This window comes from Budorcas taxicolor, chromosome 2 (genome assembly GCF_023091745.1).
Source record: "Budorcas taxicolor isolate Tak-1 chromosome 2, Takin1.1, whole genome shotgun sequence".
Lineage (NCBI taxonomy): Eukaryota > Metazoa > Chordata > Mammalia > Artiodactyla > Bovidae > Budorcas > Budorcas taxicolor.
Genome location: NC_068911.1, coordinates 20496227 through 20633779, shown reverse-complemented (window position 1 = coordinate 20633779; position 137553 = coordinate 20496227). Strand labels below are relative to the sequence as shown.

General features: G+C 41.8%; 1 pseudogene; it reads right to left on the bottom strand.

The window, feature by feature from the left end:
* Nucleotides 1-31365: 31365 nt before the first annotated feature.
* Nucleotides 31366-119393, bottom strand: LOC128059984 (5'-AMP-activated protein kinase subunit gamma-1-like; annotated as a pseudogene).
* Between the last annotated feature and the right edge of the window lie 18160 nt (nt 119394-137553).

Genomic DNA, 137553 nt, shown 5'->3' with positions numbered 1-137553 from the left:
GTAAGGGTAATAATGAAAATGCTATTCACATCAGGAAAGCCATTCAGGACTGAGTTTAGTTTGGGGAAATGTTGCCTTTAAATGAAACCAACTTGACTTTAGAAGAGCTCTTTTGCTGTGATTCTTAAGTCACTCTTTATTTCCAGACATCTCCATTGCAGGGGAGTTCCACCCACTGCTAGCCTCACCCTTTTCCAACCTCACAACATGTTCCACTTGAGCTTTCAGATACTCCAGCAAGACCACACTCAATTCTTACTAATCTCAGCCCCACGTCTAGACTATATCTCCCACATTCACTGAGGATTTTGGCATCTAGAACTCACTGTTTATCATACTTTCTATGATAGATTAGGTCGGTTTCATCACCTGGATGCATTGTTAATCACTTTGAGCTCAGCTGGCCTTCACTTTAATTGCAGTCCACTCCTATGACAATTCTTGAGTTAATCACCGCCTGTCACCATACCCATCTTAAAGTTTCAACTCCAGTGTCACCTGCCATCTACTTTTTCCTGTTGGCCTTATTTAGACCTGAGGTTTCAACTCGTCCCTTAGTCACTTACTGTCTTTCCTTCCATAGCTGCCTGTATCGCATCATTTCAACCACATGCTAACACTCTCAAAACCTGCTCACCCTTACCCATCTTGCTTATCTAAACAGCTCAGCCCCCCAAACTAGATAGAGGTGCTGATAACTGCCGCTTAACAAAAGGCTTGAAAGAAAACGGAAGAAATAACTGCCAGGCACTGTGCTAGGCGCAGGCCTTACTTGACCCTTCAGAGTTCTAATGACTCGTGTTTAGTGCTGCTTTGAGCAGGAAACTCCACTACCTGTGAGGTTCAGCCCAACCCGGAGTACTCCAGCTAGTGCCTAAGTAGTCCACCTAAATAACCCCTGCCATTTGGAGTTGCACATGTGAAACCCACCTGTCTTTGCTGGTTTCCAAAAAGGTCATTTTCTGTCTTAATTGACTGCTGTGCCTGGAATTTCCTTCCTCCATCTCACAAGTTTCTACCCATTGTTTGAGTTAGCTTGATTGTTTTGAGTTCTCAGGGTTGCCTGCCTACCTCACAATAACACCCCTCAGGACACAATTGCATCACCGAATATGCTTTAGTATTAACTCTCCAAAGTGGTTACTATGAACTGTGTTCTCCACTGCGTCATGGAAGCCAGCAATATGTCAGCTTTTTTAAAGATAGGAATAAAACTTTTGAGCTCCTATAGGTCTGGGAGGTAGTGTCCTTCCAATGACTAGGTGCTTTAGTGTGCCAAGGATAAAAAAAGCCTTATAATTAAGGGTCGAAAAATAACTCCTTTGCTAGTCTCAGCATGCCAAATGAAAGCTAATCCCTCCAAGATGTTTAAAGCAGGGATTCAGAGAAGGTAGGCAACTAGTTTTAATGGTTTGTTTATTCTGATTTATGCAAGTGTCCCAGTCTATGTCTTGTCCACATTTTCCTGTCTTTAATTCTTTCAATGAGCTCTGTTCTTACTGTACAAAACTATATAGAACAGAACCTCTGATTCGGAACCTTCATTAAAGTCCTTTTACACTACTGCCATTAAGCCAGCTTCAGTGGGTTTCTTAGCAACAATGAAAACCTCACTAGCACACATACACACATACAATGTATCCTGCTTTTTTTTTTATATATATACCATGTGTCTAAGTCGCTCAGTCATGTCTGACACTGCAACCCCATGGACTGTAACCCACCAGGCTCTGTCCTTGGGATTTTATAGGCAAGAACACTGGAGTGGGTTGCCATTTCCTCCTCCAGGGGATCTTCCTGACCCAGGATTCAAACCTGCATCTCCTGTGTCTCCTGCATTGCAAGTGGATTCTTTACCTGCTGAGCCATCAAGGAATCACATCCTTTTGATTTTTAAGAATTGAGAATGATTTTGAAATAAGAACTGAATAAGCCATATAAATCCTTGATAAAGGATAATGTGATAATGTGGTTATTAATACTATAGCATGTTCGGTGATGCAATTGTGTCCTATAAGTGAATAACAGGTACACAATATGAAAGAAATGGGGTTAACAGGAATATTCAAAGATTTCATGTGTGGACTTCCCTGGTCATCCACTGGTTAAGAATCCACCTGTCCGTGCAGGGGACCTGCGTTTGATCCCTGGTCAAGGAAGATCTTGCATGCTGTGAAACAGTTCAGCCCTCTGGCCACAACTGTTGAGCCCGCATGCTGCAACTACTGAAACCCATGCTCCACAACAAGAGAATGCACCACCGTGAGAAGCACAAGCACGGCAATGAAGAGTAGCCCCTGCTTGCCACGTGCAGCAACAAAGACCAGGTGCAACCAAAATAATGACCGCATGAATTTTCTCAGTAACTTGAAGTATAAAGTTTACCAAGGCTTTCTTTGTTGACTTTGAGATTATTTTTAATGTCATGTTAAAAGGATTTTAAAATAGTTATTGATCATTTCATTATGCACTTGGGCAGTGATTTTTTTTTTTTTTAAACCAACACCAACATGAATCTTTTCCACTCTGCAATGTGGCTATTTAGTAATTTGCTATGAAGTTGGCTTGGCCAGTATAAATCTTTCTCAATTTAGTTTTCTATTTTTAAAGTTTTTAGTGGTACAGCAGCCAAAATGGCTATCATCAAAAAATGCATAATAAATGCTAGAGAGGGTGTGGAGAGAAGGGAACCCTCCTACACTGTTGGTGGAAATGTAAATTGGTACAGCCGCTATGGAGAACAGTATGGAGGTTCCTTAAAAAACAAAATAGAGCTGCCGTATGACCTTGCAATCCTGTGCATATATCTGGAGAAAAATATCTGAAAGGATTCATGCACCCCAGTGTTCATTACAGCACTGTTTCCAATAGCCAAAACATGAAAGAAACCTAAATGCCAATCCATAGAGGAATGGATAAAGGAGATGTGGTACACAATGGAATATTACTCAGCCATTAAAAATAATGAAATAATGGCATCTGCAGCAACATTGGAGAAGGCAATGGCACCCCACTCCAGTACTCTTGCCTGGAAAATCCCATGGACAGAGGAGCCTGGTAGGCTGCAGTCCATGGGGTCTCGAAGAGTCGGACATGACTGAGCGACTTCACTTTCACTTTTGACTTTCATGCATTGGAGAAGGAAATGGCAACCCACTCCAGTGTTCTTGCCTGGAGAATCCCAGGGACGGCAGAACCTGGTGGGCTGCCGTCTATGGGGTCACACAGAGTTGGTCACAACTGGAGTGACTTAGCAGCAGCAGCAGCAGCAGCAACATTGATGGACCTAAGAGTATAATACTGAGTGAAGTAAGTCAGACAGAGAAGGAGATATATGGTATGACATCCCTTATATGTGGAATCTTAAATGATACAAATCAACAGAAACAGACTCACAGACTTAGAGAATGAACTTATGTTTGCCTTGGGGTGTGGGGAGGGGAAGGGTGTAGGGAACAGATAGGGAGTTTGGGATGGACATGTACCCACTGCTATATTTAAAATGGATAGCCAACAAGGACCTACTTATAGCACATGGAACTCTGCTCAATATTATGTGGCAGCCTGGATGGGAGGGGAGTTCGGAGGAGAATGGATACATGGATATGTATGGATGAGTCCCTTCACTCTTCACCTGAAACTATCACAACATTGTTAATTAGCTATACCCCAATACAGAATAAAAAGTTTAAAAGACAACTGAGTTGCAAGCTGAGAGAAAAAGTCTTTTAGTGGTAAAAGGTACTGATACAAGGACTTCCCTGTTGGTCCAGTGGTGACGAATCTGTCCGCCAATGCGAGGACACAGGTTTGATCACTGGTGTAGGGAGATTCCACATACAGAGCAACTAAGCCTCTGCACCACAACTGCTGAACCCACACTCTAGAGCCCAGAAGCTGCAGCTAATGAAGCCCAAGCACCCTAGAGTCAGTCCTCTGCAATAAGAGAAGTAACCTCGGTGAGAAGCCCTCGCATTGCAACTCGAGAGTAGTCCCGGTTCACAACTAGAGAACGCCCGCATGCAGCAATAAAGACCCAGCACAGTAAAAAAAAAAAAAAAAGATACTAATACAAGAGTGGACATACACTTAAGATTTAAAATATTCTTTTGCTTTTCCGGGGACAGCATCTAGAGCCATTCAGGATGGTGCAGCGTCTGACGTACCGTTGTAGGCTGTCCTACAATACAGCCTCTAACAAAACCAGGCTGTCCCGAACCCCTGGTAATAGAATTGTTTACCTTTATACCAAGAAGGTTGGGAAAGCACCAAAATCTGCATGTGGTGTGTGCCCAGGCCGACTTAGAGGCGTTCGTGCTGTGAGACCAAAAGTTCTCATGAGGTTGTCTAAAACAAAGAAACGTCAGCCGAGCATATGGTGGTTCCATGTATGCTAAATGTGTCCGCCACAGGATCAAGCACGCTTTCCTCGTTGAAGAGCAGAAGATCATTATGAAAGTATTGAAAACACAAGCACAGAGTCAGAAAGCCACATAAAAAATGAACCATTTATGAGTAAAAATATATATATATATATTCTTTTGTGGAGACACACCTTAAAATTTTGATAATTGCTTATAAATATGTTTTTACCTAAGCTTAATGATATATGATTAAAGCTGGTAGACTGACTCTTTTTCATCTCCTAAAAATTAACAAATTTAAGAATATAGGGCAACCTATAGCAGTGTTAGGAACCAGGTAAAATATAAAAGGGGCAGACATAGTCACAAATGTGTGATTTCTACCACAATACCACATTTTTAAAGTTTGGGTTTTTTCTAGTTTTGTTTTTGTGAGAGTGTGTGTGTGTGTATATGGTTTTGTTTGCTTTTGTCACTCAGTGGTGGGTGGCCATCCTGGTGATTATTACTGTTGGAAACATACTAAGAATAAAAACAAAATAGCAGTTCATCAATTCGTAGCAATTTTTCTGTTAAGAAAAGGTTGAAACTGACAGTTAATTCCTGAAATTTTGAATCCCTTGAATAGAACTGTTATTTAGGAGGGATTTCAACTTGACTTTATCAAGTTAATTTGGATTCAAAAATAATCCAATCCAAGAATCCAAAGAATCTTGACTTTACTCAGAATTTCAAGTCAGAATCTCAGGCTAAAGAACAGCCTTCGAGTCATGCAATCAATTATTACCTCTTGTAGTTACTCTGGGAAATATTATTTTTCTACATTTAATGTGTCTTTGTTTCTTAGTTTAATAGTTTAATAATATATTCTTAAATATTAATTAGCTTGGGAAATATCAATTTACAAAGTCACATTGAAATAATTTTAAATGTTTCTTATATCAAAAGAACTCAGCACAATTCATTAATACTTTATATACAACTGACATAACTTTGTATTAGTTTAAGTTGTATAATTTGTTGATTTGATAGACATATATTGCAGTATGATTGCCAACAGTGTGTTAGCTAACCTCTCTATCATGTCACATAGTTATCACTTGTTTTTGTGCTGAGAACGAAGGAGATAGTCTGTTAGCAACTTTGAAGTTTATAATAAATATTGTTGGCTATTAAAAAAAAGAATAAGAAATGCCTGTAATTCTCTTTCTTGAGAAAGCAGATGGCCTTTTGGGAAGTACAAATAGATCGTCACTAAGTTGGAGGTGGGCTTCCCAGGTGGCCCAGTGGTAAAGAATCCGCCTGCTAGTGCAGGAGACGCGAGAGATGAGGGTTCGATCCCTGGGTCAGGAAAATCCCCTGGAATAGAAAATGGCAACCCACTCCAGTATTCTTGCCTGGAAAATTCCACGGAGAGAGGCACTTGGTGGACGACAGTCCATGGGGTCACAAAGAGTTCGTCACAACTGAGCGACTGACCAAAGTTGTAGAGACAGGGTGAGGCTGTGGAGCACACGAGGACATTCCCTTAGAGTTCACTTTTGAAATGGAAGTTGTACTTCAGGTTTCCTTGACTTCAATCTTAGGCTACAATGTTGATTCATAAAGGTGAAGATTCTATCCAAAAATAAATGGCTATACCTAGTCTCATTGCCAGGAAGCAGGTGAGGCCACACAGGCCTCGTTAGCCTGGCTATTACAGGAAAGGGGAAAAAACACCTAAACATAATTTTCAAATCATTATGGTATTGGTACTAGCAAGGGCAGACAATTAAGTGGAATTGAATACCATTCCAGAAATTGATCCAAATATAAAAGTAGTAACAGTTTCAGCATAAATAGATGTGAAAAGAATAGAATTTTCAGTAAATACTTTGAGGGAACTGGACAGCCATTTAAAGTAGATTTTTTTTCACACCTTAAAATTCTAGATAGGTTAAATTTTTATCCAGGGTTTTATTTTATTGTATAACCCAAGTGTTGATCAATTTTACTCCAGCCTTCTAGAATCATCTTTTCTTAAATAGTTTGGTCTTTATTTTCCAAATCAACCCGTCTATTGGAAACCCCAGGTTCTTCCTCAGTATTTCTGATCGTAGTTGTGAGATCTGGTTTACCTTGGTTTCCCCTTTTTTGAATTCCTGATGTCTATTCCTTGTGCTGAGTTTTCTCTTCTAATCTCACTAGAATCTCAGTCTTCATAGATTTTCTGACATTTCTCCCAGAGCAAATCACATACTCATTTTCCTGTATACAGCAGCACCCTTCTTTTTTGTCTTATACCATAGGATTTTCATCTTTTAAACTGAAATCAGTCAGTAAGGTATTTTTCTGAACCAAGAAACAATTCCCCTGTGATGAATTATACCATTAGAGGGCAGAAGACGCTGCAGTTAGTTCTTTAAAAATAGCAACTCTGGGTTTTTTTTTTTCCCCCTCTACAACTTTTTATTTTCTTTCCTGCGGTCTTGGTTGCGGCATACGGTATTTTTTAGTTGCAGCATGTGTGTGTGCATACGGTATTTTTTAGTTGCAGCATGTGGGGTCTAGTTCCCTGACCAGGGATTGAACCCAGGGCCCCTGCATTGGGAACATAAAGTCTTAGCCACTGGACCACCAGGGAAGTCCCCTCTACAACTTTTAAAAATTACAGACTCAACTATTACTCAGTATACAATGGCCAGTTACCATTTAAAAAAGATATCCCTGGTAAAAAGAACGCCAATAAAATAGAGTTCCGTTGCCCTCAGTTGTTTAGAATTATCCACAAGTCCAAAGTCTACTTGATTCTCCATCCCCCGTTCTCTGATGATTAGTGTTTTTTTATGACATTCACCCAGATCATCATATGCATTCTCAATTTGCAAGTTTTAAATTTTGTTTCTTAACAAAGTTGTACATAGTTTTAAAAGTCACAAATTTCTTCAACACATTTCAGTCTCTTGCCCGTAAGCTGATGCACCCCAACTCCAATTCTCTAGAGGCAATTTCAACTCTGCTAATTGTTTCTTTAACATACAAAAGTAGGGACTTCTTCAGTGATCCAGTGATTAAGACTCTGCTTTCCAGTGCAAGGGACACGAATTCAATCCCTGGTTAGGGAATTCAGATCCCACATGCTGAGTAGTGTGGCCAAAAACAAAAAACTACCCAAAAGCAAAACCCAAAAACCTAAAAAAATAAAACCCCAAACCTTTTTATAATAAAAATAGAGCATGCTCCTCTTATTTCCTGATTTTCCAGTTTCAAGTTTTAACAATTACTTTAGTTCTTCCTTGCCTCCACCTGCCCCCACCCCCACATAGACATCCTCTCCCATCCATCAAATAAAAGTTTTATTATTTAGGCTAAATCAAATTGTGTGTACATTATGATATGTTATTCAGAATCAAGTCATCTGGTATATAAGGATTTCTTTCTTGTAAAATTTTATTTTTCCTGGAATTAATAACTGGTTCATTTTTAAAAAATGTTTAGGACTTCCCTGGTGGTCCAGTGGTTAGAAATCCACCGGCCAGTGTAGGTTCGATCCCTGGTCAGGAAGGATCCCACATGCCACAGAGCAACTAAGCCCGAAAGCCATGACTACTGAGCCCACGTGCTGCAACTATTGAAGCCCATGAACCATAAAGCCCATGCTCTGAAACAAGAGAAGCCAGCGCAATGAAAATCCTGAGCACTCACTACAATGAAGAAAGTAACCTCTGCTTGTTGCAACTAGAGAGAGCTTTCACACAGCAATGAAAACCCAGCACAGACAAGAATAAAATTTTTAAACTAATTTAGAACTGTTCTGTTTCCTGTAGATTATTAGAAATGTAAACAACCTCTTGGAATATTTAAATAAATCTTATTCCTTCGGTTTTATCTTTTTTGTGTGCGATAATTCTCCTAGAACCTTCTTTATATTTATTCCTTTTTGGCCTGTCGCACAGCTATGACTCCAGGAGTTCATTTTATTATCCTGGAAATTTTCCTCACCTTCTCACCTGCACTGGATCTTTATGTTTTCCATCCTGTGTCTCTCTTTTAGGTTTGTTTCCTCATTTGGGGTAGAGGGCACATGCTCTAGTAAATTCCTGAGAAAGGATGCATGAGAGGTAAACTTTTTGAGCCCCTGTAATATTTCAAGTGTTCTTACTTCACCCTTACCCTTGATTTATGGCTTGACAAGGAACAGAATTCTAGGTTGGAAATTGTTTTCACTTATACTTGGAGGCCTTTCTCATGTTGCAGCTTGGCTCTGCTGATAAGGAGTTCAAATCCATTCTGATTTCTAATCCATTTATATATGATTTTTTTTTCCTCTCCCAGGAAACTTTTGGGAACTTTTTCATCCTGGGTGCATTAAAAAGCCCAGTAATATACACTGATGTGAGTCTTAAAATTTATTTCACTAAGTGTTCTGTGAGCCCTTTCAATCTAGAAACTCTTGTCTTTCAGTTCTAGAAAACATTATTTTATTACTTGTGGAACAATATCCTCCCATTTCATTTTTCTCCTCGGACTTATATTTAGATGTTAAGATTTCCTTGGGTGATTGTCCAGTTTTCTTACCACTTTCCTCCTATTTTCCATCTATGTTTTTTGCGGTGAAGACTTCAACATTTCCCAGTTTTTATTTTTGCTAGTATATTTACAATTTCTCATAATTCTTTTTTTGTTTTATTGTTCCCTTTTAATAACATTCTGTTCTTTATTCATGGATATAATAGGACTGGTGGAGAGATGATAGGCTTTGTTTTATTTTTCTTTTCGTTCTTGCCCCTTGCATGAAAAACTGTGTGTGAGGTTTGTCTAGTGGGTTCTATTGTTCTTGTTACATCATTTCATTAGGGGAGACCCAGCTGCTAGTATCTCCCAGGCACTTTTCTTGGTCTAGTTTCCCTAAGAGGGATTTTCCACTCTTCACAATGGGATAGAGGAGGTGCAATATAATTACAAAGCTGGCTACCAGAAACTTTTTTGGAAGCCAGATAGACTTCACTCTGTATACAGACTTCAAGTCGATCTTTCTGTTCTTGTTGAAGCATCCCTACTACAGCTATGCCTGATGTCCTCAAATCCCAAGCCTTTCTGTTCAGTGGTTCTCATGGGGCTGCATATTGAAATTACCTGTGGAACTTTAAAAATACTGAAGACTGAGGCATTTAAAAACACTGAAGATGCTATCCTCCAGAGTTTCTGATTTAATACATCTCCCCAGGACTTCCCTGATGGTCCAGCAGTTAAGCATCCACCTCTCAATGCAGGGGACACAGTCTCGATCCCTGATCCAGGAAGATACCACACGATGAGGAGCAACTAAGCTGGTGCACCACAACTACTGAAGCGTGGACCTAGAGCTTGTGCTGAGCACCAAGAGAAGCCACTACAATCAGAAGCTTGTACAACTGCACTGAAGAATAGCCCCCACTTGTTGCAACTAGAGAGAGCCCACGGGCAGCAATGAAGACCCAGCACAACCAAAAAAAGTTAAAACAAAAAATAAATCTAAAAAAGATTTACACAATTTCCTTCATGTGCAAAAGCATAATAAAATTTTTTTAAAGTACATTTCCCCAGGTGGTTTCAATGTGCAGCCAAGGGTGGGAAGCGCTGCTCTCTAGAGCGCTAATCTGCATTCTGCAGGGTGAACTGCTGTGCATTCACTCTTCTGGCCCAAACTGCATTCCTGCTTTCAGCAGCATCACCTGTGTGTTCTGATTCTGCCTGGACTTCTGTGTTGTGAATAGTTTGACTTTGGGCTACTGAGTTAGAACTCTGATTTTCTGATTGTTCATTTGAATGTCATCTTCCAGCAATGTGTTGATACTGTTTCCTTTCCTATTCTTTTTCATTTGTGCCCCTTTTCTCCTTTTATTATCATTAGAGTGAATTTTCAGGAAGAATCAGAAGGAAACATATTCAATCCACTATGTTTAGCTGGAATCCCTCAAGCCTACTCTCTATCATCAATAATATTGTTAGACAATGTCCAGGTGGGGACTTGGCCAAGTCCTCTAGATTAGCAAAACTTGGCCTGTAATATGTCTAAGTTTCCCCCAAAGATTCCATAAATTTCTGGACTGCTCAGGTTTTCAAGGCCATTGTAAATTCATGACTAGAATCCTTGGCTAACCTAAGTTGACCTCTATCAGTCTACGTTCTTCCTTTAGATCAGTAACTTTTTCTTCTGGTAGTTCCCTTATTTCATCTTCTCTTCCTCCACCCTCTTTTATTTATTTATTGGTTAACTCTGATTGTTTGTAGTGTATAACTAAGGGATTTGTTTTCCATGTACCTTTCCATGAGCTTTTTTTTAATTAAAGTTTTTTGAGTTATAAGAAGCCAAAATTAATGTTTCAGGTGTTTGACGTACTGATTCAGTATTTTTATACATTATAAAACAAGGTCTACAATAAGACAAGTTATCCTCTGTCATTACACAGGTTGTTACAATATCATTGACTATATTTCCTGTGTGTACATTACATCCCCATGATTTATCTATCTTATAGCTGAGAGTTTGTACCTCTTAACCCCCTTCACCTGTTTCTTCCATTCTACCCTCCCCCCATCCCCTGCCTGGGAACCATCATTTTTGTCTCTGTATCTATGAGTCTGTTTCTGGCATTTTGTTTGTTTCTTTTCTCTTTTGGTTTTTAGATTCCACATGTAAGCAAAATCATAAGGCATTTGTTTTTCTATCTGACTTATTCCACCTAGCATAATAACCTTCTATGCATCCATCCATGTTGTCACAAATGGAAAGATTTCATTCTTTTTTATGACGAATAGTCCATTGTGTTTATATACCACATCTTTATTCATTCATCTGTTTGTGGGTATATAGGTTGCTAGCATATCTTTGCTATTGAAAATAGTGTTTTTGCCTTCTTTGGATAAACACCCAGCCAGTTCATATGGTAGTTCAATTATTTAAATTTTTTTGCGGAACTTCCATATTGTTTTCCATAGTGGATATGCCAATTTACATTTCCACCAACAGTGCATGAGTGTTCTCTTTTCTCTACATCCTTACCAATACTTGTTATTCTTGTCTTTTTGATAGTGTGAGATATTATCTCACTGTGGTTTTGATTTACATTTCCCTGATGATTAGAAGAGCACATTTTCATTTGCCTGTTGACCACCTGTATGTCTTCTTTGGGAAAACATCTATCCTCTGTCCAATTTTTGAATAAATAAATAAATAAAAATAAAAGATAATAATAAAATAAAATCAGGTTGTTTTTTTGATATTGAGTTATATGAGCTGTTTGTCACTTTGGATATTAGCCCCTTGTTGGTCACATTGTTAGAAAATAATTTATTCCAGTCTGTAGGCTGTGTTTTCATTTTGTTAATGATTTCATTTGTTGTGTAAAAACCTTTAAATTTAATTAAGTCCCATTTGTTGTTGTTGTTGTTGTTTTGCTTTTATTTCCATTACTTTAGGAGATGGATGCAAAAAAAATACTGCTACAAATTATGTCAAAGATTATTCTGCCTAAGTTTTCCTCTAGGAGTTCTATTAGTATCTGGTCTAAAATTTAGGTCTCTAATCCATTTTACTTTTGTAATAATATTAGAGAATGCTCTATTTTCATTCTTTCTTTCATTTAATTGTTTTCGCATACCTTCATTCATGTACACAACATTCATTTTTCATGTAACTATTCCATTTTCCCAGCACCACTTATTGAAGAGACTGTTTTTTCTCCATTTTATATTCTTGCCTACTTTGTCATGGATTAACTGACCATCAGCCCATAGGTTTATTTCTGGGCTCACTATCCTGTTTTGTTGATCTATGCATCTGATTTTGTGCCAGTACCATACTGTTTTGGTTACTGTAACTTTGTAGTATAGTCTGAAGTCAAGAAGTGTGATTTCTCCAGCTCTGTTTTTCTTCTCAAAATTGTTTTGGGTATTCGGGGCCTTTTATGTTTCCGTAGAAAATTTTAAATCACTTGTTTTAGTTTTGAGGAAAATGTCATTGGTAATTGATAGGGATTTCATTGACTCTGTAGATTGCCTTGAGTGATATAGTCATTTTAACAATATTGATTCTTCCAATCCAAGAACACAGCATATCTTTCTCTCTATTATCTTCAATTTCGTTCACCAGTGTCTTGTACTTTTAAGAGTATAGGTCTTTTGCCTCCTTGCTGCTGCTGCTGCTAAGTTGCTTCAGTCGTGTCCGACTCTGTGCGACCCCAGAGATGGCAGCCCACCAGGCCCCCCTGTCCCTGGGATTCTCCAGGCAAGAACACTGGAGTGGGTTGCCATTTCCTTCTCCTTAGGTAGGTTTATTCCTAGGTATTTTATTCCTTTTGATGTAAGGGTAAATGGGCTTGTTTCCTTAACTTCTTCTCTTTGTTATTTTGTTGTTAGTGTATAGAAATGCAACAGATTTCTGTATATTAATTTTGTATCCAGCATCTTTACTAAATTCACTGATGGGCTCTAGTAATTTTCTGGCGGCATCTTTAGGATTTACCATGTATAGAATGTCATCTGTGAAATATAGTTTATTTATAATAGCAATCCTAACAAATGTGAAGTGACTCCTGACTGCTATTAATATCTTTCTCTATCATTGGTTTTTAAATATTAGATTGTGATATTCTTTGGTGTAGTTTTATTTTTGTGTTTGGTATTTGATTAGCTTTTTAGATCTGTGTATTTATAGTTTTTATCCACTTTGAAAAATTTCAACTGTGATTTATTAAAATATTTTTTCTATCCCACTCCTTTCAGGGTCTCCAAGTACATGTATATTAGGCTGTTTGAAGTTTTTCCAAAGCTCACAATAGTCAGCTAATTTCTTTCAATCTTTTTTTTTCTACATGCTTCACTTGGGATTATTTCTATTGTTGTCTTTGTGTGAATACATGCTAAGTTGCTTCAGTCATGTCTGACTCTTTGTAAACCTATGAACTGTAGCCCATCAGGTTCCTCTGTCCATAGGACTCTCCAAGCAAGAATAGTGGAGTGGGTTGCCATGCCCTCCTCCAGGGGATCTTCCCACCCCAGGGATCCAACCTGTGTCTCTTTTGTCTCTTGCATTGGCAGGCAGGTTCTTTACCACTAGCACCAACTGGGAAACCCTTGTAAGTCTTTAGATTCACTAATGTTCTATTTTACAAGTATAATCTGCTTCTAATCTTATACATTATAATTTTTATATCAGTCATTACAGTTTTCATATCTAGAGGCTTGATTTTTGTCATTTTTATATCTTCCATGTTTCCACTTAATATATTTCATCTTTCCTCTAGACTTTTATACATACGGAACGTAATTATTATAACTGCTTGGATTTTCTTACGTACTAATTCCATTTTGTGTCATTTTTATTTATTTTTTCCCACTGTGTGACATTTTTCTGTTTCTTTGCATGTTTGATAATATTCAAGATTGGATGGTAGAACTGTGGAATTTTATTTTATGTGTGCTTGGATGTTTTCATATTTCTTTAAATATTATTGAACTTTGATATGGGAATCAGTTAAGCTATTCAGAAATATATCAATTCTTTTAAGGCTTGCTTTTAAAGTTAATTTGACTGAACTAGAGTTGTGTTTAATTTGGGGATTATTTGGGCCTAACACTGCAGCAAGACACTTCTTAGTATTCTACCCAATAATCACAAAGTGTTGCAATTTAGGGTGGTGAGCAGGAATTATTCCTGGCCCTGTATGTGCCCCAGGAATTGGTTCCTCTTAGGGTAGTTCTTTCAATTGTCTTTGGCAGTTTCATCACATGTATGATCACATGTGATATCACATGTGATGATCTGTACTCAGCTGGAGACTTGAAGGGCACCCCTGAAGGTCTCTGGAGCTCATTCCCTGCAAGGCTCTCTCCTCTCCAGTACCCTGCCTGGAAAACTTTAACTGCCTTGGCCTCTGTGACTCCCTGCTCTGCCTCCTCAACTCACGGAGACTGCCAGCCTCAGTCTGAGTCCCACCTCTCTTACTTCAACCTAGAGACTCTCTCCAGGTAGTAACATGGGGCAATAATAGGGCTAATAGCATTTGTTTCATCTGTCCTTTGTTGTCTAATGTTCAATGTCTTGAAAACTGTTGTTTTATTTAATCTTTTAAGTTGTTTCATGCAGAAGGATACATCCAATTCCTGTTATTCCATCTTCTTTGTAATTAAGAGCCAATAATCTCTTTTTTTAAAGTTAAGCATAACGTTTTTTAAAATAGTTTTCGTTTAACTGTATTATTGCATGAAATTTATAAGGATCAAATACTGCTCTTTTTTCTGTCTACTAGTGCTTTGTATATTATAACTGATGCTTTCTAATTTTGGATTATGAATTCATCTGCAGTGGGAACTTAATCTGTGGGAATTCTGTGGAGCCTGAGTTTAGGGAACTTGCCTTGGGATCAGTTTTATGTTTGCCTCTCCAGGGCTCCTCTCTTTATGTGTTATTTTCCACTTGGGGTATTCCTGGGTCATACAAATAGTATATATTCAAACATCAAAGACACATGAGGACAGGCCTTGGTTATTAACCATCAGAGATTTTCCCCAGATTTCAGGTCCAATCACATAAACTTGCATGTTTTCTTGAACGTAAATGTGGAGTTTTTTCTGTTGCACATTTTCAGTGAAAATACAGCCCTTTAAGGGCCCTAAGTTGTTGTGGAAATTTCTGTTGCGTCTCCCCAGACACAAGACTTTGTCTCTACACTGCTCAAGGTTGCTGCCCAGTCCCCTAAGGTTGCCATGTCCCCATTAAACACCAGCTCTCAAGGTCAACACAGTGTTAACTCAGGTGCTTAGCTCTCTGCTTTTCTGTTTCTTCTTCCCTTCTAGAGCACTCAGCTGTGCACTTAAAAGAAAGGTCTTATACTTCATCTAGAATTTCCCTGTGCTTATTTGGTCCTCCATATTGTTGGGAACAGAATTTTCCAATTTACATCTGGACTCACTATCATCAAACATCCACCTCCACAACTTCACTGATGCTATTCTTCCAAGGCCATTGATGACCAGGAGGCAACTGACAAATTCAAAGGAAGCTGTATCAGTTAGGATACGTTCCAACCACAGGTGATAAAAATATGTGGCTAAAAGTGTTTTTCCCTGTCCTTCTTCATAACACCCTAGTGTCATGCCAATGATATTTTTTGCCTCATTGACACATGAAGGCTGTCTCCCATGACCGTATCCAATGAACAAAAAGTAGCACAGAAGGAAAGAACTTATTCTTTGTGAGTCTGTCTCTTATCAAGCAGGATAAAGGAGGGTCCAGCAGCACCAGAAGCTTCTGGCAAGAATGGTCACATGTCTATCCCTGGAGCAATCTCTGGTGAAGAGGAATGGAGTCATCCCTGGGGCTGGAAATATTGATGTTGGAATCATAATCAGGATGTGTTAACAAAGAATACGAATTGTAGAATGCATATGGCAGTACCTCTGTCCTTAAGGTGCACATTGCTAGAGAAGGCATCAGAAACTCAGATATAGCAAACTCAAATTTCACGGCCACACAAACTTAGGTGTGCAAAATTATCATTGCTCTAATTGTCTACACCCTGTGGAAAATTCTGAAAGAGATGGGAATACCAGACCACCTGACCTGCCTCTTGAGAAATCTGTGTGCAGGTCAGTAAGCAACAGTTAGAACTGGACATGGAACAACAGACTGGTTCCAAATACGAAAGGAGTACATCAAGGCTGTATACTGTCACCCTGCTTATTTAACTTATATTCAGAGTACATCATGAGAAACGCTGGGCTGGACGAAGCATAAGCTGGAATCAAGATTGCCAGGAGAAATATCAATAACCTCAGATATGCAGATGACACCACCCTTGTGGCAGAAAGTGAAGAGGAATTAAAGAGCCTCTTGAAAATGAAAGAGGAGAGTGAAAAAGTTGGCTTAAAACTAAACATTCAGAAAACTAAGATCATGGCATCCGGTCCCATTATTTCATGGCAAATAGATAGGGAAACAGTGGCAGACTATTTTTTGGCCTTCAAAATCACTGCAAATGGTGACTGCAGCCATTAAGTTAAAAGATGCTCGCTCCTTGGAAGAAAAGCTATGACCAACCTAGACAGCATATTGAAAAGCAGAGACATTACTTTGCCAAACAAGGTCCATCTAGTCAAGGCTATGGTTTTTCCAGTAATCATTCTGGATGTGAGAGTTGGACTATAAAGAAAGCTGAGTGCTGAAGAATTGATGCTTTTGAACTGTGGTGTTGGAGAAGACTCTTGAGAGTCCCTTGGACTGCAAGGAGATCCAACCAGTCCATCCTAAAGGAGATCAGCCCTGGGTGTTCACTGGAAAGACTGATGTTGAAGCTGAAGCTCCAATACTCTGGACACCTGATGCAAAGAGCCAATTCATTTGAAAAGACCCTGATGCTGAGAAAGATTGAAGGCAGGAGGAGAAGAGGACGACAGAGGATGAGATGGTTGGATGGCATCACTGAGTCAGTGGACATGAGTTTGGGTAAACTCTGGGAGTTGGTGACAGGGAGGCCTGGCGTGCTGCAGTCCATGGGGTCACAAAAGTCAGACACGACTGAGCGACTGAACTGAAAACTTAATTTTACCCTACGTAGTCATTCTGCCCCACACAGGAAGATTAATGTATCACATTATGTAAACTCAGCCACCTGTGCCTACCACAGACACCTCTGGTCTTATTATATAGGACTTAGAACAAAATTTCTGATTAGGAAAAACTTCTGATTTCCTCCTACGGGCATTTTACACTGCTGCTCATCTGAACTTAAATTGTAATCTTCCTTGCTCAAACAGGCCCCCAAATTCTAAGGTGACAGTGATACTATTTTCTTCTAAGGAAAGAGGTCCATATAGTTTGTTTACCTGTTTATTTATTTGAGTCAGTGTCAGAGCTTAGTAGCAACCCTAGTATGGAGAGTGACAAGAGAACAAACATTTAATTTGATTTTAAATCTGAGGCAGAAAAAAGTCACCCAGACGAGTTTATTCGGAAATGATTAGATTAAATTTACTACACTGGGTAGGATGGGGGCGGGGGGCGGGGAGGCTGGAGGGAGAGGTGAGGTTGGGGAGCAGACAAATAAAAGATTCACATTTCTCATGGCTCAGTTTGTGTGACTCTGAAATTTGCATCTGCTACGTCTGTTGCTGTTTCTGTTGCCTCTAACAAACAATGTGCGCCTCCAGGATGGAGAGCTCACTTTGTGCATTTTCTGTAACATTGCTTCTCTTCCCTTGCGCAAGATCCACAATGTAGTAGGTACGCCACACACACACACAAAATGAGTTTGTTTAATAAAAGATCGTTTGGGGGTAGGAACAAGCGAGAAAAGGAGGTTACTGCAATGGGAGGAAATAAGCCTAACAGATTTTCCAGCCAGATCTATTTCACTGAATCCTGATTAAGGAGGGAAACGAAGGAATGCGTAAGTGCAGAGAGGGCTGCAGACAGAACAGAGCTAGATCGCTAAGAGGAAGACAGCCTAATCAGAGCCAGACGGGCCCCACCTGACTCCTACTGCAGCTAGTGGGGAAAAAGGGGGGGGGGGGGTACTAGAAGGTTCAGCAGGAGCGTCTCTGCTTCTGCAGCTCCATTGCCGCTCACCTCCGCCCCACTCCCACTGCTCTGTAAGGAGGCATGGAAGCTGTGGGGAGGGGAGGCAGCCCAGTCGGGTATTCCAGAACGAGGCAGGATGGTGTGAGCTCGAAAGCCCTGCAATTGCTGGAGCAACGGTGGCAACACTTGAGTTATTCACAAAGGCTGGAATTCAAATGAGGCTGGCGCTGCTCCAAGTCGCAGTAGCTTAGGAGGAGGGAGAAGGCATATTAACTATTCATCAAGATCCGAGCGTTGCTGGGGCTCTGAGGTTCTCCATCTGCATCCCTCCTTCTATCATTGATTTCTAGAGGGGGAGGGGGCTCCTCCAGAAGCACTTTATCTGCCAGTCTCTGAGCTGGAGGTGGGGGCAGGGGGGCTGAAGTTAGGCAGATTTGTCTCGTCACATGATGGAGGACCTGTATCATGTGATGACTCCGGTGATGTTGGAGGCAGCATGTGACTCCCAGGGCTACGTGGGCTCAAAAACAATTTAAATACAAAAACACAAGCAGGTTCCCCTCCTCTCCTTTGCCTTTTGGTCTGGCTCTCCCTTCCCTTTGGGTTGGCGCCGGCCTAAATGGAAAACCCGTCGTCTTGCCTCCACTAACCTGTGAGCACCGGGTACCTGGAGGCCAAGGCCCCTCTGCTGGGGTGGGGGGCGGTCCCCCGGGAGCTGTACCCCATCATTCCGCAGCCCGGTAAGTTCCTGAACACTTGGAGCGATCGTGTGTGAAGCCGATCTAGACCGCCTCATTAGCGTGCGCGGGCACCCTGGTTGGGCGCCTTGGCCGGGAAGTGTCGGCGGGCTCTGGGGACCCGCGGCTCCCGCCCCGCCAAACAGACGCAGGCTTCCTGGGGGCAGCGCTGCGCGGCTGTGCCGGCTGGCATGTGCGCCCCATCTCTGCACCCTGCCTTGCCTGTCTTCTCCCTCCTCTCTCTTCTCAGCCTCTCTTCTCACCTCTTCCCTTTCCAGTGCCCCCTCCTTTTCTCTCCTCATCACCCCCACCCTCTCTCTCTCTCTCTCTCTCTCTCTCTCTCCCCTGGCTCTTCTTAGGAGTCCCTCTCCCCTGGACTGTAAACATTTGGGAGAAGTACCTAGATTTTACGATCTTTCTGTCCAGAGTCTGAAGGACTAGCTTTTGGGAACCTGATGGTTGGCAATGTACCCAACAACCCCTCCTGAGATGGTTTGCTCACTAAGACAATGCAGAAGGCCCAGCCCCTGTCCTGCATGTGTGCGTGCCTGTATGTGTTAAGGGCGATTGATGGATTTCCTGGGGCCATCAGAGCTGTTTCTTGGGTGGATGTTTGCTGGCTCCAGATCCTGGCTCACCCAAGGGGATCATCAGGTGATAGGAACGGCAGTTACAGCAGTTAGGAGACCATGTCCTTTGACCCTAAATGACTGGCTCCCCGTGGGAGAAGTCGGGTGTGGAATCAGGAGTCAAGATCCAGAGCTCAGTGCTTGGGGGCTCATTCACATGTCACGGGGCACCTCTCAGAGGTGGCTTAGAGTTTGAGACCACACCTTGGCAGAATGAGACAGAGCACTGGCTGAGAAACTAGCCACAGGGAAGACACATGTAAATTTAATCGTGGCAGTGTCTGTATCCACAGGGGAAGGACACGTTGGCCGTGTCAGAAGCTCGTGGTGCACCGTTCCCTAGGTGTGCTGGCATCTGTTCAGCAAGAAGTAATTAACGTTTTAAAAATACTTATTTATTTGGCTGCATTGGGTCTTAGTTGCAGTGCGTGGGATGTTTGTTTTGGCAAGCGGGCTTCTCTCTAGTGGCAGTGTGTGGTCTTAGTTGCTCCAAGGCCTGTGCGGTCTTAGTTCCCAACCAGGGATCAAACCCGAGTCTCCTGCATTGGAATGGAGATCCTTAACCACTGGGCCACCAGGAAAGTCCCCAAAATGAACTATTCCCGAGCATAATCCACCCAACAATTCAATGTGGAGATGCTATTTGTATCCCCATTTTAGAGATGGGAAAACTGAGGCACAAAGGAGTTAGTTAGATCACTCCGTTTGTAAGTGATGGAGCTCGGCTTTGAGTCCAGGCAGCTTTTCTCCAGAGCCTGCACTGATAACCTCTATGATACACTCCCTTCCCCCAAATACCTATCCCCAATCCTATGTGCCTGGTGGTGTGCAAGGCTTGGGGCCACATCTGTGAACAAATAGAGACTTCCTGTTCTCATGGAGTTTACAATCCAGTGGAAAAGGCAGCTAATAAACATATCGTCACACAAGACTATGTATTGTTTCAAATTAGAGTATTTGCTAAGAAGGAGAATAATAGGGTAGCATGAGAATATATAACTGGAGACAAATATGTTGAGAGGCATAGGGGAAGATTTGCTCAAAGGAGTCCCCTTTGATGCTGTAGTATTTAAGTTATGACTTGAAAGGAGAACAGGAGTTAACCAGGTGAAGAGCCAGGAAGAGCATTCCAGGCAGAGGGAATGGGGTGTCTGAGAACCGGGACCACTTCAAGAGGAAAAACAGGGAGACCTCAGGAGGTGAGGCCATCCAGATAGTGTGGGTCACAGCTGGTGTGGTTCAGCCGCTCAGTTGTATCCAACCCTTTCCAACCCCGTGGACTGCAGCATGCTAGGCTTCCCTGCCCTTCACCGTCTCCCAGAATTTGCTCATATTCGTGTCCATTGAGTCAGTGGGTCACAGTAGGCCTTGCTAAAATGACTTGGGTTTTATCTCAAGATCAATGAAAAACCTTTTAAACATTTTACAAAGGGAAGTAGCATAATTGTATTTGCAATATGAAAAGACTCCTTCCAGAGGTGTATCGGTTAGTTTTTGCTGCATTACAAAGCGCCCCAAATCTTACTGGCTTCAAGCAAGCACCATTTATAGCTCAATATGCTGCAAGTTGACAACTGCAGCTGGGATCATCTGGACAGAATTGCTTGCCTAGTTCATTCATACAGCTAGTCAGCTGGCAGGCTGGCTGGCGGTGGTTGATCTTAGATGGTCTCACTCATAAGTCTACTAATTGGCAAAGGCAATTGAAACTGGCTGGACCTTGTGTCTCTGTGCCTAACAAGCTAGCTCAGTCCTCTTCAAATGATGGCTGGTTTCCAAATTCAACAAGAGAACAAGAGAAGGGAAGCCCTGGTGCACAGGCACTTCCAAATGTCTGCTTGCGTTGTGTTAGTGCTCCATTGGCCTAGACAAGTTACATGGTCAAGCTCAGATTGAAGGGATGAAGAGATATACCTCTTGACAAGAGGAGTTATAAAATACCATGTCTGTTCATTTCCAGGCTGCTATATGAATTTGAAATGGTAAGCCTGATGCTGTCTTCATTTACTATGGGAAGAACTGAAAGCCAAGAGGAAGTTTAAAGCCAGTTTTGCTATGATTAGAGATGAACTTAGATCTGGTCATATATCAAGCTTTATTTTCTACTTAGAATAACCAACTGTCTGAGCATCTCTTTTGGATGTGCATCAGAAGAGTGTCTAAAAAGTGGTGTAGAAATATCTCCTCTTCTCATGGGGTTATCTGGGAATGACTTGGAATTCAAGAAGACTTTGAGATTGTTACCCTAGAGTGAAATTTGGGCCATTTAGGACTTGAAGTGTGTTTCAGTGTTTTAGGCAAGACAACAGTGTGTACAGAGGCCCTGAGGCAAAGTAGGTGGCTTATTTGGGGAAATAGGCGGCATTAGTTTAATGTAATTGCAGTGGAGATAGCTTGAGAGTAGACAGATTAGAAAAATATTTAGGAGGCAGAAAGAACAAGCCTTGCTGATTAACTTGACTGGAGTTTAAGAAAAGGGACATAGTCATGAGGACCTGCAGGTTGGTGATATCATTTCCTAAGGTAGAAAGATTAGGAGAGGATCAGAATATTTTGGTAAGGAAAAAGATAATGGGCAGGCAAAAAAAAAAAAAAAAGCATTCTATCAACTTGGTCAAATGTTGCTGAGATGTTGAGTAAACTGAGGACAGGAAATTGTCTATTCGAGTTGGTAACATGGAGGTAGCTGAAGATTTTGATGAGAACAATTTTGGTGGAGCAGTGATGATGGAAACCAGACTGGAGTGTGTTAAGGAGTGAATCCCTAGGGGCTCAGTGGTAAAGAATCTGCTTGCAATGCATGAGACCTGGGTTTGATCCCTGGGTTGAGAAGATTCCCAAGGGAAGGGAATGGCAATCCACCCCAGAATTCTTGCCTGGGAAATCCCACAGAGCCTGGTGGGCTACAGTCCAAGGAGTCGAAGAGAGTCGGACACAACTGAGCTACTAACACTTTCACTCTCAAGGAATGAATAAAGGTGAATAAACTTCAAAAAGGAGCACAGAAATCCGGCATTATTTAGATATGGGTCAAGGTTGGGGATCTATCTTGCTTTTATCTTTGCTTTAAAAAAAATAAAACCAGCAGCCTGCAGTTTATGTAAACTGTTGGAGTGGTCCAGTTAAAAGGGAGAGAGGGAATTGGGATCTAAAGTGTGTGTGAATCAAGAGGTGATGATAAGGTTATTTTATATTATTTGTTTATTTGGCTGCACCAGGTCTTAGTTGCGGCACTCAAGACCTTCCGTCCTCATTGCAGCATGCGGGATCCTTAGTTGTGGCGTGCAAACTATTAGTTGTGGCATGGGGGATCCAGTTCCCTGCCCAGGGATCAGACATGGGCCCACGGAGTTGGGAGCACAGAGTCTTAGCCACTGGACCACCAGCAAAGTCCCAGATTTTTATTTTATTTTTTTTTAAAGGAGGGAATAATGAGAAAAAAGATGGAGGTGATACATGACGATTTGGTGCTGAGAGGATGAAGAATTTCCCATCAGCCAACTTTTATTTTCCCAGTGAAATATAAGACAAAGTCTTTAGCACAGAGAAAGGAGATAAGAAGAGGAAGAAGGTGAACATATAAAATGGAGAGGGTGAGATAAGCATCCTAAAGAGAGAAACAGGGCTGCTGGGCCCAGCAGAGAGCCTACTGAAAACAGAAAACATGGATTTAAAAGCATCTCCTTTTTTCCAGTAACATTTAAGTGCTGGCTTCAAAAACCTGGAGAAGTTGGAGTGCAAGTTGGGTTGAAGTTTTGCTGGATGAATTCCACAGGAAAGGAAAGGGCCAGATGTTGAAGGGGTTTTCAGAGGAATGGATTGTCCAGGTGAGCCACAGAATCCAAGCTGGGCCAGAGTGGGAATGGAACCAGGAAGGGATGATGGAGGATGAGTTAGTGGTAGGCTTAGCGGAATAGAGGTTTGATGAGGTGAAAGACTGCATTCTTGGAGGTAGTCTAGCATCGTCATCACCTGGGAGCTTGTTAGAAATGCAGACTGTCAGGCCTCAACCTAGATTTTCTGAATCCAAGTCTGCATGTTAACAATCCTCAGGTGACTTATAGGTACACTGAAGATTTAGTAGCAATGACCTAGATTGTCTTGTGAAAAATAAATGGTGCTATTCTGGGCAGAGTGAGAACCCCAAGATGTCTTACTCCTTTATTTTTTCCCCTTCAAAACAGATCTTGATTTAGCAAAAGTTCCCTTTTTAAAATTTGGCCCTGGTTTTTATTTTAATTTTATTATGCATAATCCCAAATGTATTTAGAGATGTAGTGAAAATCAGTCTACCAACGTTAGTTTCACTAATTTTCAACTCATAACCAATCTTGTTTTCTCTAGCATCCCTTCCTGCACCCCAGCAAGACCCTCACCACCATCAAACAAGTTTATCTTGAATTAAATCTTGGACATGATATAATTTCTCCTGTAAATATTTCATCAACTACCTCTAAAACACAAGGACCCCCTTTTAAAACATAGCTATTGTATCATCACCACATCCCAATAAGAATAAATTCTTCTTTTCAGATATCCAGTTAGTGTTCACATATCTGCAGTTGTCATGTTTGTGATAATTTGTTTGTGTGAGCATCCATCCAAATTACGGTCTATACCAGGCAATTGGTTAATATGGCTCTTAGGTCTTTTATAATTTATAGATTCTTTCTTTATCTCTTCTTTTTTTCCTTGAAATTTTATACTGAAGAAACAAAATGATTAGTCCTCTAGATTTTCCCAGAGTCTAGACTTTGCTGATTGTTTGCCCAAGGTATGATTGAATATGTTCCACTAGGTAATTAGATCTAAAGAGAATTGCTTTTGAACATACTTTTATAGTAACATAAAATGTTTATGTGTTAATACATACATATATACAGATAGCCTGGGCTTCGCAGGTGGCACTAGTGATAAGAACCCGCCTGTCCATGTAGGAGCTGCAAGAGGTGTGGGTTCAATCCCTGGGTTGGGAAGGTCCCCTGGAGGAGGGCATGGCAACCCACTCCAGTATTCTTGCCTCAAGAATCCCATGGATAGAGGAGTCTGGCAGGCTACAATCCATAGGGTCGCGCAGAGTCAGACACAACTGAAATGACTTAGCCCACATGCACATATACATATAGCCTGAAGAATAAAAATATCCTTGTAACACCTCCCTGGTGCCCTGTTTATATTTTTTAGTTTGACTGTGCTGAGTCTTAGTTGTGGCACGTGGTGATCTTCAATCTTCGTTGCAGCATGTGGTCTCTTAGTTGCTTCATGCGAACTCTTCATTGTGGCACGTGGGATCTAGCTCCCTGATCAGAGGTGGGACCCAGTCCCTCTGCGCTGGGAGTGTGTAGTCTTAGCCGCTGGACCACTGGGGAAGTCCCTACCTAGTGCCTCTTGGGCATATGCGTGCGTTTTAATTGCTCAGTCGTGTCTGACTCTTTGCAACTGCATGGACTGTAGCCTGCCAGGCTCCTCTGTCCATGGAATTCTCCTGGCAAGAATACTGGGGTGGGTTGCCATTCCCTTCTCCACGGAATTTTTCTGACCCAGGAACTGAACCCAGGTCTCTTGCATTGCAAGCATATTCTTTACCATCTGAGTCACCGGGAAGCCCTACCTAGTGCCTTAGAAGCCCTTCAATAACATCCGTCTTCATCTTCCCTAGAGGTAATCTCTATCTTGACTTCTGTAGTAACGATTTTTCTTCTAGTTATACATATATATATATACACATTCCTAACCAATATATTAGGTGTTCTCTCAGCTTTTTGAATTGTATATAAATGTAATCAGACCATACATATTTTCCCGTGACATTTATTTTGCTAAGCCTTTTATTTTTGAGATTCATCCCTGTTTATGTATGCAACTATAGTTCATTCATTTTTGCTGATGTATAGTAATCTACCATGTGGATGTGCTACAATCTATTTATCCATTCTACTATTGATGGACATTTGGTTTTCCCCCTCAGTTTGGGGGTATCATGAATAACACTGCTCTGAATAGTCTTGTACATGCCTTATGGACTTGGGCAAGAATTTCTCTAAGCTATATACCTAGGAGTGAAAGTGCTGAGTCATAGAGTATATGTAAGTTCAACTTTACAAGAAAATGCGAAATTGTTTTCTGCAAGTTGATTTTGTTCCCTTCCAAATCCTTACACCTTTTCATTTTTGTTGTCATGGCCTTATTATACCAGCTAAGTTTTCTAATACAATAGGATGGCAATTATCCTTTTCTCATTCTGATCACAAAGGGAAAACTTTCAACATTAAATTGATTTTTTTTTTTTTTGGATTGAATGGGATTTTTTAGAGTTTTCTCTCTTATCAGATTAAGAAAATTCCTATTTCTTCTTTGCTTGGAGTTTTTTAAAATTATGATTTATTTTTGAATTTTATTGAATACTTTTTCTGTGTCTTTTCTGATGATAAAATGATTGTCCTATCTTATTCTTTTAGTATAGTGAATTATACTGATTAATTCTCCCTTTTTTCTAGCTTTATTGACATATTGACATATATGTGTTTGTTTAAGGTAAACAATGTAATGATTTGATACATGTATATATAGTGAAATGATTGCTACAATAAGGTTAGTTAACACCTTCATCCTCACATAATCGCCTTTTTGTGTTTGTGATGATAACATTTAAGATCTACTCTCTTAACAACTTTCAAGAATATGAAAGTGAAAGTGTTAGTTGCTCAGTCGTGTCTGTCTCTTTGTGACCCCAGGGACTGTAGCCCAACGGGCTCCTCTGTCCATGAGATTTCCCAGGTTAGAATACTGGAGTGGGTTGTCGTTTCCTTCTCCAGGGAATCTTCCCCACCCAGGGATTGAGCTCCGGTCTCCTGCATTGCAGGCAGATGCTTTACCATCTGAGCCACTAGGAAAGCGCTTAAGAATATAGCACAGTATTATTGAGTCTGGGTAGCAAAACTTTTTCATTTTATAGCTGAAAGTTTGCACCCTTTGACCAACATTTCCCTGATTTCCCCCATGCCCCAGCCCCTGGCAACTACCATTCTACTATTTTTGTGAGTTTGAATTTTATAGATTCCACATATAAGTGAGAACATGTAGTATTTGTCTTTCTCTGACTTAAAAAAAAATTATTTGGCTGCTTTGGGTCTTAACTGCAGCATGCAGGATCTTCATTTGCCTCATGCAAGATCTTTTGTTGTGGCTCATGGACTCTGTAATTGCAACTCTCAGGCTTAGTTGCCCCAGGCATGTGGGATCTTAGTTCCTTGGTCAGGGATCAAACCCACGTCCCCTGCATTGCAAAGGACATGAGGGTGTAGATATCTCTTTGAGACAGTGATTTCATTTCTATTGGGTATATATCCAGAAGTGGGATTGCTGGTGATAGGATAGTTCTATTTTCAAGTTTTTGAAGGATCTCAATACTATTTTCCACAGTGCTAAGTCACTTTAGTAGTGTTCGACTCTTTGAGACCTCATGGACCTGTAGCCCACCAGGCTCCTCTGTCCATGGGATACTCCAGGCAAGAATGCTGAAATGGGCTGCCATTTCCTTCTCTAAGGGATCTTCCTGACCCAGGTTGGCAGGCAGATTCTTTACCGCTAGCGCCACCTGGGAAGCCTGTTTTCCATAGTCGCTCCAGGAGTTTACATTTCCACCAACAGTGATCCAGGGTTCCCTTTTCTCCACAGCCTCACCGACATTAGCTGTTACTTGTCTCTTTGATAACACTTATTCTAATAGGTGTGAAGTGATGTCTCAGTGTAGTTTTTACGTGCATTCCCTTCATGATTAGCGGTGCTGAGCATCCTTTTATGTACCTGTTGGTCGTTTGTGTGTTCTTTGGAAAAATGTCTATTACATTCTTAGCCCATTTTGAAATCAGATTATCACTAAATCTGACATGGAGTTATACCAGTTCGTTATATATTTTGGGTATTAACTTCTTTCCAGATAGATGATCAGCTTAAATGGGAAAAATTTTTGAAAAAAGAATAGGTCCATGTACGTGTTTGACTGAGTTGCTCTACTGTGCATCTGAAGCTAACCCAACATTGTTAACTATACTCCAAAATGAAACAAAAAACTTAAACAGCCAAATGGTTAGCAAGTATTCCCCCCATTAGGTAGGTTGCCTTTTTGTTTCGCTGACTGGGGGTTTGCTGTGCCGGAGGTCTGAGTCTGATATAGCCCCACCTGTTGGTTTTTGCTTTGGTTGCCTGTGCTTCCGTTGTCATATACCAAAAATTGTTGCCAAGACCGACGTCGACGAGCTCTTTCCCCGTGCTTTCTTCTGGTAGTTTTACCATTTTGGATCTTCTATTTAAATCTTTAATCCATTTCCAGATAATTTTTGTGGGTGGTGTAAGATAGGAGTTCAATTTTATTATTTTGCATGTGAATGTCCAGTTTTCCCACCATTTATGGAAGAGATTATCCTTTCCCTATTGACTATCCTTGGCTCCCTTATAAAATGCTAGTTGACTTTACATGTGTGGGTTTATTATGTAGGCTCTTGATTCTTTTCCCCTTGATCTATGTGTCTGTTATTATGCCAGTACCATACTGTTTTATTATTATAGCTTTGAAAGAAATCAGTAAGTATGATGCCTCCAGCTTTATTCTTCCTTCTCAGAATTGCTTTGGTTCTTCAGGGGCTTTGTGGTTCCATACAGATTTTAGGGTCGCTTTTTCTATTTTTCTGGAAAATGCATTGGGATTTTTAAAAGAGATTGCTTTGAATCTATAAATGCTTTTGGGTAGAATGAACATTTTAGCAATATTAATTCTTCTCATCCACAAACACAGGATATTTTTCCATATTTGTGTCTTCAATTTCTTTCATCAATACTTTATAACCTACCATATACTTTCATGCTGCTAAGCTGCTAAGTCATTTCAGTCGTGTCCAACTCTGTTCAACACCATAGGTGGCAGCCCGCCAGGCTCCCCCATCCCTGGGATTCTTCAGGCAAGAACACTGGAGTGGGTTGCCATTTCCTTCTCCAATGTATGAAAGTGAAAAGTGAAAGTGAAGTCACTCAGTCTTGTCCAACCCTCAGCAACCGCATGGACTGCAGCCTACCAGGCTCCTCCGTCCATGGGATTTTCCAGGCAAGAGTACTGGAGTGGGGTGCCATTGCCTTCTCTGTTAAATTTACCTGTAAGTATTTTATTTTTTAAATGCTGTTATAAACAGCATTATTTACTTCTTTTTCATGTATTTCATTGTTGGTGTATAGAAATGCATCTTTTATAGGTTTATTTTTGTATCTACAACTTTACTGAACTCATTTACTAGTTTTAACTATTTTTTTTTCTCTTCAGTGGAGTCTTTAGGATTTTCTATGTATAAGATTATGTCATCTGCAAAAAAGACACTTTTACTTCTTTCTTTATGACCTGGATGCGTTATATTTCTTTTCCTTGCCTAATTGTTCTGGCGAGGACTTCTAGGACTACAATGAATAGAAATGTTGAGACGGAGCACCTTTGTTTTATTCTTAGTCTTAGTGGGAAAGCTTTCAGCCTTTCACCATTGAGTAGGATATAAGCCTTGGGTTTTTCATATATGACCGTTATCACGTTGTTCTTGTTCAGTCGCTCAGTTGTGTCCGACTCTTTCGACCCTATGCACTGCAGCACATCAGGCCTCCCTGTCCTTCACCATCTCCCGGAGCTTGCTCTAACTCATGTCCGTCGAGTCAGTGATGCCATCCAACCATCTCATCCCCTGTCATCCCCTTCTTCTCCTGCCTTCAGTCTTTCCCAACATCAGGGTCTTTTCCAGTGAGTCAGTTCTTCGCATCAGGTGGCCAAAGTATTGGAGCTTCAGCTTCAGCATCAGTCCTTCCAATGAATATTCAGGACTGATTTCCTTTAGGATTGACTGGTTTGATCTCCTTGCAGTCCAAGGGACTCCCAAGAGTCTTTTCCAACACCACAGCTAAAAAGCATCAATTCTTCAGCACTCAGCCCTCTTTATGCTCCAGCTCTCACATCCTTATATGACTACTGGAAAAACCATAGCTTGGACTAGGTGGACCTTTGTTGGCAAAGTAATGTCTCTGTTTTTTAATGCACTGTCTAGGTTTGTCATAGCTTTTCTTCCAAGGAGCAAGCATCTTTTAATTTCGTGGCTGCAGTCACCATCTGCAGTGATTTTGGAGCCCAAGAAAATAAAGTCTGTCACTGTTTCCATTGTTTCCCCATCTATTTGCCATGAAGTAATGGAACTGGATGCCATGATCTTAGTTTTTTGAATGTTGAGTTTCAAGCCAGCTTTTTCACTTTCTTTTCACCTTGATCAAGAGGCTCTTTAGTTTCTCTTTGCTTTCTGCCATAGGATGGTTTCATCTGCTTATCTGAGGTTATTGTGTTAAGGTATACCCAATTTTTTGAGAGTATTTTTTAATCATAAAAGGATGTTGAATCATGCCAGGTACTTTTCTGCATCTGTTTTTAAATTTTTTATTTATTATTTTTTATTGCACTGGGTCTTCATTGCTTTGTGCAGGCTTCCTCTCTAGTTGTGATGAATGGGGCTACTCTTCATTGCAGTGAGTGGGTTTCTCATTGCAGTGGCTTCTCATTGCAGAGCATAGGTTCTAGGTGCTCGGACTTCAGTAGTTCTGACACACAAGCTCAGTAGTAGTGGTTCACAGGATGTTACTCCACAGCAGGTGGAATCTTCCTGGATCAGGGATCAAACCTATGTCCCTTGCATTGACAGGAGGATTCTTATCCACTGCACCACCACGCAGGTCCCTTTTCTGCATCTATTGAGATGATTGTATGATTGTTATCTTTCATCCTATTAATGTGGTGTGTCATGTTTATTGATTTGCGTATGTTGAACCATGTCTGCATCCCAGACATAACCTCACTTGAGGATGGTGTATGATCCTTTTAATGTGCTGTTGAATTCAGTTTGTATTTTGTTGAGAATTTTTGTATCTATACTCATCAGTGAAATTGGCCTATAGTTTTCTTTTCTTGTAGTGCCCTTATCTGGCTTTGACGTAATGGTCATCCTAGTTTGTGAAATGAGTTTAAGAATTCTGTACTCTTCAATATATTGAAAGTGTTTAAGAAAGACTGCTGTTAATTCTTCTTTAAATGTTTGTTAGAATTCATCAGGGAAACCATCTGGTCCTGGAGTTTTCTGTGTTAAGAGGTTTTTGATTACTGATACAATTTCCTTACTTATTATTGGCCTGTTCATATTTTTTATTTCTTAATGATTCAGTCTTAGGAGGTGTAATGTTTCTAGGAATTTATCCATTTTTTCTTAGATTATTCAATTGGTTGGCATATAATTGCTCACAGCAGTCTCTTATGATCCTTTGAATTATTGTTGTAATGTCTCTTCTTTCATTCCTGATTTCAGCTATTTGGGTTCTCTCTTTTTTTTTTTCCTTAATTAGTCAAGCTAATTCCTGATAGCTTCCTGACGTCCCTGATGGCTCAGACGGTAAAGCATCTGCCTACAATGTGGGAGACCCAGGTTCAATCCCTGGGTTGGGACGATCCCCTGGAGAAGGAAATGGCAACCCACTCCAGTATTCTTGCCTGGACAACCTCATGGATTTTCCTCCTATGGAGGAGCCTGGTAGGCTATAGTCCATCGACTTCACTTTCACTTTTCACTTTCAGTCAAGCTAAAGCATGGTCAATTTTATCTTTTTAAAAAAACTATTAGTTTTGTTGATCCTCTTTATTGTTCTTTCTAGTCTTCATTTCATTTCTTTATGCTCCGATCTTTTTTTATTTCTTTCTGCTAATCTTGGGCTTGATTTGTTCTTCTAGTCCGTCAGGTGTACAATTTTCTGGCGGGGCACAGAGCTCATGGGTTGCCCAGAAAGGGGAATATGAATAAGAGGACAGGAGCTAGTCTGAGCTAGGCTAAAAGGTTTTCTGAGTATTGTGAGGATAAGCACACCTAGAATTTTATTCTCCTTCCTTTCCCTATGCCTTCTCAGCTTCTGGGCAAGAGGGTAGCGGGCTCCTGAGCAAGGACGGCCACCAGGTTTGTTCTGTGGTTCCCAGAGCTCGGGGCAGGCAGTGAGTGGGGCACCTCCGCTGGTGCCACCTGACCTTGTCCCCCAGCTTAGGGCAGCTTCTCGCTGCCTGTGAGCACCAGGGTCTGCAGGATGACAGATGGTGATACAGTTCCCTTGATCTCGTCATTCTCATCCACCACCACAAGTCGGCGACTCCCTGCTTCCACTAGCCTGCTGAGAAAGGTCTCCAGAGTCTCATCCAGGTAGCACTTGAAGCCAGATTTAAAGTAATGTGATCAATTTTTCAGGGCTTTGACTACAGGCACATCTAGGTTGTGGTAGGTCTTTTATGCTGCCTGATGGATAACGTCAATGAAGAAGGAAATGGTAACCCACTCTAGTGTTCTTACCTGGGAAATCCCATGGACAGAGAAGCCTCACGGGCTACAGTCCAGAGGATCCCAAAGAGTCGAACATGACTGAAGTGACTTAGCACGGATAACATCAAACGTGGAATAGATGTTCACCACCTGACCTTCCTCATTCACTGGCAGATTCTGTACAAAGACGCCCAGAGCCATGTCAATGGGGTCATAGTACAGAGCATAGCAATGCTGGCATAGAAGCTAATCTTCTATTAGACTTAGACATGAACTCTGGCTTAAGAACTCAGTGATAAACACTTTGAGGAACTTGAGAATGCACTTGTGGGTGAGGATGTACAAGATGTTGCTTGATTCTGGGTCAACAACCGGCAACCTGTGGGTCTTGTTTGGAATTAATGAAAAGACAGCATTAAACAAGTTGGCATTAGGAGAAATGCAGACAAGTGGTTTAAAGAAGTCCTGTATATACACCTCCTTTCAAGTTTCTATTTTGTATTCTTCCAGCTCATAGCTCTGGAACCAAGGCTGATTTATAGTAATAGTGCAGGATATTGATGAAATTGGTGATAATCCACATGCCCACAAGTCCTTGCTTTTTAGTATCCAGAAAGGGGCAGCCTGTATACCTGCAGGGAAGTAGCAAATACAACCAAGTTGGAGCTTGTGAGAATCAGGTCATAGCAGCCAGAAACTTTATAAAGGACGGATATATGTTATTGTTGGATTCTGGGGTCTCTCTCTTTTTTAGCTAATTAATTTTATTTATTTTTGGCATGCAGGACCTTTGTTGTGGCATATGGGATTTTTTGTTTGGTGTGAGGGCTCTTCCTTGTGGTATGCGGGCTTCTCTCTAGTTGTGGGGCATGGGCTCCAGAACACCTGGGCTCAGCAGCTGCCACGTGTGAGCTCTGTAGTTCTGGCATCTGGGCTTGGCTGTCCCCTGATCAGAGATCGAACCTGCATCCCCTGTGTTGGAAGATGGACTCTTAACCACTGGACCCCCAGGGAAGTCCTGATTCTGGAGTCTCTTGAGGATGTTCATTTTTCCAGAGTTGGATACTCTCAAAAAGTGACCATATCGATTGCAAGAGGCCCTGGCTGGGTTCATTTGCTCTAGGAACCTCACTTGCTTTATTATTATTATTATTATAAAGGTATTTATTGCTTTGGTGCTTCCCTCATGGCTCAGACGGTGAAGAATCTGCCTGCAGTGTGAGAGACCTAGGTTCGATCCCTTGGTTGGGAAGATCCCCTGGAAAAGGGAATGGCTACCCCCTCCAGTGTTCTTGCCTGGAGAATTCCATGGACAAAGGAGCCTGGCAGCTACAGTTCGTGGGATCACGAAGACCCAGACACAACTTAGCGACTAAACAACTACAACAACAAAATAGATAATGTATTTCCTGTGTTTCATGAAGTTAACTAGTTGCTATTATAGGTACAATAAGAATTAGTTCTGTTTTCTGACCTCCTGAGAATAATATTTTAAGGTAAGTGTTAGTCGTGTCCAACTCTTTCTGGAACCCATGGACTGTAGCCCACCAGACTCCTCTGTCCAGGTAAGGAATTGCCTATTCATTGAACACAACTCAATAACTGGAGTTGACTAATGATAGACCAGGGAACAGTCAGGCACAGTGTAGTAAATTATGTTCTGTCATCTTATAATTCTTAATAATTCAGCTGTCACTCTAGACATTTTAGTGTCTTTGGAGAATGGAGAGAAATAAAATTTAGGCGGCTATTACAGACAAGGTAAAAATCTGGGGTGTCAGGGGAAGGAAAGGCTTCACAGAGAAGACTCTAAAATTGGGTGCCGGATGGTGAGTGAAAGTTCACAAAGGTGACACGGGGAGAAAGAGAGGGCATTCTAGACAGAAGGAACAAGATGGACACAGATCACAGATGGAAGACATCTTCGCTGGGAATAGAGACGCTGCGTGCATTTGTGAGAAAGAGTTCAGGAAGGCAGATTGAAGGGGCAGGGTGGGGGCCAGGTAATATGGTGTTCTTAAGAGTTAGACAAGCCTGGGACCAGACTCCTGCTCGGCTTCTAATTAGCTCTGCAATCTTGAGCAAGTACCTCTGTAATATTCATAATTCCCTATCTGTAAATTCATAAGAACAAACCAGTACCTACCTCCTAGGATTACTGTGAGTTTGAAATAAGAGAGTCCATTTAAAGTGCTTAAAATGACACTTGATCACGAGGTATCATTTACAGGCTCAGTCAATAGACGTGTGTGGTTGCTATTGTTACTGTCATGCTAGTAACAATGTGTGTATGGGTATACACACTAATAACAATAGTTCTTCTATGTGAATAAAGGGACTAGATTATGAAATGGTTTAAAGACCATGTTTAAGAGTACAGCCTTTTTCTTTTAGGCCAATGTTTCTATAATGTGGTCAATTAGTCTATAAAAGTAACAGTCCTCAAGCAGCTTCTGTGGCAAAAGCAATGCAAAGATACCTGTTTGAAAATTTTATGAATTTGAAATGGAAGAAAAATTATCAAATACCATTATGCTCTTAATAAGGGTTCACACATAGAGATGGCTCAAATTGGACAGACTCTTAAGGTGTAGTTAAAATTATCAGGATATAGTTTCTTTTAGTTATATCATTGGAATATTATTGCTTATGTGTGTAAAGTTTGCATTTTTTCTTGTTACTATTGTGTTGTGTTATGACTCTGATTAACAAAAATAGATTAATGACTGAAAAAGTGATTCATTGAAGTGTAAAAGCAATGATAAAAATAGTACAAAAACTACAATTCAGAAGTGCAATTAGTGAACAGGATTTCAGGATCTGTTGGAACAAGAGCATCTGTGAACATAATGAATTCACCCAAGCAGCTGAAAGGGAAAGTGTGACTGGGAAGGGTGGCTATGAATATCTAAAAACAGGATTTTATTGAACCAGAGGTTTATTCTCCTCTTGCCTCCAGTGTGCACTCTGTATTAGAAAACTCTGTCAGAATGCTTTGTGATGCTCTCAGTGGTTTTACATCATTCCCGAAACAGAATAACCTGGAGACTTCCCTGGTGACCCAGTGGTTAAGATTCCTTTTTTTTAATGCAGGGGGCACAGGTTCAGGGAACGAAGATCGCACATGCTATGCAGCACAACCAAAAAATAAGCAAATGAAAAAACAAAATAGAATAACCTTATAGGTCAACCTGGAGAAGGAAACAGCACCCCACTCCAGTATTCTTGCCTGGAAAATTCCATGGACGGAGGAGCCTGGCAGGGCTACAGTCCATGGGGTCACAAAGAGTCGGACACAACTGAGCATGCTTGCCTATGGGTCAACCAGTAGTTTTTCCTGAAGTAGGCACAAAATAATATTTTCTGGTATGAAATTGATTTATTTTATTTCTAAATGCGAAGAGGCCGAAACAGTAGCATCCACAGATGCAAGCCATGCTAGGGCCAACATGTTTATAAAACTGGCCTCAAACTCAGGACAAATAAAATGCTGGGAGAGGAAGCCAAAGCAGTCATGGGCAAACCTAAAGTCAGGGCAGGATGCTGCGTAGCGCAAATGACACACAAAGATGTGGAACTCTTATTGTAATGATGACAGCCAGATTTTGTTTTCAGTTCAGTTCAGCCCCTCAGTTGTGTCTGACTCTTTGCGACCCTGTGGACTGCAGCATGCCAGGCTTCCCTGTCCATCGCCAACTCCTGGAGCTTACTCAAACTCATGTCCGTTAACTCGGTGATGCCATCCAACCGTCTCATCCTCTGTCGTCCCCTTCTCCTCCTGCCCTCAATCTTTCCCAGCATCAGGGTCTTTTAAAAAAATTTTTTAATAGTTGAATAATTTATTTTGTTTTATAGTTAAGTAAAACTATAAAACAAAACTATATTTTGTTTCATAGTTGAGTAAAACTATAAAACAAGACTATATTTTTGTTTTATAGTTGAGTCAAACCACAGAAAGGGAAAGATATACTCTACTGAATGCAGAGTTCCATAGAATAGCAAGGAGAGATAAGAAGGCCTTCTTAAATGAACAACGCAAAGAAATACAGGGAAGCAATAGAATGGGAAAGACTAGAGATCTCTTCAAGAAAATTAGAGATATCAAGGGAACGTTTCATGCAAGAATGGGCACAATAAAGGACAGAAATGGTGAGGACCTAACAGAAGCAGAGGAGATTAAGAAGAGGTGGCAAGAAGAACTATACAGAAAAGATCTTAAGGACCCAAACAATCACGATGATGTGGTCACTTACCTAGAGCTGGTCATCCTGAAGTGTAAGTGGGCCTTGGGAAGCATCACTATGAACAAAGCTAGTGGGGGTGATGGAATTCCAGCTGAGCTACTTTAAATACTAAAAGATGATGCTGTTAAAATGCTTCACTCAGTGTCAGCAAACTTGAAAACTCAGCAGTGGCCACAGGACTGGAAAATGTCAGTTTTCATTCCAATTCCAAAGAAGAGCAGTGCCAAAGAATGTTGAAACTAACATACAACTTTGCTCATTTCACATGATAGCAAAGTTATGCTCAAAATCCTTCAAGCCAGGCTTCAGCAGTACTTGAATCAAGAACTTCCAGTTGTACAAGCTAAGTTTAGAAAATGCAGAGGAACCAGAGGTCAAACTGCCAACATTTGTTGGATCATGGAGAAAGCAAGGGAATTCCAGAAAAACATCTACTTCTGCTTCATTAACTATACTAAAGCCTTGACTGTGGATCAGAACAAACCATGGAAAATTCTTAAAGAGACTGGAATATCAGACCACTTTACTTGTCTCCTGAAAAACCTATATGTGGGTCAAGAAGCAACAGTTAGAACCAGACATGAAACAACTGATTGGTTCAAAATTGGGATGGGGTACAACATGGCTGTATATTGTCACCCTGCTTATTAAACTTCTATGCAGAGTGTGTGTGTGTATGTTAGTCACTCAGTCATGCAGAAATGCTGGGTTGGATGAATCACAAGCTGGAATCAAGACTGCTGGGAGAAATATCAGTGTCTCAAATGATGCAGATGATACCACTCTAATCACAGAAAGTGAAGAGAAACTAAAGAGTCTCCTGATGAGGGCGAAAGAGAAGAGTGAAAAAGGTGGCTCAAAACTCAACATTACAAAAATTAAGATCATGCCGTCCAATCCTATCACTTCATGGAAAATAGAAGGGGAAAAAAATGGAAGCAATGGCAGATTTTCTTTTCTTGGGCTCTAAAATCACTGAGGACGGTGACTGCAGCCTTGAAATTAAAACATGCTTGCTCCTTGAAAGGAAGACTATGACGAACCGAGACAACGTCTTAAAAAGCCCAGACATCACTGCCTACAAAGGGCCATATAATCAGTGTTAGTCGTTAGTTGCTCAGTCGTGCCCGACTCTTTGTGACCCCATGGACTGCAGTCCACCAGGCTCCTCTGTCCATGAGATTTTCCAGGCAAGGATACTGGAGTGGGTCGCCATTTCCTTCTCCAGGGGATCTTCCCAACCCAGGGATCGAACCTGGGTCTCCTGCACTGCAGGCAGATTCTTTACTGACTGAGCTACAAGGGAAGCCCCATATGAGCTATGGTTTTTCCAGTAATCACATATGGTTGTGAGAGTTGGACCATAAAGAAGGCTGAGCACCCAAGAATTGATGCTTTTGAACTGTGGTGCTGGAGACTCTTAAGAGTCCCCTGGACTGTAAGGAGATCAAACAGGTCAATCCTAAAGGAAATCAACCCTGAATATTCATTGGGAGGACTGATGCTGAGGCTGAAGCTCCAGTACTTTGGTCACCTGATGGGAAGAGCTGACTCACTGGAAAAGACCTTGATGCTGGGAAAGACTGAAGGTGAAAGGAAAAGGGATGAGGATGAGATGGTTGGATAGCATCACCAACTCAATGGACATGAGTCTGAGCAACTCCAGGAGACAGTGGAGGACTGAGGAGCCTAGCATGCTGCAGTCCATGGAGTTGGAAAGAGTCGGACATGACTTACTGACTGAACAACAACAACAAAACCATTAGTGGGGGATAGAATAAACCAGCTCTTTGCATCTCTGTGGTACCCATATGAAAGAGAAAGACATACCTTATAATTTTGAACTCTCATTATCATTTAATCTAATATTTTTGTGAGAGATGATGCAGATTAGAAGTGTATTTGAGGGCATGCTGATGGAGGACCAGGCATGTGTCCAGCAAAGAAAGGTTTTGACTTTCGAAAAGTATCAACTTTTTTTTTTTAATATTTGTTTATTTTTTTGGCTGCCTAGGGTCTTGGCTGCCTCTCGTCTCAGAGGATGAGATGGTTGGATGGCATCACCAACTTGATGGACATGAATTTGAGCAAACTTCGGGAGTTGGTGATGGACAGGGAAGCCTGGCATGCTGCAGTCCATGGGGTTGCAAGGAGTCGGACACGACTGCGCGACTGAATTGAACTGAACTAAGTGGGTCTTAATTGTGGCAGGCAGACTCAGTAGTTGTGACTTACAGGTTTAATTGACCATAGGGCATGTTGGATCCTACTTCCCCAACCATGTTGGGACCCACGCCCCCCTGCATTGGAAAGCAGATTTCTAACACTGGAGCACCAAGGAAATTCCCGTATCTATTGCTACAAAAATGTATAGTCGCTTCAAAACCTCATCATTTAAACAATAGGAATTTATTAATCTCACGAGTCTGTCGGCCAGTGGAGTGGTTCTTCTCCTCTCTGCTAGGCTTACCCTGGTGTCGGTGACAAGATGTGAGCAGGACCAGTTGTGTCTTTTGTGGAGCTCAGGCCCCCTTATTTAGACATTATGAAGAATTTTAAAGTAATGACAACAGAACATTAAACCAAGCATGGGATCTTTCTTACATAGGACCCTGTGTGACTGCAAAGGCCAAGAGCCATGAAGGCACTCCTAGCTGTGGGTCATCGTGTAGGCGGCTCTGCTGCCCTCAGCTGGGTTCTTCCATGTGTCTGAGTAGCAGTGTGGCTAGTCTGGGTTAGACTTGGCTGGGACAACAGGGGTAGCTCTACTCTGTCCATCTCATCCTTTAGCAGGCTGGCCCAAGCATGTGCCTGTGGCAAAGAGACAGGAGGAAGGACAAGCAAGCCCAAACATGTAGGCACTTCTCAGGTCTCTGCTTTGTCACACTTGCTGCCATCCACTGGATCACGAGTGGGCTTCCCAGGGGGCACTAGTGGTTAAGAGACCACCTGTCCATGCAGGTGGACAGAAGACTCAGATTCGATCCCTGGGTTGGGAAGATCCCCTGGAGGAGGGCACAGTAACCCACTCCAGTATTCTTGTCTGGGGAATCCCATGGACAGAGGAGCCTGGTAGGCTGCAGTCCATAGGGTTGCACAGAGTCGACGTGACTGAAGCAACTTAGCAAGCACGCATGCACGCACACTGGGTCCCAGCAACTGCTATGGCCAACCCAGAAGTAGAGCGGGAGGGTGCTACCACACTATGACAAAGGGATGAAGAATTAGGGCTGCTTTTGCCTTGCACCTCCCTCGACTACTCAAAACTAGCTGTATCCAAGTGCTAAAATTCCACACTGTCTTATTTACTAAGAACAGTTAAGAATGGTGATCTTCACTAAGTGGTGAAGAAGAAACAAAAATTGTTAGCACCATCAAATCTCCATGACAGAGCATATGTCTTTTCCATGTGTCTTGCAAATAAATGGGTGGCTTGGACTAAAACTGTTTTTCTACCCTGAAGTGTGCTGGCTATCCAGGAGGAATGTACTCATGTGAAAAACTGAAATGAGAGAGGAGATAAAATTTCTTTATAACACTAATAATGCCAGGAAAAACCAGAAACCAGAAATCATCCTTGTCATTACCAGTGTTGTGAGGAAATGTTATCTCAAAGGTTTCCAGTGAGTGTCAACATGCCATGGGCAGTAGGTTGAAAATCTCAAACCTCTCATTTCAACCTCATCGGATATTAAGTGCAGAAGATAACATATCAGGAAATTGAACTGTGATGCAGGAGGCTTTGTCAGCCAGCATTGAGTCTTCCCTAACACTTGATTTTTTTCCATTTTCTGGAGAAAGACATCTGTGACATTGGGCATATTTAAAAACCATTCAGTGTGCCAGAAAACATGGAGAAATTCTTTCCTGTGCTGAACCCAAACAGGAAACTTTAGAAATTCATTTGCAACTGTCATCCAAGTTAAAACATCCAAAGACTTCCCTGGTGGTCCACTGCTTGAGAATCTGGTTGAGAACCCCTGCCAGTGCAGGGGACATGGGTTTGATCCCAGGGCAGAGAAGATCCCACATGCCAACTAGGGCAACTAGGGGCATGTGGGGCAACTAGGCTGGTGCCCCACAACAAATGAACTCGAGTTCTGGAGCCCACATGCCACAACTACTAAAACCTGCACACCTAGAGTCCATGCTCCCAAACAGGAAAAGCCATGGCAATGAGAAGGCCATGCACAGCATCTAGAGAGTAGCCGCTCCTCCCCACAATGAGAGAAAGCCCATGTGCAGCAGAGAAGACCCAGCACAGCGAAAAATAATAAATATTTTTAGAAATCCAACCATACAGCCTTTGACTTAACTGCTTGTAAAATTGGCATTCAGTGAGAGACTTCACCACTGTTTCTAGGTATATGTCCCCATCCAAATATACACAACATAGTATGTAGGGCCACCAAGCATTTGCTGCCCATCATTCTTAGTTATGGGCTTCCCAGGTGGCACTAGTGGTAAAGAATCTGCCTGTCAATGCAGGAGATGCAGGTTCCATCCCTGGGTCAGGGAGATCCCCTGCAGTAGAAAAAGGCAATCCACTCCAGTATTCTTGCCTGGGAAATCCCATGGACAGAGGAGCCTGGCAGGCTACAGCGCATGGGGTCTTAAAGAGTTGAGTATGACTGAGTGAGCGTGCATGCATTTGTAGTTTTGCTTTCTAATTTAGTAGAGCAAGATAGATGGAATCTGTCATTAATGCAGATACACATATACATGTGTATATTATGTCTAGACCATTCAGGTATGACTTAAATCAAATCCCTTATGATTATACAGTGGAAGTGAGAAATAGATTTAATGGACTAGATCTGATAGACAGAGTGCCTGAAAGACTATGGATGGAGGTTCGTGACATTGGACAGGAGACAGGGATCAAGACCATCCCCATGGAAAAGAAATGCAGAAAAGCAAAATGGCTGTCTGGGGAGGCCTTACAAATAGCTGTGAAAAGAAGAGACACAAAAAGCAAAGCAGAAAAGGAAAGATATAAGCATCTGAATGCAGAGTTCCAAAGAATAGCAAGAAGAGATAAGAAAGCCTTCCTCAGTAATCAATGCAAAGAAATAGAGGAAAACAATAGAATGGGAAAGACTAGAGATCTCTTCAAGAAAATCAGAGACACCAAGGGAACATTTTATGCAAAGATGGGCTCGATAAAGGACAGAAATGGTATGGACCTAACAGAAGCAGAAGATATTAAGAAGAGGTGGCAAGAAAACACAGGAGAGCTGTACAAAAAGATCTTCATGACCCAGATAATCACAATGGTGTGATCACTCATCTAGAGCCAGACATCCTGGAATGTGAAGTCAAGTGGGCCATAGAAAGCATCACTATGAACAAAGCTAGTGGAGGTGATGGAATTCCAGTTTAGCTATTTCAAATCCTGAAAGATGATGCTGTCAAAGTTCTGCACTCAGTATGCCAGCAAATTTGGAAAATTCAGCCATGCCCACAGGACTGGAAAAGGCCAGTTTCCATTCCAATCCCAAAGAAAGGCAATGCCAAAGAATGGCCAAACTACTGCACAGTTGCACTCATCTCACACACTAGTAAAGAATGCTCAAAATTCTCCAAGCCAGGCTTCAGCAATATGTGAACCATGAACTTCCAGATGTTTAAGCTGCTTTTAGAAAAGGCAGAGGAATCAGAGATCAAATTGCCAACATCCGCTGGATCATGGAAAAAACAAGAGAGTTCCAGAACAACATCTATTTCTGCTTTATTGACTATGCCAAAGCCTTTGACTGTGTGGATCACAATAAACTGTGGAAAATTCTGAAAGAGATGGGAATACCAGACCACCTGACCTGCCTCTTGAGAAACCTATATGCAGGTCAGGAAGCAACAGTTAGAACTGGACATGGAACAACAGACTGGTTCCAAATAGGACAAGGAGTACGTCAAGCCTGTATATTGTCAGCCTGCTTATTTAACTTATATGCAGAATACATCATAAGAAACGCTGGGCTGGAAGAAGCACAAGCTGGAATCAAGATTGCCAGGAGAAATATCAATAACCTCACATATGCAGATGACACCACCCTTATGGCAGAAAGTGAAGAGGAACTAAAAAGCCCCTTGAGGACAGTGAAAGAGGAGAGCGAAAAAGTTGGCTTAAAGCTCAACATTCAGAAAACTAATATCACGGCATCTAGTCCCATCACTTCATGGGAAATAGATGGGGAAACAGTGGAAACAGTGTCAGACTTTATTTTTTTGGGCTCCAAAATCACTGCAGATGGTGATTGCAGCCATGAAATTAAAAGATGCTTACTCCTTGGAAGGAAAGTTATGACCAACCTAGATAGCATATTTAAAAGCAGAGACATTACTTTGCCAACAAAGGTCCATTTAGTCAAGGTTATGGTTTTTCCAGTGGTCATGTATGGATGTGAGAGTTGGACTGTGAAGAAAGCTGAGCGCCAAAGAATTGATGCTTTTGAACTGTGGTGTTGGAGAAGAGATCTTGAGAGTCCCTTGGACTGCAAGCAGATCCAACCAGTCCATCCTAAAGGAGATCAGTCCTGGGTGTTCTTTGGAAGGACTGATGCTGAAGCTGAAACTCCAATACTTTGGCCACCTCATGCGAAGAGTTGACTCATTGGAAAAGACTCTGATGCTGGGAGGGACTGAGGGCAGGAGGAGAAGGGGATGACAGAGGATGAGATGGCTGGATGGCATTACCGACTCGATCGACATGAGTTTGGTTCTACTCCAGGAGTTGGTGATGGACAGGGAGGCCTGGCGTGCTGGGATTCATGGGGTCTCAAAGAGTCGGACACGACTGAGTGACTGAACTGAACTGAAGGATTGATTGCAAATAATAGTATCCTTTTTGCTGATTTGTTATTCCTCACCATTCTACCTTTGCTATTTCAGCTTTCTATCGAAACTCTGGATCTGAGTAAATTTGAATAGATCTTTTTGGTAAGCCTGGTATATGGCACTATCTAAACTCTTGCTACCTGTTATCCAAAATTCAGGTACCAAGCATATGTATCCCTTGCTATATGAACTTGATTTCCAAACTCAAGGTCAGGAGATAAATAGGTTTGATAACAGGGGATACTTGAATACTATTAATTTTAAGTTATATATTAATTTTATTATTTAAAATTTTTGTGAATGTTTACCTAAAATTGGAGGTTTTCATATGTTCCAGGCAGCTAATAAGTGGTTATTAAACACTGAAAATTTAAGAAACACTCCTTTCCTTTAGGGATCATTGAAAGAGATTTTAAACAGAGGATAAAATATAATCAGATCTGCATTTTCATATTATTCAGGAAAATAGTGTTGAGTTTGGAAGATGGCACATAAAATTCCATACTGGGGACTTCCCTGATGGTCCAGTGATTAGGAATCCACCTGCCAATGCAGGGGGCACGGTTTGATCCCTAGTCCAGGAAGATCCAACATGCTGCAGAGAACCTAAGCTTGGGCGCTACAGTTGCTAAGCTCGCATGCCACAGCTACCAAAGCCTGCATGCACAGAGCCTGTGCTCCACAACAAGAGAAGCCACTGCAATGAGAAGCCTAGGTTCTGTAACTAGAGAGTAGCCCCTGCTCACTGCAACTAGAGAAAGCCCGCATGCAGCAACAAAGACCTAGCACAGCCATAAATCAATTAATCAAACTAAGTAAACAAATGAAGGTACCTGTGTTCCCCCAAAAAAACTTGATACTGGCAGACTTTATTCTTGCTACAAACATTCAGGAACCTACTGAACAGAGCTTGTATTGGAGGATACAAGAATGGAAGGATTGCAATGGGGGTCTATTGTCCCGAGTCCAGCCTTGTGGAAGTGACCACTATTCAAATTACCCAACGATTAAATCACAATTGTGTTAAGTCCTGATGAAGAATCAGGAGTGGCTCTGAGAGATGGCGTGGAGATAGAAACCATTCTTAGAGAAAGATGAGACATGAAGGTGAAAGAGGAAGGAGATGAAAGATGATTCCAGTTTTCTGGTTTAGAGCCTGAGGTTATTGACAGAAAAAGGAGGGCGGATTTAAGAGGAAGTGATTTGCCATCTTTTGATAATTAAGCGATGTGCTGTGCTGTGCTTAGTCACTCAGTCGTGTCCTTCTTTTTGTGACCTGTAGCCCTCCAGGCTCCTCTGTCCATGGGGATTTTCCAGGCAAGAATACTGTATTAGGTTGTCCTCCTCCAGGGGATCTTCCCAACCCAGGGATCAAACTCAGGTCTTCCACATTGCAGGAGAATTCTTGACCATCTGTGCCACTAAGTGATGGACGTGATGACTTTGAACTGCCTCTGAGATATGCAGGATAGTTGTGCAGAAGGCAGGTGTGTATTTAAATGTGGAGTGAGAAATCTGAGCTGCAGGTACATATTTGGGGATACAGGATGGACTGGTAGCTATGGAGACTGACTCAGCTTGTCCACTATCCTTAATAGCTTCTCCTCTGGCCTCAGTCAAGGCTATAGACAACTGTTTCTGCAGGGCAAGATATTTTTTTCAACCAGCTTCCATCTCTTAACTTCCACTTTGAACCTCCCTACTTTGGTTTAGTCTTTATTCTTTTCTCTTGCCTCGAATCTATATATTTCCCTTATGGAATTTTTTTTTTTTCTTTTTGCTTGCTCAACTTCCATTCACTCTACTTCTGCTAACAGCTTCTGGGTTTTGCTTGAGGCTTCACCTTCCCCCCACCACTCTAATCCTATGTAGTTCTGGTAATACTGATTCCACCCTGAATTTGGGGCAAGAGAGTCTATACCTGTGACAGAGGCCTGGCTAACCAAAGTCTCCTGGTGATAGAGATTACCTCAGGGTTGATTGCATGATCAGAGTAAGAAAAAAAAAAGAGATGCCCTGAAAGCTTTGCTGAGACTTCTGGCAGAAAGTCAGGGGTTCTTTCCCTCTTAATGTAAACCTGAAAGGATATAACGGTAACATTTCTACGATAGTCTTAAGGATTTTGAGAACAGAGCAAATACAGTGAGAGAACATGAGAATGAAGAAAGTGAATCTTGGTGATCTTGCTGAATTCCGTCTTAGGGAATTTAACCCATTGACACTGATAGTGATTACTGCTTCCTCCTGTTGAATTTCTTTATTTGTATTCTTTTAATACAGTGGTTCTCAGATACATAAGTCTGACCCCATCGCACAGATTCTAATTCATTTGGTCTGGGGTGTGCTCTGGCCATTAGTATTGTTTAAATTAATTTGTATTGGAGTATAGTTGCTTTACAATGTTGTGCTAGCGTCTACTGTATAGCAAAGGGTATCAGCTGTACATGTACCTATCTCTCTCTTTTTAAATTTCTTTCCCATTTAGGTCACTACAGAGCATTGAGTAGAGTTCCCTGTGCTATATGGTAGGTTATCTCTTTTATACACAGTATCAATAGTGTATGTACATCAATCCCAGTCTCCCAATTCATCTCATGGCCCCTTCCCCCTTGGCATCCATAGGTCTGTTCTCTATGTCTGTGTCCCTATTTCTACTTTGCAAATAAGATCATCTATACCATTTTTCTAGATTCCACATATATGTATTAATATGCAATACATTTTTCTCTGACTTATTTTATTCTGTATGACAGTCTCTAGGTCCATCCACATCTCTACAAATGACCCAATTTCATTCCTTTTTATGGCTGAGTAAAGAGCCTCTTGATGAAGGTGAAAGAGGAGAGTGAAAAAGTTGGCTTACAGCTCAATATTCAGAAAACCAAGCTCATGGCATCTGGTCCCATCACTTCATGGGAAGTAGATGGGAAAACAGTGGAAACAGTGTGAGACTTTATTTTTTGGGCTCCAAAATCACGGCAGATGGTTATTGCAACCATGAAATTGAAAGACGCTTATTCCTTGGAAGAAAAGTTATGACCAACCTAGATAGCATATTCAAAAGCAGAGACATTGCTTTGCCAACAAAGGTCCATCTAGTCAAGGCTATGGTTTTTCCAGTGGTCATGTATGGATGTGAGAGTTGGACTGTGAAGAAAGCTGAGCGCCAAAGAATTGATGCTTTTGAACTGTGGTGTTGGAGAAGAGATCTTGAGAGTCCCTTGGACTGCAAGGAGATCCAACCAGTCCATCCTAAAGGAGATCAGTCCTGGGTGTTCTTTGGAAGGACTGATACTAAAGCTGAAACTCCAATACTTTGGCCATCTCATGGGAAGAGTTGACTCATTGGAAAAGACTCTGATGCTGGGAGGGACTGGGGGCAGGAGGAGAAGGGGACGACAGAGGATGAGATGGCTGGATGGCATGATCGACTTGATAGACATGAGTTTGAGTGAACTCTGGGAGTTGGTGATGGACAGGGAGGCCTGGCGTGCTGCAATTCATGGGGTCACAAAGAGTAGGACACAACTAAGCGACTGAACTGAACTGAACTGAATATTCTATTGTGTACATGTCCCATATCTTCTTTATCCATTCCTCTGTTGATGGCCATTTAGTGGCCTTTGGTATTTTTAAAATTTCCCCATGTTGTATATGCAGCCAGGTTTGAGAATTCCACATCTAGCAGTCACTCTTGATTTTTTTAATGTTTTATTATAAAATACTACATGTACAGAAATATAAGACACACAGAAAAAAAAACATAAAGCAAGCAAAACACAATTTTACCTTGAGAAATGAAATATTACTGGTACCCTAGAGCCTCCTGCATGCCCCATTTCAGTTCATCTTAAATCTCCTGCCAGATATCTTCTGTCAATACCTAGGCTTACTCTGTGTCTTCAGCATCCCTGGGGCAATTCAAGCCATAAGCTGCTTTCAAACCCCTTCCTGCCCTCACTCCAATGTTGAAGTCTTAAGAAATTCTAGTTCCAGGTCTTAATTTTTCTCACAGTATACATGTCTACATTTGTTTAGATATAGACATAAGTTTTCCTAGTGTTTTTATTTATTAATTTTTAAAATTTGGCTGTACCCCATGGCATGTGGGATCTAGTTCCTTGACCAGGGATCAAACCCATGCCGTCTGCATTAGAAAGTGAAGTCTTAACCATTGAGCCGCCAGGGAAGTCCTCAGTGTTTTTAGACAGCATATTTCTTGTATCCACCACTCCTTTCCCTAGAATTTGCAATGTTGGAAGCTAGCACATTGTTAGTCCAAAAGAGAACCCCTGTTCTTATTGCAGGAGCCGATTTCTGAGATCTTAAGGGATGGGGTAACTGTACTGCCTGACTAGGTAGTACATTTATATTCGAAGAGGACAGGTATTCTCTCCTTCTTAGTAGGTACTGTGTATTCTTGGGGGCACTGCTCGCCTTCTACGGCTCCTGAAATTATTCAGAAGTGTTCTACCTTGGAGAGCTAGCTAGGTAGCTGTGACAGGGCCAGGCACCAGGAACAGCCTTTCCTCTTCCTCCCCGACCTCGGTCCCTTAATGGGTTTTGGCAACAGGTTAAGAAGGGCTCTGCTTCCCCATCCAGGCCAGCCCTCAAGTTCAGAGCTTTCTCTAGGAAAGTTGTTTATTCCTTTGTTCAGAAAGTAGTCCTGGGGTCTTTATCCTGGGAACTTTCTCTGCCTGGAGCTGTCAACTAGAGGGCAGTGTCTGATCCAGCCAGGCCAAATGCAGCCTGGTACTTAATTACCTTAACAACCGTTGGGGGGCCTCTCTCTCTCTTCATATTTGCTTATTCTAATCTTGGATTTCCCCCTGGCTTCCTTGGGAAGAGCTGCTTTTCCTCAGCAGTGTTTAGTGTCAAGTTTTCTCTACCCTAGTCTTGCCCTTGACTGCAAACTTTATAGAGTCTATCTTACAGGAATTATTCATCATTTCTTTCTTTGTAAAAAATATTTATTTGCCTGCTCCAGGTCATATTTGCAGCATAGGGGATCTTTAGCTGTGGCATGCAAACTCTTAATTACAGCATGTGGGCTCTAGTTCCCAGACCAGGGATCAAACCCCAGCTCCTGCATTGGGAATGTGGAGTCTTAGCCACTGGACTACCAGGGAAGTCCCTTCTTCATCATTTTTGATTTAATAATAGGACTCTTTCTTGTTTTTTGGCAATTATATATGCAAAAATTTCCAGACTATATAAATATTTTGTACATAAATAATACATATTAAGTATACATAATTTTGTATATATGAATAATTTTGTATATGTCAATAATATTTTTCTGTCATTTTAGTGGAATTTGGGAGCACGGGAAGTAGATATCTGAGCCGAGAAAATAAAATAGTGCGACTGGCATAAGACGGCATCTTTTAGAGAGTAGCTGTATTTTTAGCATCTGCATTTGGCCCTTAATGCATTCAGGATATGCTACAGTTGCTTATATATATTTTCTTTTTGGCTGTGCTAGATCTTCCTGCTACGTGCAGGCTTTCTCTAGTTGCAGCGAGTAGGGGCTACTCTTTGTCGGGGTGCTCGGGCTTCTCATTGCAGTGACTTCTCCTGTTGCACAGCACAGGCTCTAGGCACACAGGCTCAGTGATTGTGGCATGAGGCTTAGTTGCTCCACGGCATGTGGAATCTTCTTGGAGCAGAGATGAAACCCATGTCACTGTAGTGGCAGACGGCTTCTGAACCACTGCACCACCAGGGAAGTCCAGTTACTTCTATATTAACTAATGCTCAGCTTGCTAAGGGCTTCCCTCGTGGCTCAGTTTGGTGAAGAATCCGCCTGCAATGTGGAAGACCTGGGTTCGATCCCTGGGTTGGGAAGATCCCTGGAGAAAAGAATGACCATCCAGTCCAGTGTTCTGGCCTGGAGAATTCCATGGACTGTATAGTACATGGGGTTGCCAAGAGTTGGACATGACTAAGTGATTTCCACTTTTACAACTTGCTAAATTTATAAATCTAAAAACCCAATTTTCCCTAAGCCTTTAACATATGACTCACAGATAATATTGTTGTATTTATAAGTCTAGCTTTATCTAATCTAAAGTTAATGACTAATTTTCATTTGTTCTTATATCAATGCTAAATTAGCATGTAAATTTGACATAGTAAATTTTCCTAAATATTTAACATCATTTACAAACTTGATTAATAACATTTCCGTAGCTTTGGCATTTTAACCACAATTACAGATTTGATTCTCTTCAGTGCTTCAAACGTCTGACAAGGCAGACTTATAAATGGAATAAATAAAATTGCTAAGCGTTGAAACACTGTTTACAGACCTAATAAATCTGAAGTTATTTACTAATCCAGAAGTTTTCTTAACATTCAGTTTTAGTCTGAGTCAATCAAATTCTCTTAAATATTTTTAATTAAAGGCACAAATCTTCTTAAATCAATCAAATTCTCTTAAGCCAACGTTCTGCCTACTTCACCTGTTTGTAGCCTGGCAACTGAAGGCAGCAGAGGAAAAACATGCGCGATTAAGCTTATTGGTTTTGCTTTAAATTTATGTCCACAAATCTCCAGTAAGTCCCTGGTACTGCTTCTAATATTAAATTTCCCCAATATATTCACTCTCCTGTATTCCCAAGTAGCTTTTTTTTTTTTTAAGGGCAGGGTGGTTATTTATTAGCCTTTATTCACCCTTTAAAAATTACTTCTTTATTATTTATTTTTTTGGCTGCACCGTGTGGCTTGTGGGATCTCAGTTCCCCAACCAGGGTCTGAACTCCAGCAGTGAAAGCCCAGAATCCTAACCGCTAGGCTACTAGGGAATTCCCTCAAACTATTATTATTTTTAATTAGGGCAAAGTCATCTAACATAAAATTGACCATCTTAACCACTTTTTCAAGTGTCTCAGATAACTGTTCACAGTTTGTCTCTGCCTGCTCTCCATGGATGATCTCATTCACTCTGTAACTGTAAATATTGGGAGCAATTAGAAAAGAATGATTTTGTTTTCTTCCCACTGCCAGATTTGCCAGCTTGCCTACATCTGTGCCCTTTTAAGCTGCTCTCCCTCGTCTAATCGTGGAAGAACTGTTTGTGCCAGTCTCTCCACCAAGCCTTGGATCCCGTCCCCCTCACCTGCTCAAGGACTCCGCACCCAATATTATCCCCATCCTCTTCCTCGTCAGCTTTTCCTTCTACTCATCCTTTCCATCAGCATGCCAGAGTGCTGTCTTTAGAGACACAAAGATTGAGTTTTCCTGGGCTTTTCCTTTCCTTCCAGCTGCTACCCCATGATGGGAAAAGTTCCTTCAAAGGCCCGTCCACACTGTTTTCTCCCCACTTTACTCCATATTCTCCGTCCTCTCTGTGCTCAGTCACGTCTGATTCTTTGCAACCCTGTGGACTGTAGCCTGCCAGGCTCCTCTGTCCATGGGATTCTCCAGGCAAGAATACCGGAGTGGGATGCCATTCCCTTCTCCAGGGGATCTGCCTGACCCCGGAACTGAATCCTCATCTCTCACATCTCTTGTAATGACAGGCAGGGTTCTTTACCACTGGTGCCACCTGGAAAGCCCCCATTCTCTTTTTTACCTACTCCAATACTGCCCCCAAGCCGCATGCTTTATAGCGGTGGTCCCCAACTCTTTTGGCACCAGAGACTGGTTTTGTGGAAGATAGTTTTTTCACAGACGGGGATAGGGGATGGTTTCAGGATGATTCAAGTGCATTACATTTACTGTGCACTTTATTTTTATTATTATTGCACTGTGATATGTAATGAGATAATTATACACCTCACCATAATGCAGAATCCATGGGATCCCTGAGCTTGTTTTCCTGCAACTAGACAGTCCCTTCTGGGGGTGATGGGAGACAGTGACACCCAAAGTGTGCTGCTTATGTCCAGTCTACTTTATAATTTTGGTTTGGTTTTTGTCACTGCGGAAAACCCTGCTTCACCAAGATAGGATGTCGAAAACAGAAGCAGGTTTTCCAGTGCTTTTATGGCGTCTCAGGATATTCTGCCTTGACTTTAATCCAGAATGTGTAGAGATTTGAAGTTGTCTCAGACACGCTTTCAGGCCACCATCATTTGCCATCTCAAGCAGTTGGTCCTCTTCTAGCATGGACAAAGGTGATTCACCTGGCTTGTTCACAAATGGGTCCCGATCCATTCCTTCTCACTGCAGGGATCTTATGTGGTTCTCTTTTGAAAGCTGAGATAGGTGATCCGACAGGAGGTGAGCTCAGGCAGTGATACGAGTAATGGGGAGCAGCTGTAAATACAGAGGAAACCTGGCTCTCTTGCCCACCACTCACCTCCTGCTGTGCAGCCTGGTTCCTAACAGTCCACGGACTGGTACCTGGTGGGGACCCCTGCTGTAGAGGACCCTGCTCAGATCCCCCTTTGGCTTTGCCCCTCCCCATGAGGGGAACACAATCCCCTGGATTTGCCCCCTTCCTAGACCTCACTCAGGATGCCTAGGACCCTGTCTCAGTGGTCCCACACCAGGTCCCAGGGCCTGTGAGCGGCTATTCCCTAAATCAAAGGGGTGCGGTGTGTGTTTCTCCATGCCTCAGAGATGGCTGTTGGCTGGGGAGGACGGCTGGGGAAGCAAGTGTAGGTAAAGTTGGATATTCAGTCTGAAAGGAGGGAAGAAAAAGGGGAAGGGGAGCAGGTCAGGGGCCAAGTTCTCTTTATGCCAGTTCATCCTGATAAGGAACTCAAGGAAGTAGAGAATTCTAAGTCTGAACCTTGCCTGCCAATATATAATGAATACGATAATATTTAGTTAGCAGTTTGTTCCATTGATATTATTTAAATATTTAGATCTGTGATGTGTAGAACTCCACTTGTACTCCCCATGAATGTCCACTCCGGTCAGCCCATGGACGCTCTCTAGTGAAGGTCACTGATGACCTGCAGTTTGCCAACCCAGTGGCCACGTCTTCCTCAACCTCTCTGCAGCTTCTGATGCACTTTCTCCTTGGTCTGCCTCCTGTTCCCTCTCCATCCGTTCATTTCTTCCTCCTCCTCTTCCCACTTATCCTAAATATGCCCCACAGTTCAACATCACTCCACTTAAACCCTTTCCTTTGTTTCCTGAGGTCTCGTGTCTGTAAATACCAGCTGCTGCTGCTATGTCACTTCAGTCATGTCCGACTCTGCGTGACCCGATAGTCGGCAGCCCACCAGGCTCCTCTGTCCACAGAATTCTCCAGGCAAGAATACTGGAGTGGGTTGCCATTTCCCTCTCCGGTAAATACCAGCTACGGGCTTATCTTCATCTCTCACTCTTCATCTCTCTGCTCATCATCTCCACTTGGGTATCTAAGAGGGACCCCACAGTTTACACATCCAAATTAGACTTCTTGATTTCCCTCACTAAACCTGTCCCCCCTCACCCCAATCCCTCTGATATCTTTCCATCATCCACCCAGATATTTAATCCAAAGTGCTAGATGTTTTTCCTAATTTCTCATTACCTGACATCCCACACCAGTCAACCCATAGGGAAGATATTTGGCTCTGTCATCGTAACCTATCTTCAAACTTCACTTCTCTTCAATTATACTGCTACCATCCTCTTCTGAGACGGTATCATCTTTCACCTTTAAAGGGCCTCTCATCTGGCTGGCCTGCCTGATGTGTGCCCCTCCTCATTACAGACTATGAATTCTTTTCGTTTTGTTTGTTTGCTTGCTTTTGGCCAAACCTCATGGGCTTGTGGGATCTTAGTTTCCTGACCAGGAACTGAACTTGGACCCCTGACAGTGAAAGCGCTGAGTCCTAACCACTGGACCACCAGGGAATTCCCAACAGACTATGAATTCTTACAGTAGCCCTAATGGGCTTTTAAAGATCATAAACCAGACCACATGATTCCCATGTTCAAAACCTCCCAAAAAATTCCTTTCACATTAAAAATAAAACCCAAGGACTTCACTGGTGGTCCAGTGGTTAAGAATCCTCCTTCCAGTGCAGGGAAGATGGGTTTGATCCCTGGTCAGGGAAGCTCAGTTGGTAAAGAATCCACATGCAATGCAGGAGACCCCAGTTCAATTCCTGGTCAGAAAGATCTACTGGAGAAGGGATAGGCTACCTACTCCAGTATTCCTGGGCTTCTCTTATGCCTCAGCTGGTAAAGAATCCCCCTGCAATGTGGGAGACCTGGTTTCGATCCCTGGGTTGGGAAGATCCCCTGGAGAAGGGAAAGGCTACCGACTCCAGGATTCTGGCCAGGAGAATTCCATGGACCATATAGTCCATCGGGTCACAAGGAGTTGGACACGACTGAGCAACTTTCACTTTCGGGGAACTAAGATTCCACATGCCACGGAGCAATTAAGCCTGCATGTTTTGGAGACCACCCACCACAGCCAGAGTCCATATGCCTCAATGAAAGACGCTGCTTGCTGCAACTAAGACTCATTGCAGTCAAGTAAAGTAAGAAAAAAAAAGAAAGAAAATCCAGACTCCTTCCCCATGGTCTTCAAGACCCCACATGACCTGGCATCTACTTTGCTTTCAGTCTCCTCTCTCCGTCGCTCACTCTGTTCCACCCGCCGTGCTGCCTTGCAGAGTCTGCAACACACCAAGCTGATTTCTGTTTCAGAAACTATGCTCTGTTTGCTGGGCATGGATACCTTGCTTCTGCGTGTTTTGCTCCTTCATACATTTTGGATCTCAGTTCAAATACCTCCTCAGAGAAGTCTTCTCCCTTTCATGTCTATCACCTTAACCGTGTTTATTTTCTGCAGAGTATTATCAATTACTTTTTAAAAATTGAAGTATAGTTGATTTACAACATTATACTAGTTTTGGGTTTACTGCATAGTGATTTGGTATTTTTGTAGATTATACTCTATTAAAAGCTGTTATGGGATAATGACTATAATTCCCTGTAGTATACCATATATCCTTGTTGCTTATCTATTTTATACGTAGTAATTTGTGTCTGTTAATCCCATACCCCTAATTTGTCCCTCCTCAGCTTCCCTCTTCCGTCTGGTAACCACTAGTTTGTTTTCTATATTTGTGAGTCTGTTTGTGTTTTGCATATGCATGCATTTGTGTTATTTTATAGATTTCATATACACGTGATATACTTTGTCTTTCTCTATCTGACTTACTTCACTACGCATAATATTCTCTAAGTCCATCCACGTTGCTTGCTGCGAATGGCAGGATTTCATTCTTTTTATGGCTGAATAATATTCCATTGGCTGTGTGTGTGACATCTTTATTTATTCATCTGCTGTGGGCACTTGAATTGCTTCCCCGTCTTGGCTATTATAAGTACTGCTGCTACTACATTGGAGTGCATGTATCTTTTTGAATTAGCGTTTTTGTCTTTTTCTGGATATATACCCAGGAATGAAATTGCTGAGTCACATGGTAGTTCCAAGTTTTGAGAAAATATCCATACTGTTTTCCATAGTGATTGCACCAATTTACATTCCCACCAACAGTGTACCAGGGCACCCTTTTCTCTATATCCTCTCCAACATTTAGTATGTGTAGACTTTTTTTTAATTTGTAGACTTTTTGATGACAAGCCATTCTGACAGCTGTGAGGTGATATCTCATTATTGTTTCGATTGGCATTTTTCTAACAATTAGTGATGTTGAGCATCTTTTCATGTGCTCATTAGCCATCTGTATGTCTTCTTTGGAAAAATATCTATTCAGGTCTTTTGCCCAATTTTTGATTGCTTTTTTTTTTTTAATGTTGAGTTGTATGAGCTGTTTATATGTTATGGATATTAACTCTTTGTTGGTCACATCATTTACAAATAATTTCTCCTATTCTGTGGATTGTTTTTTTCATTTTGTTGATGATTTTTTTTGCTATGCAAAATATTTTAAGTTTAATTATGTGCCATTTGTTTAATTTTGCTTTTGTTTTGCCCAAGGAGACAGATCCAAAAAAATATTGCTATGATTTATGTCAAAGACTGTTCTGCCTGTGTTCTCTTCTAGAAGGTTTATCGTTTCAGGTCTTACATTTAGGCCTTTTTTTTTTTTAGTTATTGTTGTTTTAAATTTTTTTTTTAATTATGAAAGTATAATGGTAAAGAATCTGCCTGCAATGCAGGAGACCCAGGTTTGATCCTTGGGTCGGGAAGATCCCCTGGAGAAAGGAATGGCAACCCACTCCAGTATTCTTACCCGGAGAATTCCATGGACACAGGAGCCTGGCAGGCTACAGTCCATGGGGTTGCAAAAAGTCAGGCACAACTGAACAACTAACACTTTCAATAACACATTTGCAGAAGCCTTGGAAAATATCGAACAAGGTTACATATAGTTCCACTATATATTACAAATATTTTTTAAGTAGATAAATTAAGATTTCTAGTTGGCGTTTCAATATCAAACACTCAAAAGTTAATAGAATGAATATACAGAGAAGTAGGGCTTCTCTGGTGGCTCAGATGGTAAAGAATCTGCCCACAAAGCGGGAGAACCCTGCAATGCACGAGACACAAGTTCGATCCCTGGGCCAGGAAAATCCCCTGGAGAAGGAAGTGGCAATGCACCCCAGTATTCTTGCCTGGAGAATTCCGCAGACAGAAGAGCCTGGTGGACTACAGTCCATGGGGTTACAAAGATTAGGACAACTGAGTGACTAACAGGAAGGACAGAGAAGTAGAAGGATATGTAGACCTGAAAAGCACTATGAACCAATTCAGCATAATTAAGATTTATGCAATTTTCACACAATTGCTACTGCTAAGTCACTTCAGTCGTGTCCGACAGTGTGCGACCCCATAGACGGCAGCCCACCAGGCTCCTCTGTCCCTGGGATTCTCCAGCCAAGAACACTGGAGTGGGTTGCCATTTCCTCCTCCAATGCATGAAAGTGATAAGTGAAAGTGAAGTCGCTCAGTCGTGTCCGACCCTCAGCGACCCGATGGACTGCAGCCTTCCAGGCTCCTCCATACATGGGATTTTCCAGGCAAGAGTACTGGAGTGGGGTGCCATTGCCTTCTCCTTTCACACAACAGTAGCATACAAATTCTATTCACATTCCATAAACTATAAACTAGGAGACACTGGAACATAACCAGGGACATAAAACAAGGTGCAAAAATTTCATGGTCTAGAGGTGTTGAAATCATACAGAGTCTATTCTCCTATCACTGTGTAGGTCTTTTCTTGGCAAAATTGGAGTATAATTGCTTTCCCTGGAGGAGGAAATGGCAAATCACTAATATTCTTGCCTGGGAAATCCCATGGACAGAGGAGCCTGGCAGGCTACAGTCCATGGGGTCGCAAGAGTCGGACATGACTGAGCATGCACACGTAACTGCTTTACAATGTTGTGTCAGTTTCTGCTGTACAGCAGCATGAATCCATATATGAAATGGCACCCACTCCAGTACTCTTGCCTGGAGAATCCCATGGACAGAGGAGCCTGGTAGGCTACAGTCCATGGGGTCGCAAAGAGTAGGACACGACTGAGCGACTTCACTTCAGTTCACTTCACTTCACACATATATCCTCTCCTTCTTGAGCCTCCTTCCCATCCTGCTGGGCTTCCGCAATGTCTCAGCGGGTAAAGAATCCACCTGCAATGCAGGAGACACAGGAGACATGGGTTCCATCCCTAGGTTGGGAAGATCCCCTGGAGATGGAAATGGCAACCCGCTCCAGTATTCTTGCTTTGAAACCCCATGGACAGAGAAACCTGGAGGGCTACAGCCCATGGGATCGCAAAGAGTGGAACACGACTAAGCACGCGGACACAGCCCATCCGGCTAAGACATCACAGGGCACCGAGCTCTGCACCCTGTTCTACGGGAGCTTCGCGTTAGCTGTCTATTTTACAGATGGTGGTGATGTATTGACATATATATCAATGCTACTCTCTCAATTCGTCCCACCCTCTCATTCTCCACTGTGTCCACAGTCCATTCTCTATGTCTGCATCTCTCTATTCCTGCCCCTCAAATAGGTTAATCTGTACCATTCTTCTAGATTCCATATATAGGTGTAAATACGCAATATTTGTTTTTCTCTTTCTGACTTACTTCGCTCCATATGACAGACTCTGGGTTCATCCACATCACTACAAATGACCCACATTAAGGTCTTCAAACCATTTTGAGTTTATTTTTGTGTATGGTGTGAGGAAATGCTCTTATCTCATTGTTTTACACGTGGCTAACCTGTTTTTCCAGCACCACTTGTTGAAGAGATGGATGTTTTTTTTCTGTCTTGTGTTTTCTTGCCTCCTTTGCCATAGATTAATTGACTATAGGTGCATCAATCACTTTTGAAGTAATATTAATTGTGTATTTGTTTATTCCCTGTGCCCCTCTGCCATCATTAAGGCATAGACTTCATCTGTCTTTTTTATCACCATATGCCTAGTGCTTCCTGTGATAATTGAATCAATAAAATTTCAAAATAAATGTACATTAGATATTAAAATTCTTGTAAGTGTCCCACACACATTAAATAGCATGCAAAAATTACAAATTATCACAAGGACCATAGAAACTCTCTGCTGAACCTGAAGGGCTCAAGCTGGACCTGTCTGTCCATCCCCTCTATTCTTGTTTCTACACTTTCCCATGTTTGTGAAGTCGCTTGTCTAAGAGAGCTGATTATCTTTAGGGAAACTGAGCTTACAAGTTCAGGGACTTCAGACGGTAATTACAAACAGCAACAGAGGAAGTGGGATATGGTTTCTAGGGTGGGACAATATCAGCCCCATTTTAATGACCTTGACCCTCTCTCATAATTACACTGTAAGTGATCTGTTTATGGCAGATATCCAGTTTGTCTCTTTCACCTAGAATTTAATAGTGAATTCACAACCTAAGCATCATTTATTTTTCACATTCAGCTATTTTTAAAAAAAGAAGTCTTATTCTCTACACAACTTTTTCAATTTGTAAAGCTAGAATTCTCTTTCACCTAAATTGCTTCACTTTTTATTCATGAGAATCTGTGCCTTTTTTTTTTTTTTTTTTTTGCCCATTCCACTTGACTTGTGGGACCTTAGTTCCTCAAGCAGGGATTGAACCTGGGTCCTAGCAGTAAAAGCACCAAGTTTTAACCACTGGACCACTAGGAAATGCCCCCTGCCTTCTTTATATCGTACTTTGTCAGCTGTTTCATCATATCAGTGCATGGACATTCCATTTGCTGGTGTTGGGGGAAAATTGTTGCTCTCTGAGTATTTATTTTGTAAATTTCCAGGACTCTTTTCTTATTGCTGATTGTTTTTTAATGATTTTCCTAGGTTTCATGCAAGGAAAGATGGTTTTTGTCTCGCTGCCAAGAGCTATACCTTGTTTTGTCTCCATGGTTTTTTGTTTGTTTTTGCTTGAGCTTCCAGAAAAACAGCAAATGACAGTGGTTGCTCATATCCTGGTTTAGCTTCTGACTTGAAAGAGACAAGGTCTGATGTTTTATTGTTAAGTACGATGTTGACTGTTGATCCGAGATTCTTTGATCATCCATTCCTTAATTCATTACATATTTATTGGTCCCCATCCAAGTGCATTGGGTTTGGCAATATATAGGGCACTGAGCGCCTTGGGGAATGCAGTTTCCATGGCATGGTGCCAGCAGAAGCCAGATTGCAGTGGTTTGCAGAGAGGCATATGATGGAAACCTTCTTTAACACACGCCAAGAGTTTTCATCAGACATGGATGCTGAATTATTTTTTATTATTTTATTTTTATTAAAGTACAGTTGTTTATAATGTTGTGTTAATTGCTGCTGTACAACAAAGTGATTCATTTATACATATATACTTTTTTAATATGAATTCTTTTTTAATGCTCTTTCAGCATTTATTAAATGATTTTTTTCTCATTTGACCTAGAGGGATGACTGAACGTATTTATTTATTTATTTATTCATTTATTCAAGAAATATTTGAGTGCTTACTATAAGCCAGGCACTATTCTATTATTGTGATAAGTTGTGATTTTTACAAAATGTAAGCTGTTGTGATATCTTTGCTATCAGTTTGTAAATATTCAGTGGTTTTTTTTTTACAATAGTAGGATAATTTCTACTTAACTGTGGTGTGTTATTCTTTACATTTTAATCACTAAGTCAAAGACCTTATTATTAATAATTCAAAGGATGCAAAAATAATACAAAGACAGAAAGTTCTCATCCAATTTTCCAGGATCCCAAAGGATATTCCATATTGATAGATATTTCTGGACCTTTTTCTTTTTCAGTTTTAGTAAATTTTGAAAAAAAAATCATTTGCAAGCATTTTATCGAGGAGTTTCACATTGGTATTCATGGCTGTGGTGCAGATGTCACAGTGGGAGAGCCACACCTGGCTCCACATCGGGTTGGCATCTCCTGCTAAATGGCACTTTGCTGCAGACCTGCCCCATCTGTTCTGTCTGGGTGGCATGGCATTCCCCACCCGCCCTCCACCCCATCCCCTGCTCTGGGCAAGCTGGGAGCCTTGCAGCAGTAGCCGAGATTCATATGTTCAAAAGGTATTTACTGAGCACTTATCCAGCTCCATGGAACTCACATTCCAGGCATGGCAAATAATAAACAAAATATATCAAATGTACAGGATGTTAGATGGTGATAATAAGTTGGAGAGAAAGCACAGAAAGGGGATGGGAAATGTTATTGGGAGAGTTTTGTTTGTTGTTCAGTTCCTCAATCAAGTCCAAGTCTTTGCAACCCTATGGAGTGTAGCCCCCCAGGCTTCTCTGTCCATGGGGATCCTCCAGGCAAGAATACTGGAGTGGGTTGAAATTTCCTTCTCCAGGAGATCTCCCCGGCCAGGGATCAAACCCGGGTCTCCTGTGTTGGCAGACAGATTCCTTACCACTGAGCCACCTGGGAAGCCCTATTGGGAGAGAGGGAAGCATAATATTGTGGGAAGCTGAGAGTCTTTGCTGAGAGTTCAGACAGCAGTGGAGAATGGATGATCCACAGCTACTTACCACAATATCCATGAATCCCCAAAACACCGTGTTGAGCAAGAGAAGCAAGGCAATGAGAGGCGTATTCTATAGGATTTCGCTTATACAGAGCACAAAATCAGGAAGAGTGGCCTGTGACATCAAAGTCAGGTTAGCAGTTATTGCAGAGGTGAAGGTGTGTCTAGAAGGAGACACAGTGGGGATTCTGTTAATGGCCTGTTCCTTAATCCAGGTGCTCTTAACACTCACGTGTTCAGTCTCTCAAAATTCATCAGACTGAACATTTGTAATTGTGTGCCTTCTCTATACAAATATTACATGTTAACAGTTTCTTTTTTTTTTTTAATTCAAAGTTAGCTGTCTCATTGGTGGATGGTACAACCAACGGAAGACCCCTCCATGAAACCTGTTGCCTTGTCTGTTTCCCCCAATACCTGGCACGTAAAGGGATTCACCACATGTGTATGTTTGAATGAATAAGTGAATCAGTAAACAAACGCATCTCTATAACCTCTAACTGGTTTTGTACCTGGCTTCCCTTAAGCTAATCATTAGAAAAAACTGAAGCAATAGTTATTTTTGTCATCATTTTTGTGTTTCATTATTATTTTTATTTTTTAGGTTATATTTATTTATTGAGTATAGGTGGTTTACAATCTTGTATTAGTTTCAACAAAGCAATTCAGTTATATATACGTATGTATCTATTTTTTCAGATTCTTTTCCCTTGTAGGTTATTATAAAAAGTTAATATTAAATTTAGTTCTCTGTGCTATAGAGTAGGCCTTTGTTTATCTAATATATGGCAGTGTGTATATGCTAATCCCAAACTCTTGATTTATCCCTCCCCACCTTTCCCCTTTGGTAACCATATTTTGTGTTCTACGTCTGTAGGTCTATTTGTTTTGTGAATAAGGCCATTTGTGTCATATTTGAGATTCCACATATAAATGATATCATGTGATATTTATCTTTTTCTTTCCGACTTACTTCACTTCGTGTGGTAATCTTTAAGTCCATCCATGTTGCTGCAGATGGCATCATTTCATTCTTTTTCGTGGCTAATATTCTGTTGTAAATATGCACTGCTGCTGCTGCTGCTAAGTCGCTTTAGTTGTGTCCAACTCTGACCCCACAGACGGCAGCCTACCAGGCTCCCCAAATCCCTGGGATTCTCCAGGCAAGAACACTGGAGTGGGTTGCCATTTCCTTCTCCAATTCAAGAAAATGGAAAGTCAAAGTGAAGTCGCTCAGTCGTGTCCGACTCTTAAGTGACCCCATGGACTGCAGCCTACCAGGCTCCTCTGCCCATGGGATTTTCCAGGCAAGAGTACTGGAGTGGGTTGCCATTGCCTTCTTCATATATACACTATATCACCCTTTATTCATCCATCTGTCAATGGACATTTAGGTTGTTTCCATGTCCTGGCTATTGTAAAGCAGTACTGCAATGAACAGTGGGGTTCAGTTCAGTTCAGTCGCTCAGTCGTGTCCGACTCTTTGCAACCCCGTGAATCGCAGCACGCCAGGCCTCCCTGTCCATCACCAACTCCCAGAGTTCACTCAGACTCACGTCCATCAAGTCAGTGATGCCATCCAGCCATCTCATCCTCTGTCGTCCCCTTTTCCTCCTGCCCCCAATCCCTCCCAGCATCATCTTTTCCAATGAGTCAACTCTTTGCATGAGGTGGCCAAAGTACTGGAGTTTCAGCTTTAGCATCATTCCCTCCAAAGAAATCCCAGGGCTGATCTCCTTCAGAATGGACTGGTTGGCTCTCCTTGCAGTCCAAGGGACTCTCAAGAGTCTTCTCCAACACCACAGGACAAAAGCATCAATTCTTCGGCGCTCAGCTTTCTTCACAGTCCAACTCTCACATCCATACATGGCCACTGGAAAAACCATAGCCTTGACTAGGCAGACCTTTGTTGGCAAAGTAATGTCTGCTTTTAAATATGCTATCTAGGTTGGTCATAACTTTTCTTCCAAGGAGTAAGCGTCTCTTAATTTCATGGCTGCAGTCACCATCTGCAGTGATTTTGGAGCCCAGAAAAATAAAGTCTGACACTGTTTCCACTGTTTCCCCATCTATTTCCCATGAAGTGATGGGACCAGATGCCATGATCTTCGTTTTCTGAATGTTGAGCTTTAAGCCAACTTTTTCACTCTCCTCTTTCACTTTCATCAAGAGGCTTTTGAGTTCCTCTTCACTTTCTGCCATAAGGGTGGTGTCATCTGCATATCTGAGGTTATTGATATTTCTCCCGGCAATCTTGATTCCAGCTTGTGCTTCTTCCAGCCCAGCATTTCTCATGATGTACTCTGCATAGAAGTTCAATAAGCAGGGTGACAATATACAGCCTTGACGTACTCCTTTTCCTATTTGGAACCAGTCTGTTGTTCCATGTCCAGTTCTAACTGTTGCTTCCTGACCTGCATATAGGTTTCTCAAGAGGCAGGTCAGGTGGTCTGGTATTCCCATCTCTTTCAGAATTTTCCACAGTTTATTGTGATCCACACAGTCAAAGGCTTTGGCATAGTCAATAAGGCAGAAATAGCTGTTTTTCTGGAACTCTGTTGCTTTTTCGATGATCCAGTGGATGTTGGCAATTTGATCTCTGATTCCTCTACCTTTTCTAAAACCAGCTTGAACATCTGGAACAATGGGGTACATGTATCTTTTTGAATTATGGTTTTCTCCAGATATATACCCAGGAGTGGGCATGTGTTTTTAAAATTATTTATATGGGAATATAAATAATTTTCTTCTGCTTATATGAGAATAACAAATTCATTCAGCAGACATTCAAATGCTTTTAGGATTTAGAGTCAGGAGATCAAGTAAAATGAGGACAAAAAGTTGTATTGAGTCTGGCAACATGTAGGTTCTTGATGGTGTTGGTGGAAGCAGCTTCACTCTTGTGCATGTAACAGATACCAGACTGCAGAGGTCTGAGGGGAAACGGGATCTGAGGAGCTGGAAACAGCAAATGCTGACACATACTTCAAGTCATTTAACTCTAAAAGTTAGGAGTGAATTGTGTGTGGTTGACAGTTTTCTTTTTCAATGTTTGTGTGAGTGTTTATCATGAAAAATGAGCAAAACCAGAGCTCATTTACATGCTAACGCAGGAAAGAAATCAATAGCCAGGAGTTGTTCAGTCGCTCAGTCGTGTCTGACTCTTCGCGACCCCATGGACTGCAGCGTGTCAGGCTTCCCTGTCTTTGACCATCTCCCAGAGTTTGTTCAAAGTCATGTTTATTGAGTCGGTCATACCATCCAACCATCTCATTCTCTCTGTCATCCCCTTCTCCTGTCCCCGATCTTTCCCAGCATGAGGGTCTTTGTCTAGCCAGGAGTATTTCATCCATTTACTGTATTCAATCTGTCAGTCACCCATGTGGTCCACAAGTACTTACTGGTACCTTCTGTATCAGTTCTTGATAGTAGTAAAGAGCAGTGAATAACCTGGACACAATCTCTGCCCTCCTACAGCTTACAGTCTATTGAAGAAGAGGCACTGAAGACATAGGTGACAGAAAGAATGATGCTGGCAGGGTGTTGAATCCAAATACAGTAGGAAGAATTAGCATAGGCAAGAGACAGCCTTACAATGAGACAGTGGTGATATATCTTTTTTTTTTTTTTTAACAAAGGGATAAGGCTGAAAAATGGATACAAATGTTGCTAAGAAAAATTACTAGTGTAGCAGCATGGTGCATTCCTTTTAGGCAAGAGTGTGGAAAAGTACAGAAGATCAGGTGAGACCAGGCAGAGAACAGTAGGCTTAAGCCAGGCTGTTTGCAGGACCTGGATGCTGGATGAAGACCTTAGAGGTACCTAATTCAGCAGCTGCCCACCTTGGTTCACAAATCAAACAGTTGTCAAGGGTGACTCATAAGGCCTATAAATAAGACTGCGTAGATGTCTGCAGAGTCACATCTGACACCAAGATCAGTAAGGCAGCAGAGAAGTTAAAAACCGAATGAAGCTTCCAATGAAAAAATCTCAGAGGAAAACGCCATACTGGAGAGGAGATGCTTTTTTGACAAGTTTTCTCCCAGAAAAGCCTAAGTATCGATTTTTGTTTTAGCTGAACACGAGCTGACGTCATTGGCCTCCCTGTAGGGCTTTGTATTAAAAAATGATTGTGTAACTCTCAGCTTAATGAGAACCTCACAGGATGGGAGGTGTGGAGAGACCAAGAACAACCAGAGAGCCAATAGGTCCCTGTTATCCATCTTTCATGCAATTCCTCACTATTAAAGTGATGAGTTTTTCTTCCTTATGCTTTTTCTCTCTCCCCTTCTCTCTCTTTTTATTTTCAAGGTGGGTAATTAAATCCTCAATAAGTGTAGCTCTATTACTGTCAAAATATCAAGTTTGCAGATTATTATTTTTTTAAATATTAATAAAAACAAACCTCTGTCCTTCCCTTGCATTTGGATAGGCTTTCTTGAGTGGGGGAAGAAAGGGATGAAATTAGTTAGCACCGAAAATTGGCCTATGGATGTATGTCTCATAGGTAAATCTGTATCACTGGCTATATTTGGGAGGGAGAAAAAAAAAATTCAAAGCAGAGAATCACTAATACGATCCAACCCCTTCATTTCTCAGGTGTGAACACTGAGGCCCAGAGAGGTGATGTGATTTGCCCTAAGCCATGCAGCTAGTGGCAGAGCCAGGCCTAGAAGCCAGGTGTCCTGGCTCCCAAGACATTCCGCTGCCCGAGGAATGGAACAGGTAGTATCACTCACACTGGGGGCCAGGGGGTCAGTCTTTTCAGCCCAGAGCTGCCTGGGGTTCCAACCAAAGAAACCAGAGGAAGCATCAGCTCAAATTGCTGACCACTGAATGACTCAGGGATGAAATCGAAACAGGGTAAAAGGCAGAAGGAAGTTTAACATGTAACCCTCATGACTCTGAGACAGAGTCCAATGGACCGTGCTCCCAAGGCAGCGGTCATCTTCTCAAGGTGTATCTAGCTGACCGTATCGTGTCCTTCTTCAAACAGCGAGGTGGTGAGTCACCTTCTGGCCATTCTGACACCTACACTGTCTCCAGTGCAATTCACAGTGTTAGCACAATCAGTAGCCACTTGCAGAGGACAGTTGAGGAGTTGGGGAAAAAGAAAGTGAGGAATACCAGTTAGCAGGCTTTCCCAGGGATCCAGGAGGGAGATAATAAGGAAAGACTGGCTGGTGGGATCTGCTGGATCAGGGTGACATCACCTGGGTTAGTGGCTGGGAAAACTGGCCAGCAGAGACAGTGGAAAGGTGGATAAAAACTGAAATGTACGTCAAAATGGGGAGGAAGAGAGTTCCTGCTTTCATATGTCATCGGATGTTCTTAAGACTGCTGCTGCTGCTACTGCTACTGCTAAGTCACTTCAGTCATGTCCGACTCTGTGCAACCCCATAGATGGCAGCCTACCAGGCTCCCCCGTCCCTGGGATTCTCCAGGCAAGAATACTGGAGTGGGTTGCCATTTCCTTCTCCAATGAATGAAAGTGAAAAGGGAAAGTGAAGTCGCTCAGTTGAGCCCGACTCTCAGCGACCCCATGGACTGCAGCCCGCCAGGCTCCTCCGTCCATGGGATTTTCCAGGCAAGAGTACTGGAGTGGGGTGCCATTGCCTTCTCCGTCTTAAGACTAGCGTGGATAAAACCAGAACTACCTATGATGCTATAAGTAAGATTTATTCTGTGTATTATATATAAACGTGGGTACTGGTCACTGTTAATGTGTATTGACCCCTCTGAGGAATCTTAAGTCATAGTTTCCTTTTCCTTTGTAGTGGTTATTTATGGAGCACCTACTATGTGCCAGGTCCTTTGCTGAGTACATGGGACACATCAAGTCTGCTAAACGTTGAATGCTCTTGTCCTCATGGAGCTCATTCAGAGAAAAGTAGCCACAGAAGTCAGCCTCTTGGGAAAAACAACAGGCGAAGACAGCTGAGAGAGAAATAGCTCATTGAGATGGTGTTGATCCAAGTAATAGCCAGAAAGAATAGGGTGAGTTTTACTGGCTCACTCAGAGAAAGTTTTTTTTTCTTTTTTTTTTTTTTAGTTTTACTATTTCCTCTCTGATTTGGATACTTTTTATATCCTTATCTTGCCTAACTGCTCTGCTGCTGGCTCAGATGGTAAAGAATATATCTGGAGTGCAGGAGACCCGGGTTCGAGAAGATCCCCTGGAGAAGAGAATGGCCACCCACTCCAGTATTCTTGCCTGGAGAACATCATGGACAGAGGAGCCTGGTGGGCTACAGCCCACAGGGTCACAAAGAGTCAGACATGACTGAGATACTTTCACTATGACATTAGTCCTACGTTGAATAGGACTGGTAAACTGGGCGTCCTTATCTTGTTTTTTGCTCTTAGAGCAAAAGCTTTAAACTTTTCACTCTCTCTCTCTCTTTTTTTTTTTTAAATTTTTATCAGAGTATAGTTGCTTTATAATGTTGTGTTAGTTTCTACTGTACAGCAAAGTGAATCAGCTATCCATGTACATATATCCCCTCTTTTTTGGATTTCCTTCCCATTTAGGTCTCCGCAGATCACTGAGTAGAGCTCTTTGTGCAATACAATAGCTTCTCATTAGTTATCTGAAAAATTTTCTTCTAGGCAGAGAGAACTGAGATAGCAGAGTTGTCTGGATCTGCCCAGATCAGTGACTGTGATCTTGCAACTCCTGACAGGACCAGACACCCAGGAATAAGCTGTGACACAGGAGACACGTGGGGAAGGGCTCTGAGCCAAGGCCAAGTGAGGAGGTTCAGACGTGCAGACAGAACAGAGTGTCTGAAGGAATGATCCGTTCACGTGGGCAGTCAGACTTCAAGAGACCAAGGAGTTTTGTCACTGATGATTTCAACACAGGAGCGTGGGGAGCAAGCCATGGGAATTCTGGGAGCATCTCAGATCCAGCTAAGTCAGATAAAGGGTGAGCATCAGTCATGGAACTGAAAGCAGGGCTGTGGTCACTGAGCTGAGATTTGAGGAACATTTCCCACCTCTGGGAGGAGCAAACAACATCCCAGCCAAAGCCCTGCCACAGGGACTCAGGCCCAGGAATGAGGAACGGAGATGCCATCGGAACCAGAGCATAAAGCAGGGGCTTGGTCACAGGAGCCCAGTTATTAGCTGGACCCTTCATCAAACCTGGCGTGATAGCCATGAACCTTTAAATCTCTGGGAATTAAGCCTCCATCCCACTGATGCACAGGACCTAACCTTTAGAGAATGTGCCGTATGTAATATATTATCAGTAGGGTATATTATATGCAAGATGGGAGAACAGGAAATGGGCACCATCCCCCTTCCCCCACCTCCGCCGGGAGGGAGGGAGAAGGTCGTGTCTGTTGCTTCGTTCATCAACAGCAGTCCCCATTAGTGCCTTCTTGGTTGCCATGGCATTGTCTGGTTCCAGAGAGCCCTGTTTCTTGAATTAACCCAAGTGCTCACTCCAAGACTCCAAGGATGGGTTTCTTAGCAAGACTGCTGGTTAGGGCAGGCACAGAGTCCTTATCTGCATCTTACTTAATCTTGTCATGTTTCTTTCAATTACCACCCCACCCACCCTGTGCTTAGTCTCAGCTCATTCTCCAATCTGCATTCCTTCCATTTCCATCTCCCTGGCTTCCACCTTTCTTGCTTATTCCCTTTTTGGAGATTTAGCTCTCTGCACACGGCTTGGTGCCATCTTTGCCTGATTCTACACATTCCTCCGGCTATGCTTCTATAGTGGACATTATGTTTGATTCTCCAACCTACCCTCATTAGTAGCGGCAATGCAGTTTGGTCCACACACTGCCACAGATACCATGTTAAGGCTGGCTTCCAAACAATCCTTCTGTCTCTGCGCCACTCAGCCCAGAATCAAAGTCCCAGGAGTAAGCATCTGACAGCCCAGGTTCATGGCTCCTTGGATCAGGTTCCATGGGTTTCCATGGTGTGGGAGCTGAGAGAGGAGGCAGCTGCCTTCAACTGCCCTCTTGTCAGACCTAATCACAATGGATAATTCTCTCGGGGGGAATCTGGTGGTAATCAGAAGGGAGGAATTCTAATCAGTGCTGTCCAATACATAATAATGCAAGCCACATATGTAATTTAAAATCTTCAAGTACCACATTGAAAAAGGCAGAAACAGGTGAAATTAATTTTAATATTTTATTTAACCAGTATTTCCAAAATATCATTGTGTTGACATGTAATCAAAATATAAAAAATTATTGGTAAGATATATTCCTTTTTAAAAGTTTTGTTTCATTGAAGTGTAGTTAATTTACAATGTTGTGTTAGTTTCTGATATGAAACAAAGTGATTCAGTTGTACATATATACGTTCTTTTTCATTATGGCTTCTCATAGGGTACTGAATATAGTTCCCTGTGCTATACAGTAGGGCTTTGTTGTTTATCCTGAAATGTTCCTTTTTATGGTTGTTTTAAGTCTTTGGAATTGAGGATGTATTTTACTCTCAGACCACAGCTCATCCAGATGCTACATTTTTATTGGAAATATTTGATCCATGTTTTATATTTGGGGCTTTCCTGGTGGCTCAGCTAGTAAAGAATCCGCCTGTTAATGCAGGAGTGAAAGTGAAGTCGCTCAGTCGTGCCTGACTCTTTGTGACCCCATGGATAGTAGCCTGCACCAAGCTCCTACATCCATGGGATTTTCAAGGCAAGAGTACTGGAGTGGGTTGCCATTTCCTTCTGCAGGGGATCTTCCTGACCCAGGGATTGAACCCGGGTCTCCCGCATCATAGACAGACGCTTAACCCTCTGAGCCACCAGCTCAGAGGAGAAGACATGGGTTCAATCCCTGGGTTGGAAGATCCCCTGGAGAAGGAAATGGCAACCCACTCCAGTACTCTTGCCTGGAAAATCCCATGGACAGAGGATCCTAGCAAAAAGAAAAACAAAAAACTAGAAACACATTCCCAAGTTTTTCCAGACCTGCTTAAAAGTTATCCAATTACTGAATCAAGTACCAAAAATCATTTGCCTTTAATATTCACCTCCACATTGACAAGACAAATAGATCGTTATTAGAAGAATTGTTTGAAGCAAAAGCTTATCAGTTTCAAAGCTATGTTTGTCCGAGTTATGTTAATACATGGTCTCTTATGTCAACTCAGTAATATTAAGAGGGAATGTGAAGGAGCATTGCACAAGTTGAAAAGTAAATCTAAATTTATTCTTCCAATTTTTGGTGGGTTCTGCAGATAATTTACATAATGCTGCTTATCATCTAAAATATTTTATATGTTGATTCATATCATTAAAAGGTATAAAATTATTGTTGATTTACATTATTAAAAGTTTCCATTTTAGTGTAAACCCTTGTACTTTTCTAACTGGGTCACAAGGTAGCTTTTTCTCTTTCCTTAGAGCTTCAGTGCCTCTCATTCATACCCGCTGTGATATCAGTAAGAAAACTTAAATCTCACTGCCATTTTTTATCTTTGATTCCTAAGTATTTGGTAAGAGTTTCTTCTGTTTCAAGAAAATTTGGAGTTGGAATTGACAGTACAGTAAATCTCTGCAAAATTCTCCTATGACTCAACCCACGAACATAGATTAGGATACAAGATCATCACATTTATTGCTTTTTATTTCTTTCCATAAACTGGTGATGAGTCACAGCATTTGAATGCATACACTGAAAATTTTTAACAACAGTATCCATAACACTTTCCATAGAATGTGCTTCTGAAAGTGAACACAAATATTTTCAATATATATCATATGGTGGGATAAAGCAATAAGGAAAATATCATTCTCTTATTTTGAAATTCCAATAAATCCAGATTTTTAACATAGCTGGAGTACCAATTGTTAACGATAGAAACTAATTTTTTTCATATCTAACTGAAATTCTTCATCGGATGTCAAAGATTCAAAAATTCTAATCGGCAGTTTTTTAAGCCATGAATTTACAATGTTTCTGTACAAATTTGGAAGACCTTTAAGACTCATTATACCCAAAGTAGTCACTGGGCAGTGTCTCATGGCATGACTCAGCTAAAATTTGCTATTTTTCAAAATCTGAATTAATTTCTCTTTGATAAGTTCTTTTATTCTATGGGCATTTGATAGCTTAATTGAAAGTTGCTCACTTATTATGAAATATCCTTTGAGTTTCCTCTTCATAATTTTCTAATAAAATTTTTGCAATTGAAAAAATAATTTCTTCTACCATCTTTACATTAAAAATTGTGTGTATGTATATGTGTGCAATCTTTTTTAAGTTTTTATTTATTATTTATGGCTGTGCTGGCTCTTTGTTGCGGTGACAACCTTTTCTCTAGTTGTGATGTGGAGGCTTCTCTCTGTGGTGGCTTCTCTTGCTGCAGAGAAGGGCTTCAGTAGTTGGAGTACATGGGCTCAGTAGTTGTGGCGCACAGGTCAGCTGCCCCATGGCATGTGGAATCCTCTTGAAGCAGGGGTCAAACCAGTGTCCCCTGCATTGGCAGGAGGATTCTCAACCACTGGATCACCAGGGAAGTCCTGCCTCACTGATTCTTTTCTAAATGTTGAGAGAAAACTTCTTATCAAAAGCGACTCTGTATGTGCAGAAAATGCCTCAATATTTTCTACTTTATTATTTTTAAAAATGTTTGTTTCACAATAACATAGCATTTTCATTTTGCTCTGCCATAGCAAATTGCAATTGACCTTCATCGTGAAATTTGTGGCATTATCCTCTTCCCGTCCCTTTTTTCGTTACTATTTTGTTTGCTAGCTTCTGCAATTCCATTGGATCATCAGTGTATGCCTTCATTTTATACATTTGAAAATTGATTTGTATGTAGAAAAATAATTGACTTATATTATACTTAAAATAATACATGTTGTTGTTCAGTTGCCCAGGAGTGTCCGACTCTTTGCAACCCCATGGACTGCAGCACACCAGGCTTCTCTGTCCATCACCAACTCCCAGAGCTTGCTCAAATTCATGTCCATCGAGTCAGTGATGCCATCCTACCATCTTCTCCTCCTGCCTTCAGTCTTGCGCAGCATCAGGGTCTTTTCTAATGAGTCAGCCTTTCAAATCGGGTGGCCAAAATACTGGAGTTTCAGTTTCAGCATCAGTCCTTCCAATGAATATTCAGGGTTGATTTCCTTTAGGACTGACTGGTTTGATCTCCTTGCAGTCCCAGGGACTCTCAAGAGTCTTCTCCAACACCACAGTTCAAAACCAATTACAATTTGAAAGGTATCCTAGCCATACAAAATATTCCAGTAAAAACAACAAATGTTGAAAAGGGTATGGAGAGAAGGGAGCCCTCCTACACTGTTGGTGGGAATGTAAATTGGTACAGCCACTATGGAGAACGGTATGGAGGTTCCCTAACAATCTAAAATTAGAACTACCATGTAACCCTGAAATCCCAATCCTGGGCATATATCTGGAGAAAAACATGATTGGAAAGGATCCATGCACCCCAATGTTCATTGAAGCACTGTTTACAAGAGCCAAGACACGGGACCATCCTAAACGTCCATTAACAAAGGAATGGATAAAGATGTGGTACATATATGCAATGGAATATTACTCAGCCATTAAAAAGAATGAAATAATGCATTTGCAGCAACATGAATGGACCTAGAGATTGTCCTACTAAGTGAAGTAAGTCAGACAGAGGAGGAGAAATATTGTATGACATCCCTTATATGTGGAATCTTAAAAGAAATGGTACAAATGAACTTACTTACAAAGCAGAGACTCACAGATTTAGAAAACAAACATGATTGCCAGGGGGTAGAGATAGTTAAGGAATTTGGGAAGGTCATGTATACATTGCTGTATTCAAATGGATAACCAACAAGGACTTACTGTATAGCACATGGAACTCTACTCATTGTTATGTGCCAGCCTGGATGGGGGGAGGTTTGGAGGGAGAATGGATACAAGTATATGTATGATTGAGTCCCTTTGCTGTTCACTCAAAACTATCACAACATTGTTAATCAGCTATACCCCAATACCAAATAAAAAGGTTTAAGTTTGAAAAAAAAAAAAAACGGAATCAATCCATATATACCAATTAAATAGTGATATGTTTATATGTTAGCCAAGGAATGTGCACAAGTGGCCTACCTATAACAGCATACTGCTGCTAACTGCTAAGTCGCTTCAGTCATGTCCGACTCTGTGCGACCCCATAGATGGCAGCCCACCAGGTTCCCCCATCCCTGGGATTCTCCAGGCAAGAACATTGGAGTAGGTTGCCATTGCCTTCTCCAATGCATGAAAGTGAAAATTGAAAGTGAAGTCGCTCCGTCGTGTCCGACCCTAAGTGACCCCATGGACTGCAGCCTACCAGGCTCCCCCATCCATGGGACTTTCCAGGCAAGAGTACTGGAGTGGGGTGCCATTGCCTTCTCCGATAACAGCATACACGTGCCCTATATTATAAAAATAATATTTTATGCAATGCAGTTATTTGTTTGCCCTACTGAAATTCAGTGTAACAAAAAAATCTGTTTTTCTGATTTAGTTTTGAAATTTTAAATATTAGGTAAAGCTAACAATTTATTTCAAGTGCTCAATGCCTATATGTGGCTAGTGGCTACTGTGTTGGATAACACAGCTCCAGAAATACAAAACAACAACAATAAACTGAATGAGTCCATTGTTCAGTTTCTCCCCAAAAGAAATGCTGTGCATGTGCACAGGAGGGCAGGTAGAAGGGCGTTCTGGCAACAATTGTTTACAGTGGCCACCAACCAGAAAAACCTTATATCCATAAATTGGGTTATGGCCAAAAAAATTGTGATGTATCCATTCTAAGGAATTTTGTGTCACAGTTTAAAATAGATCTCTGATTAGGCTTTAAAAACATCACTGGGTGGGGAAGCAGAAAAAGCAAGCAGTTCAATGTGATGTCATTAAAAAAAATACCACATTTAAAAATTGATTAGAGTTAAAAAGAATATATTTGAATCAGTTCTGATGAGATGGATGAAACTGGAGCCGATTATACAGAGTGAAGTAAGCCAGAAAGAAAAACACCAATACAGTTTACTAACACATATATATGGAATTTAGCAAGATGGCAATGATGACCCTGTATGCAAGACAGCAAAAAAGACACAGATATGTATAGCGGACTTTTGGACTCAGAGGGAGAGGGAGAGGGTGGGAAGATTTGGGAGAATGGCATTGAAACATGTATACTATCATGTAAGAATCGAATCACCAGTCTATGTCCGATGCAGGATACAGCATGCTTGGGGCTGGTGCATGGGGATGACCCAGAGGGATGTTGTGGGGAGGGAGGTGGCAGGCGGGTTCATGTTTAGGATTGCATGTACACCCATGGTGGATTCATGTCAATGTATGGCAAAACCAATACAGTATTGTAAAGTAAAATAAAATAAAAATTAAAATTAAAAAAAAAAGAAATTTTTAAAAAATTGATTAGATAGATAGATCAAGATAGATTCACACCAAGTAGTTACTTCTGTATTTCTGTGGAGGGAAAGAGGAAACTTCGGCTAACTTGGGTTTAGTAAGAAGAATGCATTCATGTCTTACTCATCTAACTAAAACTAATTTCGAGAAAAGATCTTAAGAAAGGGGAAGTCTTGACAGAAGTGGAAAGATGAACAAAGATACCAATTAAATAGAATTAACAGCAATATAGATTATATGGTGTCTAAATCAGTGTAATCACATGATTATAACATTTAATGCAGAAATCAAAAGTAGTGCTTCGAAAAGAAGATATACAAATTATATAGTGGCCCTCCTGTAAACTGACAATGGAAAATGCCAAACAGTGATTAAAACTAATTCGCGTGGCTTGCCTCCACCAGCATTTTGGCAAACATCCAGGTTAACCTATCGCGTGCTGCTATTGCTACAGCCCCCAGACCATAGTCCCAAACTGGCATCCAGCCGCTTGACCTCACCAACATTTTCCAACCCACCAATTGTTTTTCTAGTTCCTATTTTCATAGCTACTGTTCTTTTTCTCTTGCTTCCTTTGTTTCTTAAATATAGATGTTGATTCAGTGGCAGTTAGGATCCAGACAGATGGTGATGAGATCAAACAACATAACCTTTCTCAGGAAAGAGGGAGGGAAAAAAATCGAAGTGTTTAAGACCCTCAATTTGCCCTTCTTTACCATAGAGAACCCCAATTTCTCACTGATAAATACCCCTGTGCTAGTTTTTTGCCTCTCCGTAGATCTTGTTTACCCCCAGGCCCTAGAGGACATGGATTGATTAATTTAATCCTGATCCCAAATTTCCCCTTGACCTACCTGACACTGATTGAGTAAATAGATTAGTCAAGAAAGACAATAAAATCAGCAGAGAGGCTTGGGAATCTTCCTGAACTTTGTGTAAAAATGTCCTGAAATTGGAGCTTCTTGGGAGCATTAGCTTCAAACTATGTCTTAAATTGAAATCACATTCCACTTCCCTAAGATCACAGCCTTTCACTAAGACAGGATTATGGAAACTCTGAACCATCCAAGCAGAGGATATGTGTCTGGGAGTAAAACTGAAATGAATAAATCTATAAAAAGTCGAACAATAACACCAACAAAGGCAGCATGATTCATCTTGCAAATGACGAGAAGAAAAAATAAACAAGGGAGCATTAACTTTAGAAAGTATAAAACATGATGACTATGATAAGACCTAATAGAACAGTAATGAAAAGACTTAACCAATCTCATTAAAAAACAAAGCCTTTTGAGATGAGATTTTAAAAATCTAGCTACATCTTGTTTCAAGAGACAAATCTATGGAAAGTGAATCGAAAGTGTTAAGCAAAAAAAGGGATGGGGTGATCTAAAAATACATCCGAAATACAAAAACAGAGGACACAGAACAGTGATAATTTTACAGGAAGGAGGACAAAAAACCATTTTGGACCAAGTATTATTTTATGGCAGAAGGTACAATCCTCCTAAAAGATAATATTTGTTAACATTTATAAGATAAAAGGCAAAGCACTGTAGAAAAAAAATGATAGGAATTGTCAAAGAAAATGAGACTGCTTTGCAGTTTTAAATAGTTTCCACTATAATTGCCATTTATTTCTATAATATGACTTCGCTAAGAGTCCCTTGGACAGCAAGGAGATCCAACCAGTCCATCCTAAAGGAAATCAGTTCTGAATATTCATTGGAAGGACTGATGCTGAAGCTGAAACTCCAATACTTTGGTCACCTGATTTGAAGAACAGACTCATTGGAAAAGACACTGATGCTGGGAAAGATTGAAGGTGGGAGGAGAAGGGGACGACAGAGGATGAGATGGCTGGATGGCATCACTGACTCGATGGACGTGAGTCTGCGTGAACTCCGGGAGTTGGTGATGGACAGGGAGGCCTGGCGTGCTGCAGTCCATGGGGTCGCAGAGTGGGACACGACTGAGCGACTGAACTGAACTGAACTGAAGAAGAAAAGTCTTACAAGAACTTTTCTTGACTCCAAGAGAACATAGAGTTTATATGCTGTCTGGATTCATTATAATTACATCAGTAAGAAAAATTAACTTCCTGTGATAAATGTAGGTTACAACATTGAGGAAACAAGCAAAATTATTTACAACAAACACTCTAGCAAATGCCATTTCCTGTATCAAAGGTTTAATTTTTTAAGATTTTAAATGAATGGTCCTTGGGACTATTAAAATGAACCTCCGAATTTAAGAAAATTCTTTGCCTTTTTAAGTTATCAAACAGGCAAAAACTTACTTTTATAATGACAGAAATTCATAAAGTTACATATTTAACTTAATTTTAACACTAGCATGTAAATATCTCTTTAACATGTTTTTAAAAAAGCCAGTGTTTGCATTCTCAAAAGAACTGGAGTCAACATTTTTTCTATCTTAGAGCTTTTTGTCAAGTGTGATTGAATTTATTACCTCAAGTTTAAAACAAAGGCTGAGGCAAAGAATGTGGGAATATAAAGTAATCATTTCTATGGAATTATAAGAAATACTAACAAAAATAAAATTAAGCAAGAAATTAACAAGATATTCTCGTTCTGAAGAACAAAATTTAAGAAAATCAGGATTTGACTAAAAAATGATAATATATCAGGCCAAGTGAAAACTTAAATCCCAAAGGCAGAAACTGTACAAGTCAAATTGTGTATTTGATAAAAAACAAACTATAAATGAATAATCCATTTTGGGGTTAATGAAAAAAATCCAAATACCTAGAATTTTTACAACTTCCCTATAAAATTACTTTGGGGAAAAGAGGGAATTAAAACTTCAGTTGCTGTTTGTGTACAAAAGAGCACAAAAATAACTATCTTTCAAAATTGATGAGATGAGGCAACCCAGTAATCAGAGACAAAATCATGATTTTAAATGCTTTTATTAAGAAAGCATAAAAAGAAATCAGTTTCTGATAAAAAGATGTTATGGGAAAGGACTAAATGAACCAAATTAGCAGGTAGATTGAATCAATCATGACAAGACAACTACTATTACATTAACAAAGAGAAACAATTGTTAAATAAATCCTCGAACCAGATCTTTGATAAGATCAATAAAACTCTAGAACGATTTATGAAGGAAAACAGAAGGCATATTTCAAAATTTGGAAATAAAAAAGAAAGTTCAACCAAATATACTGTCAAGATTTAGAAAGATATGAAAATGTTTTCTCAAGTCTATACAAATAACATTTAAAGTTTTATTTTATGGTGCTTTTTTTAATGAAGATATATGGGCAACAATATTCTTAAGAGGGTTCTTCAGAGTTCCCTGGTGGTTGGAACTCCAGGCTTTCACTGCCATGATCTGGGTTCAATCCTTGGTATGGGAACTGGAATCCCACAAGCCATGCAACACAGAAAAAAAAATAAAAGAAAGAATTCTTAACACTGAACATTAACTACATTCCTGAAATATGTTTGGTTTTCTTTAGCAATATCTTATTTAAGATATAATATTTATGAATGAGCTTGGTATATAGATTTGGGGATATGATCTTCAGGTTTTGATGTGACTTTCACAGAAAATGTGAATGTCTTTTACTTCTATGTGCTCTAATACAACTTATATAGAAGCTGAATTGTTTATTTCTTGACTATTTAGAAGAAACTCTCTAAGAAACCCTCTGGGTCTGGTGGACTTTTGGTAGGGAGCTGGTTGATAGCTTCTGTTCTGTTCTTGCGACTGTTTTAAGATTTACAACATTGTGTTCATTTTGTTATTGGTGGCCAGTCACTACGCTGTGTCTGACTCTTTAAGACCCCATGGACTGCAGCATACCAGGAGTTTGCTCAGATTCATGTCCATTGAGTTGGTGATGCCATCCAAACAGCTCATCCTCTGTCATCCCCTTCTCCTTTTGCCTTCAATCTTTCCCAGCATCAGGGTCTCTTCCAATGAGTCAGCTCTTCACATCAGGTGGCCAAAGTATTGGAGTTTCGGTTTCAGCATCAGTCCTTCCAGTGAATATTCAGGGTTGATTTCCTTTAGGATTGACTGGTTTGATTTCTTTGCAGTCCAAGGGACTCTGAAGAGTCTTCTCCAGCACCACAATTCCAAAGCATCAATTCCTCAGCACTCAGCTTTCTTTATGGTCCAACTCTCAACATCTGTACATGACTACTAGAAAAACCATAGGTTTGACTATATGGACTTTTGTCAACAAAGTGATGTCTCTGCTTTTTAATACGCTATCTTGATTTGTCATAGGTTTCCTTCCAAGGAGCAAGCATCTTTTAATTTTATGGCTGTAGTCCCCGTCCTCAGTGATTTTGGAGCCCCCTGAAATAAAGTCAGCCACTGTTTCCACTGTTTCCCCATCTACTTGCCCTGACGTGGTGGGACTGGATGCCATGACCTTAGTTTTTTGAATACTGAGTTTTAAGCCAGCTTTCTTTTTTTTTTAACTCTCCTCTTTCACCCTCATCATCTGTTTCAGATTTTCAAATTTAATTGCATGAAGTTTTGCTAGGTACTAAATCTTTTCATTTCCTCTGTATGATGTTATTTTCCTCTCCGTATTTCTAATGTTGTGTTTTTGCTGCTTTCCTCTGTGGGTTTTTCTTCTTCTAATTAGTTTACTCAATAGTTTCTCTCTTTTTCTTTAACCAACCTCATCCCAAAGAGTCAGTTCTTGGATTAACCAGTTCTACTTTTTAAATTAGTTTGCGTCCTAGTTGATTCATTTCTTTATGATTTTCTTCCTTCTGACTTTTGTTTTTCTTTTCTCTAACTTGTTTGAATACTAAATTTGTTTGTTTTCCTTGCTTTTTTCCCCCCACTAATGTATTTATTTAAGGCTCTGTATATTCCTCTATTTTTTTTTTTTTTTAATTTTTGGATGCACTGGGTCTGTTGCAGCGCATGGACGTCTCCAGTTGCGGTGCATGAGTTCAGTAGTTGCAGCGTGCACTTAGTTGCCCTGAGGAATGTGGGATCTTAGTTCCCTGACCCAGGATTGAAGCCACAATCCCTGCGTTGGAAGTTGGATTCTTAACCACTAAACCACCAAGGAAGTCCCTGTATTTTTCTCTTAACAACCCATATTAACCCTGTGACACAGGTTTTGGCACGTATTGACTTTCATGTCATTATTTGAGATGTTATGAAATTTGAGTTTAAATTTTTTCTTTGATTTTTCTTTCTCTTCCCACACTTCCCCACCCACATGGGGTAGGTTTTTTTTCTTCTAATTTTGTAGCTAATTCCTAGTTTTCTTGTTCTGTTATTTGTAAGTGGTCTGTCATATTTCTACTTTTTAAATTTTGTTAAGATTTTCTTTGTGGCCTGGTATTTTTTAATTATTTTAAATTTAAATTTAAAATTTTCCCCAAACCATGAAAAGATGTATCTTCTATTATCGGTGTACAGCATTCGATACAAAACAACAAAGTCAGCATAGTTAAATATGCATTCAGGTCCTCTAAATCTTTATTTTTAATTTCCTTTCTTGTATACTGAGAGAGGTGAGCTACATAAGTCTGTTGTTAGTCCTTGGTGTCTGTTGAAAGTTGACGCTCTGATTATTTTGATACTGGCTTCAATTGTGTCCTCATATCATTGAAGTTTTAGCCTAATTGTGGAGTGTACACACTCTTTGTTATTATCAAATGCCCTGTTAGTCTCCATTTCTTCATTTAATTATAGATTCAACCTTGTCTGGTATTAATATCATGAACCCAGCTTCATTTTTGTTATCTTTACCTGATATGTCTTTGTTCACACCCTTCAAACTTCCTGAGAAATTTCGTTTGACATACTCTTTTGTTTTTAACCGAAAGTTTTGTTTCTTTTTTTTGACCCAGGAGGTCTTTCTCTTTAAATTGCTTAAAAACTCCACATTCATTTATGGAAATAACAGATGTGGCTTGTTTTCATTCTCTCACGTTATACTTTCTGTTTTTAATATTTCCTTTATTATCTACCATTTTGATACAAGGTTTATGTTTGCTTTGCTTCTCTTTGTTCCTCGTCATTTTTAGCTTTATCGTTTTAGGTTGCCTTTTGTACTTTCAGATGATATTTCAAGCCTCCGTTTCCTGATGGTGAATGTCTATTTCCTTTAGTAAATGACTATTGAGATCCCAAAAGGAAAGGAAATGGATGAGACTGGTGGGCTTCTGTTCTGTCAGGTTCTGCACTGGGGATGGCATGGGGCAGGCAGCAGAGGGAAGCAGAGATAGACTGAGTGGCTTACGCCTGAGTGGCTTGTGGAGGCTGGTTCCTGGTTTCCACCGTTGTGCTAACAGCTTCATCCCAGGACTGACTACCTCAGTCAGACATTCCTCCTGTTGCAGGAAGGGGGACCCCTTCTAGGGCGCGAGAGTGGACTCTTGTCTAAGGCTCAGAAGTGAATTGTCCAAGGAGACACACGTGCTGACCAAGCAGGAGACGTTACTGGGAAGGGGCGCCCAGGAGGAGAGCAGGAGGGTAAGGGAACCCAGGAGCACTGCTCGGCCACAGGGCTCACGGTCTCAGGTTTTATGGTGAGGGAGTTAGTTTCCAGGGTGTCTCTGGCCAAGCATTCTGACTCAGGGTCCTTCCTGGTGTCGCCAAGGTGGATTCCAGCGAGGAAGATTCTAGAAGTTTGACAGGACCCAGGGGCTGGCATCTGCTTGCTTTTGACCCTTCTTGAATTCTCCCGGTTGGTGATAGCTTGTTAGTTCCACGTTCCTTACCAGGACCTCATGTTCTAAGATAACTCATGCAAATGGCTTCTGTCTTGCCTGGCCAGGATGTTCGATTTCAGTCAGTGTTTTCCCTGACACTCCCACGTCCCTCTCAGCCAGAAGTGGGGCAGGGGAACAGGCAGCAGGTACTTCCGCCTGCCACACACACCACTGAGAGATTTACCTGATTTATTTTTTTATTGTCTGCTCTTCTGTCCAGTTCTTTCATGGCAGGAGATAGTGACAGCAGGTGATTGAGCCCAATTTACATCTCCTTTCCTGCTTTCCTGTTACCCGAAATACACCATGCCAGCCCCTACCTGTTTTTCAGCTCTCTTGTAGGACTCTGAGATGGAAGCAAGGAGCTTCTCCTCCAGTGGGTGTGGGAAGGGAAATATTACTAAGATTTTTCGGGACTTTCATCTTTATCTTCTACCTATTCCTTACCCTGCTTCACGCTCCCTGGGCTATAGGGCAGAATGCTGCCTATTGATTGCATGAAGCTTCTGAATTTTTTTCCATTTACATTTTAAAGCCAAAACATGAGGTCATAAACCTTCCTCTAAATGATCCTGGTGGGTTTTTTTAAATTAATTAATTTAATTCTTATTTATTTTTGGCTGTGCTGGGTCTTTGTTGCTGTGTGTGGCCTTTCTTTAGTTGTGGCAAGCAACAGCTACTTTTTAATTGCAATTTGCAGTGGCTTCTTTTGTTAGAGAGCATGGGTACTAGGGCGTGAAGTTTCTGGTAATTGCAGTGTGTGGGTTTAATTGCCCCACGGCATGTGGAATCTTCCCAGGCCAGGGACCAAACCCTTGTCCCTGCATTGGCAAATTGATTCTTAACCACTGGACCACCAGGGAAGTTCCATGGTGGTTTTTAAAACCTAGATTGTTGTCAAGTTTTGTCCATTTCATTATATTGATAGAAAAACCTATCTCTTTGCTTATCTTCACCTTTGTATTCCAGAAGCTTCCTTTATTCTTCACACCATTATATTGTGTAGTATGAGTGTACCATAGTTTAATTAACTATCTTCTTGTTGGTAGAGCAATTTATTAATTAATGGAGCAAATAATTAATGCACAATGTGATAAGGAAGCAGGGAAACAATCCTGCTTGCATAAAACTGGTGAGTTTTAATTGGTATAGTCCTTAGAAGATATACTCTATCAAAGATCTTAAAAACATCTGTAGTCTTTAATTAAGAAATTCCATGTGTAGAAACTTAAGATCATTATAGAAGAGTCTAATGATTAATGTACAAGAATCGTTATTGGTGCCTTATATGGAAGCACAAAATTGTTAGAAACAATCCAAGTATCTAACAATGCAGAACTGGTTGAGAAAATCATGGTACAGCCATACTGTGGAATCTACACAATCATTGACTGTTGGGAGGGAGTGGTGAAGAGACTTTCAGCTTATTTGCAGAGAGGTACACTACCAATTGTGTTTCTCATTCTACTTTCACTGGCCTTATGGTGAATCTAGGAAATAACTCCTAGATTCTAGCCCTGGTTTTGGTAAAGGTAGGACAGCTCTGAGTGTGAATGCGTGTGTGTGTGTGTGTGTGAGACAGAGAGAGAGAGAGTTTGCACACATGCAAGGAGATCCAAAATGCTTTGCCCATGGTCACCATTGCCTTGCAAGAGACTAGTTGAGGAATCTTTCAGTTTATTCCAGAAGAAGTAGGAGAGAAGAGAGTGGGAAGATGTGTCAGGGGTCCTTAAGACCACCCTCAGGTTTGAAGATTTGATGGGAGGACTTAGAGAACTCAGAAAAAGTGTTATGATCACAAAGTGTATTACAGTTCAGTTCACTTATTCAATCATGTCCAACTCTTTGCCACCCCATGCACTGCTGTACACCAGGCCTCCTTGTCCATCACCAACTCCCGGAGTTTACTCAAGCTCATGTCCATCGAGTCATTGATGCCATCCAACCATCTCATCCTCTGTCATCCCTTTCTCTTCCTGCCTTCAATCTTTGCCAGCATCAGAGTCTTTCCCAATGAGTCAGTTCTTCACATCAGGTAGCCAAAGTATTGGAGTTTCAGCTTCAGCATCAGTCCTTCCAATGAATATTCAGGACTGATTTCTTTTAGGATTGACTGGTTTGATCTCCTTGCCATTCAAGGGACTCTCAAGAGTCTTTTCCAACACCACAGTTCAAAAGCATCAGTTCTTTGGTGCTCAGCTTTCTTTATAGTCCAACTCTCACATCCATACATGACTACTGGAAAAACCATAGGTTTGACTAGATGGACCTTTGTTGCCAAAGTAATGTTTCTGCTTTTTAACATGCTGTCTAGGTTGGTGATAGCTTTTCTTCCAAGGAGCAAGCGTCTTTTCAGTTGAACTCTACTGGAACCATCATTTGGTGTCCCTCGTGGCTCAGTGGTATTACAGTGAGAGGATACTGATTAAAACCATCAAAGGAGAAAGGTACACAGGACAGTCCCAGCACTAGCCTCTAGCTGTGTCTTCTCAGTGGGATGACAGGGATATTGCTTAATTCTCCTAATAATAATATGTGACAACACACAAAGTATTGTCAGCCAGGGAAGCTCACCGAAGCTTTGATGTCTGTGGTTTTTGTTGGGGGTAAGTCATGAAGACACAGAATGACTGTGTGACTGATCTTAGTTACTCGGTCTCCAGCCTCTCCAGAAATTGAACTAATACAGAATGACCCGAAGCATCCACCATAAATCACACATTAGCATAAACCATCTGGCATGGCCCAAGATCCCAGGTATATGAAGCCACTCTCATCAGGCAAGATAGTCAAGGGCTTAGAGGCCATCTCCCAGAAGCAGATCAAAGGCCAGTCTTTTTCTCTGAAATGTGTATGGTTTGGCCATCCCAAGCCTGCTGAGTTAATCTGTTAGTGCACAGAAGAGAAGAGAGAATAAAAGCAGAGTGATATTAGGAGCCTCTCCTGGACAGAGTGTCCTGACTAATCCCCGAATATCCAGGAAAGTCTATAATAAATTGTGAAATCTTCCTGCATATGACGTTCTTATGAAAATCCATGAGCTGGGAGAGTTTTGCATCAGAGAAAAAAGTGTTTGTTTAGGACAGCAGTTGTGTAAACAGAAGCCAGGGGAAGTAAGCCATGGGACTAAAGGACTTAGAGGTTTGCATTCAGATTCTAACATCAGAGGAGCAAGAATCTGTTTGGAGAGTCTCCTCTGACAAACAGAAGAGGCAAACGTATTTTTTAAAATATCATCTCACTATATTCTTTGTATGACTCATTGTCTACTACTTTTCCTAAAATAGTGGTTTTCAGCCCCAGCTGTACATTACTATCACCTGGAGAGAATTTTTTAAATGACCCCACCCAACTGAATCAGAATCTTTGGGAATGGGGGCTGGGCATTAGTATTTCAAGAAAATTTCCTGGATGAATCTAATGCATAGCTAGGGTCGAGATCCACTACTCAAAAGTATTTTTGTTATAGTCATAGTGATGGTCTTATTATTTTTTTTTAATGTGGACCATTTTTTGCATAATCTTTTTTTTTTTTAACTTTTTATTTCCTGTTGGGGTATAGATGGTTAACAATGCTGTGATAGTTTCAGGTGAACAGTATAGGGACTCAGCCATATATATACATGTATCCATTCTCCCCCAAACTCTCCTCCCATCCAGGTTGCCACATAACATTGACCAGAGTTCCATGTGCTATACAATAGGCCCTGTTGATTATTCATTTTAAATATAGCAGTGTATGCGTGTAGATCCCTAACTATCCCTTCCCCACCTTCTTCCCCTCCCCCCCACCCCACAGCCATAAATTCATTCTCTAAATCTGTGAATCTCTATTTTGTAAGTAAGTTCATTTGTATCATTTCATTTTAGATTCCACATGTAAGGGATGTCATACAATATTTCTCCTTCTCTGTCTGACTTACTTCTGATGTGGACCATTTTTAAAGTCTTTATTGAATTTGTTACAATATTGCTTTTGTTTTGGTTTTGTTTTTTTGGCCAAGAGACATGTACAGTCTTAGTTAGCTCCCTAACCAGGGATCAAGCCCACACCCCTTGCATTGGAAGGTCAAGTGTTAACCGCTGGACCACCAGAGAAGTCCCTTGTTTACATATTATCTTAAAACAGGGTGTCTCAACCTCCCCATTATTGACATTTTGGCCAGACAGTTCTTTGTTGTGGAACATTGCCTTGTGCACCGTACGGTGTATATTTAGTAGCACCCCAGTCTCCATCCATGATATACCAGTAGCACCCGACTTCCCAGTTGGGACAATAAAAAAAATTGTCTCCAGATACCACCAGTGTCCCCTAGAGGGTCAAAATCACTTCTCGTTGAGAATCACTGCCGTATATGAATTTTTGAAGGTGCCATTTATAGAAAAGTTTCTGGGGACACAGTCTTTCCCTGCTCCTCCTATATCTATGCTCAGCTAGTATATCACTCAAATCTTTGTGAGGTGGGCATGCAGGGCAGCTGTAATCCATGTCCAGTGGAAAGTTGCGAGCAGTTGTATTGAAAAAATGTGACATACCAATGTAAGTTGGAAATCTCAGTGTTCTTGAGAAACTGTTTAAAAAGACAGCCTGTGATGTTTGGTAGAAACCGACACAATACTCTCAAGCAATTGTCCTTCAATTAAAATTAAAAAGAAATTTTTTTAAGCAAAACCTGGGGGGGAAAAAAAAACAAACATAGGCTAGGAACAAGTCTTGACTCCAACATTTACTCACTAGAGTAGCCAGATTTTTCAGTTTTTTACCAGCCAAAGCAGCTCTAAAACTAATGAACCCCACTCTTTATTGCTCATGAATCTATGGTCGATGGCTGGTTGTTCTGGCCTCTCCCAGTCTCACTCCTGTGTCTGGGCTCAGCTGCAGGTTGGAGAAGTGGCTTTGCTGATCTTGGCTGGGCTCTGCCATGTGGCTGGGCCACAGCTGGAATGGCAGGACTCTGGTCTACCCCACCTCTCACTCTGCAGTAGGCCAGCGAGGCCTTGTGCAGGCAGTCATGTCAGGGTTCCAGAAGAACGAGCAGAAACATGGCTGGCCTCTTGAGGCCTATGCTTGGAACTGGCCCGTCATTCCTCCCCCACATTCTTCTGGTTCAAGTTGACCACGAGGCCAGTGGGTGGGAGAGCAAATTCCACTCTTGGTGGGAAGAGCTGCAGAATCCCTTCGCCAAGTGACAGCAGTGTGACAAACACAGCGGTGGATGGAGAGTTGTGTTTGTTTCTGCAATCCTCCACATTTGGGCAAGTGACTTAGCCTTGTTAAGCCTCAGTTTTCTCATCTGTGAAACAGGGATAATATTGCTCCCCTCAGAATTACTGTGAAGATTCAATGCCTAGTGCATAGTTGGTGCTTGTGAACAATAGCTGTTTTCACTCTTGTTATTCTACTCTTCAATATATCTCAGTGGCTGCACTTTTTTCAGCGAATAAATTCAGAATTCCTTAGTGCAAAGAACAAAGCCTTTGTGATTTGGACACTGTCCATCAGCACCCCCACCTTCAGTATTTCCGAGCTACTTGAAGCTGCTCAATGGAGCAGCTACATGACAGGTGTCCCCATGTTTCACCAGTACCATGCCTTCCGCTGGGTTGTCCACTTATGTCCTTGGTGCCCTGAACAATTAGAAGGGCACCTGAAATTCAGTCTACTCTAGGGCCTATCACTTGCCCACCTCCTCTGCCTTGAAGATGAGGTAATTATTTATTCTTCATTATGGTCAGCAGCGGTTTTGGCGGGACACACGTGGAGCAAAAGAGATTCCTGGACTGTGTAGTGAGAAAGTCATTCCCCTCCAGTGGTTTTCAGTACTTTACACAAGGCAGTTTCACTCTGGTGCTCATGTGTCTTTAACACCTAATACCTGCCAACCTGAACAGATGGTGAGCCCCAGTCTGAAAACTTTCAATAGGAAGAGGTTAGAATTCAACAGCCCTGAATTGTTTCCATCACTTTTACTTTTATAGTTTCTTTCGTGGCAAGTGATGCTAGTTTTACATTTTCCTAGTGCTATAAAGTTTCCTTCAAAACCACATTCATTTGGCCAATAAAAAGGGGTCAAGTTCAAGGGAAAAACCTGAAATAAAGAACAACGTGGGTGGTACTCAGGACGAAAATAGAGAGGGGGTACTTAAGTGACAAGTTTGGAAAAATCCTGAAATACATCAGCTGTACCGTCTCTTCTAATAAAGATCCTATAGCTCTTCCAGGATTCCCTAGTTGTCTGTGAAGTCATACCTTTGTCTGACCCTAGATTCACAGCCAGTGAGGGCAACAATGAGATGCCAGCAAATTCAGGCAGGCTGGTATCATTCAAGGAGGAAGAGTTGCCAGTGAGTCAATCCTGTACTCAGCTGATCTGTGTTATCTCCATGGTGATAAGAGGAGCACGAGTCAGAGGAGGGTAATAGCAGTCATTGTTATAGTGATAGTAAGCATAGTAACAGTAATGGTACCAGGAGTAGTTAGAGTAATAGGCAGAGTCATAGAGATAACTGTAGTAGTAGCAGAAATGTTCACAGTAGGAAGAGTAGCAACCATTTATTGAGCACCTAATGTGGGTTAAGAATTGGGCTTTACTCTGTATGCGTCAGCTCCCTTATTTCTCATCACAACCCTATCAGGCAGTTCTTCTTCTTACCTCTGTTTCACACATGAGGACATTGATCTTAATGAGGGAAAGTAATTAGCCCAAAGCTAGTCAGCAGGGAAGTAACAGGGCTAGAAGTCTAAGGTCGGTCTGACTGCCAGGTTGGTGCCGCTCCTGACCAGAAACATTCCCTTCCACTAAGGTTTCGAGAGTGCAATCCTTTGCACCTTTCCAAGGCAACGGGAATGCTCCTTCAGCAATCCATGTATAATTTAAGGAAATTCTGAAGCAGTTTGAATATTTAAATGATGTCTTATCAAGGCAATGTTAAAAAAATCTGCTTCTCTTCAATCTATAGTACGATCCTCAGAAATTCAGTAGAATATCTGAGAACCCTCCTGTCTCCATCTCCAAACACCCCCAGCCCCACCCATGCCATTCCCAGCCTCCAGCCTCTCGTTTTACTGAAGAAATGAGATTCAGATGGAAAAATACTGGCACAAGCTTGACCGAGGTTCTCTAATAAAGACACCGTGCATCACGCATCAGCTGCTGCTGTTGCTATGGTGACAGCCACGATTTCTCCCAGACAGCTTGGGTCTGAAGGGAGGGTGGACCCTAGGGGAACAAGTGGATTTCTCCAACCTGTCAGTGCCTCTCACCTTTCCTGTTTCTCTCACCTCCCCCAAGCCTACCAGGTCCCCCCCTCTTCTTAGATGACGCTGACAGTGGGTACTAGCACCCCCAGGCCATCGTAATTAGCATCTGGCTCTGAGCCCAGTCTTCTGGCAGCACATTCCTCTCCTCCCTCGCCAGCCAATCTCCTTCCCCCAGCATCCCTCCATCAGCACTGCAGCAGCTGCGGCACCAACAGCCTCCGCACCAAGGTCACCACCAGAACCAACAATGACAAAGCACTCACTTCCTTCTTGGGTGGGCACCACACCAGTCAATGCCTCACGATCGTCTGAGCCCTTCTGGGGTAATGCAGCTGTGATTCTGAACAAAGAGCGTGTCCTTAGGAGGATGGGTAAAGGTTAGCCACCCGTTCTCGGAGGGGCTGGTGAGACATGCATTTAATCAATTAAGCTCTCCAGGACAGAAGGAACAGAGCAAAATGAGCCTGAGATCCCAGAAGGGTGAGGAAAGGATCAGGCGAGTTCGCGTGTCACTGCAGCTTGGAACCTGGGGTGCTGAGCATGGTGGTGGTTATGAAGAGGATGCTGATCGTGATGTCAATAGCACCATTTTCTGTGTTCCAAATACCAGACTAAGCATTTGCCAACCATTTCTGCATTTAATCCTCGTGTCTACCGTGTGGAGTAACCAGTGGCAGCTACTGTTAGGATACCCATTTCACAGATGGGGATATAAGCCTAGAAAAGTTAAATAACACACCCCTGCCTGAGGAAACAATCACAGAAATCCAGAATGTGGGACATTCTACAAGATCATTGGCCTGGACGCTTCCCAATGTCATTGATGAAAGGATAGGGATCTTTTCTAGAAAAGAGGAAAGTAAAGAGACATCAAAACCAGATGGAATTTGTAATCCTACTTGAATCTTGATATGGAAAATAGAAACAGCCATAAAAGACATTTAAGGGACATCTGGAAAAATTTGAATATGGACTGCATGTTAGATGACATTAGGAAATTGTTAATTTTTGCTAAGTGTGAAAATGTCACATAGGGCAATTCTGTTGGTGCACGTTATTTTTAGGTGAGACAGGCCAAAATATTCAGGGGAGAATTGTAATGATGCTTGTAATCCACCTGTACATATGCTTACTCTGTGATGTTTTCTAACACCAGCAACCAGTTCTCTAATTCTCTGGACACGAGTGGAGGGTTCTACAGTCCAGTTCAGTCTAACACTAACTACCCAGAGTTGGGTTTCCTGGGTGGTGCAGTGGTAAAGAATCTGTCTGTCAGGGCAGGAGATGCAAGAGACAGGGGTTCGATTCCTGGGTCCGGATGATCCCCTGGAGGAGGGAATGGCAACCCACTCCAGTTTTCTTGCCTGGAGAATCCCATGGACAGAGGCACCTGGTGGGCTACAGTCCACGGAGTTATAAAGAGTTGGACATGACAGCAGCTGAGCCCACACACACCTAGAGTTAGCAAAGATTCCACAGGGTAAGGGCTCAGACTAAGACGAAGGCTAAGACTGCCCTACTTCGAGTATCAGTCACGAGCCCCAGGTGTCACCTGTACTTCTGACTGATGGGCTATAAATCCAGGGAATTCCTACAACCCCCTCCCCAGGTTTGATAATTTGCTAGAATGACTCATAGAACTTCAGGAAAGCAATTTACTTCAATTTTTGGACTTATTAAACAGGACGGGCTTCCCTGGTGGCTCAGTGGTAGAGAATCCACCTGGCAACGCAGAAGACATGGATTCAGTCCCTGGGTTGGGATGATCCCCTGGAGAAGGAAATGCAACCTACTCCTGGGAAATACAGTGGACAGAAGAGCCTGGCGGGCTACAGTACATGGGGTTGCAAAAGAGCTGGACATGACTTAGCAGCTAAAAAGCATGTGGTAAACTCCATCTAAGGCTAAATGCTGGCACGAGACAGACAGTCAACAAGTACCGTAAAGGAAAGTTGAAAATAATTTTCAAAAAACAACATTATACAACTCAGGAACAGCCAAATGGAAGAGATGTATAGGGCAGGGTGGATGCCTTCTCCGTATATTGAGGAGATATATGCTCTCTCCATATATTGGGTGCCCTCTCCTAGCATTGAGATGTTCACCAACATTGATGTGATTGTTGATGTGTTCACCAACTCAGAAGCTCTCTGAATGCCATCATCCAGAGGTTTCTATGGAGGGTTCCTTACACAGGCAGAAATTATTAAATCATTGGTCATTGGTGATTAACTCATATCTCTAGCATCTCTCTTTTCCCAGGAGAAAGGTGAAGCTGATATTTCCAACCCTGTCCTCAAGACTAGGTCCAGTCCTCTGAGGACCAGTACCCACCCTGAAGCTATATAATGGCCCCTATGCACCAGTCATCTCATTAGCATACAAAAGACACGCATCACTCCAGAGTTCCAAGGGTGTTAGGAGTTGTGTGCCATGAACTTAGGACAAAGATCTTTTTTTAAAAATTATTAATATATAATCCTTGTACATATGCATATATGGCAAACCTAGAAAATATAGCAAAACATTAATAAATGTTGAATCTAGGTGGTTCATTATTGGGTTATCAATAATACAAAGACTTCCTTAACTGTCCAGTGGTTAAAACGTCAACTTCCAGTGCAGGGGGGTGTGGGTTTGATCCCTGATTCCAAGTTAAGATCCCACGTGCCTTGCAGCCAAAAAAACCAAAGCATACAACAGAGAAAATATTATAACAAATTCAATAAAGAATTTTAAAATTGTTTTTGTTCAGTCAGTAAGTCATGTCCAATTTTTTGTGACCCGATAGACTGCAGCATGGCATGCTTTAAAAATGGTCCACCTCAAAAAAAAAAAATCTTAAAAAATAGCACATCATATATTACTATTATGTTTATCATATGTCATATATTAGTATATAATTGTACTATTCTTCCAACTTTTCTGTATCTGTGAAAATTTGTATAGTAAGATTGTGAGAGAGTATAGAAAAGAAAGCTTAAGTAACTTGCCCAGGTCCAGAGGTTATACAGCTATTAAGTGTCAGAAGCAAACTCAGATCTGAGCCACCAGGCTTCACAGTTCACGTCCTGGGATCATGGCTCCACTGCCTTCCCAGAGAGAGAGGACAGAGCCTTGCTCACCTAGGGATGTCAGAGGGTTCCCTTTGCAAGGGCCATGTCTCAGGCAAAGGTAAGGAAAACAGGTGGTGGCAGGGGGAGAATTCCACTAACCCAAGCAGTGAAACAACCCTTCAACAACTCACTCAAGAAATATTTTTGCAAGAGCACTATGTGACGTTCACCAAGTAAAAAAGGCAGTTGTGAATGAAAACAGACCAAAGTCCCCGCTTATGTGCTACTTACATTGCAACCCACTTTAGACTACATTATTCTTAGCAGCAAAGCCTGGCATCAGATACCATCAAAATATAAAACAACCTCAGAGAGGGAATCAGGGATATGCACTATAATTTTTGTAGCCTTTAAAAAACATCTGTGATATCAAAACAACATCAACATGAGCAACAATCTCAAAAGTATTTCTTTTAAAAGCGCTGTGTCCAAAATTTACTTTCAACACTAGCCTTAGCGATAAGCCTAAAGGCTCCTGCTGAGATTTGTCGCTTTCTCATTTTAAGAAAATGAAGTTATAATAGACTCGAATTTCATAAGCATCTTCATTGCTTTATCTGTGCATGCGTGCGTGCTGTCACTCAGTTCAGTTCAGTTCAGTCGTGTCCGACTCTTTGTGACCCCGTGAATCGCAGCACGCCAGGCCTCCCTGTCCATCACACTTCAGTTGTGTCCAGCTCTGTGACCCTATGGATTGTAGCCCATCAGACTCCTCTGTCCATGGGATTCTCTAGGCAAGAACACTGGAGTGGGCTGCTCTCCTCCAGGGGATCTTCCTGAGTCAGGGATCGAACCTGAGTCTTTTTTATCTCCTGCATTGGCAGTCTGCTTCTTTACCACTAGTGTCACCTGCTTTGGTCAAAATTCAGTGCTATGTTGCTAGCTTTGCTGGGTGTCTTTAGCTTCTACTGATCCTTAATAAGCCACTTATCCTTAATAAGCAGTGGTTCTCACCTTAGTTGTACAACAGAATCACCCAGCAAGTTTTGACAACTACTGAGAGCCAAGCACTAAGTTTCAGGGATTCTGAATAAAGTAAGGTAGGGTCTAGTCTTGAATATCCTACAGAAACAGAGTTAGTGACCTTCTGCCCTCCTGCTCCAAATGTTGGTTGAAACATCTATTCAATTTAAAGGCATTCCAGCAACACATATATAGATCAAATTAAGCTAATTAGTAAATTGTTAATGAATAAAAATAAAATCTTGGGACTTATGAAAATATTTAATAGCATGAGATAAATTACCTAAATGAAAGAGCTCAGAAGAAAATGTTTCTCCTGATACAAAGATTTACTGCAAAGAAGGCAGGATGTTTGAAAAATGGTCTACACTCAGTGAGATAATAGGCCAAGACTGAAAAAAAGAGGCAGATACAAAGGAAAATTTAACAAAACATCCACTTAACAAAAACCTTATTGGAAGCAGGAAAAGCAGAGATGACACAGGAGAAGGTTGTCTCAATGCAACTAAAGAGGAACTTGGGAAAGGTAGAGGAAATAGGTCAAGAAGTGAAAAAATAACAGTGGAGCTTCAGAATTCAGTGCAGCGGAAAAGAACTGGCTGGGAATCTTAACACTAAGAGTAATGATATAACACAGCAGTGATTCAGTCCCCAGAAGCATTATCACAGGGCGGAGGAGAAAATGGAAGGAGCTACACAAATTGCCTCGAAGGTGCACCTTATAGATGCTGAAAATCTGGCTGAGGACCATCACATCAGACCTGAATGAGTCTCTCCCAAGGAGTAAATTCTACAGATTACAAATCGTTATTATTGACAGTCACATTTTGGCAAAACTTACCTGTTTTCTAAATGCAAGTAGTGTTTGAACATGTATTAATAAGATGAAATAGGAGGTCACATATGATAAAAACAAAACAGCTGTTTAGGTATGATTGTTTGGAAAGCAAGTGGACAAGAAAATCCCAGGGGCAAGTTAGTTCTCAGATTTCCCAGCCCTGGGCATCTCTTCTCAATAGAAGGTTGATTCAGGTCAAATGTTAATGTTTTTAAATGGTCTACCTTTTCTTTCCAACTTGTGATTCAAAAGTGAAATAGTATCAGATGATTCGACGGGTCCACAAACAGCAGGGTGCCAGTTTTCTTGGGTGGGATTAGTAATTTGGAACTAGTTAGAAAAGTAAACGTCATCATGTTAGTCGCTCAGTCATGTCTGACTCTTTGCAACCCCACGGACTGTACCCCCCTCCAGGCTCCTATGTCCTTGGAATTCTCCAGGCAAGAATACTCGAGTGGGTAGCCATTCCTTTTTCCAGGGGATCTTCCCCACCCAGGGATCAAACCCAGGTCTCCTGCATTGCAGGCAGATTCTTTACCATGTGAGCCAGCAGGAGCCCAGTTAGAAAGGGACTTTGCAAGCAGCAGAGCCTGGATTGCAAGTGGCGGCAGGGACACCCTTTCTTCTCCATTGCAACAGAGTGACACATAAAAGCAGACAGATTGTTCAGTATCATGACAGAAGGATACACGTGCAAAGGAAGCTTTTTACCCACTATTTGTCTTAAGACACCTCTCATGCCACCCAACACACATACACACACATATACAGTTTGGTTTAAATCTGAACATCTATGTGAAGTCAACATTTTTCAAAAGAGTTGCAGGAAAGATTATGAAAAGACTGCCAAAGGAGCCATGTCCCTCGATTCACTCTAAATCTCCAGCCAACACCACCAATGTTAGGCAATTTTCTGATCCCAAAGGGAAGAAGAAAAGGTAAAGAAACAGGGCCTTTTCTGGACAGAAAGAACAAACTGACACGGCAGACATCCAGAAAGATACTTTGCCTGAGAAAAGCTGAGATTCTTCCTACTTCGTAAATGCCTGAATTTCCTAAGAGTCCATCTTTCGGGGAATTCCCTGGAGGTCCAAGGGGTATGACTCCACAGTTTCACTGTGGGCACCTGGGTTCGATCCCTAGTTGGAGAACTAAGATCCCACCTGCTGTGCAACGCAACCAAAAAAAAAAAAAAAAAACCCATCTTGCTAAAGGATACGGACACACTTTGGCTTTGGAAGGAGATTCTGTTTAGATAGGAGACACTGAGTACCGTGAGGAATCTAGGACTTCCCAGCACCTCAGCTTTTTCACTCCTGGAAGCCTCTGCTTCTCTGTTGACGGGAGGTTAGACAACTTCACAGTCCAGACAGGTGTGCCCCTCCTCTCTGACTTTCCTTTCTACTCCTTCCCCCACTCATCCAAAGCAATTCTATCCTTCTTGCCTAATGGAGCTATTTACAACCAACACGCACATACACACACATATACAGCCTGGGAGCTGACAGCCTCCCAGAGACTTAATGTCAAGGGTGGACGTTTAATTCAGATAATGCCTCAGTATTCATCTCTGTGCCAATGGGATTAAAAAAAACAGCAACTCAAGAATGGTTTTCTTGCACTGTCTCTACTTCTCCATCCTTCAGTCACTTCTCAACCTTCTTGCCTTCCCACTCCACACTTCCGAAGCGCTTCTCATCGTGGTCACTGACGACCTTCTTTTTGCCCCAAGGGAGACATCTTGACTGGGTTAGACAAAGCTGGTCACTCCTCTTTCTTCCAATTCTCTTCTGCAGAATCCGTGACGCTTCCTCGTGCCTCTCTGTTTCTTAATCTTCTCTCTCTTTTTGGCTTCCCTTTCCTTTTACCCACCCTAGAGATGTTCCTATTTCTCAGGGCTCCACTAGCCTCCTTTCCTTTCTCCATTTATTAATGTGGCTTAAATATCACCATTGGGGGCTTCCCACGTGGTGCTAGTGGTAAAGAACCCTCCTGCCAATGCAGGAGACAGAGGAGGTGAGGGTTTGATCCCCAGGTCAGGAAGATCCCCTGGAGGAGGGCCTGGCAACCCACTCCAGCATTCTTGCCTGGAGAATCCCCTGGACAGAGGAGCCTGGTGGACTACAGACCATAGGGTCACAAGGAGTCGGATGCCACTGAAATGAATTAGCACACATGCAAATATCACCACTACACCACTGATCTGGGTTTTTTTGGTGTGTGTCTTTTTTAAGCACTTCTTTTACCTTAGACAATGTATGCGTACTAAGCTGCTTCAGTCATTTTCGACTCTTTTCAACCCTATGGGCCATAGCCTGCCAGGCTCCTCTGTCCATGGGATTCTCCAGGCAAGAGTACTGGAGTGGGTTGTCGTGCCCTCCTCCAGGGGATCTTCCCAACCCAGGGATCAAACTCGTGTCTCTTATGTCTCTTGCACTGGCTAGTGGGTTCTTTACCACTAGTGCCACCTGGGAAACCCCTTTTTATCTTTTCTAAAACTTTTTTCAAGACAACTTTCGATTTTTTTTAAATATGTATTTGTTTCTTTGGCCGCATCCGATCTTAGTTGTAGCCCTCAGGATCTTCATTGTGGTGCGTGGGCTCAGTAGCTGTAGCGTGTGGGCTCCAGAGTGTGAAGTCTCTCTAGTTGTAGCTTGCAGGCTTAGTTGCCCCATGCCATGTGGAATCTTAATTCCTGATTGGGGATCAAACCGTCATCCCCTGCATTGGAAGGTGGATTCTTAACCAATGGACCACTAGGGAAATTTCCCTTGATGCCTTATTTTCTGTCTCGAGTCCGGCCATCCCTGTTGAGCTGCTAGTGTGTGTGTGTGTGTGTGTGTGTGTGTGTGTGTGTGAGTTGCTCAGTCGTGTCTGATTCTTTGTGACCCCATAGACTGTAGCTCTCCAGGCTTCTCTATCCATGGAATTCTCCAGACAAGAATACTGGAGCTGGTTGCCATTCCCTTCTGCAGAGGATGTTCCCAACCCAGGGATTGAACCTGGGTCTCCCACACTGCAGGCAGATTCTTGACCATCTGGGCCACCAGGGAAGCCCACTGAGCTGCTAGATTGGTGTCCTGTTGCCTCCTGAGTATCACCTGGTTGTCCCAGAGATTCCTTACCCTCATCATGTCCAACACTGAGCTTATTGTCCTTGCCTAAGTCTATTTGCCCTCCAGTTTTCTTCCCCCCGGACAAGGCACCAGGGCCTATCAACTGAAACATGGTCCCTTGAAACATGGGAATCATCTTCAACTCTTCCCTCCCCCTCCCTCATCACATCCAGTTCCCCAGCAGACTGTGGTGAGTCTTCCTATTAAACTGCTCATGAATTACATGACCACTGTCTCATTTCCTATGCTCACTATCTCTCTAGTTGCCTTGCTTGCCTCTGCTATACTATAATCTCCATGAGAGCCTGAGTTTGATCTGTCTTGTTTACCATTTTATCCTCAGAACCTAGAGTAGTGTCTGGGCTTGAAACACGTTGGTTGGGCTCAGTACATACTTGTGGAATGAATGGATAAGTCCTTAAGAAGCTCCTGCCTTGAATTACCTGTGTTTGTGGAATGAATGGATAAGTCCTGAAGAAGCTCCTGCCTTGAATTACCTGTGCTTCCTCTATTACCTTTCATCATATCCATGGTTCTTGCAGTTGCTTATTTTCCCAGAGTAGGTAATGGCCAGGATAACCCACATCGATTCTTGTCCTCTGATATCCCTGCCCTTGTATAATCTCCTCATCCTTGCATGTGGGCTGGATCTAGTGAATTATTTCAAATAAATATAATATAGTAAAAGTGATAGGATGTCATTTCTAAGAAAGAAAGTGAAGTCGCTCAGTTGTGTCCGACTCTTTGCAACCCCCATGGACTATAGCCTACCAGGCTCCTCAGTCCATGAAAACTTTCCAGGCAAGAGTACTGGAGTGGATTGGCATTTCCTCCTCCAGGGGATCTTCCTGATCCAGGGATGGAACCCAGGTCTCCCGCATTGCAGGCAGACGCTTTATTGTCTGAGCCACCAGGGAAGCCCACTTCTAAGATTTGGTGACAAAGAGACTCTGGCTTCCATTTCTTGTGCCTTCTCTTGCTTGCTCTCTGTGAGGGAAGACAGCTGCTATGTTGTGAGCTGGATTCTGGGAAGATCCACTTGACGAGGAACTGAGGAAGACCTTCTAGCCGACAGGCAGCAAAGAGGCTTGCCAACAAGCATGTGTGTGAGCTCAGAAGTGGATTTTCTCTCACTTGAGCCATCAGATGAGACCACAGTCCTGGCTAACACATTGAGTGCAGACTTGTGAAAGATTCTTATTCACAGATTCTGTGCGACAGTAAATATTGGTTGTTTTAAGCTGCTAAATTCTGGGGTAACTTATTGTGTAAAAATAGATAAGTCACAGATGACCTAGGGCTCAGTTTTAAACTGCATGCTCTAAGCCTTTTAAGGCCCTAAATTAACTTGGTCTAACCATGCTATGAATAGTATGGAATGGTTAAGAGAAATGAAGTCAATCTGTTGGTTATAATGTAAGGCATGTATGACACTGAATTTTAGAAAGCAGGTTGAAGAACAAGACCTATTGGAGGGCTTCCCTGGTGGTCCAGTGGATAGGCATACACCTGCCCAATGCAGAGGTCCCACGTTCGACCCCTGGCCTGTGAAAATCCCACATGCCGAGAATCAGCTTAGTCCATGAGCTGCAACTACTGACCCCATGTGCCACAGCTACTAAAGCCTGTGAGCCTGGAGCCCATACTCTTCAACGAGAGAAGCCACTGCAATGAGAAGCCCAAGTACCTCAATGAAGAGTAGCCCCTACTTGCCACAGCTAGGGAAAGCTTGCACACAGCAGTGAAGACCCATCACAGCCATAAATAAATAAATCTTAGAAAACAAAAGAAGGCTTATTGTAGGATATCATTCATGTAAAAGAAAACAAACCTCAATACATAATATATTTCTATAGCTACAAGTAAATGTATGTAAATATCTGGAAATAAGTCTGCAGGTAAACATACCAAGTCATAGCATGCTTCCCTGGGTGTGGTTAAGAAGAACTTAAACTTTGCCTGCATTTCTAGAAATTTTAACACCAAGAATGTATTTAGGCGTAACTTTTGCTATTTAAAAAGTAAACGCTACTTTATTTTTAGATTTATTTAGCTGGTTTTTATTTTGGCTCTGCAGGCTCCTCGTTGCCGCACGGGCTTTCTCTGGTTGTGGTTGTGCAGCGGCTTCTCTCTCGCTCAGCTTTCTGGCTTCTCTCGTTGCAGCACAGAGGCTCTCTAGTTGCCCCATGGCATGTGGGGTCTTAGCCCCCCAACCAGGGATCAAGCCCACGTCCCCTGCATTAGAAGCTGGATTCTTAACCACTAGACCACCAGGGAAGCCCCTAAAAAAATAAATACTGCTTTGAAAGGAAGGAAGCCGGCTTAGAGATTTTATTGTTCCAAGTGAAAATAGCTTTTTTTTAATTGGTAAAGCTTATTCCAATAAAACTCAAATAATATATACACATGAAATAGAAAATGAAAGGTCCTGATTACCTCATTGTCTCAATCAACAATTATTAACAATTTGTTTCATATTCTTCTATATTTTCTTTTAAATCAATTAAATGAAAATGGGATCCTCTTTTACTTCCTGTCCTGTAGCCAGAGTTTCTGTTAATCATACATCATGAACATCTTTCTAAACTCAAACATTTGGGGCTACTAATTTTGTTGTCATGTTGCATGTCATTCATTATACACACGTGCTGTAATTAATTCAGCTGCTAATATGTAACCTCCACGAGCACAAGACTTCAACAGATTTGCCTACCACTAGATCCTTAGGGGCTAGAACAGTGCTTGAAGCTTGGTAGGCATTCAAAAAATACCCACTGACTAAACTAATTTATCTCATCAGCTACCAATAGATGATTGGTTTGACTATTGATACAATAGAACATCGCTTCACAATTGTATGATTATTTTCTTGAGATAAATTCCTGAAGATGAAGTTACTAGGTCAAAGGGATATTTTAAAATTAGAGACTCCCAGGTGGCACTGTGGTAAAGAATCTCCTGCCAATGCAGGAAATACAAGAGACATGGGTATGATCCCTGGATCAGGAGGATCCCCTGGAGTAGGAAATGGCAACCCACTCCAGTATTCTTGCCTGGAAAATCCCATGGACAGAGGAGCCTGGTGGGCTACAGTCCAAAGGGTCAAAAAATTTTGCCAAAATTACCTGTATTTAGTCTCTACCACATCACATTCCTACCCATCAGTGTATAAAAGTATCTATTCCCCTACACCCTCACCAGTATGGGATATAATTCATCTCTGACATAACGTTGTGATGGGGTTTTCAACTACAAATATTGTGTTGGGGAACTGGAGAGATTCCCCACAGATGTTTTGTGAGACTGGGCAGGATATAATGAGCCCACCATGCTTGGAAAATTAATTTAAATGAAGAGTGTGCCAGTCAGGGTCCCAGCAGGAAAGGGTAGGCACACTCAAATCAGGTAATTTAAGGGGCATTTAATAAAGGAACTCTTTCCAAGGGAGGACTGTGTCAGAAAAACCATAAGTATCCCCAGGGACTAATTACATTGGGTTGTTTTATCACCTCTAGACCTGAAAGGCAAGAGTGGCTACTGTAACCTGGAGACTGAGAAGCCCATGGGGTGAAGACCGCCATGCAGGAGCTGTGACCCTCAGGTACCACCACCCAGCAGGGTGCGAGCTGGAGATTAAATCCTTCCAACTTCCTTACCTTCTGGGGCTCTCTAGTGGTCAAAACCAATGGGAAGCCACTGAGTAAGGGAGCCCTTTGAATAGTCCTTTTTTTTTTTTGCCTCCCAAAAGCACAAGGTATACAGCAAACAGTAAGTGCTCAATAAGTGTGTTCCTGAATTTAACCCTCACAACAATTTCCTTCAAGGTAGTCATTTATATCCCAAGGGGAAACTAAAGCTCAGAGAAATAATTAACTTGCCCAAGGTCATGCAGCTAGTTCTGGAGGGGTCTCAAGCCCTATGCTGTGAAGTGCTAAGGAACCTGCTTCTGAGGGCAAGCAGACGGTAGTCACCACAAAGATTTTGTCAAATAGTGAAGTCCAGAGACTTCCTTATGGTGGTCCAGTGGTTAAGAATCCACCTGCCAATGCAGGGGACACGGGTTCCATCCTTGGTCAGGGAGGATCCCAGATGCTTCGGAACCACTAAGCCCATGTGCCACAACTACTGAGCCTGCGCTCTGGACCCTGCGCTCCTCAATGAGAGAAGCCTGTGCAGCCCAATGAAGAGCAGTCCCTGCTTGCAGAAAGTCCACGGGCAGCAACAAAGACCCAGTGCAGCCAAAAAAAAGAAGAAGAAGGTCCCTGAATACAAAGCAGGACCACAGGTGCTGGGGTCGCCACAGAAGACTCTCCTGCAGCTGCTGGGACAGGCAAGCTGGTAGCCCAGGTCAGCTGCAAGTCTAGCATGGCATCCCCAGGGAAACCTGTCTCATCACTGAAGCCACCTGGGAGAGGTGGCAGGGTACAGACTGCCCGTGTTCAAATCCTGACCCTGTCCCTACAGCTGCATAACCCTGGGCAGGTCCCGAGGACATCGGTCCTTTTCTTCGTGAGTGAAGCAAGAGCCATCATCTTAACCTACCATGGTGAGGATGTCAGGCGTGAACACCTGTGGTACCCAGCACCTTGTTACCCGCATCACGTCTAACACACAGGGAACTGCTGCTTCCTGGCCTTGCTGCCCTTCAAAGGTCCTGATGCACAATCCCTCCCTAATTACACTCTGCTACCCAAAGCCAGGGACTTCCCAGGTGGCTTAGTTGCTAAAGAATTCTCCTGCAATGCAGGAGACCCAGATTCAATCCCTGGGTCAGGAAGATCCCCTGGAGAAGGAAATGGCATCACACTCCAATATTTTTGGAGAATCCCATGGACAGAGGAGCTTGGTGGGCTACAATCCATGGGGTCTCAAGAGTCAGACCCCACTTAGCAACTACACCACCACCACCACCCAAAGCCAGAGGCATCTGGTCCAGGGCTCAGAAACTTCCTTCCATCAGGAGTCAAGCATTCAGTGTTTTCAGCTCCATAGGCCATACATCTCTGTCCCAACTACTCAACCCGCTGGCTTGGTGCCAGAGTGGCCAGAGCCCCCTCCATCAATGTGAGCATGGCTGCATTCCAATAAAACTTTATGGGCACGGAAATTTGAATTTCACATAATTTTCACATGTCACAGAGTAATATTTTTTCGAATTCTTCTTCAATGACTTAAAAATGTAAATGCCATATTCAGTTGGCTGGCCCATACAAAAACAAGCAGACTGGCCAAACTTAGTTCTTCATCTGGAATTGGCTAGCGAACCACTAGTCTAGACCCCTTTAGGCAGGACTGACCCCTGACAGTGCCCTTGAAACCTGACTTTCTTCTGTAATCTCACAGCATCAGGCCTCGGCTCAAACCCCACCTCTTCCAATTAGAGGGAAACCCACGGTGGAACTGCAGCCCTTCTGGCTTTCTTCCAGTTTTTCCAAGGGGCCAACTCCTTCCTGCCTCAGAGCTTCAGGGAGGATGCGGGAGGTGGGAGGGGGGGAGGGGGCGGGGCACTTCCCTCTGTCCAGCTACAAGCTGCTTGATCCTAGGATCGTGTTTGTCTTCCATCCCACTGTACTTTCAAGGCCCATAGTGCCTACTATGCAGTACATGCTCAGTAAATGTGCATTGAATGTAATCCTAAAACAGTGCTTCAAGTAGGTGGGGAAACTGAGGCTCAGAGACACTAATTAACTTGCTCAAGGTCACACAGCTAATTTTGGAGGTTCCAAAGTCCTGTCTCTCTCTCTCTCTCTTTTTTTTTTCGGCTGCACCATGTGGGTTGTAGTTCCCCGACCAGGAATTGAACCCAGGCCCTCAGCAGTGAGCATAGCATCCTAACTGCTGGACCGCCAAGGAATTCCCAAAGTGCTGTCTTCTTAAGTGCTATTCCCTGTTGCCAAGGAACTCTCCAAGTCCATCAAATTCTGGTGCCAACATCAACTATCTGATGACCTTGGGTGAGTCACAGTGCCTCTGTGCTTCAGTTCTCTCATCAGTAAAATGGATATGAGAGTAACACAAGGCCTCCTTCAGCCGTTGTCATGGGGATTGGGGGAGTTAATAGATCTTGCCTGGCACCCAGCAAGCACCATATGCAATGTCAGTCCTTGTCAGCAGGGAGCCCTGAGTTGTGAAGGAGATGGAGGTCTTAGATCAGGGCAGAAAAATGGCTTCCTCCTTCAGCCCTGGGTTGACCCTGGCCCAGGGACCCCGAGTGGGCTGGAATTGCCACTCAGTCCTTGGAGGACAGGCCACTGGCCATTTCTGAGGAAAACCAGGACCTCTCAGACTAGGTGGTGAGACCACCCTGGCTTCGTGGGGGTTAAGTCCAACCAGAACGTGTTTATTTTCCCCTGTGTCTGGAAGGGCCTCTCTGGTCTCCATGGCAACGTGATTTCCTGTCCTGGTTTTCCCTTGGACGAGATACCTGCTGAATGCAGAGGCGCCTGGGCTAAAGCTGGGGTGGAGGCCAGCGTTGAGGCAGGCCGCTTTCCCTGCCTCCCCAGCGCGGCCGAGTGGCCAGCCAGGGCTCCCGTCACAGGAGCCTTTGTTTACCAGTCCAGACATCCAACTTAAGGGTGACATCATGGAATCCAGCCCGGAATCCTTGTTACGCCCCATTTTCTTTCTTCCTTTTCAAGGGTTTTGTTTCTTCCTGAGGCTAAGGAAACAGGCTCACACACATCGCCAGTTTGCTGAGAATATTTCCAAACCCTCTCGATCACAGGCCCTACCCTGGGTCTGGGAACTTCCCTAACGATTATTCATTCATTCATCGTTTCATTCATTCAGCACATATTTGCATATTGGATTAAATGCCCAAACTGTGCTGGAGTTGAAGAAACAGAGGGGACGGGATTAAGTCTTTCTTTAGTCTGGAGGAGTCTCTCTCTGGAGAACAGAGAGAGACGTGGAAGGAACTAAACACTATACAACATGATGCCTCCGCAGAGGCATCTTCAGGGCTGGTGTGGAGGCATGAGGGGAAGAAGCTCAGTCTCTGCCACCTGTCTGCTTTCAGGTTCAGCTCCTAAACTCTATGGCATTAGGCACATCCTAGCCTGAGCCTCAGTCTTCTCATCTGTAAAATGGGGATGATGCTGACACCCAATCAAGGGCAATACCTAGCGTGATGTGGAGGAGCCTGCTCTTTGGAGTGGGACTGGTGGGTTCATGCCTCAGCTCTACCACTTACTGGCTCTGTGTTTCCAGGAAAGTTACTTATGTTGTTGTCATTGTTTAGTCACTAAGTCATATCTGTCTCTTTTGTGACCCTATAGACTGTAGTCCTCCAGGCTCCTCTGTCCATGGGATTTCCCAGGCAAGAACACGGGAGTGGGTTGCCATTTCCTTCTCCAGGGGATCTTCCTGACCCAGGGATTGAATCTGTGTCTCCTGGATTGGCAGATGGATTTTTTTTTTTTTTTTTTTTTTTTACCACTGAGACACCAGGGAGACCCCAAGTTACTTATATTCTCTGTTAAGAGGGAACAGACGATCCTGGTGTCCATCACATAGAGCTGTTTGAGGTCTACCCAAGTGAATGCGTGCACTTAGGACAGCGTGCTTAGACCTGTTGTGTTATTACCTGCTTCAGGGGACCCTGCGTGCCCAGAGGAGGGAGAGACTGGCTCCCCCTGGAGAATGGGTGAGCAGTGAGAGAGGCCTCTCAGAGGAGGTGACATCTAGATAATTAGCTATCCAGTGTCTCTACAGTCAGCCCTCTGTATCTGGGTTCCACACGTGTGGATTCAACCAACTTGAGATCAAAAGTATTTGAAAAAAATTATTCCAGAAAGTTCCAAAAAGCAACACTTGAATTTGCTGCATACGGAGCACTACTCTGAATCCACACGAATGCACTGATGTGTAGCTGTGCCCTGTTACCGCCTCAGGGCCCCTTGCAGGTCCTCAGAGTCTCTCCAGCACTCCTTGTTTGAGCATCCTTTATCTCACCGTTCATTCCCTCTCTCCTTGTGTTAGGTGAACTCTTTGTTTTTGTGAAGAAAAAAATAGCTTCTAAAGAGCAATTAAGTGGTCAAAGCAATCCCTCAAAGGCTAAGAGGGAGCATAAAGTGCCATCTCTCGACAAGAAAACAGAAATCTTAATCTTTTGAAAAGCGGCATGAGGCTTGCCGAAGTGGGAGTCAGGTTGCTAAGAACGAACCGAGCGTTTATACAGAGATGCGGAAAAAAGCTGAAATTTGTGGAAGACTCAGTGCTGGCCCTACAATGGCAAAAACAGTCTCTGCTCCATAACAAGTTACTTGCAAAGACTGAGCAAGCATTAAGTGTGTGGTCAGAAGACATGTCATAGAAACTTGTTCCCGACGGTGGCAAACTTATGCATGAAAAAGCATCCAGCCTCTGTGAGCATAGAGGTTATGGGAGGGGGTCAAGGAAAGTGAGAGGAAGATGCAGGATGGTAGGGTTTGGCTGGCTGGCTTTGTAAAGCACTACAGGCTCAAGAACTTAAAGATGGGGGCAGGGAGAATCCCCATTGACTAATGCTGAAGCAGCATCAGTGTTCCCAGAAAAGTGCAAGAAGCTCATAAATAAGAAAGGCTCCCTTCAACTTGCTCTGCAAGAAGGTAACCAATGGTACCTGCATCCATAAGAGTGCCAAGCATCTAGGGCTAATTTAAAGTATATGGGAGGATGTATGTAGGCTATATGCAACACTATGGCATTTTATAAGAGACTTGAGCATCCATGAATTTTGGTGTCTGCAAGGGGTCCTGAAACAAATTCCCTGCAGATACCGGGGCAGGGGGCGGGGGGGCGGGGCGGGGGGGTGGGTGTGCGACTGTTTCTCCCGTTTCTTCCTTAAGGTCACAGCTCATATCTGCATTATTTCATCATCTTATCCCCACCTCCTTGCACAGTTCATGGAGCAGGAGATCAAAGACTGTGTGAACGGTCAAATGGCTAAAGGATAAACCCAGCCTTTTTATCATGGCTTGGAAGACCTTTTGCAATTTGACTGCGGCCCACTGTGATGGTTCATTTTATGTGTCAAATTGACTGGGGCAAAGAGTGCCCAGATATTTGATTAAATGTTATTTCTGGATGAGGTGTGTCTGTGAGAGTGTTCCTGGATGAGATTAACATTTGAATCGGTACAATGAGTCAAGCAGATTGCCCTCCCCAAGGTGGGTGGGCCTCATCTAATCTGTTGAAGGCCTGAAGAGAATGAAAGGCTGAGTGAGAAAGAATTCTTTCTCTCTGCTTGATGGTTTTTGAGGTGGGACATCAGTCTTCTGCCTTTGGACTCAGACTTAGGCTGAAACTTACACCATTAGCTCTCCTGGTTCTCAGGCTTTGGACTCAGACTGAAACAACACTAGGCTCTCCTAGGTCTGGACTTCTCAGCCTCCATAATCATGTGAGCCAATTTCTTATAATAAATCTCTTTCTATATACATTCTATTATTGCTGTTTCTCTGGAGAATACTGATATACTCACTGGGTCTAATTTCTGGAAATTCTTCCCAGCCCTATGTCTCTAGGCTCTGTGTGTGAAATTGTTAGTTGCTCAGTCATGTCCAACTCTTTAGGACCCCGTGGACGGTAGCCCACCAGGTTCCTTTGTCCATAGAATTCTCCTGCCAAGAATACTGGAGTGAGTAGCCATGCCCTCCTCCAGGGATCTTCCCTGGATCAAAGCCAGGTCTCCTGCACTACAGGCAGATTGTTTACAACTGAGCCACAAGAGAAGCTCCAGGCTCTAGTTATAATAAACCTTAAGAAGTCTTAGCTCTTCCAGTTTTCTTGGATATCTTTCTTTTCATCTTTAGCAGGTGAAACTCAACTCATTTCTTTATTCATTGACTAATATTTATTCAAAACAATTGTGTAATGGAAGGTAAAGTATAGAGGGTGCCATGAGATGTATTGCAAAGCAGATTCTGTTATTCCTTCAACACCCTTCCCACCTCCTCTCAACCATTCAGAAGCCACTAGAGGCATTGACGCTCCATGGAAGCAGGAAAATGGAGGAGCCTGATTGGTAAAAACCAACTATATTACAACCTACACATCAGTGATTGATTCGGAAATCCAGACCTAGGTCAGCCAGAGTGTGGTCTTCTCTTAGAGGCAGGGACTGATTTAAAAAGGGGCAATGACCCAACTTAGCCCAGAGGGTAGTTAGGCAAGGACTCATGAGGTTTGAGAGGGGGACTCAAGTTACCTTTGTCTCTCCATGAAACAACATAGATGTCCATTGACAGATAAATGGATAAACAAGATGTGGCAGGGGCTTCCCTGGTGGTAAAGAGTCCAGCTGCCAATGCAGGAGTCACAGGTTTGATCCCTGGCCCAGGAAGATCCTACATGCCATGGAGCAACTAAGACTGTGTGCCGCAACAATTGAGCCTGTGCTCCAGCCCAGAGGCCACAACTGCGGAGCCCATGTGCCCCGGAACCCGTGTTCCACAACAAGAGAAGCCACCCCAATGAGAAGTCCGAGCACCTAGAGAATAGCCCTGGCTCACCGCACCTAGAGAAGAGCCTGAGCAGCAGTGAAGACCCAGCATAGCCAAAAAAAGAAAAAAAGATGCCATATATATATATATATATATATATATACACAATAAACTATTACTCTTCCATAAAAAAGAATCAATGAAATAATGCCATTTGCAGCAACATGGATGCACCTAGAAATTATTGTACTAAGTGAAGTAAGTCATAAAGAGAAAGACAAATACTGTATGATATCACTTACATATGGAATTCAAAATATAACACAAATGAGCCTATCTATGAAACAGAGACAGACACACACTTGTAGAGAATAAACGTGTGGTTGCCAAAGCGGAGGAGAGATAGGGGAAGGAAAGATTGGGAGTTTGGGATTGGCAGATGAAAACTATTCTACATAGGATGGATAAACAACAAGGTCCTGCTGTGTGGCACAAGGAACTATATTCAGTATCCTATAATAAACCATAAAGGACAAGAATATTTGAAAGTAGGTATGTATAACTGAACCATTTGCCGTACATCATAAATTCACACAACATTGTAAATCAACTATGTGCGTGCTAAGTTGCTTCAGTTGTGTCCAACTCTTTGCGACCCTAAGACCATAGCCCACCAGGCACCTCTGTCTATGGGATGCTCCAGGCAAGAGTGGGTTGCCATTTCCTACTCCAGGGGGTCTTTCCAACCCAGGGATCGAACCCATGTCTCCTGCATTGGCAGGTGGGTTCTTTACCACTAGTACCACCTGGGAAACACATAAAATCAACTATACATCAATAAATTTTTAAAACGGTACATTGGTCTCTCCTCTTTTACATGTTATTGAGTAAGGAAGTAAGGCCATCACTGAAGCTACTTTCTCTCTACAAGCCTGTGAATAAAACCTATGTAGGACTTAGCCAAGGTCAATGGAGCAGGAGCCACAGGATCCAATCAGATTCTGTCTACTCCATATCTGGACTCTTTATTGGATTTGATTCATGTCCACATTGTTTAAACCAGTTGGAGGTATGCTTTCTGGTTTTAAAAACATCTAGGAGCATCCTAACTGGTATAAAAAAGTCACATGGAGACCTAACCATCAAGAAGCAATGTTAGATTCTTCCAGAAAAGAGTGGCATGACCAGATCCAACACTTCAAAAGAACCTTCTTGGCAGGGATGAAAGTGAGCTGTATTTGAGACTGTGTTGCTAGATGCCTGGTGTGGATATGGGTCAAGAACAAACTGAAGAAGACACCTAAGACTGGAGGCTAAACTATATTATCTTGATTAGAATCGTTCCTTAGACTCCAAATGTTCTGACATGGTTGGGACCATATACAGACCTGGAGAAAATTTAGGAATATTCGTTCATGGATCCAACACATTTTCTGGAGCTCTTTTTTTTTTTTTTTCTTTCCTTTTATATATTTATTTTTTTCTGGAGCTCTTATGTGCCAGCACTGGGCTAGCTGCTGGAGATGCAGCAGAAAACAAGGACACAAACCACTGCCTTTATCCAACTGATATCTTAGTGGAGGGACAGGCAGTAAGCAAAACTAATTAAGTACACATATAGTGTTGGTTAGATGGTGATACATGCTACGGAAAAAGTGTTTTAAGGAAAAGAAATATGGACTGTCAGAAAGAGAAATTATTCAGCCAGAAGTTGCCACTCCATGGTCATAAAAAGTGAGCTTTTTCTCAGCAAAAAGCTTCAAGGAATGGTAACTTTCTGTATTATTTTGTGACTGATAAGGGCCAGAAACATCTTTTCTAGATAACGTAACCCTAACATAGATTGGGTGCCTGCTATATGAAAGCCAAAAGCATTGTTTCAGTCTGTTCACAGATACTAGTTTACTTAATCTCCGTTTTATAGATAAAAGAACAAAAAGTGAGTGATGTCGAGTACGTCACCCGAGATGACACGGTGGCACCGGCTCTGAACCTGGGTCCGTTCAGCACTGAGTTTCATGTTCGGCTTCTGGACTGTATGATGCTATCTCAGTGCAGTAGCTCCATGAGAAAACTCATGGTCCTGAGCAGATGCGATCATTAGATAAGACAACCAAAAAGAAAATGAATTTGTTATGAAGGCTATGTTTGAGTAGGTAAATGCCATCTATCAAATGTGTTACAGAAGAGGAAATGCAGCAGTCTCTAGAGGGACCTCCCTGGTGGTCCAGTGTTGAAGAGTCTGCCTTGCAAGGCAGGGGATGTGAATTCGATCTCTGGTCAGGAAACTAAGATCCCACATGCCGCAGAGAAACTAAGCCCGAACAGTTGTGTGCCATAAGGAAAGATGGCCCAATAAAGATCTGTGTGCTGCAGTCAAGACCCAACGGTGCCAAAGAAATAAAAAAATATTTTTTTAAGGCTCTGGGGGGTAAAGATAGTTAAGCCTGACCTCCAGACCCGGCTAGCCTTTTCGCCAATATTTTGGAGTTCCTCACTCCATTGACCACATATCTCTCTCTTTTTGCTTCCCAAGTTATCATCACAAGGGGTTGCCAGGAGTTTGTTGGAGGTCTGGAACAGACCCAGAAAGGTGAAGATCTTTGGTATTTGGAGCAGTGAGTCACCCGGATTTCAGAAAATAGGCTCCTTGTCCCTTTTTCAAACAAACAAACATAACTTCATGTAGTTATGGAAACCCCATATTAGAGACCCAAGGGCCAAGAAGGAAAGCAAAGCGTGCCCTGTGCATACCCTTCCTTAGGGCTACTTGGCTTCTCTCCCAACCACTTGTGTTTCAATCATAAGTGAACTTGTCAGAAAATGATTTTAATTGTACACACAATATATGAATATCTTCTCCTTACAATGAAAATGTAACAGGTAAGGATAAGTCCCGTTTAGCTGCCATTGCCAATCCTAGGCTTCCTTTCCCTGCCTCTGTTCAGTGCGCTTAGAGTCTATCCTTACAGAAGTTTATCTAAATGTTTCTTTTTTCCTGTAGAATGCACATACTGTTGCTTTGTGCTTTTGGGAAAAAAAATAGTGTCATACTATACATGCAATTCTGGAATTTTTGCTGTTTATTTAAAAGATAGTCAGCCCTAAAGATACATGCACTTCAGTGTTCATAGCAGCACTATTTATTATAGCCAAGACATGGAAACGACATAAATGTCCATCAACAGATAAATGGATAAAGAAGATGTGGTGTTAGTCATATAAAAGAATGAAACAATGCTATCTGCAACAACATGGATGCAGCTAATATCATATTAAGTGAAGTAGGTCAAAGAAATCTTGTAAGGTATCACTTATGTGTGGAATCTAAAAAAATAATACAAATGAATGTACTTACAAAACAGATAGACTCACAGACATAGAGAACAATCCATGGTTAGCAAACAAGAAAGGGAAGAGGATGATAAATCAAGAGTTTGGGATTAATATATGCATAGTACTACAAGGATAATTGGAGAAGGCAATGGCACCCCACTCCAGTATTCTTGCCTGGAAAATCCTACAGGAGGAGCCTGGTGGGCTGCAGTCCATGGGGTCGCGAAGAGTCGGACACGACTGAGCGACTTCACTTTCACTCTTCACTTTCATGCATTAGAGAAGGAAATGGCAACCCACTCCAGTGCTCTTGCCTGGAGAATCCCAGGGACGGGGGAGCCTGGTGGGCTGCCATCTATGGGGTCGCACAAAGTCAGACACAACTGAAGTGACTTAGCAGAGCAGAGCAGACAAGGATAATAGATAAACAGCAAGGTTCTACTCTATAGCACAGGAAACTATACTTAATTTTTAATGTAACACAGGGACCTGATACTCAATATCTTGTGATTACCTATAATGAAAAACAATCTGAAAATTATATATATATATATATATAAAACTGGATCACTTTTCTGTACACCAGAATCTAATACAACATGTAAACTAACGTCAATTGAAAAAAAAGAAATAGTATATTGCTGGTCATCATCTTAAAAAAAAAAAAAAATAGTCATCCCTTCATATCTAACACCTCACCAGGAACTGTTCTTAGTGAACATCCTGGAAGGAAAACTAATATTTCTCATGGTTTCAGTAGGTGCCAGACTGTATTGAATGACACATTTCTGAGGTCTCAGATTTGAATCAAAGCTGTAATTACCCTAGGGTCAACTGGCAAATGGTGCTTTCCATGTGGCTCAGTGCTAAAGAATCCACCTGCCAATGTAGAAGGCACAAGAAACACAGGTTCAATCCCTGGGTTGGGAGGATCCCCTGGAGAAGGAAATGGCAACCCACTCCAGTATTCTTGCCTGGGAAATCCCATGGACAGAGGAGCCTGGAGGCCTACAAAATCCAGGGGGTCGCAAAAGAGTTGAACACGACTTAGCAAGTAAACAACAACAAACTGGCAAATATTTTCCCAACTATTACTTAAAATAATAGTTTAAAAATAATAGTAGTAGCATGAAAAATAATCATAATAAGCACACTCATACTATGGCAAGATAGTTTAGTGAGCAATTAATTCATAATGTGCTTCCAGCAGACTTTTCCCTCATGGGCTGTAAGAAGGAAACCAGATTTTGTGTGTTCTCTCACCTGAAAGGGATTAGTTGATATGGAGGAAAGCAGAAGGGACCTCGAAACAGCCCGCATCTTTGACTCTATTCTTTCAAATATTATTTGTTGCAGGACTATGTTGGGTCATCTTTGAGGATGAGGGAAAAGGCAAGTATCTTAGATGGAGGGAAGACAGAGCAATGAATACCAAGAAGGGGGGAATTGTCCCCAGGCCTAGACATGGGACAGAGACTGGCATGTCCCCACCCATGTCCCACCTCTTACAACACCCTGGGGAGGTAACAGTACCTTGTGCATGCTAAGTCGCTTCAGTCATGTTGAACTCTTTGTGACCCCAAGGACTGTAGCCCACCAGGCTCCTCTGTCCATGGGATTCTGCAGGCAAGAATACCGGAGTGGGTTGTCATGCCCTCTTCCAGGGTATCTTCCTAACTCAGGGATTGAACCCGTGTCTCCTGTAGCTCCTGCATTGCAGGCAGACTTTTGTACCGCTAAGCCACCAGGGACGCTTACAACAGTACCTCAGAGGGACATAATTTCATGTGGCCATTTGTTCTGTGGGCTGAGGCTCCCAATTAGCCAAGTCCCCTTGGTCCAAGCTCCACACAATAGCAACCAAACCACTTATCTTTAAAAGCCCGACACCTGGACTCAGACAACGGTGCTAAATGCATTGATCCAAGAGCAAGGCCAGAGAGTGCTCCCAGGACCAGCATCCACCTGCATGGACAACTGAGCAGGTCCAGTGAGTTGTTGAAGAAGTTCCCATGGCTTTAATTTTATTTATTCATTTATTTAAAATGTTCATTTTATATTGGGGTGTTGTTGATTAGCGGTGTTGTGTTGGTTTCAGGCGCACAGCAAAGTGATTCAGTTACACGTACACATGTACCGATTCTTTTTCAAATTCCTTTCCCACTTTGTATTGTATTATTGTGTATTATGTATTGTATTATTACACAGTATTATATATCTTTGTGTGTGCAAGGGAATATTACTCAGCCATAAAAAAGAATGAGCTCTTGCCAGTTGTGACAACATAGATGCACGCAGAGGACATTGTGCTCAGTGAAATGTCACACATTGTGTAATCCCGTTTATGTGAAATACTCAGAGTGGGCAAACCCATAGAAATAAAAAAACAGATTAGTGGTTGCCAGAGGCTGGAGGAACAGGGAGTGAGGAGTGTCTGCTAAATGGATATGGAGTTTCTTTTGGGGATGATGAAATTTTTTTTTAATTGATAGAGGTGATAGTTATACAAGTCTGTCGCCATAGTGAAAACCATTGAATTATAGATTTTAAAAGGATGAACTTTATAGTATGTAAATTTATCTCAATGGAGTTATTATTTAAAAAAAAAATAATAGAAGAAGGGAAACAGCTGATGGGAGGGGTGGGCAGATTTTCACTATTCCACTGAACTGCTAATGTATACGACTGAGATATTTCCTAAGGAAGATTTCACGCTAATGACGCTGATTCGGCACAAAGACAATGGGTTATCCCTGAGCCCTCAGTCAGTCATTTCAGTCAGTTCAGTCTCTCAGTCGTGTCCGACTCTTTGCAACCTCATGAATCATAGCACGCCAGGCCTCCCTGTCCATCACTAACTCCTGGAGTTCACTCAAACTTACATCCATCGAGTCGGTGATGCCATCCAGCCATCTCATCCTCTGTCGTCCCCTTCTCCTCTTGCCCCCAATCCCTCCCAGCATCAGGATCTTTTCCAATGAGTCAACTCTTCACATCAGGTGGCCAAAGTACTGGAGTTTCAGCCTCATCATCAGTCCCTCCAATGAAAACCCAGGACTGACCTCCTTTAGAATGGATTGGTTGGTTCTCCTTGCAGTCTGAGGGACTCTCAAGAGTCTTCTCCAACACCACAGGTCAAAAGCATCAGTTCTTCAGCACTCAGCTTTCTTCACCGTCCAGCTCTCACATCCATACATGACCACTGGAAAAACCACAGCCTTGACTACACGGACCTTTGTTGGCAAAGTAATGTCTCTGCTTTTGAATATGCTATCCAGGTTGGTCATAACTTTCCTTCCAAGGAGTAAGCGTCTCTTAATTTCATGGCTGCAATCACCATCTGCAGTGATTTTGGAGCCCCCAGAAATAAAGTCTGACACTGTTTCCACTGTTTCCCCATCTATTTCCCATGAAGTGATGGGACCGGATGCCATGATCTTCGTTTTCTGAATGTTGAGCTTTAAGCCAACTTTTTCACTCTCCTCTTTTACTTTCATCAAGAAGCTTTTGAATTCCTCTTCACTTTCTGCCATAAGGGTGGTGTCATCTGCATATCTGAGGTTATTAATATTTCTCCTGGCAATCTTGATTCCAGCTCGTGCTTCTTCCCAGCCCAGCGTTTCTCATGATGTACTCTGCATAGAAGTTAAATAAGCAGGGTGACAATGTACAGCCTTGATGTACTCCTTTTCCTATTTGGAATGAGTCTGTTGTTCCATGTCCAGTTCTAACTGTTGCCTCCTGACCTGCATATATGTTTCTCAAGAGGCAGGTCAGCTGGTCTGGTATTCCCATCTCTTTCAGAATTTTCCACAATTTATTGTGATCCACACAATCAAAGGCTTTGGCATAGATGTACTCTGCATATAAGTTAAATAAGCAGGGTGACAATACACAGCCTTGACGTACTCCTTTTCTGATTTGGAACCAATCTGTTGTTCCGTGTTCAGTTCTAACTGTTGCTTCTTGACCTGCATACAGATTTCTCAGCAGGCTGGTCGGGTGGTCTGATATTCTCATCTCTTTCAGAATTTTCCACAGTTTATTGTGATCCACACAGTCAAACGGTTTGGGATAGTCAATAAAGCAGAAGTACATATTTTTGTGGAACTCCCTTGCTTTTTTGATGATCCAACAGATGTTGGCAATTTGATCTCTGGTTCCTTTTCTAAATCCAGCTTGAACATCTGGAAGTTAACGGTTCACGTATTATTGAAGCCTGGCTTGGAGAATTTTGAGCATTACTTTACTAGCGTGTGAGATGAGTGCAATTGTGTGATAGTTTGAGCATTCTTTGGCATTGCCTTTGTTTGGGATTGGAATGAAAACTGACCTTTTCCAGTCCTTTGGCCATTGCTGAGTTTTCCAAATTTGCTGGCATATTGAGTGCAGAACTTTGACGGCATCATCTTTTAGGATTTGAAATAGCTCAACTGGAATTTCATCACCTCCATTAGCTTTGTTCATAGTGATGCTTCCTAAGGCCCGCTTGACTTCGCATTCCAAGATGTCTGGTTCTAGGTGAGTGATCACACCATTGTGATTATCTGGGTCGTGAAGCTCTTTTTGTACAGTTCTCCTGTGTTTTCTTGCCACCTCTTCTTAATATCTTCTGCTTCTGTTAGGTCCATACCATTTCTGTCCTTTATCGAGCCCATCTTTGCATGAAATATTCCCTTGGTATCTCTAATTTTCTTGAAGAGATCTCTAGTCTTTCCCATTCTGTTGTTTTCCTCTATTTCTTTGCGTTGATCGCTGAGGAAGGCTTTCTTATCTCTTCTTGCTATTCTTTGGAACTCTGCATTCAGATGCTTATATCTTTCCATTTTCTCCTTTGTCTTTCACTTCTCTTCTTTTCAGAGCTGTTTGTAAGGCCTCCTCAGACAATCATTTTGCCTTTTTGTATTTCTTTCTCTTGGGGATGGTCTAGATCACTGCCTCCTATACAGTGTCATGAACCTCTGTCCATAGTTCTTCAGGCACTCTGTCTATCAGATCTAATCCCTTGAATTATTTGTCACTTTTACACTATAGTCATAAGAGATTTGATTTAGATGATACCTGAATGGTCTAGTGGTTTTCCCTACTTTCTTCAATTTAAGTCTGAATTAGGCAATAAGGAGTTCATGATCTGAGGCACAGTCAGCTTCTGGTCTTGTTTTTGCTGACTGTATAGAGCTTCTCCATCTTTGGCTGCAAAGAATATAATCAATCTGATTTTGGTGTTGACCATTGGTGATGTCCATGTGTAGAGTCTTCTCTTGTGTTGTTGGAAGAGGGTGTTTGCTATGACCAGTGCATTCTCTTGGCAAAACTCTATTAGTCTTTGCCCTGTTTCATTCTGTACTCCAAGGCCAAATTTGCCTGTTACTCCAGGTATTTCTTGCCTTCCTACTTTTGCATTCCAGTCCCCTATAATGAAAAGGACATCTTTTTTGGATGTTAGTTCTAGAAGGCCTTGTAGGTCTTCATAGAACCATTCAACTTCAGCTCCTTCAGCATTACTGGTTGGGGCATAGACTTGGATTTTGTGATATTGAATGGTTTGCCTTGGAACCGAAGAGAGATCATTCTGTTGTTTTTTTGATTGTATCCAAGTACTGCATTTCGGACTCTTTTGTTGACCATGATGGCTACTCCACTTATTCTGAGGGATTCCTGCCCACAGTAGTAGACATAATGGTCATCTGAGTTAAATTCACCCATTCCAGTCCATTTTAGTTTGCTGATCCCCAAAATGTCAATGTTCACTCTTACCATCTCTTGTTTCACCACTTCCAATTTGCCTTGATTCATGGACCTGACGTTCCAGGTTCCTATGCAATATTGCTCTTTACAGCATCAGGCTTTACATCATTAGTCACATCCACAATGGGTGTTGTTTTTGCTTTGGCTCCATCTCTTCATTCTTTCTGCAATTGGTTCTCCACTGATCTCCAGGAACATATTGGGCACCTACCAATCTGAGTTCATCTTTCAGTGTTCTATCTTCTTGCCTTTTCATACTGTTCATGGGGTTCTCAAGGCAAGAATACTGAAGTGGTTTGCCATTCCCTTCTCCGGTGGACCACGTTTTGTCAGAACTCTCCACCATGACCTGTCTGTCTTGGGTGGCCCTACATGGCATGGCTTATAGTTTTAGAGTTAGACAAGGCTGTGGTCCATGTGATCAGATTAGTTAGTTTTCTGTGATTGTGGTTTTCAGTCTGTCTGCCCTCTGATGGAGGCTTATGGAGGCTTCCTGATGGGAGAGACTGACTGAAGGGGAAACTGGGTCTTGTTCTGATGGGCGGGGCCATGCTCAATAAATCTTTAATCCAATTTTCTGCTGAAGGGCAGGACTGTGTTCCCTCCCTGTTATTTAACCTGAGGCCAAACTATGGTGGAGATATTGCAGATAATGGTGACCTCCTTCGAAAGGTCCCATGCACGCACTGCTGCACTCAGTGCCCCACCATGCCTCTGCCAGAGGAGGGAGAGACTATTTTACTAATCCCATAATTTTCTGAGTGAAAAGAAGTGTGTACATGAATCTGGGCATATGCACAGACTGGCTGGTATTGCCAGTTGCTTATCCCTTTTCCATTCTTCTCTTTCTTTTCCATTTTGTTTTGGGCAGTTCAGTTCAGTTCAGTTCAGTTGCTCAGTTGTGTCTGACTTTTTGCCACCCCGTGGACTGCTTCATGCCAGGCCTCTCTGCCATAACCAGCTCTCGGAGCCTGCTCAAACTTATGTCCATCAAGTCGGTTATGCCATCCAACCATCTCATCCTCTGTCATCCCTTTCTCCTGCTGCCCCCAATCCCTCCCAGCATCAGGGTCTTTTCTAATGAGTCTGGTGTTCACATCTATGGACAAAGTATTGGATCTTCAGCTTCAGCATCAGTCCTTCCAATGAATATTCAGGACTGATTTCCTTTAAGATTGACTGGTTTGATTTCCTTGCAGTCCAAGGGACTCTCAAGAGTCTTCTCCAAAACCACAGCTCAAAAGCATCAATTCTTCAGTGCTCAGCCTTCTTTATGGTCCAATTCTCACATCCATATATGACTACTGGAAAAACCATACCTTTGACTAGACAGACTTTTGTTGGCAGAGTAATGCCTCTGCTTTTTAATATACAGTCTAGGTTGGTCCTAGCTTTTCTTCCAAGGAACAAGCATCTTTTAATTTCATGGCTGCAGTCACCATCTGCGGTGATTTTGGAGCCCAAGAAAATAAAGTCGTTTTGGGGCAGGACTGTGCTCAAACACCTTCCCTGGCTTCCTTGAAGCTAGTGGTGGCCATGTGAAAGCACTCTTGCCGATGAGATGTAAGCAGAGTTCTGTCAGAGCTTTGTGGGATAGCTTTTGCTTTTGTGTTAAAGAGGCAGGCTCAGAACTGGCCCTCTGAGACTTCCCTGGTGGTCTAGTGGTTAAGACTGAGCTCCCAGTGCAGGGGATCTGGTTTTAATTCTTGGTCAGGGAACTAGATCCCATGTGCTGCCAAAAGGAACAGTGCAGCCAAAAAAAAAAAAAAAATCTGGTCTTCCTCTTGACCCACTCCATCTTCTTTCTGCCTGGGTCTCGGACTTGATGGCTAGAGCCAAAGCAACGATTTTGTGGCCAAGAGAATCACAGACACTGACAACATTAAAATGCAGAAACAATGGTAGAAACTACCTATGTTTGGGTATCTTTTGATTTATTTCATTCTAATCTTCTTCCTCACTTTTGTTTATGTGCTAGTCTTTCACTTAGCTGTGAGAAAAAGGAATCCTAGTGTTCAGTGTGGTCCGTGAACTTACAATATAGGCATCACCTGAGGGCTTGTTAGAAATGGAGCATTTCAGGCCTGCCCCAGCTTCCGAATCAGAATTCATAAGATCCTCAGTTGACTGAGAGACACATTAAAGCGTAAGAAGCTGTGGTTTCAGTAATCACACGAGTGTGGCTGATTGCAATCTAACTGAGATGGAGGTTGCTTAGACTCCACAAGACATGACTAGGTGCTGTTTTGTTATCAAGTAGAGTTGGAGATCATCACAGGCAGCTGACATAGGAGAGAAGGAGCATGGCAGGCCTGCCAGGAGTACTGGTGTGGGGCATTTTCTGGATGTTTATTAAATATTTTATGGTATTTACTCCATTCCAGGCATTGTTACAAGCATTATGGCAAGAATAGCTTATTTAATCTCCGTGGCAACCTATGACTCATTTCACAGATGAGGAAACTGAGGCACAGATAGGGTAGGTCATATAGCTGGTGAGTGACAGAGGCAGGAGAGGAACTCACGCATTGTTTCCAGGGGTTGTGCTCTCTTCCCTGGATTCTCCCCACAGGCTTTGGGAGAATTCTTTAACTTAATTAATTAACTTAGCTGTGGCATGTAGCCTCTTTAGTTTTGGCGTGTTGACTCTTAGTTGTAACGTGTGGGATCTAGTTCCCTGACCAGGGAATGGACCTGGGCCTCCTGCATTGGGAATGTGGAGTCTTAATGGCAACCCACTCCAGTGTTCTTGCCTGGAGAATCCCAGGGACGGGGGAGCCTGGTGGCTGCCGTCTATGGGGTCACACAGAGTCGGACACGACTGAAGCGACTTAGCAGCAACAGCAGCTTCTGGACCATAGGAAGCCCTTGGGGAGAATTTTAAGGAAGCCAAAGCAGCTGTAGAGAGGTTAGAAAGTGGACAAGTGTTCCTTTGTCTTCCTAGTGCATTCTGGGAGGCATGGGCTAAACATGCAGTATTCTCACTTCATCTTCGAAACTTCACCTCTTCAACACTTATCTGCTGAATGCCCGGTACTTGCCTTGAACTGGGGGTACGTTGGTAGCAAGATCCTGTTCCTGCCTCCACAGACCTGGGAAGAGACAGGTAATGAGTTCTGATGTGGTGCAGTCAGTCCTGGGAAGGGAGTGAGCAAAGCGAGCCGAGAGAAGGACGGCTAATCCAAGAGGGTTTGCAGGGGACAGAAGAGAGCCAGCTGAGGCGTGAAGGCTGACCAGGAACTATTCAGGCAAATCCAGGCTGTGTCACATGTACTTCTGAGGGAATTGCCAAAATAAAGACCCAGAAGTGAACAACAGAGTGGCATTGAATGGCCACTGGTACCATTTTCTCAACCACCAGCCCTGAGGGTAGATGTGATTAATTTCCATTCTACAGATGTGGAAACTGAGGCTCTGAGTGGCTAAGCAGCATGCCAAATTCTAGAGTTTCACAGCAGATAGGTAGCAGAGATGGGCTTGAAATCTGCTTGTAGTTCAGTCACTAAGTCATGTCTGACTCTTTGCCACCTCATGGACTGCAGCACACCAGGCTTCCCTGTCCTTCACTGTCTCCCAGAGTTTGCTCAAACTCACGCCCATTGAGTCTGTGATGTCATCCAACTGTCTTATCCTCTGTCATCCCCCTCTCCTCCTGCCTTCAATCTTTCCCAGCATCAGGGTCTTATCTGACACCAAAGGCAGTATTCCTTATACAATGCTTATCCTACCCCTTCTAGAATCAGGGACTCTATGCCTTCTGGTGCTGAGAGACTTAGGCCAGCAGTAACACCTGTGTACACCAGCAGCTGAGGTTGAAAGATATTTCCTAGGGTTCCCTTGCACCTTCCCCTTTATCTTGTGACACTCCTGAATCCCAATAGGCTGTGGATCTCCAGGGTAATGTGCTTGACTGGCTGTGTTCAGTAACTAGGTTCAAGGTGATGGGTGACGTGCCAGTCTGGCTGGCCTTACGCACCCTGGGGGAATGGCCCACATATGTGTTTTCACCCTGATCCCTGATCCTACACCTTTAGACGTTCACCACTCACCTTGTTAAACATCTTTCTAACTTCTTTGACAAACTGCTGGTTTCCACCCGCCCCACTTTCTCCCCTGCCTAACAATGCGGGAAGCTGATATATTATCAGGTAGATTTCTGTCTGCTCCTTGTATTTATTTGGCACTGACCCAATGCCATGAGGCTGCCAAGTGGAATCTGGTCATCTTAGGTTGAATTAATGAAAGCATAGGGCTCAGAATCAGGGAGGTGGACTTGGATCAGCACTCACCAACAAAGAACATTCTGTTCTGGGAGAAAGGTTGCCAAAGGCAGCCAGTTCAGAGGAGGCTGTCCAGAGAGTAAGAGGCTCAAAGCCAAAATGTATGAGTAATATTGAAAGAATTGGGGTTGTCTGGCCTGAAGCAGGAATGACTCAGGAGGAGATGGCTCCCAAACGAACGAGACTCCAGGGATCTGCAGGGGTCATGTCTCAGCATCACTTCAGAGTCCATTGCTCTGCTGGCAGCCGGATCTTCAAACCTTCAAGCCCTCCCAAGCCCCTGTGCTTCCTCATTCATTCCCCTTACCAAGCCCTAACGTTTTCCTCTCTTCAAACCCACGACCTTGCTCTCTCTTCTTATATTTTTACAAACGATTTTGCCTTCTTTCCAGAAAAAATTAAGGCCAGTAAGAAGAAAAAAAAAATTCCCTGCACCACCAACTAATTAGTATCTGAATTCATCCTCTCCCTCTTCCTTCCTGTCTTACGGGAGAGAGGCTGGACTCCTTCCCAGGTGATTGTTTCCGCCATGACGCTGGAGGTCATCCGTCAACCTTGTTCCTGCTTCTTCAACATCTTCCACTCCGCTGCTTCTTTCTCCTCTTCCTATGCAGGAAGTCTAAGTCCTCTCCTCAAAAAGCAAATCAGCCCCCTGCTGCTCCCAGTGGTTGCCTCCTTTTCTACCTTCTTATGCAGGTAATCTTTACATTCCCTCTTCTCTTCCTAGATTCAGTTCTTCAAGTCATACCATATAAGCTGATGCTATTTAAGATATTGGGGGACATCCCTGGTGGTCCAGTGGCTAAGACTCTGTGTTCCCATTTCAGGGGACCTGGGTTCGATGCCTGGTCAGGGCACTAGATCCCACACGCCACAACTAAGAGTTCTTATGCTGCAACTAAAGAACCTGCACACAGCAAGGAGACCCCACATGCCACATCTAAGACCTGATGCAGTTGAATAAATAAATATTTTTTAAAGAAACTTTAGAAAAAAGACATTGGACAATATTGGGTTGAACCATATGAAATGACACGTTTCCGGTAACAGCTTTCTTGTGATATAATTCACATACCCTACAATTCATGCATTCAAAGTATACAATACAATAGTTTTTAGTATATTCACAGACTTGTGCAACTATTACCATAATCAATTTTAGAACATTTTCACTACCCCACGAAGAAACCCCAATATCCATTATCCCCCAGTTCACCAACTTTCTCCATCCCAGCCCTAAGCAACTGCTAATCTATTTTGTGACTCTATGGATTTGCCTATTCTAGACATTTCATATAAATGGAATCATATATTAATAATATGGGGTCTTTCCCGTATGACTTCTTTCAATTACAATAATGTGTTCAAGACTCTTTCATGTCATGGGTGGTATCAGTAATCCGTTCCTTTTTATAGCCAGATCATCTTCCATTGAATGGATCTACCACATTTCTTTACACATTGAGCAGTCAATAGATATTTGAGTTATTTCTACATTTTGACTATTATAAATAGAACTGTTAAAAATATTTGTGAACAAATTTTCATATGGACATATGTTTTTACTTCTCTTGGGTGTATACTTAGAAGTGAAGTTCATGGGTCATGTGGTAACTCTATGTTACATTTTATGAGAAACTGCTAGACTGTTTTCAAAGTGGCTTTACTCTTTTATATTCTCACCAGCAGTGTGTGAGGGTGTCAGTTTTTCCACATTTTTGTCAGCACTCGTTATTATCTGTCTTTTTTTGTTATAGCAATTCCAGTACATGTAAAGTGATATCTCATTGATTTTTTGTTCATTTCCCTCATGACTATTGATGTTGAGCATATTTTCACGTGTTTATTGGCCGTTTGTCCTGAAGAAATGTCTTACAGATCCTTTTCACATTTCTTATTTGAGTTATGTTTCTCTTCTAATTTTAAGCATAATCCATTTACAAAGCTGTGTTAGTTTCAGGTGTATAGCATAGTGATTCAGTTATACACATGTATACATATTCTTTTTTAGATTCTTTTCTATTATAGGTTATTACAAGATGTCGAATATAGTTCTCTGTACTATACAGTAAGGCTTTGTTGTTTATCCATTTTAAAACATAGTAGTTTGTATCTGTTAATCCCACATTTCTAATTTATCCCTCTCCTCCTTCCCCTTTATTAACCATAGTTTGTTTTCTATGTCTTTGAGTCTATTTCTGCTTTGTAAATAAGTTCATTTGTATTATCTTGTAGATTCCACAAACAAATGACATAATAATATTTTTGTCTACTTCATTTAATGTAATAATCTCTAAGTTCATTCATGTTGCGGCAAATTGCATTATCTCATTCTTTCATTCTTTTTAGGGCTGAGTAATATTCCAGTGTGTGTGTGTGTACATCTTCTTTATCCATTCATCTGTCAATGGACACTTAGGTTGCTTCCATGTCTTGGCTACTGTAAATAGTGCCGCTATGAACATTAGGGTGCATGTATCTTTTCAAATTAGAGGGTTTCTTTTTCTGCATATGTGGCCAAGATTAGGATTGCTAGTTGTTCAGTCACTCAGTCGTGTCTGACTCTTTGCGACCCCATGGACTGCAGCATGCCAGGCTTCCCTGTCCTCCACCATCTCCCAGAGCTTGCTCAAACTCACGTCCATTGTGTTGGTGATGCCATCCAACCATCTTGTGCTCTGTCGTCTGCTTCTCCTCCTGTCTTCAATCTTTCCCAGCATCAGGGTCTTTTCTAATGAGTCAGTTCTTTGCATCAGGTGGCCAAAGTGTAGGAACTTCAGCTTCAGCATCAATCCCTTCCAATGAATATTCAGGATTGATTTCCTTTAGGATTGACTGGTTTGATCTCCTTGCAGTCCAAGGGACTCTCAAGAGTCTTCTCCAACACCACAGTCCAAAAGAATCAAGTCTTCAATGCTCAGCCTTCTTTATGGTCCAACTCTCTCTTTAATGAACCATCTTTATGGTCCAATAGATGGGGAAACAATGGAAACAGTGACAGACATTATTTTCTTGGGCTCCATAAATCACTGCAGATGGTGACTACAGCCATGAAGTTAAAAGACGCTTGCTTCTTGGGAGAAAAGCTCTGACCAACCTAGATGGCATATTAAAAAGCAGAGACATTAGTTTGTCAACAAAAGCCTGTATAGTCAAAGCTACGGTTTTTCCAGTAATCACATATGGATGTGAGAATTGGGATTGCTAGATCATATGGTAATTCTGAGTTTTTCATCAATACTCCATGTTATTCTCCATAGCAGCTGCACCAATTTACATTCTTACCAACAGTGTGGGAAGGTTCCCATTTCTCCATACCTCCTCCAACATTTATTATCTGTACACTTTTTGAGGGTGGCCATTCTGACCCGGGTGAGGTGATAACCTCACTGTAGTTTAGATTTGTATTTCTCTAGTAATTAGCACAGAGAAAGCAATGGCACCTCACTCCAGTACTCTTGCCTGGAAAATCCCATGGGCGGAGGAGCCTGGTAGGCTGAAGTCCATGGGGTCACTAAGAGTCGGACACGACTGAGCGACTTCACTTTCACTTTTCGCTTTCATGCACTGGAGAAGGAAATGGCAACCCACTCCAGTGTTCTTTCCTGGGGAATCCCAGGGGCAGGGGAGCCTGGTGGGCTGACATCTCTGGGGTCGCAGAGTTGGACACGACTGAAGTGACTTAGCAGCAGCAGCAGCAGCAGCAGCAGCAGTAATTAGCGATGTTGAATATATTTTCATGTGCTGAAAATTTTCGTGTGTTGAGTATATTTTCCTTGGCCATCTGTATGTCTTCTTTGGAGAAATATCTATTTAGGTCTTCTGCCAATTTTCTTTTTCATTTGATTGGACTTTTTCGTTTCTTTTTTTTTTCTTTTAATTGGAGGTTAATTACTTTAAAATATTGTATTGGTTTTGCCATACATCAACATGAATCCGCCACAGGTATACACGTGTTCCCCATCCTGAACCCCCCTCCTTCATCCCTCTCCGTACCATCCCTTTTGGTTTCTTGATATTGAGTTTTGTGAGCCGTTTGTATATTTTGGAAATGAAGCCCTTGTCAGTTGCATTGTTTGCAAATATTTCCTTCCATTCCATAGGCTGTCTTTTTGTTTTGTTTATGGTTTCCTTTTTCTGTGCACAGTTATGTATCTTTTTATTATTGAGTTCTAAGAGTTCCTTACATTCATTTTCTAGATACAAGTCCTTCATCAAATACATGATTTGAAAATATTTTTCCATTAAATTGGTTTTCTTTTCCATTTTATTGGTAATGTCCTTTGATGCACCTAATTTTCATGAAGTCCACTTTACTGAATCTATCTATTTTGTTGTTTTGTTTGTGCTTTTAGTTTCGTGTCTAAGACACCATTGCCAAATCCAAGATCATAAAGATTTACTCTTACGCTTTCTTCTAAGAGTGTTACAGGTTTAGTTCTTACATTTAGGTCTTTGATTCATCTCGAGTTAATGTTTGTATGTGTGAAAGTTAGGAGTCAAATTTCATTCTTTTGCATTTGACCATCCTGTTTTCCCAGCACCACTCATTGAAAAGACTACTCTTTCACTCATTTAATTGTTTTAATATCCTTGTTGAAAAATCAAGTGATTGCAAATATGAGGGCTTATTTCCCAATTCTCAGTTCTTTTCCATTGATCTTTATGTCGGTATCTATGTCTATCAAAGTGTTAATTACTGTTTTGTAGTAACTTTTGAAATCAAGAAATATGAGCCATCCAAATTTGTTCCTTTTCTAGGTGGCTTTGGCTATTCTGGTGGCTCAGACGGTAATGCATCTGCCTGCATTGCGGGAGACCCAGGTTCAATCCCTGGGTCGGGAAGATCCCCTGGAGAAGGAAATGGCAACCCACTCCAGCACTCTTGCCTGGAAAATTCCATGGACTGAGGAGCCTGGTAGGCTACAGTCCATGGGGTCACAAAGAGTTGGACATGACTGAGTGACTTATACTTTCACTTTGGCTATTCTATGTCCCTTTTATTTCCACATAAATTTTAGGATCAGCTTGTCAATTTCTATAAAGAGTCCAGCTGGTATTCCAATACAGTTGTGTTAAATCTCTCAACCAACTTGAGGAGTGTTGCCATCTTAATAATGTTAGGTATTCTGAATGTCCTTCCATCTATTTAAATTTTTTCAATGCAATTGCTATCTTTGAAGTTCCAAAACAGTTGAATATTGGCAATTTAGTCATTTTAAACTGAATACACAGGGAAAAGAAAGTCAGATTTTCCCACAAAGCCAGTGTAATCTTCACACACAAACCAGAATCCAGTAGCATCTTAAAACCATAATGCACACAACCTGTTCTCAACAGGGCAGTGGTTTCCTGTGGGGAGGGGTGTAAGAATGGAAACTGGGAGTGGGGTGTGTGGAGCTGCACGTGTGTGTTCACTTTGTCATTCGTTCAGCTTTTTTCCATTTATTGACATTTCTATTTTATCAATTATAAAGACACCTCAATAAATTTTTTAAAAATTTCTTGGCGTATAGTTGATTCACAATGTTGTGCTCGTTTCAGGAGTAAAGTCAATCATGTACACATGTCCACTCTTTTTTATTTATGTATATTTTGGCTTTGCCGAGTCTTCATTGCTGTGTGTGGGCTTTCTCTAGTTGTGGAGAGTGGGGGCCACTCTCTGGTTGTGGTATCCACTCTCTTAGGTTCTTTTCCCCTATAGGTCATTACAGAGTACCGAGTATCATTCAGTGTCTTTGCTCTTAGAGATGGATTGGTTGATATCTGGCTGTGCTGTGCGTGGGCTTTCTCCAGTGGAGGTGAGTAGGGACTGCTCTCACTGCGGTGCTCAGGCGTCTCGCTGCGGGAGCTTCTCTCGTTGCAGAGCACGGATCCTAGGGTGCGAGGTCTTCAGCAGTTGCGACTCCTGGACTCTAGAGCACAGGCTCGGTAGTTGTGGCACACGGGCTTAATTGCTCCCTGGCACGTGGAATCGTCCCAGACCAAGGATGGAACCCATGTCCCCTGCATTGGCAGGTGGACCCTTAGCCGCTAGATCACCAGGGAAGCCCTTACCTTTTTTAACAGTTATTTTTAAACATTGTTCTAGATGAACCCAAGATTTAAAAATAAGTTTAAAAATTCCAACGTGAAGACAATATGATGATATTCACAGGTGGTATAATTACATATCTAGACAACTCAATGGCACCCCACTCCAGTACTCTTGCCTGGAAAATCCCATGGACAGAGGAGCCTGGTGGGCTATAGTCCATGGGGTCGATAGCAGTAGAACACGACTGAGCGACTTCACTTTCACTTTTCACTTTCATGCATTGGAGAAGGAAATGGCAACCCACTCCAGTGTTCTTGCCTGGAGAATCCCAGGGACGGGGGAGCCTGGTGGGCTGCCGTCTATGGGGTTGTGCAGAGTCAGACACGACTGAAGCGACTTAGCAGCAGCAGACACCCCAAGAGTACTACTGGAAAAACTCTTTCAAAAAAATCTCTAAAACAGACTGAATTAAGCCAGGAAGGTGGTTGGTTGCAAGACAAATATCGAAAATCAACAGCATTTTTATGTTTCAGAAAAAGAAAGCTAGAAAAAAAGGAAGAAAAATACTGTACTCAAAAGAGCACCAATACCCGCTTTTATAACGTCAGCAGCAACAAAGGTGAAAGAAGATGGAAGAAGAAGCAAATGAAAATACATACCATGTTCATCAATAAGAAGATTTAATGGTGTGAAAATACATATTCTCCCTAAATTAACCTTTATTTTTAACTTTATGTCAATAAAAATACATTATAGGTTTTTGTGAAAGTAGACAGAGTCTAAAGTTCAAATGGAAAAATAAACAAGTGAGGCCAGCCAGGAAAATTCTGGAAAAGAAAAGTAATAAAGAGGGATTAACCCTAATATGGTGGTGGTTTAGTCACTAAGTTGTGCCCGACTCTTCGTGACCCTAGTATGCACTGAAGCATATTATAAAGCTGCATTTGTGAAAAATGTTCGGTACTGGTACATGAAAAGAAAGACAGATTAATGAAACAGGTTAGAATTCAGAAACCGATTAAGTACACTTGAGAAGCTAGTGTATGGTAAAGCTGTATTTCAAATTAGGGAGGAAAGAAATAAAATCATACAATGTAGTCATTGGTTCTCAGGTAATTGCCCAGCCATTTAAGAAAACATAAAGCTGGGTGCTTATCTGATTCCTTACACCAGATAAATTCCAGACAAATAAACAATTTAAATGTAAATAAGTGAAACAAAGAATAAGAAAACATGGGCATGTGTACATACACACATATAATTTTGAATCGAAGAAAATCTTTCTAAGCAAGTCACAAAACTCAGAAGCTGAATAGGAAAAAAATGGCTACATAAAAATTAAAATAGCTGCATAGTATAAAAACAGCATAGACTAAGTTAAAAGATAGATAACGCACTAGAAAAAAGTGAAAAAAAATTCAGACTACAAAAAAACCCCACTTTCTTTAATATCTAAGAGTTCATAAATAAAAGGGAAAATATGAACAGCTTGAAACTGGACAAAGGACGTGAACATGAAGTCCACAAAAAAGAAATCCAAATTGCTTATAAACACATAAAACGTCTCTCAACCTCACTAGTGACTAAAGAAATATAAATTAAAATGAGATAACACGTTGACAAAGATCAAAAGTGTTGATATGGTTAATTCATGTTGATGTATGACAGAAATCAAATCAATATTGTAAAACAATCATCAATCAATTAAAAATAAATATTTTTAAAAGTGTTGATACCATGACACCAGTAGCATGGCTAAAATGTGCTTCAGTTGAGTTCGGTTCAGTTCAGTTGCTCAGTCGTGTCCGACTCTTTGTCACCCTATGAACTGCAGCACGCCAGGCCTCCCTGTCCATCACCAACTCCCGGAGTTCACTCAAACTCACGTCCATCGAGTCAGTGATGCCATCCAGCCATCTCATCCTCTGTCATCCCCTTCTCCTCCTGCCCCCAATCCCTCCCAGCATCAGAGTCTTTTTCAATGAGTCAACTCTTCACATGAGGTGGCCAAAGTACTGGAGTTTCAGCTTTAGCATCATTCCTTCCAAAGAACACCCAGGACTGACCTCCTTTAGAATGGACTGGTTGGATCTCCTTGCAGTCCATGAGACTCTCAAAGACTCTTCTCCAACATCACAGTTCAAAAGCATCAATTCTTCAGCGCTCAGCTTTCTTCACAGTCCAACTCTCACATCCATACATGACTACTGGAAAAACTGAAAGTGCTTAATAGTGCCCAAAACAAATAAAAGGAAATAGATGCTTTCATAAATTGTTGGCCAGGGCATAAATTGGCAGTCTCTTTGAAAGGTCATTTGGTGATACTTACCACCATGGACAGAGGAGGCTGGCAGACTATAGTCCATGGGGTTGCAAAGAGTCGGACACGACTAAGCAACTAAGTACACACATAGCGTTTAAGGATGTTAAAATCCTTTGACCCAGCTAGTTCACTTCTGTGAATCTGCTCCACAGATAGCTCAAATACATTAATAAAGGAGTAAGTAGAGCTTTTTTTTTTTAAGCAATCACAAACTAACAGAAAAGTTGGAAATACAGAATAAGAACTCCCACCCCTGCACCGAACCATTTGAGAGTAAATTGCTAACACAACCTGAAAATAGAACCAAATCCATGCCACATCACCCTAAAGTAAATGAGAATTTATTTCCCATTAGCTCAGAAACTCTCATGTATAACCTAATACAATGATTGAAATCAGGAATTAACATCGTTATCATCTAATCCTCGAACTCTTCAGGTCCATAATTATCTGAATGGTGTCTTTGTAGGGAAAGGATCCAGTTCAGAATCAAGCATTGTTTTTGGTGGCTGTATCTTTTTAGTCTCCTTCCGTCAGTCTTTCCTTGATTTTTATAAGCTTGACACATAAAAAAAATTACAAGCCAGTTCTTTTGAAGAATGCCCCACAATTTAGTTGATTTGGGGTTTCCTCATGATGAGGTTCAAGTTATTCATCTTCGATAGGTACCCCACAAAATGATGCTGTGTTCTTATTGCATCCTTCCAGGTGGTGCTAGATTCAGATATTACCATCTCTGGGTGATGTTCACTTTGATCACTAACGGGGAAGTTACTCATTTTCCTTTTACATTTTGAAGCCAAAAAGTTCTTTGCCAAACCTTTTAAAAAAGATATAGCTTTATTGACTCACATATTTAAAGTGTCTAATTTGAGAAGCTTTAACATATGTATACAGCTGTGAAACCGTCACCACAATCAAAATAATAAACATATCCATCATCCCCAGAAGTTTTCTCTTGTCTTTTTGTAATCTTGCCCTCTCGTATTTTCCTGAATCTTTCCTATTCCTTGGCAAGCACTGATCTATTCTATTACTATAAAATAAGTTGCATTTTCTAGTATAAATCGTATAAATCATACGATTTATACTATTTTGGATCTGAGTTCATCCACGTTGTGCATATCAGTAGTTCATTCCTTGTAAGTGCTGAAGAATATTGTACTATATATATATTAATTAGTCCGTTTAAGCATTTTTTTGTTGATGGACAATTGGGTTGTTTCTAGTTTTGAAGTGTTACAAAGAAAATGTCTCTGAACATTCATGTACAAGTCTTTGTATGAACAAATGCATTTATATCTTGCATTTATATCTCTGTTATGTATTCTGGACATAATAAAAAACTATCAAAATGGTTTTTCAAAATAATTGAATAATTTATGTCCGACCAGCAGTGTGTATAAGAGCTACAGTTGCTTCACTTCCTTACTGACAATAGTACTATGAGCCTTGTTTTTGGACGTTTTTAATAGGTGTGTAGTGGTATCCTATGGTGGTTTTAATTTTGATTTCTCTAAGTACTAACTCTTTTGAGCATGTGTATATCTTATTTACTGAAGGTCTGTTCACATTTTTGGCCTATTTTTAAAAATGGGTTATTTTCTCTTTATTGAATTTTGTGACTCTGTTACGTATTCTGGACATAAATTCTTTATGTGGTTTGCACATATTTTCTCCCTGTCTGTGGCTTTTCATTCTCTCTCTGAACAGCATCTTTTAAAGAGCTGATATGTTTTAATTTTGATATCTTATGGGTTATGTTTTTGGTGACTGTGAAATCATTGCCTAACCCAAGGGCACAAAGATTTCTCTTATGTTTACTCCCAAAGTTCTATAGTTTTTATTTTCATATTTAGGTATATGATCCATTTTGAGTTAATTTGTATGTATGATATAAGGAATGGGTTGACGTACTATTTTTTTTGCAAATTTATTGAAAAAATTATCTTGGCACCCTTTGCTGAAAATAGATTGATCAGATGGGTATAGATTTGTTTTGGGATTTTCTGTTCTGGTACGCTTATCTATTTATCTATTTTGGAGTCAGTGCCACATTATTACTGTTGCTTTCTAATAAGTCTTTGAAGTTGGGTTGCTTGGTCTTTCTCAAGGTTATTTCCGTTATTATATATCCTCCATAGTTCTAGATGAGATTTAGAATCAACTTGTCAGTTTTTTCCAAACCCACCCCCCAAAAAAAAATCTTGCTGGGATTTTGATTATCATTCCAGTAAATACATACATCAAATTAGAAATCCTTGGTGGCTTATCGGTAAAGAATCTGCCTGTGTGGCACGAGAATGCTTACCAATGCAGGAGACTTGGGTTTGCTCGCTGGGTCAGGAAAATCCCCTGGAGAGGGAAATGGCAACCCACTCCAGTATTCTTGCCTGAGAAATCCCATGGACAGAGGAGCCTGGTGGTCTACAGTCCATGGGGTCACAAGAGTAGGACATGACTTAGCAACTAAACCATTACCAGACATCAAATTAGAGTAACTGACATCGTAATAATACCAAGTCTTCCAATTTGTAAGCGCCACTTATCTCTCTGTTTATTTAAGTACTCTTTGCTTTCTCTCTACAATATTTTGTTATCAGGGTATAGATTTTGCACTTTTAGTCAGATTTATCTCTTAAGCATTTCATATTTTTTGACACCATTGAAAATAGTGGCAATTTTTAATTCCAAATTCCTATTGATCATTGCTATTGTATAGAAATAGAACTGATTTTTGTCTGCTGCCTTTAAACCCATTTACTAAAGCTAGGAGCGTTTTTGTAGATTCTATAGAACTTTCTGCATCAAAAGTGAATAAAGATAGTTGTACTTCATTTCTACTCTTTTGTATAGACACCCCCAGAACAATGTTGAATAGAAGAGGTTCAAGTAAGAATCTTTGTCTTATTCCTAATATTAGAGAAAAATATTCAGTATTCCATTATGAACTATCATGTTAGTTGTAGAATTTAAGTGCCCTGTATCATGTCGAGGAAATTTCCTTCTATTCATAGTTTGCTATGAGATTTTTTTCTTTAATCAGAAACAAATACTGGATTTTTTTCCAAAACTTTCTCTGCCTCTGTTGAGATGAATACATGGTTTTTCTTATATGCTGTACTGTGTTTGAGTGCTGTGCTTAGTCGCTCAGTTGTGTCCAGCCCTTTGTGACCCCACGGACTGCAGCCCACCAGGCTCCTCTGTCCATGGGGGTTCTGCAGACAAAAATACTGGAATGGGTTGCCATGCCCTCCTCCAGGGGATCTTCTCAACCCAGGGATCCAACCCAGATCTCCCACATTGCAGGTGGATTCTGTATAGTTTTATAATACGATGATTGATTCCATTTCTGGAATAAACATCGCTTGGTTGTGGAATATTGTCTTTCATATACAGTTGGGTTTGTTTTGCAAAAACACTTTGAATTCCATATTCGTGTTCATCAGAAATGTTGGTCTGTAGTTTTCTTTTCTTGTAATATCTTGGCCGTTGCTACTGGAGTAATTTTGACTTCTTACAAGGAATTGAGAAATAGTTCCTCCTCTTTAATTTTCTGGAAGAGTTTGGTAGATTTTGATGTTATTCATTTCTTAAATATTTACTAGAATAAATGAAGCAATCTTGACCTGGACTTTTCTTCATGGGACGGTTTTTAACTACAAAGTCAAATTTGTAAACGGATAGAGGACTATGCAGGTCATCCTTTCTTCTTGAGTGAGTTTTTGTAGCTTATCTTTCAAGGAATTTGTCCATTTTAATTAAGTTGCTGAATTTTTGGCATAAACTGGCTTATACTCTTATTGTCATTTTGATGTCTTTTTAACTTATAGCATTATCATCTCATTCATTTCTGTTATTATTACTTAGTGTTTTCTTTTTTCCTGGCTAAAAAATTATGAATTTTGCTGATAAAACTAGTTTCTCAAAGAACTAGCTTTTGGTTTCACTGATTTTTCCATTTTTTACTGTTTTCTGTTTCACTTATTACCACCCTGATCTTCAGTGTTTCCTCCTTTTTAAAAAATGTATTTATTTATTTACTTTTGGCTGTGCTGGGTCTTTGCTGCCATGAAAGCTTTTCTCCAGTTGCAGGGAGCGGGGGCTACTCTCTAGCGTGCTCCGACTTCACTGCAGCGGCTTCTCTCGTTGCAGAGCACAGGCTTTAGGACGTGCAGGCATCAATAGCTGTGGCACATGGGCTGAGTAGCTGCAGCCCTTGGGCTCCAGAGAAGAGGCTCAGTGGTTGTGGCACATGGGCTTAGCTGCTCCGTGGCATTATGGGATTGACCCAGACCAGGTATCGAACCCATGTCTCCTGCACTGGCAGGCAGATTCTTTACCACTGAGCCACCTGGGATGCCCTCTTGCTGAACTGGCCCATTATTGTTAAAAAAAGGATTATCATTTTCCCTGGTCATAGTCTTTGCTCTAAAGTCTTTGCTGATATTAATATAAATACTTCAGCTTTCTATGGATTGGTGTTAGCCTAGTTTATTTTTTCCTTCTCTTTGCCTCTAACCTGTCTATGTCTTAGTATTTAAAGGGGGTTTCTTGTAGGCAGCATACAGCTGGATCCCTCTTTTTTATCCATTCTATTTCTGCCTTTAATTAGGATGCTTGGACTACTTACATCTGATGTGGTCTAGTAAATTTAAATTTCACATTTTGGCTATTTGTTTTCTGTGTGTCCCATTTGTTCTTTGTTTCCATTTTCCTTTTTTTTTTTTTTCTGTATACTTTTAGTTGTATAATTATTGTGACTTCATTTTACTCCTTGGTCGGATGCCAAGAACTTTTAATGTTTAGAGGACAGACTTTTAACAAATGGTGAGAGACAGAAGAATCACGGGTTTGATCCCTGGGTCAGGAAGATCCCTTGGAGAATGACATGGCAACCCATTCCAGTACTCTTGCCTAGAGAATCCATTAGACAGAGGAACCTGACGGGCTTCAGTCGATGGGGTCACAGAGTTGGACACAACTGAAGTGACTTAGCACGCATGCATGATGGGAAAACTGCATAGCCACCTGCAAAAGAATAAAACTGAGCCCTTACCTTACTCCATTTTACTCTTTTTTAGCTTAATAGCCAGAGAAGGCAGTGGCACCCCACTCTAGTACTCTTGCCTGGGGAATCCCATGGATGAAGGAGCCTGGTAGGCTTCAGTTCATGGGGTTGCTGAGAATCGGACACAACTGAGCGACTTCATTTTCACTTTTCACTTTCTTACATTGGAGAAGGAAATGGTAACCCACTCCAGTGTTCTTGCTTGGAGAATCCCAGGGACGGGGGAGCCTGGTGGGTTGCCTTCTATGGGGTCGCACAGAGTCAGACACGACTGAGGCGACTTAGCAGCAGCAGCAGCAGCAGCAGCTTAATAGCCGTTAACTATTGTGTTATTTGGAGAAGGCAATGGCACCCCACTCCAGTACTCTTGCCTGGAAAATCCCATGGACGGGGGAGCCTGGTGGGCTGCCATCTATGGGGTTGCACAGAGTCGGACATGACTGAGCGCCTTCACTTTCACTTTACACTTTCATGCATTGGAGAAGGAGATGGCAACCCACTCCAGTGTTCTTGCCTGGAGAATCCCAGGGACAGGGGAGCCTGGTGGGCTGCCGTCTATGGAGTCGCACAGAGTTGGACACGACTGAGGCGACTTAGCAGCAGCAGCAGCATTGTGGTATTTTAGCGGTTGCTGTAGGGTTTACATTTACTTTCTTCATCATATTCTACCTTTAAGCGATAGTTTACATCTTGGTAAACAGATATTACAACAGTACATCTATTTCTCCTCTTCCAGATTTTGAGTTATTGTTGTCTTACGTTTTATTTCTACTTATGTTGTTAACCCCACAATACGTTTATCTCATTTTTGTTTTAAACAATTACCTTTTAATGATATCCGATGATGCTGTGCGATGAAGTCGAAGTGAAAGTCACTCAGTCATGTCCAACTTTTTGCCACCCCATGGACTACACAGTCCATGGAATTCTCCAGGCCAGAATACTGGAGTGGGTAGCCTTTCCCTTCTCCAGGGGATCTTCCCAACCCAGGGATCAGGCCCAGGTCTCCCGCATTGCAGGCAGATTCTTTACCAGCTGAGCCACAAGGGAAGCCCAAGAATACTGGAGTGGGTAGCTCATCCCTTCTCCAGCAGATCTTTGCAACCCAGGAATCCAACTGGGGTCTCCACATAACAAGAAAAAATGTGTTCATATTTATCTATGACTTACCTATGTAGGTACCATTTCCAGTGCTCTTTACTCATTTATATACTCTAGATTTCTATCTTGCTCATTTTCCTTCTGTTTGAAAACTTCATTTTACCACTTTTTTTTTTTTTCTGATAGGACAGATCTGCTGGTGACAATTACATTTGTGTCTATGCAGACCTATGTGTTAGTTGCTCAGTCGGGTCCAACTCTTTGCGACCCCATGGACTGTAACCCGCCAGCTTCCTTGTCCATGGGATTCTCCAGGCAAGAATACTGGTGACAATTATTTCAGATTTTCGAAGCCTGAAAAGCCTTTATTTACTGTTTACTTTTGAAAGTATTTTTGCAGATAATAGGATTCTAGGTTGATCAATTTTTTTCTTTTAATGCTTGAAATATGTTGTCTTTTTGGTTGCACTGTTTCAAAAAAAAGTCTACTGTCTTCTGACTCTATTCCTTGGTTATAATGTCTTTTTCTTTGGCCGCTTTTAAGATTTTTCTGTTGATGATTGTTTTTAAATGATTTGATTATACTGTACTGGTGTCATTTTCATCATAGTGTGTGTATATGGAGGGGTGGGTTTTATGTTTGTTAATAGTCTTGAATTTGTGGTTTATAGTTTTCATCCAATTTGGAAAAAATTTACTATTATTTCTTCAACTATTTTTTCTATTCCCCATTTCTCTCCTTCAGAAGCTCCAATAACATACATATTAGGCACTTTAGGTTGTCTCTCAGTTCATTGATTTCTTCATTTAATTTTTAGTCTTTTTTCCAATCATCTGTTTTATTTTAGAGAGTTTCTGTTGCCCTGTGTTCAAGTTCACCAATCTTTTCTTTTCCAGGGTCTAATCTGCTGTTAACCCCACCCAGTATATTTTCTTCTTAGACATTGTAGTTTTAATTTCCAGAAATTTACTTTAGATAATAAAAAAAATTATCTTCCACATCTCAACTTTTAGAACATTTGGAATACAGTTATAAAAATTGTTTTAATGTCCTTTCCTCTTAATTTTAACATCTATGCCACTTCTGGGTCAATTTCAACTGATTAATTTTTCTCATTACAATTTCCTATTTTTCACATATCTGGCAATATTCTATTTGATGCCATACACTGCAAATTTTACTTTGTTTGATGTTGAATACTTTTGCATTCATATAAGTGGTCCTAAACTTTCTTCTGGGATGTAGTTAGGTAAAAACTCTTTGAACCTTTTAGAGAGTTCTTTTAAACTTCATTGTGTAGCACCAGAGCTATGGGATTTTTTTTAGAAACTTTGTTGGGTAGCAGTGAAGTAGTGTTTGTTTAGACCTAACTTTGTCCCAATATTAATGCAAAACCCTCCTGAGTACACCTGATGCCCGAGGTTTTCTGCACTAATAGGAACAGGAACTCTGTGAGTCTACATATTTTCCTTCCAATTCTTCCAATGTTTCCCAATCTTGAGTCATTCCATGACATGAAGGCACTGTTCAGTTCTCAACTACAGCGGCAAGTGTGACCCTCTGCAGATCTCTAGAGCACTCTGCCTGTGTGATTCCCGCCTCTCTGGTACTCTGACCTGTCAGTCTAGCCACTTTGATTGCACTTTACTGCTCCAGACTCTCAGCTTCATTGCCTCAATTCAGGGAGTCCACTCTGCTTGGGCTGCCCCTCCCTGTACCACTGTGTTATTGCCAAGAAACTATCCTCACGCGGTAATCTTGGGCAATCATAGGGCTCACCTCCTTTGTTTCCATCTCCCAGGGCTCACTTTCTCAGTTACTTGGCTGCCCTGGGTGTGTGTTGTGGCTCGAGGGCTTTCTCGGTTGAGGCTCCCAGACTTCTCTTGCTGTGAAGCACAGCTCTAGAGCGCGCGGGCTCAGCAGTTGCGGCACATCAGCTCTCTAGCCGTGGCTTGTGGGCTTAGTAGCCCTGCAGCATGTGGAATCTTGGTTCCCCAACCAGAGATTGAACCCGAGTCACTTACATTGAAAGATGGATTCTTAACCACTGAGCCACCAGAGGAGTCCCAGGGATCGCTGTCTTTCACTCCTTGATGCTCAGTGTTTTGAAAACTCTTGTTTCATAAATTTTATTTGTATTTTTAGTTTTTTTCAGAAGGGAGGGTAAATAGCACTTTATCTGCTTCACCTTGGTTGAAGTCCCTATTCCTCACCTAATGTTTAATGAATGATGAACAATATACATTTGTGTCTATGCAGACCTATGTGTTAGTTGCTCAGTCGGGTCCAACTCTTTGTGACCCCATGGACTGTAACCCGCCAGCTTCCTTGTCCATGGGATTCTCCAGGCAAGAATACTGGAGTGGGTTGCCATTTCCTTCTCCAGACATATACTTTCCTATTTTTTTGAGAGGGTTATATCCCTTACTATATTTATTTAATACTGTGTATGTCCTCAGTCACTCAGTTGTGTCTGACTCTTTGCAGCCCCAGGACTATAGCCCACCAGGCTCCTCTGCTCATGGAATTTTCCGGATGAGAATACTAGAGTGGGGTACCATTTCCCACTCCAGGGGATCTTCCCGACCCAGGGATTGAACCCGTGTATCTTATGTCTCCTGCATTAACAGGTGGATTCTTTACCACTAGCACCACCTGGGAAGCCCCTATATTTGGTCAGTGTGTATAAGAAAATTTTAAATTCAAAAGTGTTCGTGCAGCATTTCCTCACTAACATTAATGAACTGAGAGTAAAGGAGGTTTGCTCTCAGGGCAAAGCAGGTGCTATTATCATTTCTTCACTTCAGAGAAAAAAAGAAACAGTAGCTGATTACTTTAGTAGTGAATGTTGAGAGACCTAGTAAGAGGTAGAAGTACCCACTTTATCCTCAACAAAACAATCAAGGTGCCTGGTGGATCAAACAAAAGCATTATGAAAGAATGTTGCTTGTATCTGGAAGATAAAGCAAAACCCAGCAGATCCAAGAAAGTAAGATGTCTAGAAGAATCCAGTTCTTTCTGGTAGTCAAGATGGTAACAAGCTGGTGCCTGGGAGAACAATGATGCTCCTTGACTCACCTTGTGGAACTGCTTGGAATAAAGACGACATTCATTCTTCATCACTCAACAAATATTAAAGCAATGTTTAATACCTCCCAGGCACCACTCTAGGTATTGTGAATACAACTCTGAAACCTACTGACAAGTCCCCATTCTTGTGGGCCTTACATGCCAGCAGTGCCTGGATAAAATGAGTTATCTCATGAGAACATGTAAGATTCCAGTCCTAAATGCTAAAGGGGTCTTTTCTAGGAGAGCTGAGTTTCTACCCGAATAAGAGGGGGAAATAGTCAATGAGGTCTAAGTTAATTTTGACACATGAATTGCATCTATATTAGTAAGAGGTCCAGAGAATCTCTAGGAAGGCTTATGAAAGGCTATTTGAGCTGACATTTAAAGTAGAAGTTTGTTAGGTGGATGTGATAGGAGGTAAACAGCATGTTCAAGTCAGAGTCTTTGAAAAACATATGAAAGTAGCAATAACTCAGTGACACTGGAACACACAGCAGGAATCCTAAGAAACAGGGCAGGTTACACACTAAGAGTTCTTAAAGAGCCTTTTTTTTTTTGCTAAGCAAGGGGTTTTAGATAGTATTCTATTAAGAACAGAGATTTGTTTAAGAATTTTTTAGCGGCAGCAGCAGCACTTGATCAGACTTATTTGTTAGGAAATCACTTTGGTGGCAATGTGAATATTTGGATAGAGGGAGGTAGGCAAGCACGGAAAAATCATTCCTTTATCCAGTAAGTATTATTAAGGGCTTGATATATACTAGGCAGCTTGCTTAGATACAAAAGATAGAGTGAGAACAAGGCAGATGTGGACCTTGCTCTCCTGGAGCTCACAAGGAATCTGGAGAATCAAAAATCAAACAACCCTTCCCCCAAATTAAGCAAATAATGATGGAAGGACTACATTACAAATGCGATCATGTCATGAAGAGGAAGTAGAGGATGTCTTTAGAATATGTGATTGGGAGACCTAGTAAAGTCAACGCGGGTGGTGGTTAGAAAAGTCTATCCTGAGGAAGTGACATAGGGTGGAGAGCTGAAGAATGGCAAGGAGCAAGCTGGGTCAAGACCTGGACACCTTTTAGA